At 39.7% G+C, this 121,896-nt stretch overlaps 7 protein-coding genes across 16 annotated transcripts; 5 read left to right on the forward strand and 2 right to left on the reverse strand.

The window, feature by feature from the left end:
• The first annotated feature begins 16,504 nt into the window (after positions 1 to 16,504).
• Positions 16,505 to 19,844, forward strand: fgf8b (fibroblast growth factor 8b). Its single transcript, XM_053332414.1, has 5 exons — positions 16,505 to 16,563; positions 16,659 to 16,695; positions 17,314 to 17,494; positions 19,092 to 19,198; positions 19,481 to 19,844. The coding sequence occupies exons 1-5, from the start codon at positions 16,505 to 16,507 to the stop codon at positions 19,775 to 19,777; spliced, it is 681 nt and encodes a 226-aa protein (XP_053188389.1). The 3' UTR covers positions 19,778 to 19,844.
• A 1,907-nt stretch (positions 19,845 to 21,751) lies between these two features.
• dpcd (deleted in primary ciliary dyskinesia homolog (mouse)) lies at positions 21,752 to 26,257 on the reverse strand. The gene is made up of 6 exons (XM_053332825.1): positions 26,179 to 26,257; positions 24,027 to 24,107; positions 23,790 to 23,914; positions 23,515 to 23,648; positions 23,216 to 23,318; positions 21,752 to 22,694 (listed from the first exon to the last, which is right to left on the reverse strand). Exons 1-6 carry the CDS (start codon positions 26,240 to 26,242, stop codon positions 22,590 to 22,592), a joined length of 612 nt encoding a protein of 203 aa, XP_053188800.1. The 5' UTR covers positions 26,243 to 26,257; the 3' UTR covers positions 21,752 to 22,589.
• A 1,101-nt stretch (positions 26,258 to 27,358) lies between these two features.
• Positions 27,359 to 32,091, forward strand: poll (polymerase (DNA directed), lambda). The gene is made up of 8 exons (XM_053331469.1): positions 27,359 to 27,497; positions 27,586 to 27,883; positions 28,251 to 28,368; positions 28,506 to 28,859; positions 28,993 to 29,166; positions 29,527 to 29,655; positions 31,258 to 31,426; positions 31,533 to 32,091. The coding sequence occupies exons 1-8, from the start codon at positions 27,383 to 27,385 to the stop codon at positions 31,892 to 31,894; spliced, it is 1,719 nt and encodes a 572-aa protein (XP_053187444.1). The 5' UTR covers positions 27,359 to 27,382; the 3' UTR covers positions 31,895 to 32,091.
• Positions 32,092 to 33,232: 1,141 nt separating this feature from the next.
• Positions 33,233 to 47,232, forward strand: wbp1lb (WW domain binding protein 1-like b). The gene is made up of 4 exons (XM_053335552.1): positions 33,233 to 33,547; positions 40,581 to 40,683; positions 42,535 to 42,696; positions 43,495 to 47,232. The coding sequence occupies exons 1-4, from the start codon at positions 33,461 to 33,463 to the stop codon at positions 44,334 to 44,336; spliced, it is 1,194 nt and encodes a 397-aa protein (XP_053191527.1). The 5' UTR covers positions 33,233 to 33,460; the 3' UTR covers positions 44,337 to 47,232.
• Positions 47,233 to 47,394: 162 nt separating this feature from the next.
• Positions 47,395 to 53,468, forward strand: as3mt (arsenite methyltransferase). The gene is made up of 11 exons (XM_053332238.1): positions 47,395 to 47,537; positions 47,813 to 47,846; positions 48,444 to 48,571; positions 48,664 to 48,814; positions 49,568 to 49,704; positions 49,820 to 49,889; positions 49,996 to 50,077; positions 50,155 to 50,286; positions 51,709 to 51,848; positions 51,935 to 52,057; positions 53,039 to 53,468. The coding sequence occupies exons 1-11, from the start codon at positions 47,521 to 47,523 to the stop codon at positions 53,144 to 53,146; spliced, it is 1,122 nt and encodes a 373-aa protein (XP_053188213.1). The 5' UTR covers positions 47,395 to 47,520; the 3' UTR covers positions 53,147 to 53,468.
• A 1,161-nt stretch (positions 53,469 to 54,629) lies between these two features.
• Positions 54,630 to 92,046, forward strand: cnnm2b (cyclin and CBS domain divalent metal cation transport mediator 2b). Of its 9 annotated transcripts, none has more exons than XM_053332203.1 (9): positions 54,642 to 56,127; positions 78,848 to 78,991; positions 81,673 to 81,821; positions 84,521 to 84,682; positions 86,096 to 86,189; positions 88,048 to 88,115; positions 90,173 to 90,349; positions 91,765 to 91,879; positions 91,949 to 92,046. In XM_053332203.1, exons 1-9 carry the CDS (start codon positions 54,642 to 54,644, stop codon positions 92,044 to 92,046), a joined length of 2,493 nt encoding a protein of 830 aa, XP_053188178.1. The 9 variants fall into 9 exon arrangements, with proteins under 9 accessions (XP_053188141.1, XP_053188178.1, XP_053188185.1 ...); XM_053332210.1 differs by having other exon boundaries at positions 81,673 to 81,810; positions 84,513 to 84,682; XM_053332166.1 differs by having other exon boundaries at positions 54,630 to 56,127; positions 81,673 to 81,810; positions 84,513 to 84,682; ... (1 more) ...; positions 90,171 to 90,349; positions 91,765 to 92,046.
• A 5,204-nt stretch (positions 92,047 to 97,250) lies between these two features.
• nt5c2b (5'-nucleotidase, cytosolic IIb) lies at positions 97,251 to 121,299 on the reverse strand. Of its 2 annotated transcripts, XM_053341482.1 has the most exons (18): positions 121,132 to 121,299; positions 118,861 to 118,980; positions 113,833 to 113,906; positions 107,374 to 107,491; positions 107,099 to 107,194; positions 106,911 to 107,002; positions 106,691 to 106,748; positions 105,972 to 106,065; positions 104,850 to 104,903; positions 104,560 to 104,643; positions 104,290 to 104,331; positions 104,031 to 104,138; positions 103,413 to 103,479; positions 103,121 to 103,291; positions 102,729 to 102,780; positions 102,342 to 102,402; positions 101,768 to 101,944; positions 97,251 to 101,241 (listed from the first exon to the last, which is right to left on the reverse strand). In XM_053341482.1, exons 2-18 carry the CDS (start codon positions 118,959 to 118,961, stop codon positions 100,993 to 100,995), a joined length of 1,698 nt encoding a protein of 565 aa, XP_053197457.1. In that variant the 5' UTR covers positions 118,962 to 118,980; positions 121,132 to 121,299; the 3' UTR covers positions 97,251 to 100,992. The 2 variants fall into 2 exon arrangements, with proteins under 2 accessions (XP_053197457.1, XP_053197464.1); XM_053341489.1 differs by lacking the exons at positions 106,911 to 107,002; positions 107,099 to 107,194; positions 107,374 to 107,491; ... (1 more) ...; positions 118,861 to 118,980; positions 121,132 to 121,299 and having other exon boundaries at positions 105,972 to 106,227.
• Between the last annotated feature and the right edge of the window lie 597 nt (positions 121,300 to 121,896).

Raw genomic sequence — 121,896 nt, forward strand, 5'->3', positions numbered from 1 at the left:
AGGGGGTCCTGTTTCCATGATGAAATTGTTGAATTTTACTGTGACTTTTACTGCAGTATTGAGACTGGCTTAGTTGGGGAGAACTGGAAGATTAGGATGGTAGCTTTCAATCCCAGGTGGATCAATAAAACACTGATCACATGACATAATGCTATAGATAGATTACCTCACATCTACAGTATATGCTATAGTTTTTAGTGTGTCAATAGTGCTTTAAAGCCTATTCATGGTGGTATGTAAACATGGAAAAGGAGGCATACTGTTAAAACTGGACCTGAGGATCAAACTACTACTATGTGTTTATTGCCCCTCTGTCGAAGAGCAATGATCAAATTATCTCTAATACAATGAAAAGGGGACTTCTGTAAGGAGATATTTGAGAACAATTTGCCTTTAAACAGTGTAGTATTAATGTAGTATTGTACCAGATTCATTTTTTAATTACTAAAACAGGTGTATAATCAAGACAGGATATAAAAAAGCAGCATACAGTAGAGTACTTCATGCTGTACATTAAGGCATAGGTTCACAATTAGTCAAGTCTGTCCGAAAACAACAGGTCAGGTGCCCCAATGGACATTGAAACATGTTTTTCTTGTTGTAATTATTCCTGCTGTTTATACTGATCATTAGAAGATCCCTTCATAATGCATTTACAATTACCACTGTTCTCATTTTGTTCAAAAATATACTTAAACATTGTTGTAATGATGCATATACTATGTAATAATAGTCAAAATCAAGAGGATATCTTCCAAACTTATATAAATTTTAGAATAAAATTCCTTCTTGTCCCCCAGTGAACGATAGCAGCGAAAAAGATAACAACTTTGAAAGACATCCACTTTATTTGACAAATTTGGACAGCTGAAGCCTCATACTAGCTTCGGATAAACTTTTAAGAGACAGGCGGACATGAAAAATTATGAACCTGTCCTTTATGAAACATCTGTGTTTGTATTGATGCTCTTTATGCTTCCTATGCAACGCAGACTTATGTGCTGGCCAGTTACAATTCCTCAAGTGATGAGTTGTTTTTTTGTGAACACATGTCAATCCCAAAAGGGGAAATTGTTTTTTTAACTCGACCCTCACCATAGGGAGGTCAAAGAGCAGGGTCAGAAACTGTCTCTGGAGCCGGGAGCCCAATACTTGCTGTCATGGAGGCTTGAACCTGGGCAGAAGGTAAATCTGTCTGCAAATTTTGCTTAATTGTACTTTGAGTTCTATCAAAATGTACCATAGTTTCTTTTGGGGTTCTGTTTGCTCAAAGGGACAATTTAATATTTAATGTAAAAACATGGCATAAAGTGGTTATTATAACTTCCAGAACTGTAACTCAGTACATGTAGCACACAGGCTGATTGTTTTATTCCTAATCTAGAAGCAAAGCTTTAAGAGCAAAGATAAACCATCTCCTAGGCAAAGTATATTAAATGTGTGTATATTATTAGTTGGATTTATACTATCTGGTAATTTACAGTCCATGTGACAATGAACAAGTCAACTCTCTCAGCCAGAAAAACCACAGAACAAAGCCTGAAAGCTGTGATGCCATTGAGAAGTAAAATCTGGAACTGCTCAGCAGATGAAGGAGTGACTTTGCGAGTCCTCAGAGTATTTATTTCTTTTTATACCCCGACGAGTTTTAGTCTGGATTATTGGTAGTTATGGACCAGAAAATGGTATTCCCAGAAAAATCACCCTGGGTGCTGTCACACCGCAGGAAATCTTACAAGTAATTTAATCTAGTTAGGACTCTTAAAATATTATTTTTCTTAAAAAGAGGTTTGAAAAAAATCTGCCAGTGGGGAAAAGTAATATAACATATTTTCAATACAAATAAAAAATACTTTAAATTTCTTGAGGAAATATCTTGAAGAGTTTCCATAATAACCAGAAGTATCTTTGATACTACCAGAGCCATCCGCCTTCTTTTATGTTAGAATATCATTTCTTATTCCATTTCATTTCTGAGACACATGATACTAGGCTAGGAATAAGTGGAATGATCTTTCTATTTCACTTGTTTAAAGAAAAATGTGATGTCCCTGATAAGATAAACACTTTTTTTTGTCATTGCAAACACCCTAACCATCTTACAAAGTTTATTCTTTTATGGAGCAGGTCCAATTTTACATCTCTATGACATCTGTCCTCAACTGTCTAGACCATAGTAATAACACATATAAATTCCTAAAGTGACTGGCATTCCCATTTGATGTAAAGTGATCTGCTGTGTGCTTGCCAGGACTGAATGAACAAGATCACTGACACTATCCCTGTTATAAAGTCAGACGAGGGACACACTAAGTTGTAATGATCTAAATCCTTGAGCTTCTGTACATAATACAGCAGATGTATAAATGTAGTGACAAGTTGCCATTTCAACAGAAGTGAAGCATGTGACGCTCCTCATTCCTGTCACTGGACAAACAATCCAAACCCTTTTTTGTCATTTTGTTATCTCTAAAGAAAATCCCATTTTCTAAGCGTGCACACCTCCAGCCAAGTCACAGTACAGCTGCAGTCAAGTCATGTCATGAATAAACTATTATGGTCCAGATGTATTGAGGAGTATGTCTTACAGATGTTAAATGGTGTGTTCATAGACGTGTTATGAATGTGTCAAATATCTAGTAAATGTAAGCCTTTACCACATCTTTTAAATTAAAAGAACTTGAAATAATGTTAAATCTGGTTTCTCGACTATGCGTAAGGACTTAAAACTGGGCACTGGACAGAATCCTGACACATTTATGGAGCCCAAACCCAACCAACAATTCAATAAAGTAATGATAGTAACATTGCAACTAGGCTAGCTAGCAGGACAGTTGGTCAACCACAGTAACTGTTAACTTTAACAGAAGCAATGTCAAGTAATCACAGATTTAAACATCAGTGAGGAAGCTAATCTGTCTGTCTTAACCACACTATGGTGCCTAGTCATTAAAGGAATAACTACACAACGTTACACGAGTTGGTCAAAACCACTTTTATATCTGATCATTATATTTAAGACACTACAGCTGAGCTTAGTATTAAGACAGTGAGAAACTGCTGGTTTCTTGGCATGAGACAGAACCTTCACCACTGTGCCAGGCCAAGAAATAGTCTGACACATAACGCCTCATAGAAACACAAATTGATGTTTTAGTATTTCATTTTTTTCCGACCTGTTGTCACTCCTTATGCTAAATTAAGCTCTTAGCTGAAACCTCATATTCACAGTACAGACATGAGTGTGGCATCAATCATCTATTCCTTTAACACACTTTAACAGTACTGTGACATTGTCATTGTCAAATCTGTTGCAAAACTAACTTTTTTACTGACAGCAAGGCGGCAAGTACTGTCTTAACCACCAGTTTAAGACAGTGTTTCATCTTTGTGAAGATGTTTTGCTGAACTGGGCATCAGTTGGTTTTCAGTGTGTGGCAGAATGAAAAACTTTGCTGATCTAAAGTTAACACCAATCAGTTACAACATTAAAACCAAATGCCTGATCTTGTGTATGACACCTCACGCTGCCAAAACAGCTCTCACCTGTCAAATCAATTTTTGTAGTGTGGCAGGACACATTATCCTGCTGAAAGAGGCCACTGTCATCAGGGAATACTGTTGCCATGAAAGGTTGTACTTGGTCTTCAACAATGTTTCGGTAGGTGGTACAGTACATGTCAAAGTAACATGAATGCCAGGACCCAATGTTGCCAAGTTAAACATCACTCAGAACATCACACTGCCTCCACTGGATAGCCTTCTTCCCATAGTGCATCCTGGTGCCATCTCTTCCCCAGGTAAACGACACACACACACACCCAGCCGTCCACATGATGTAAAAGAAATGATTTGTCAGACCAGGCCACCTTCTTCCATGGCTCCATAGTTCAGTTCTGACACTCACATGCTCATTGTAGATGCTTTCTGCTGTGGACAGTGGTCGGCATGGCACTCTGACCAGTCTGCAGCTGCACATCATCATATGAAGCAAGGTGCAATGAACTGTGTGTTCTGACAGCTGTCTATCATGGCCAAAATGTACTTTATCAGCATTTTTTGCTACAGTAGCTGTTCTGTGGGTCTGGACCAGATGGGCTTGCCTTCATTCCCCACCCGCATCAGTGAGCCTTGGGTGCCAATGACCCTGTGGCAAGTTCATCGGTTGTCCTTCAGTACACCATTTTTGATAGGTACTGACCACTGCATACTGGGAAGACCCCACAAAATCTGTTGTTTTGCAGTGATCCAGTCATCCACAATTTGGCCCTTGTCAAAGTGGCTCAGTCGCCTACCCATTTTTCCTGCTTCCAACACATCAAACATGAGAACAGACTTTTCACCTACTGCCTAATGTATCCCACCCCTTGACAGGTGCCATTGTAACAAGATAAGCAGTGTTATTCACTTCACCTGCTTGTGTTTTTAAAGTTGTGGCTGATAGAAATAATGAAAAACATACATGAGCAGAAAGTGATACTTTATTGTATATTTTAACAATATCTCTATTCTTAGGGTCAATTATCTGAACCTGATAGTTCAGTGCTGTCTTGAATGTGAACCTTTGAGGTTTTACACAGTTGTCTGAGTTGGGAGACAAAGGGTTAAGCACTGAAGTTGGTTGGAGGAGATAGGGGCTGAGAGCAGCCCATGAATCCTGCAGTCTCTGCAGGCACAGCATGGTAAAATAATTAAGCTTGCCTTTGAAGGGACTAAACAAACACAACAGCACTCAACACCAGCCCTGTCCTCTCTCTTTCTTTTTTCTTCCCTGCCTTAAAGTGGACTTTCCTTCTCTGCTTTCTCACTCTGTTACCTGCCGTACTTGGCCCCTCATGTTAACCAGCCACCCATATTTCTCATCCCTTCATCTTCCCTTTTCATTTCACATTTTGTGGCCTCGCGTGCTGTGCAGATTCTCCAGGGGAAGAAGGGTGGGGAGTAGGAAGGAGAGAGGGAGAGAAGAGCCAGGTGATTCACAGGTCAGTTTTTTTTTTCTTTACATCTTTCTAAGTTGGCTTTTAACTGCAGAGGGAAACAGAGCTGGTGGAATACTTATCCAGTAATCCATAAGTGTTATGATACTATTAAAGTTCAGTCTGTTAAGTGGCCTTTAGAATATGGCTCTGTTAATGTTGTTTTAACAGCACAGAATGGGAAGTATATTAATGGCTTGATAACCGTACATCTGCTTATCAATGTAGCTACTGGAGTATACAGGCTCACTTAAAATAAGACATAAAGACATTTTGGGAAATATGCTTAGTGACTTCTTGTCGGGAGTTACAAGATTACCACTCCCATGTTTTCATGGTAAGTATGAAGCAACAGGCAGGAGACAGATAGCTTAGCATACAGACAGAAATCCAAAGATTAAAATAATCCACCTATCCTCACTTTTAAATCCTTCCCATGCTACCTGTGCCTGTTAACAACAAAACAGACTGTGCATGTACATGCACACATGGTTCACATATGATATATTATTTGAATATATCAGTGATGCGACTAAAAAAAACACACATGGCACTTATTAGCTTTAAGCTTCAGCACACTAAGGAAAGTCAATTACATCAAATTTAGTGTTTGTGTACTTGACCATTCTTATTCACACACACACACAGACACACACACACACACACACATACACACACAGAGACACACAGAGACACACCCCCAGGCTAAAGATCCACATCCTAAAACTTAAGATTGCCATAACTGCACACTTATGGCAATCTAAAGCAATTATGAAACCAAGTCACTGCACTGATACACCCCAGCAAGCATAACGCTGTCCAATACAAACAAATCAACTAATACAGGCAGTGCACAGTGTGGCTGGTATGTACTGAGGGGCAACAATAGGATTAGAAAGCCTAAAACCGAGCGGTTATAAAACAGAGAAGCTATTTGAGCGGTACCCATGGGGATGGTACAGATTCTCACCAACTGCTCATTTTTTTTATTATATCCCACCTCTTGGAGGAGTGTGAGGAATCTTAAAACCAGGATGGTGATCTCACCACAGAGTGGACTGATGCTGATGATGCATGAGGGACATTACGTTCTACTCCAAAACTGCAGCTCCTCTTTCTCATTTTTCAGAAGATGAGATAGTTTATAGTTGGAGATGAGAAATGTGTCTGTCTTTGTTTCATGTCACTTTTAATATGCACATCAGGAGCCCAAACTAGATGTGGTATTTTGTCAATGTGGCTACACAAATATAATATAAAAACATAAATATTGAACTCAAAACTTAAAATTGATCCAGTGAGCTATGAAACTATGAGCACAATGCATGTTATATGGATTTAGATGAACCTCATATCAGTTTTATTGATGGAGTGTAAAAGAGATCTGCAACAAATCTACAAAAACATGAAACTGTTATTATATTATTAAAAAGTGATAAAGGATAAGGTCAGCAATTTTCTATATTTTTCTTATTGTCAACAAATCTCATGTGCAGAGCCAAAGCAACAATGAACTCATCCTACTTATAAGTATTGTGCGGGTATCCAAAGTCTGATATATCTAATTCCTCTGTAGACCTCTGTTGTTGTCCAAAAACTATTAAAAACACGTCAATGAGTCACACAGCTGCACCGGGTGACATGTTCCTTCATCCCTGAAGATTATAGTTACGTTAGTCTTTAGAAACAGCTCCAAGTCTAATAACAGTGTTGTGAGACTGTCACTCTCAGAAGAGAAGGTCCTCGTACAGCAGACGCCACTGCGCATGTAGGAACATGGTTGTGGTTACAGAGCTTCTCTAGATTGTTCTGCTACATATTACAATCTCTTGACTTGTACCACATTATGAATTTCTCGGAGAACTTCAGTACACAGTCAAGATGTTGTGTATGTAGCACAACAAGCTAGCAGAGCTCTGTAAAGAGAACAATGTTTCCACGCATGTGCAGTGTGTGTTACTACTAGTCTTCAGGAACGAAGGAACACGTTAACTACTCACTGTAATGTTTTTTAATAGTTTTTGGACAAGAGCGAAACAAGAGTTCTACAGCACAGAGTATAAAGATATATCAGGCTTTGGATACACATTCAATACTTGTAAGTAGGATTAGTTTATTGCTGGTTTAGCTCACATTTGACATTTGTAGCCAGCCATTTCCTTTAAACATGAGTGAGACAATACTAATTTGACTAACATTGATGTACCATATGAAACTGAGTATCAACAACAAATACTGCAGCCTAGTCAACTTTTACCAAGCCCCCAAGAAGAACACTGGGTTTGGAAGCCAATTTGACAGCGGCCATACTGTGGAATTAAAATTTCTAGATCTGACAGGGGCATTTTTCCCACACACAACCATGGGAAAGAGAGCAGATGAGAACCAGTGGATACTTTTTATTTTATTTTAAGAAACGGCTTGTTTCACTACTGGAAATTGGGCTAAACTGGAATTTAGCTGGCTAGGCCAGGCAAAGTCCCTGGTGCTCGTCCTCAGTATGCGTTCATCCTGGTAAATTCTTAACAGCGGGACATGTTTTTTTGGCGTCATGGACCACTAAGCAAATTTCATAAGCATGAATGGCGTCCCCCCCTCCAATGTTGTATCCAGTTCTTTATACATCCATGGCTTTTATGCTCTTTAAGGTCATAGTTTTGGTTTTCTGGCTTTCCAAGACCAGAAACATGACAGTCATTGGATGATAATGTTGCTCTGCATCAACTGGATGTAAAGTAAGTAGTAATCGTTTGGTAACACGTTAGCCCTGTAGCACTTTTGCAAGTGTCTCTTAGACTTTGTGAATTGAGTCTTTCTGCCCCCTAGTGGTTACAAATAACTTCCTGTAATGAAGACTTAACAATAATCTGATCAAATATGTTGGTTAAATGACATAAATGAATTATACCTGTAATAACAAGTGCATAAGAAGTAAACAGTAGATAATAATTAACACAGCTTTATGTGGATCAAATAAACAGCAGGGAGACATACAAACTTCCTGTTCATTTTCTTGTCTAGCATTTTGCATAAGTCCATTTTTTTTTCATTTTATAATCACACCGTTAGAAAGTGAGTCCTGAACTATGTCTAACAATATTTAGGTAAGGCACTACTGCCTGATGTATTGTACATGTACTGCACTGATGGAGTATGATGTTGATTAATCTAAGATCTTTGAAATTTTATTTCGAAATGTTTTTAGTTGTAAAGCCACAGCTAGTCCAAACCATATAAGATTACATAGACCTGATGCATTTACATAGCGCCTTTATCCAAAGCACTTTACAATTCACCTTTCAGTCACCCTAACACACTCACACACTGATGTCTGCGAGCTACCATGCAAAGTCTAACCATAAGGAGCAATGTGGGGTTAAGTGCACTTTGACATGTGGACAGGAGGAGACGGGGACCCTGTGATTAGTGGACAACCCAGCTCTATCTGCTGAGCCACAGTTGCCCTAATAATCATGAAATTAAAAAAACAAAAAAACAAAACGACTACAGGCTCTTTCATTATTGCCAGGTTATGCGGAAACTATAAAGATTTGATCTCCCGAATTGAATTTCTCACAGCTGAGTTTGGCCCTGGTCCTGGCCCTCTTTCAGTCCATCTTTGACCTTCACTAACGCCCAGACTTTCTTCCTGCATCTCAATTTGTTTTGTTGATTTAGTGCTGAAAGGGAGCATGTGAATTCCTGGCAGTGGCAGAGGGAGATGTTGCATAACAGAGATGTGAATCTAAACCTGGATTGTTTCAGCTTTGAGAGAGACAAGTTGTAACTGAATGAAACACTGAAGGAAATAAGTAACTAGGAAGACTGAAGGACAGACTGAGAGGAGGAAGGAGTGTTAAAATGGTATCGCTGAAAAACAGGAACGTTTTGTAAGCAAGAGTGAGATAAAGAAAAAGAAGGAATGATAAAGGTAGAGAGAGAAAGAGGGGATGGAGAAAGAGAGGCAAGGGGAGATATGATTCCCAAAGGACCATTGAATTTCCTTTCTTTCTTCTCTGCGTTTTTCATGGTCCTCTCACTCCCAGGTCCACACAGCTGTTTCAGGGCCGGGGGGCTTCTTTCTCCAGAGCCCAGATGAAAGAGCCGCCCTAAGCAGCCCTGCAGGTAGGTCTGTTAAAGCCATTGCTCTGGCTGTCCACTGCCCAACGCATGAAATAAAAAAGCCAGAAAGAGAAAGGGAGAGGGAGAAAAAGAGGAAGAGGAGGGAGTAGAGAATATAGAGGGTGAGAATGGAAAAGAGGATGATATGAAGACAGAAGGATAAAGAGAAAGTAAAAGAAGAGGGAGAGAAGGAAGAGCAGACAGCAGGAACGTAGATAACAGACAAGGAGAAAAGACGGAGATGGAGTGAGGGGGGACACTAGAGAGGGAGGGGTGGATACCTGCCCTCAGCCACCCCAGACCTCCTCCTCCTCCTCCTCCCCCTCACCACCCCCTGATACCAGGAATGATGTCTGCTTTTATTGACTTTGTTAAACCGTTTTCAATGCTACTTCCTATGTGTTTACAAGACAGTAAATCACAGTCCATTCGGGGTGGGGGGTTATGGGGTGAAATACAGGGGAAACATCCAAGTCGTTGGGAAGGAAGAGAGCTTTGATGGAGCCAACGACAACTTTGCAGCTTTCTCCCTCAGGTCCAACGCTTCACGCCACACACACACACCTTTCCTCACAGGGAATAGATGGGGATGCCACTGCGGGGCCCTTTGTCTTCATTGCCTTCATCTGAATCTCTTCTAACAAGAAAAAGAGGAATCATTTAAGACTTACTGAATGATAAAAATTGTTGTTGGGATACTTAAAACCAAGTCTACTGAAAGAATTAGCAAAACAGAGCTGCTGTACTCAAAGTACCAGTTGTTAAAGGCTTCAGCAGATATTTAATATCACTATAGGAACACTACTCAAAGTCGTTATGCAAACACATTTGGGTTATGGTAAAATTGGGTTCCCTTAATCACTTCTACACACCGGGGTCATTCCCAGACAGTCGTTTCATCCAGTTAAATAGTCATTCAAGCTCTCCGCTCCGCTCAAACACGAGTAAGTGCTTCCAACGTCATTCGGTGGCAAGAACTTTGACTTGATTTTCCAAATTTTCTCACTGTAACAATTTTCTCAGGCGCTGGCATGGTGACACCACCCCATACACACTCACTTACTCTCACACACACTCTCCAAATCATCAGCGTGTGACTGAGCTGCTGAAAGGTAGACAGACACCCTCCCACCCTCCCACCCTCCACCCCTGGTGATTACCTCACTTTAATGACACAGCACAGGACAATTACCATTCCTCTCATGCTGTCTTTCCATCACACCAAATACATTTTTTAGATGACAGCAGATTCATTCAATTAGAATTCATAAGAACCAACTTTTCATGCAGGGAATTCATGCAGGAAGCAACCTATATACTCGTATATACTCATTTGAATAAGTACTTGATGTGTACTTATAGGCGTCCTAAAGATATGTCACAGACAGCTCTGTATATACACAATATTCCAAGTCAGAGTCATGAATATGTCTAATATACATGACTCCTGATTATTTACATATTCAGAGAAAAAACCTTTCTGTTAACTGTAAAGGGTCTATAAATATATAGTTTATTAGTGCTTTACTGGTCAGTTATAAACCATTAATAATTACAACATGTGAGCTGCCAGGTTGTAAAAAAATCTATCTGGCTTTTAAATCATTAATAAAGGGTTGGTAGTTTTTCATTTTCTAAAAAGCCATTAAGCCTACAGTTATAAATAAGTCATAAATAAGTGGTAATGAACCCTAAGGTATGATGTTAATATGTTAATAAATCTTCCAACCCCCCCCCCCCCCCCACACACACACACACACACTCCAAACCTCAAAAAGAAATAAATGATAAAGTTGTAAATGTTGTTGATTCTTTACTAGGTCAAGAGTTTCAAGACTTTCTAATAAGCCATCAAGTCCACAGTTAAGTTATAAACAATAGTAAGCCATTGATAAACAGTAGCAAATCATTAAATATGAAGTTATAATCTTTAAAAAAAATCATGTTTTCAGTTTCCTAAGACAACAGCAAAAGCTATAATTAGCTAGAAAGCAACATATTTTCAATTATAAATATTAATAAATATCTTTAAAAAGGTAACTCAAGCATTTCCAAATGTTACTAAGATGTTAAATAATGATTTGGTCCAGTTGTCCCACTGAAGTTCAGAGGTCAAACGGTCCATGGGAGGGGTGTTCATGTTTAACTAAAGTACCAGTCATGCACTAGCCACAATCTGGCAATCCATGTTTTAAGAACATACTAAAGGATTCATTTATATTATCAGTTTATAAACCTTATACATGTCTTATTAGAACATAGTACCCAAACTTACATTATTACAGTTTGTCATTGGTCATACATTTTTCATCTCCATTAAACAAATGATTAAAGTGCTATCATTACTCCTTGTCATCCTGCAAATGCACCAGCAACAAATTGTAAGTGTCAGTGATGCTGTAGTTGTGAGCCCGTATGCTCCGGAGCCAGTTCAAGGTGAGTTACTGGTGTGGTGATGTGGTTACAGGCACATTATGTGGTTCACTTGCTGCAACAAAGCAGTAGTGCATAATTACAACAGGTGGTTGAAGAGCTTTACGGTTCTAAAAAACCACTGAGGTTTGGGCGGCACTGCTACCAGATGACACGAGAGTCACGACATCCCACATTTTCCTTTAACCCAAACACACTTTCTCTTTTACACTGTCTGTCTTCCTCTGTGGCTCTGTTTTTTTCTCTTTCTCTATGGTGTCTACCTTTCCATTGGCTCTGTCTTATGCAAGAGTGTGTATTTTTATGTCTCACATTAGCTAGGGGGAATAATACCTCTCCCCTGAATGGTAGTCTGCTCTGGGGCCTTTTCAGACATTCAGTCACTTCTCTTCTAAGAATAACCGATGTGCATCTTTGCCAGAGTTCCCTTTTTTCTTTTTTTTTACAGTGTCCAATGATTGCCTCTTTGTACCTACTCGCTGATACCGAGCTTTGTATTAGTTAGCAAAGTCGGATCCAAATGAGAAAAGCAGCATTGGGAGGAAAGAGAAAAGGCAAAAGAGTCAGGATCTGTGGCAAAACTTGGACCTGTGTCAACTCTTCTCAAACTCATTAGGAGGCCAGAAAAGCTGGTCACTAGAGAATCGCATGAGTGAGGAAGCAGACAGTTTTGTAAAAAACTAAAATAAAAAATTATAGTTTTTAATCAGGTTTCAGTGGAACCTTTCATGTACTGTCTGGAGAATTTTAGCCAAACCTGTCTGACAGCTTACCTTAACTAAATGTCCTTTAAACTTGTGGAGATGGAATTGCTTTCTAAATTGTAAGTGGCTGTTGATTCTAGTGAAGTCAAAGAGATCTATAGACACTTCATTACTGGACCAAATGTTCTTAGTCAGGTTTCTTTTAAAGCAGTAAAGACTGATGGGCAAATAATTGAGAGAAACTAAGACTTACATACATAGTTGTGAATGACTGCAAACATAGTTCAAGCATGAGTCAATGCTAGAGAAAGGTAGCAATGTGCATTCTCTCAATACAAGTGGCACTTTTTCTACTAAATCATTTTGAATTCTTCTTTTTCCTATTTTTGTGTTTTATAATCTTTTGTGATGCATTATCTGTCATACAAGAAAGGCCTGGCTAAAATGGCAGCATAGGATGGATACCATATAGTTACATACACATCACACAATCACAAACAGCAATTTAAGCAGGACCAAAGCAATGTATGAATTTCATTTCATTTCAAGCTCAGGTGCATAATATAGAAATGCAGTTTCACCAGGCTCTCTAGCAACACTAAAGATTTTAGAAACAGGAGAAAGCACAATACACAGGTCAACAGGATGTTTACCAGGAATGGCTTTAAAGACGTACACATGGTTAATGAGGTTCCATCAAATCAATGTGTATATTACAGTAATATGTTCTTGTTCCAATCTTCAAAATAAAATGCAGAGATGAATGGGCGCAAAATGAGAGCTTTTTGTTAAATAAAAATGAAAAGCTAATTCTGGTTTTGTCTTCTTTACTAGGTTATTAAAAGTATGGGAAAGACAATTTGCCATCCAGTCATATTCCAGGTAATATAAATGCAGACTTTTCTAATTAAATTCCTTCTAAAGCTTTAAGATTGATAAAGTCAGAAATTAGTTTTCTCTTTGTGCGTTTAAGATGAATTTTGACTGGTAAAATAATAAGTGGAGTGTGTAATGCAGAACTGGAGTGTATGAAATGCAGTTTGGAGTTCAGTAATAGTTTGATTTAGACAACAAGGAATGACTTCATCATCTGCACACAACTAAATCATTGCTGGCTGTATGTTCTTTCCTATATTATTTATAACAAACAGGTAGCAAACAGAGGCGGTTCTAGTACAGAGCCTTGTGGTACACCTCTTCTTCTGTCACAAATACTTCTGTTTTCTAGAGAGACTGACTTTGATCAAAGCTATATACTCATTTAAGGTGACTGTCAAACAATATATAATAGTTAATTTCAAGAAAAACAACATGCTAGCAAGTATCTTCAGGAGAATAAAAGTGCGTTTTCCTTTCTAGTAAAACAGTCTCACCTGTTGCAAAGGGGAATGTGGACACATATGGATGCTTTAAGTTTGATTTTTCTGCATATTTGCAATGAAACAGAGTTGATTCAGTAAATTGAAAGGATTTCCATAAACTAAATAGTCTGTAGTATCATATGAACTTCAATTGCCCACATCTTAATTTGACAGATTAGATGCACAGAAAATAAAGAGAACAAAAGGTGAAGTTTCTGCTCTGGAATAATATATGTATTCAACTTTGATCCCCATCCTTAAATGAAACTTTAGTTTGAGTAATGTATACAGTAGATTGTTACAGCAGGTTTCAACTATACAGACCCACCAGCCAGAGGACACCGGCTGTGCACAGCAGAAATGTTTTCTCCGCTTCTTAATCTAATTTTCTTTAAATGACTCGTGAGTGAACTAATCTGTGTGTTCATAAGGTCAAGCACACACTTTTAATGAGTCATTATGTGATCTTCATTAGAAAACACACGCTCAATAGCTTTAATTATCATGCATGTGGATTTCATATTTGGAAGTACGATCATTGCTTCACAGGGGTCAATATATGAAAGAACAAAGTGTTGAATTGTTCCAGGTGGCAAAATCACTTGTTGCAGTGTCCCGCTGGAACTAATAAGGCAGGTCCATTTTCACCCTCTAAATCCCCTGCATTGGTTAAAATGACTGATTTACAGCTAAGACATTGACTAAACTCACATAATTATATGTATATTATATTTTACTCTTGTACAGCTGCTCTGTGTAAAGGGTGCAAAAGTTTCCCATACTGCTCACACAGAGAACATGGCCCTGCATATATGAAGCCTCACAGTTAAGAGCAGTGGTCCAACAATCTGCTATGGCTCATTACAGCAATAATCTGATTTGAGGCTTGGAGTCAGTAAACCTACAGTGCAGATTAGCACTTCTATTCTGATTTAAAGTGCGGGTTTTAAGGCAACAATGTCGCCAAAAATGTATGCGGTGTCATGAGGATTCAGATAAGTGATTTAGAAAGCAGAACACAGTGTTTTTATACCATTATGTTTGCTCAGCTTTAGCCTATCACAGTGAATTTTCCCCCCAATTTGTGAATGACACTCTTAATGTTTACTTCATCTGTTCAAACAGGGACAATGAAGGTAGGGAGAGCAGGGTTGAATGAAACATTTGATTCACATTTCCATCTATATCTTCTCACTTATGTAAATGTTAACAACTAAAAAATAGCCACATCTCTCTTTTACAAAAAGAGAGAGAAAGACAGTTATTTTGCCTTAAAGTAAGAAAAGAAATTCAACACTTTGGGGGTATGCATATTCTGGATTAAAATGCACTCTGTGACGCTGTGTGGCTGTAGACATTGTAACCCTCAATCATATTTAATTTAGAAAGAAAAAAACAACTTCAGAATGCTTATTTACAACCATTTGAAAGAAGAGTCTAAACAGTTCATCAAGGTTTAGAGTTCAAAGTATTCCATGTTTCAACCATCCCCTTTCTTCCCTATCAGACCAATGTGTAACAGTTATGTTTCCTTGAAGGAAACCCTGCCGCTTTGTTGTCACAAAGAATAATTACAATATAATTGCATGATGTAGTGTATGAAGCCATGCTGTGAGAGTAGCACACCAGGCCCAGGACACACTTTTGAAAATCAAACCAGGATTGTGAAAACTTATGGAAGAATGATTGCGAGCGAGAGAGCATTTGTATCCAAGGCAAAGGCTTTAGATGTTATGTGAAAACCATTCTGTGTCATGTGTTCACATGGAATACATATTACTTACATATGTAGGATGAAAAAGTACATCAAGGTCTGTCCTGTGGGACCACCAAACAACCTCTAACCTGCAGTCAGGGAATAAGTTAATGTAACTGTAGATTTTCTTAAGTACATGCCAGGGAATTTTTCCATGTGGACATTTCTGCTTATAGAAACCAAGTAGACCTACACTGTGATTTTACAGGGATGAAGATACAGCAATATCATGACATGTGAATGACTGTGTGGAAATGCTTCATTATTAGAAGCTGCACATTAATGCAAAAATAAGACCCTCTTTTAATGATAGTAGGAGATGCTGTAGTTCATATTTTCATATTCTCACTCACAGATAGCTTTTTAATTATATGCATTAAACGTATTGATGAATGCCGAGTTTATGAACTTGTAAGCAAATAGGTGCAGGCAAAGTATTCAGTTTCAAATTGGCTCCAGCCTGAACGCTCCGCCTGCTCTCACCGAGGATATTGACTTTCCCGCAAGTTAAAGTATTTAAATGTAGAGGGAGGCAGATGCTGTATGTGGACTGGAGGGAACCACAAGAAATACACGTGTGGGAGGAAGGTGACGTTGGAGTTTTACTATCTGCACATCTTATCGAGAGACAGCCGTAGCATCGTTACTTTAACTGCACAGAAAACAAATAAAGCCGCGTTGGCACACGTGGAATTCATTCAACATCTTTTTTATTTACTCACTCATCTTTACTAAATTCTGATGCTGATGCGCTCCGTGCGTAAAATCTAAACCACAGCCTGTGCTCTGTCACGCAGTCAATGAGGATTTATTTCTACTTGAAACTTTAATCAACTCCTTCATTACTGCGAAAGTGATTGACACGAAGAGGATTTGATGGAGGGATTTCGTGAAAGCAAAACTTCCCCCGGACCTTCAGTTTGGATTCAGTCACTGCAGCGCCTTTAAAACTTCCGAGACTTTTCATTGTCATCAGTGAAATGGAGATTGGATCGTCTACCTGCGTGGGACATTGACAGTTTTTGGATCTCTTAATTGCCACGGCTATCACTCTCTACATGTAAGAAGAGGGGGGGATAAACCCGTGCTGAAATCCGCATCAGGGGGAACTAAATTTCCGAGAGCTTCCAGCACCGAATCAGTGGAGTATTCATGAAGCAATATTTGAACTATTACAAGATGAGGCTGAGAACATCGAGGTTAGGTTATCTGTAAGTAAAGAGATGTCAAGATAATAGATTATTATGTAAATCATTAAATTCTGGCAATTGGTTAGACCTTTTAAATGTTTTTCTTTTTCTCTCAGGTTACTTCAGTTCACGGCGCTTTGCTTTTACGCACAGGTAACTCAAATTTTCACTTCAATAAAAATCATTAATGTTGCTATAAGTTATATAAGTTATACAATCAACTAAGTAAAACTCTACAGGTATTCGCCATGCTTAGGGGCTTTATAGCTCACCGTCTGTACATCTGCAATAGGCTGCAATAACAATGAAAACATTTTATTATGAGTGCTATGGCAATTGGCAACAATTCAAACATCTTGAAAAGAGGTAAGCTCCAGCCTAAAAAAGTAATTGTTAAAACACATGTGGATGGAGAACGGCTGAAATGAGAAAAAAAAGTCAAGAAGGGGTGAAAGATCATCGGTGGTAAAGACAAAAAAAAAAAAAAAACCTATCAAGGGGAAATGTCACCCCCGAGGATCCATGGAAGCATCTCAAAAACTCAACAAATAAATGAAAGAAGAAAATAAAGATGAATCATTTAAAATGTAATAAATTATTAATAGTTAACTAAAGCCAGGACCTTTAACTGTTTGACTGGCAATTTAAACCTCCTCACATTTGACATACAGATTTTTTTTTTTCAGGCTTCCTTCAGTCGCTAAGTAAACATTCTTCCACATTAAAAAGTCATTTCATATTTCTTGACATGTGTTTCCTATTGTCCGGCAGAACACTGTGCAGTCTCCTCCTAATTTCAAGCACCATGTCACCGAGCAGAGCCGGCTGTCGGACCGGATGAGCCGCAGGTTGACCCGAACCTACCAGCTGTACAGTCGCACCAGCGGGAAACACGTCCAGGTCCTGGCCAACAAGAGGGTCAACGCCAACGGAGACGATGGAGCAGTACACGGTAAGAAAAGACGAGGGGGGACATCAGAGAAGACATGTTTAAAAGAGCTCATATAACACCACCTGCAAGTATAAAAAAAAAAGAGCAGAGTCTATTTAACCACAGTGTTTAGGTTGTGCGCCCCAGTAGGAGGCAGGACAATTAGCGAGAAATACGCAAAATGTGCCCAAACTCTGCAGTAAGTGTCTCATTTAATTACACACTCACGTAGCCTATAATGTATATATATGTGTATATACAGAATAGGCAGCTGAACAGAAGTCCACATATGTTAATCCATTTAGGGAGGCCTCTGTTTTTTTATCGTCTCTGAAATGATAAAGCAACTTTACTTGAAGCCCGTGTGTTCTGGCCAAATCAATCCATACCGATGACAGCTGAAGGCCATCATCTTTAGGTACATCTCATTGCTTTTAAACGTCAGGAAACAACAGTAGAAAAAAAAAAAGGTGAAACATGTTCAGCCCCACAAACACGGGGATTGTTTAAATTCAGTGGTGCGCGGGCCGGTGTTGAAAAGCTGTATAAATTCTGTCGTTTTTGGCAGACTGCGAGAAAATGTTTGAGCCAGGAGAAACAGTAGTAGCAATTGTAAACATCGTTAGCAGCATCACTGTCGCCATCTAGAATTTATTTCTTTAGTGCGTTGGTGGTCTTGAAAATGAGCATGTGGATAAAGTCATTGACACCTGTTATGAATGACTTTAGCAGAGTTTTTTTTCTCTTCTCTTTACTTACAGCAAAAAAAGGAGGGAGGGGGCTATCTTTAACTTAAAATGAACTCAATTCCTGTCACTAAAAAGGGGTTTTCTGTCTTTTTTTTTTTTTTTTGATGTGTCTAGCCATCTTTCCACCATCCATCCACTCTTCAGTGCCTGCTGCCTGCTTTTTTGGAGGCTCATTTTACAAGGAATTTTCATTGCTTTACAACTCAATGTATGACTCAATTTATAAGGAGCGGTGAAGCCAGCATCTTCACTTTATACCTTTTTCTCCCCTTGCCTCTCCTGTCTGCTCTTTTGTCTTTGAAATCACTCTCTCTCTCTCTCTCTCTCTCTACCCACACACACACACACACACACACACACAGAGTCAGTCAGTCATGCACACATTGGCCACACATGCTAAGTGGGTGTCACTCTTGTAACCGGCCCAAATCTGACCACTGCTCTGTGCTTGTGGCTGTGTCTCTGACCGCAGTATTCTCACTCTTCTTTATCCCTAGTCTGAACTGCATCACAGCACAGCACAGCAGCATTTACAGACATTCAACAACAATCCCGCCGTGCGAAATCACTATCATTTGATGCTATTTTGGAAGACTTGCACGCTTTGTTAAAAAGGAGGCCGCTGGATCATAAAAGGGTTAAGAGGGGAACATTTTTTTGGTGATTCTGGTTCACTGCTGGTGATGCTTTCACATTGACTTGATGCCCTTTAATGATGACATACAACAGTCTCTGCTGTGCATTAAGAGTACATACAGAGAAGGGAAGTGCAGGTCATTTGTCTCACATTGTGTAACATCATGATCTGCATGCCTGCACCGTGTCAAAGCTGTGTCCTCTCATTATTTGCTTTCTGTTTGTCTGTGCAGCTAAACTGGAGGTGGAGACAGACTCTTTTGGGAGCCGTGTTCGTATTAGAGGGGTGAAGACAGGATACTACATATGTATGAACAAGAGGGGGAAGCTGATCGGCAAGGTAATCTGGAATTCATAGTTTTTGTGGCTGCATACGACTACGGCAACATCTTGAAGTTTGTTTCTTTCTTGGAAACGTTATTCCAGATTTATACACCACATTGTCGAGACGCATACGAAACCAGAACTAATTTGATTTTGAGATGTGTTAAGAGGAACCCACTGAAGGTTTCAAAGGATATTTAATTGTCTGGAAATAAAGATGATGTTTCCGCTTCCTGGAAACTGTCCAGAAATACTTCAACCCCAAACCCCCCCTCCTTTCTCTCTTTTTCTTTCCCAGAGGAAAGGACGAGGCAAAGACTGCATCTTCACTGAGATTGTTCTGGAAAATAACTACACTGCGCTTCAGAACGCCAAATACGAGGGCTGGTACATGGCTTTCACACGCAAGGGCCGTCCGAGGAAGGCCTCCAAGACCAAGCAGCACCAGAGGGAGGCCCACTTCATGAAGCGTCTACCCAGGGGTCACTTGCTGAGTGAGAGACGGCCGTTTGATGTTCTTCCTCTCCCCGTCCCTGCGCAGCCTTTCAGCAAGCGGACTAGACATTCCCATCACCAGCGCTCGGGGGGCCGCTGAGGACTGAAACCACTGAGGGAGAAACTGTGGATAAACCACCACAGAAGAACCACTACGAGACAAAACAAGTGCTTCCAGCAAACTTAACTTTTACAGTGAAAAGCCCGTACACACTTTTTGCCTCATTTTGTGGACTTATGTAATTCTTTGTACTGGATTGTATGTAAACATTGACTATCTAATCCGCTAGTTATTTCCAATTCAGACAGAAGACGTTAGGGAAGATTTTTTTCTTATTAAATCAGGGGGCAATTAAAGTGCAGAGAGAGCTCAACTGCATTGACATGAGTAAAAAAGCTTTGGTTTGAGAGAGAAGTGAGGACAATGAAGCTAGACATGGCAGCTATATGTGGATTTTCTTGTGGTTGCAGCATCTGAGTCTCAGTTGACATGCTATCTTGCCTTTCGAAGTCCATTTTTTTTGGAGAATTTTTTAACCCTTTTTTTTTTCTACATATATAAATATATTTTTACTGTAAAAATGTAAATTACGTCAAATGATGGAAATATTTATTGTAGAGTGTATATTAAAACCACTAAAGAATCAATTCACAAGCTCCTTGGCTTTTCTCTTGTGTGGTTGTTTTGGGACGGAAAGCTAGCACACATTGTTGTTTGCCCCCCCCCCCCAAAAGAGGAAAAAAAACTGTTGGTTTTTTTGTTACCCCCCCCCCCCCCCCTCCTTCTTCTTCTTCTTCTTCAAGCTGGGGACCCAGATAACTGAGGGGCAATATCTGTGACAGGCTACTGAATTCAATGTGCTCAGCAAGTGAGACTTGGCCCTGAATGGCTCGAGCTATGCATTAAAAGCGATGAGGTCAGCCCACCATTTTGGCCCAAACAAAGGTTACCACCATGTAGTTGCATTTCTCACGATCGCACACCGTAACCCTCTGATCAAATGGGCCCTTTGTGAAACCTCATATAAAAGGGCATGTTATACAATAGTGGGTTCGAATAATAACACGAGGAGGGGTCAGTTATCAAAAAGAAGCCAGTCACACAGGGAGGGGCTGAAAAGGGGGTGGGGGGGTGGGGGGGGGGGTTTGCAGTGAGGGGTTGCAGAAAAAGCATCAGGGCCTGTGTGGCAAAATGTGGCATCGACTGAAAGAGGGGGAATGGCTGGGAAGAGGCATTCGGGAGTGAAAGGGAGGCAGAAAAGAAACCCTCTTCCCAGAGGCAGTTGAGCATGACCATCAGAGGCCAAACGACAGGGGAGGAAGAAGACCCTGAACAGAGGGACCCGGCTGCTCTCACAATACATGAGCTGGATGTCCAATTTGTTAGTCAGTGTTTGCTGCCGCTGAAATTTGTTTTGACAGCAGCTCGAGTTCTGAAGACCATAAAGCATTAACAAAAAAATAACAAAAATGAAGACCTCAGCATGAATGCTTGGTGTTTAATGCATCAGCTCCACAGCACCTACTTCTTACACTCTATATTTAAAGTAGAATTAACACTGCACCGCTTCACAACTCAAATTCTACCTGATCAAGTATGTATAAATGCATTTTTTGTAACGTCATAGCTTTAATAAAAAAAAAAAAAAAAAGGCAATCAAATCCCACACAAGAATTTGCAAAACAACAGGACAGACTGGTTTTAAGATGTTTTGTTGTATTCCCGTTCTTTCCATCTGGAAGCACACAAAGCACAATGGCGAGAGAGACCTGTGGTTTTGTCTGTGCTTTTTACACTTGCTCTCTGGGTTTGGACAAGTGGTAAAAAAATGCAAGGAATCACAACGTTGAAACAATCTATATTTAAATGTCATTGTCTCCTTCAAACAGCACTGTTGTTTTTTTCATCCACTGTCTAAGTATTTGTGACTGGCCAGCGTTATTTTTTTCTTAATGGAACTTGCTGAAAAAAGTAGATAGATACTCAATTTTGAAGCAGCTATACCTTTTTTTGTACATGTCATTTATATGTATGTATATATATGTATACATATAAATGACATGTACTCTCAGAACCCCAAACACAAAAAGACGTGTCAAGCTAACTTCATATTTGTCGCAGTTTCACAACAAAATCAAATCCATTTGGAAGAAAATGATCTGTCTGCAGCAGTTTACATCTGTGTCTCTGCAGTTTAAGCTAGAGACCGCAAAGTCAGAGTGACCCTCTGGTGTAAAGTAACACAAGCCTGCACGGTCACCAAAGTTTCAGTAATGGCTTTCAGGGTGGCCTGCTACATGCAAGGAACATGAAGGTATTCAGTTAACACAAATGGGATGTGCTCGTAACGATGACCCCCGAACGAACAGGGATGGGGCATTGTGTGTTTTGAGTGTTTTACAAGGACATCAATGAAAAGAGGCTGGGTAGGTTATGTGACCCCCATCAAAACTGCAGCCCACTGGGTTTGTTGGGAGACAGACATCATGAAACAAGGAATAAAAATAGACACTGTTGGGAAATAATTTCAATTTTCCGATAAAGATTTTTTTTATATAAAAGTTGTAAAATGGTTTTTACTGTCAAAGAGATAATTTGGGAAAACACTCATGGCTCAGATGCAAAGTTTATAAATCTGAATGACTGCTAAAGGCGTGATCTATTTTACAGATTTCATGTGAGTCAAATATAAATGGCAGAACATATTTCAACAGTAATAACTCAGATAAATAGAACTTAATCAGTAAACATAATGAAAAGCATTGAACCTGTGCACAAGGCACTGAGTAAATTTTTAACGACGGCATTCACAAAAGAACGAGAAGCTCACATGTGAGTGGAAAAAATAACGCCGGGAGATTCTGCTTTAAATGCAACGCAGAGTGACTCCTCTCGCTCCCACAGTCGGAATTCACTGAGTTTTGCAGTCGACGTCCCCTTCGCCGGTCCCCTTCAGTTTCTTCAGCTCCCTCAGCAGCTCCTGCTCAAGGGTTAAGATCTCTTTGGGTTTCTTGTACTGGACAATGGAGAAGAAAAGTAATTACTTCAGCATTTCTATCTGTCTCCCTGCTGCACATGATGCACTGTGATTGTGTTGAAAGAATGCACGAAACATAAGGAACATGTCACAGGAAGAGCTATATAAAAGTATACTGTTGTAATGGCAACAGTATACAGTACAGTGACACCCAGGGTTTGAGCAACAGGTGTAAGAGGAACAATTGTAGCACAAAAAAAATCCACACTTCTTCTTAATGATTTGCATAAGATGCTTTATTAATGTATGTTTAAATCTTATGCATATGAACACTGTCTTATTAGTATCTAATGCAAGTGAGGTAGATTTGTGGGAAATCTTCTTTGCATTAGTAAAATGTACTTTCTGTACTTTTGCAATTATTCAGATTGTTCAGATGTTACTAGCCTGCATTCAACATTTAAAAAGGTGTCAACACATATCTCAGAATCCTATTTAAATGCTTCCATCTGCATCTTTAGCATGGATCAATTTATTTTTCACTGTTGTGTTGAACTTACGCTGACGATCAAAGTGTTGTTGGCATGTGTGAAGCTGAGGGCGGAGCTGTCCAATGGCAGCTGACAGCGATCTAAATCAGGAACGCCAAACTTCTTATAATACCTGTGGAGAGGATATCACAGGTTGATCACCATGCTGTGTAGACAAATGTATTGTAAACAGTGCCATCTATAGGGAGGACACCAGGATTACATCTAACAAGTACAGGAATAGGAACAGGTATTAAAAAAAAAAAAAGCAAGACCAAAAGTTTATGCAAACTTGATGGAAAAATCTGTGTACTCTCATGCACATTTACTTCTTGTTTGAGGTTTTTATGATGATGCATCTCTCAGACGCCTCCACTGAAACACTGAATACATCTTTGGGGTAGGGGAGGTTCCGGATTCGCCACTGAAAACTGGCCTTTGTGTCTCTACGCATGAACACAGGCTGTGGAAACGGAAAAAAAGTCATTTTGAACAGTTTTTAAAATGTATAAAAATAGGCTAAAACTAAAAAAAGTGCACGTGAAAGAAATTGCAGTAGTAACTCTAATATCCGTATACTTTAAGATTATAGAAGAAAACCTACATTGGAGCAGTTCTCCTTGATCACATCGGCGTCCGAAGAAGTGACAGAGCCGGCAGGTGGCTCCCCAATCTCTACCTGCCACTGGCCATGAGCTCCCAGCGTGCTTTTGTGACGCCACTTCCGTACTGAAAAGCACCAAATATTTGATGACACATAAACTCGCGCCATAAATATTTATTGAAATTTAGAAAATGATTCCCATGGGCTGGTGTGTGAAAGTTGTAACCTGTTGCTTACCGATGAGTTCATCTGTTTTTAAGTCATATTCCTCTGCCATTTCCTTTCCATCTGTAAAGAGGTAGTGGATCTTCCTTTTTCCTAAGGGTCGGAATTACAAAAATATATTAACATAAAAATCAGAGGGATAAAAGAAGAATAAGAGAATGTGTTTCCAGTTTAGCACAAATAAGCCAACATGATTCAATATAAATCCAACATGAAATACCATCATTGTTAGAACAGTAATATGTTATAATATATTCTTTTATTATACAAATTGTAATCTTCAATACATTTTTTGTCAAATCAAAACAGCATGGGCAGACTTATTGGAGAGATCTCACAATTCATGCAGCATAAATAAATGAGACGCTTACCAGGTCTGTTACAGTTTAAGCAGATTTTCTCAAACACTGCTGCAGTTGTCAAAACATTTACGACGAGTCACCGCAACATTTTAGCCTGAGCATCACCTCAACAAAAGGTCGGCAAACTTCAATTATAATTATAACTTATAATTCATTTATAATAACATACCTCAGTTTAGGCATCGCTTAAATATACATTTCTCAGCAACTAAAGCAGCTCAACGGCCCGATGCCGCCATCAAAGAAAATCCCGGAGGAGATGAGGAAGAAGGTTGATTGAAATACATCAGTATGGGAAAGGCTACAAAGCCATTTCTAAATCTCTGGGACTCCAAAGAACCACAGTGAGAGCCATAATTTCCAAATGAAGAAAACCTGGCACAGTTGTGAACTTTCCCAGGAGTGGCCCACTTTCCAAAATTCCTCCAAGAGCACAGCGACGTCTCATCCAGGAAGTCGCACAACAGCAGAGGACAACATCCAAGGAACTGCGGGCCTCTGTTACCTCGGTCCAGGTCAGCGTTTAAAAAGGCACTGGCCAAAAATGGCATCCATGGGAGAGTGGGCAAAGCAAAACAATCACTAAACCGCTAACCCAGGAGAACATGAAAGCTTCTTGGAGACCTTAAATCAGCGGGTTGTGCTTAAAAAAACTCTCCAATGGGGCTGAATTAAAGCAGTTCTGCAAAGAAAAGTGGCAGAGAAGTCCACCACAGTGATGATCTCCATTTATCATAAGTGTTTGGTAGTTGTGGTTGTAGAGATGGAACTACCGGCTATTAGGTTAAGGCGGATAATTAATTTTTTCACATGGGTAATGTGACGGTGTTGGAGACTTTTTTTGCTTTAATAAATAAAATTGTACTCAGGTTGCCTTTGTTTAATGTTACATTTCGTATGAATGTCTGAAACAATTTAGTATGAGATATATACAAAAGAGAAGAAATCAGGAAAGGGGGCAAATACTTTTTCACAATACTGCAACAGTCTTACAGCCATTCCCTATTTAACATGGCTTTTTATTGTCACAAACTATTTGCCTGATGAAGGTCTAGCAGTGAAATGTTCTGCATAAACATATCATTGCAAGTCTGACAATGTGTGAGTGTATTTGCAACTAGTCTGTCCTCTCCCCAGAAATCTCTGGTGATGGAGGTCACATGACTCAGGACCTATTCGGTTTGGTGGCAGTCTGGTGTCAGTCTGGTGTCATCTTGATCACATATAGCTACAGTATATTATATATCCATCTATAATTTTGTTGCCCTGTTCCATGCTGCATGATATTTCTTGGACAGAGTTTGTCATATTACTGGATTGTAAAGCCCCCAAAGGCAAATTTGTGATTGGTGATTTGCGTGTACAAATAAAATAAAAATTGAAATCTATTAATCATTAGAAAACGCCATGCATCACTGAATCAAATTAACACATTTATACTTCCTTATACTTGTACATAGAACATGAAAAATAGACTGAAGAACTTCACACATAGTTTTGAAAAGAATCATTTTCATTTGAGTATTGAACCAAAGCAACTCACACAACTGTTTCAGAAAACTTGTCGATGACAAGTCAATACTTCATTTGATGTATTTTGCTGTCTATTTACGTTAAAATAACGTGTGCCATATGCACAGTAGAGCCAGTAGTGCCACCTGTTTGCAGCCTGGTAACATTAATGTTGGCTGGAAGCTAGCAAACAGTCTGAACTGACGCTAGGCAAAATTAAACTAATTCAGGCGAGTAGACAACAATTATTGTTTCTATTAGAGCAAGCTGTTAGCCTTCGTTGTACTCACCATCGTGTATCAAAGCCGTTTTCTTTGATAATCTTAGGATATCAATCCAGCTCTGCACAGCCATGTTTCCAAAGATGTTACTGTTGCTCAGTGCAACTTCCGGACTCAACCTGTTACCACAGCAACCGAGGTCGAAACGCAAAATTTAAAGATTATTGTTTTAAAAAGTAATTGCATACATTATTTAAAATGAAGTTGTGGGGTTTAAACCACGGAATCCGTCCATGGTTTAAACTCTATGTTTAAACTACAAACATTTTTAAAGATTTAACCCGGAAGTAATACATTTGAATGGAATGTTTACCGTGTTGTTTTCTGTACGAATGGTTCCGCCTGGACAGGGGTAAGAATCAAAACAGTACTGTTTAAAGATATTCAGCTTTAAACGTGCACTTATCATTGAAAATGTTGGAAAGGAATTGAAGCTTAATTTATATGTTGAGTGAAAAATATGAATGAAATAACCTAAATTCCGACTTTTTTGCTGTTTCCAATGTTAGCACAAGCTAAAGGTGGTTAGCTGATGCAAAGATTGATTAGGATATGTTGCTCTCTGCTATCTGGATATCTGTATTATTAACATCCACAGCTCTCTGTTTTCCATACCAATAACAGAAAGCTCACATTAACGTTGACAGTGCATTTTATTGGCAGAAATGTATGTATTTAACTTCTGGCGTACTGGAAATTACACAACACGATAGACATCAATCAAATAGTAGTAGAGAACGTTTACTAAATGATTGTACTTACTGTAAATAGAATTGAATGTTACCTAACCTGGGTACTTTCATTGTGATACTCTTACATCACTACAGTGAAGAGGAATATATTGTATTTCATTAACTTACTCTACTACATTTATTTGACAGCCATAGTTACAAGTAACTAAACGAACTCAAGTAACCTTTTGAATACAGAACCTGTAACATCTTCCATCACTGTGAAATTCTAACTTTTAAAAAACTACTGATGAATTCAAAATCTGAAAAGAAACATCACAAATAGCAGACAAAGAAATTCAAAAGTTTAATACTAAAATTCAGTCAGTAAACACATCATATACTCATTGTTAGTAAAAGTCTATAGTATGCAATTGGAACACAGCTTAAGTTTTGGGTGGATTTTACTCAGCAAAGTTATGAATAATCTCATTATTCTGCTTCACATTACAGGCCACAGGCTCCACCTTCCAACATACAAGATGGAACCTCGTCACGGGATCATGAAAGCTTTCCCCAAAGTTAAAAGAGTCAGAGTGCTGCAAGGAAAGGATGACCCCCCTTTAAAGAAGAGACCTCTTGAATGTGATATCACAGGTTGCTACTTCATGTGTGTGCAGTACGCCAAAGTAGAAACCAGACGATGCATTTGTTCTTTATAACTCACTCTTTTTATCTGTCTTAGGAAACACTTTTAACGGTGTCACAGTCTACATCCTGCCTGCTGGAATAGGAAATGCCAGATGTCAGATATTCCAAAGACAAATTCAGCAGAATGGAGGACAGACAGCGAGTTCACTGTGTCCCAATGTCACTCATGTTGTTGTGGATGACAACATGGACAGTGGCAGGGCTCTGCGCTTACTGAAGGTGGACTGCATGCCCTCTGGAGTCCAACTGGTGAAATGCACTTGGTTGAGCTTGTGCATCAGTGAGAAACAATTGCTGGATGTAACCAACTACAGCCTCCTATTACCCAAGAGGTTAATGACTTAATATTGCATTAGTAGATGCTAGTATCTGAAAGCTGTTGTTAAGTGTATGTGTATCTTGTGATGTTTCCAGTCTATGATACAGACTCGCACCTGTCAGTGCATGCACACCGTCAGTGTTGTTTTCATTCACAGTACAGATATAGAAAGTGAAGAGGAAGGGAGATCAGACAGTCCCCTGCTGTGGAGGAGCAGTTTTGTAGAAAATAAAGTCATGGTGAAAGTGTAACTACTTCTCACCTATAGCCTACATCACATTTACCACCAAAAATTGAAATATTTTGAAAACTGTTGATTCCGAGACAGTGGATGTATATTCAAAAATGTGTGCCATCTTTAAATGTTCTGTTCCTTTTAGGGACTCTGAAACACAACATGAAAATGTTAAAGAAGACTTGCTGAATGATGAACCTGCTGCAGAATCTTTTGTAGAGCCAGTGTCTGATCAAATGAAGCAAGAGGAGACCATAGACATGGTAGGCTGCCATGAAAACACAGTTATTACCTGGTTATCGAGTTTTTCATTCCCTAAATAAATGTTGCATTCAAGAACAAGAAGTAAAACCTGAACACATAATAACAGCAGTTCTGTCTGTTTGAACTGTCATTATAGTTTTCTCACTCACAGACAGCTCCAGAAAACAAAGAGGAAGTGCGAGGAGAAGAAGACAACGTCTCTCAAAGTGACCTGGAAGCTCTCATCACTGGCCAGCACCCAAAGGAGGAGACTCCTGGCCCCAGCCTCGAGCCTGGTCCAAACTCTACTGCTCAGAAGCCGCTCTCAGGGAAGTGGGTCTGCGCCCAGTCTTCTCAGTCCAAAACTAATAACTTCAACAAGCACATCACAGACAAACTAGACGTTTTGGCCAAGGCCTACACACACCAGGGAGACAAGTGGAGGGCACTGGGCTACTCCAAAGCTATAAACGCACTGAAGAGCTACCACAAGCCTGTTACATCATATCAGGTATAGGACAGAATTGTATTGTGAAAAGCACAGAAAATACTCTAATTTAAACGACAAAGTACGCAGACTTATCAGGGATCTTTTGTCTGAGGTTCCCCTTTCTTTTAATCACAACGGTTTTCATTGCTTTCAGGAGGCTTGTCTGATCCCAGGAATTGGCAAACGCATGGCTGACAAAATTGATGAAATCATGGAAAGTGGTCACCTGCGGAAGATAGATCACATTGGAGAAGCTGTGCCAGTACTTGAGCTTTTTACTAACATCTGGGGCGCAGGAGCTAAAACTGCACAGCTGTGGTATCAACAGGTGAGGCACGCACACTTGTAGATTCAAAATACTACAGGTGTGTTAACGTGAATGATTGATGCGAGTCGTTGAACTCACTGGATATGAAGTTAAGGGATAATGTCAGATATGGCCCTGATGCCATTTTTGTCTTGATGCCAGTTAATTAGCAAAACTGTTTACCTACACTAATTCTAATTTATAGGCCAGATAATAACATTTCTAGGGTGAAACCATGGATGAGATATAATTTCTGAGAGTTATTGTTTAAGTTATTTTATAGTAATACTAGTTGTTTTATTTTATTTAAGATAACTAAAATCATATCTCTAATATTCTAAAGATTTTCTTTAAAATATTTCTTAAAACTGTGTCTTTAAGGGATTTCGCACTTTGGAGGACATCCGCACGAAAGCCCATCTGAGCAACACTCAGAAAATAGGACTCAAGCACTACGACGACTTTCTAGACAGAATGCCCCGAGAAGAAGCAGCAGCCATCGAGAAAGTGGTAATGCATCTTCATTTGTCGCAATAGCAACATGAAGCTCCAGTATGTTAAGTCAAGTTTACTCAGAGGTGTGATATCTCTGAAAAAGATTCCCCCTCCGACCCTTGGAAATTTGGAGGCAAAAGGCTTGAAGTAGGAAAAAGTTTGTGTCAGCTTTCCTTGACTGTTTGATAATGGAAAAACCAGACTGTATTCTCACAAAATGGAGCATCCCAGAGGGGAAAACTAACTCTTGAAACTTGCTGTATCTTAAGTTAGCCAGATACCTGTTCACTCCAGAGCGTTGAGCACTATGCTAGTTGTTTGCATATAGTATTACTTGGATTTTCTTTTTCCTCCAAAGCTGCCAGATAGAAAGTGCACATGAGATAGATGACTAAAGCATGTGTACTCCCTCAGGCTTGTCAAAATAATATGTGATGCTTTAGTGAGCTGACCTCCCAGTATTTGGCTGGGAACAGGTAGAGGACTTCTTGTTTGCCATTAGGAGGGACACAGGAGGAGAAAATACAAAATAAAAAGTATGCTTTTTGTATTTTTGAGGAGCCAAGTATTCAAAAAACTAAAACTTTAAAGGGCATCTATTATGCTCATTTCCAACACTATATGCTTTATCCTGGGACTCCAGTAGAGTAGCTTTGTATAATTCACAGTTCAAACTTGTTATTTATCTTATACTGACCCTCTGTGGTTAACTCTGTTCTCATTGGCCAGCTTTCCTGAAGCCTGCTTGAGTGGCAGTTGCATCAGAGTCATGTCAATGTACCGCCAATGCAAACCCAACATTTCTTGCTTCACTGCTTCAAATGAAAAGCTTTAAATGACTAAATGATGGGAGACTTTTATTGTGAAGAATTTACAGGAAATTAGCGGAGCTTCGGTAGGGGCGCTAAAAACCATGTGACATAATGACATATGGAGATTTTTGGAGCTCTTAGTTAAGTGGATCAGTTAGAATAATGCAGGGAGGAATAGTAAAAGTAGAAACAGACACAGTGATGATGATGTTTAATGAAGAGCTGCTGACAACTAGCGTAACTCCAACGGGTAAACTAATTATTGTACTTTGCTGTGCTGTGTAATGGGAAAAACACTCACAGGGTGCCAGTTCACCTCTAGTCATGGCTCACATGACTACCCCCAAAACAATGGAAAAATGCTGTAATATTAGTGGAGCAGAACAGTGAACTTGTGCGCTGTGTGTGGAGCAAATGACCATATCAAAAAAATCTGTCACAAGCTGATACTGGGTCGGGCTGAAAGTAGAAAAAACTGTTGGAATCTGAATATTCAGAGCAGTCTGAAGCTGGTGCTTTTCACAAGGATTATTTCTAAATACTTTTACCTTATTATTTGACACTTTGGCCATGGTAAATATGAACAATAAACATTGTAACATCATAGGTATGATTGAAAATAAGGAAAAGCATAATAGGTTTCCTTTAACAAGAAGAGTTTTCAGTGAAAAGGGAGTCTACCTTACCACAAAGGACACCGTATCTTCTTGTAGATTCCATTGCTTGTAAATAGATGACAAGGCCTGTACTTTTTAATATTATAGGGTAAATGTCTCATTTGATTTATTTTTCTGCTAATGTGCAGGTGAGGGACGCTGCCCTGGCTGTAGACCCGGGCCTGGTTGCAATGGCATGTGGCTCCTACCGGAGGGGAAAAGCCACATGTGGAGATGTTGATGTACTTATATCTCACCCTGATGGAAAGTCCCACAAGGGCGTTTTCAGCAAGGTGTTGCAGAGCCTCCATGACAGTGGTAAGCTCTAATATATTTAAGTAAGAAATTATTTCCTTATTTATTTCAGATGTTTGTGTTCTTTCAAAAAAAAAATACTCACAACAGTAACTTGTTTTTCTCTCAGGGTTCCTGACGGATGACCTGGTGAGCCATGAGGAGAATGGAGATCAGAAGAAATACATGGGTGTGTGCTGTTTGCCAGGACCAGGCCACCGCCATCGCAGGCTGGACGTCATCGTGGTGCCTTACAACGAGTATGCCTGTGCCCTCATGTATTTTACCGGGTCGGCGCACTTCAACCGCTCATTGAGAGCCTTGGCAAAGACAAAGTGCATGAGTTTATCTGAGCACTCGCTTAACAAAGGTGTGGTGCGTCAAGGTAGCTTGAAGACGTATAATGGCACTCCACTTCCTACACCTACAGAGAAGGAGGTTTTTAGTCTTTTAGGCATACCATACAGGGAGCCCCTTGAAAGGGACTGGTGATAATTTTCCAATCACCATCACAATGTATTTTATGGTTTATGTAAAAATAATCATGAAATTAATGAATGATGACAGTGGAAACTTCAAAAATGTGCAAACAGCCATCTTTAAGGATGTTTTACAGCTTGACACACCTGTTTGACTTGAATGTAATTTTTACTGTACAGATTAAATAAGGGGGTTCTCCCAAATCACAAGGCAACCGTTTTCTGACTTAATCCCAGTGGTATCTGACTTTCTGGATAGTTTAAATTGTATGTGCAGAGGTTTTTAGATATATGCCCTTTGAAACATCTGCCACAACCTCAATACAGTACAAAGATCTATTTTCTTAGAACAATTACTTCTGTAGAAAGCAGTTCAGCTGAAAACTAAGGAAGGACTGGGACACTACTTCTGGAAAGATAAGTTGCTGTTGAGTTTTACAAATGAAATGTGTTCCATCAACCACCATTATTTTATTGAATGGCAGCATAAGTGTTAAAGGCAAAACTATCTGCAGGGCTAGTTACCACTAGGTACAAGTGAAAAAGTATGGGCTTTGGCAAGTTGAGTGTACTGGCCTGTTTAAGAACATTTAACTGTACGATGGGTACTGTATATTTTGTGAAAGATGAGTAATTAAAATAAAAACATTCAAAGGTAGGAGCAGATTTCCTCATGTCTTAGGCTATAGGCTGAGTAGTAAACGTGCATTGCACCTAGTATCCAAATATGACTGTTGTCTAATAAGGCAAGTTTATTTGTATAGCATCATAATAGGCATCAAGACAAAATGTAAAAGCAACATAAGGAAATATTTGTGTGTGTACATATATATATTTGAAAAGAGTTAAATAGCAAATAAAAAGTCAAATAAGACAGATAAAACAAGAGAGTAAAAGTTACAGTGTAGTGTGAAATATTTATCAAAAACCTCACATTTGATTTAATATAGGCAGCGGCATTGATTTAAAACAGCAGACCTTCAGTTTTCTGAAGGGGTTTGCTCCAAGTATGATGTGCATTAAAACTGAAACCTGCTTCTGCATGTTTAGTACAATTTGCAACTTTTTCCCATCTGTACCACTCTCATCACGTTTTACACTGAATACGGTATGATGAAATAAAAGCTTTTTTATCTTGGAGTAAGACAACAAGGCCATGCACATGCAAGACAGACGCACCGATCAATGATTGGTCAGCCTACTCCCCAACTGTCTCCGGCCTATCCAATCGCGGTACAGTCCGCAAAACCAGTGGCGATCCACGCAACTGAACACCCCTCACGTTGCGCACATGGATCGGTTCTAGGTGACCACGCCACACCCAGCAGACCGAGACTGCGTCCCCGTACTGGAGGAGCCGCTTGTGTAACAGCTGTATGAGCCAGTGGCACCGACGGCAACCGGTTGCGCCAGCACCGTGCCTTGTGGAAATGTCCTGGACTCAGAGGAGGCGGCGCATGCAGCGGCCTCTCAGCGAGACACGGGCCGAGGAATAGTTGAGGATACTCGGACACACTTTGTGAACAACAGTGTTTGCGTGCGTATGCTTTCGCCGTAGCTGTAGCAACTTTTTGGAGGAATGAGAGGCGTATGCTCGGCTCTCAAAATGGGGTTGTTTTTGCACGCTGTCGGCTCTGCCACCCCCACCGAGTCCCCAGCAGACAGGGTAAGCAGTCAAAAACAAGGGCTGTACGCTAGCTAGTTATCCGGCTAAGTTAGCAAAGTGTCTTCACTAGCCAGTTAGCTATCGGGCTAAGTTAGCAAAGTGTCCACACAGTTATTAGCTTGATAACAGCAAGCCAAAGCGTTATTGCAGCATAGTACACCTACTGTCATGAGATATTAGGTTACTTTAACTTTTACTGTCCTGTCAAGAAGGATGATAGCACGGTTGTCTGCCTGTTAGCTGCAATGGCTAACGCACCTAGCATTGAAGTAAAGTGACACTCGGCAGTCAGGGCCTCGCTGTGATGTGTTGTGTTTATGGTAGAAGGTTGACATTTTGACCAGAAATGAGTTGCATAAACAACAGAAGCAGTAATTCAGGTATGGATTCCCCCACACAGGTAGACACAACAACTAAGTGGTACATGACTTTTGTAATGATCTTTACCAGATAAACATAGAATAGCTGTTAGTACCTGACTTATTTACACTTATTATGCTGGCTATTATGTGTGAAGATAGTGTTAGATTGTATTACCAATTAGTTGACAATAATATTATAGTCAATTCCTTGACAGTCATCACGTCGCCTGGTTGTTTTAGACTTTATATAAAAATGATACCATTTAAAAGAGTTATAGTATCTATAAGTGTTAAACGTAGAGTCCACTGTGTTACAGAAAATAAACCACAGGCTTCACCTTTCCCCTTCCATCTTCACAAACAAATGACACTGATTTAAAGCTCCAAATGTAATAATAACTTTGGTACTGTAGTAGCATCCATGACAGTTTCTAGTGGATTAGAATGGAGTTTCTTAGTCTCAGTTGCTAACAGAGCAGCAGCATACATATAAAAGTCACTGCCAGGAGTCCAGAATAGATCAAAATAAATGTTATTGCCTTTTAGAAGTTACATATGTTGGAGACCTGCAGTTCACACACAAATTGTTTACATGTATAATTTGAGTGGTTGGATTGATGTTAATAGTCAGCACCTGTTACTGTTTGCTAGATGAGTATGTACTTGTGCTTATGTGGAGGCACTGTAAGTTTAGTATTATGTTATAGCAGCATGAGTAAAGAGGTGCAGCAACAAGTCTCCATTCCTTCTGATGACACACTCAAGGATGCACCAGAATCACTCCAACATGAGCTAAAACAAATCGAAATGATCATCTGACAGAATTCCACAGATTAACTTCAGTTTAGCATGTCAACCATTGCCCTGCACGGTGTTGTGTTGTCATTACTTTATAGCTATTAGCTGTCGGGTATTCAATGTGGCGTGGGAAAGTAGTGAGAAAATCATATCTGGACTTGATCAGTCCTTTCATACAAAGATAGCAGCCTGTTTGTTTTATCAGTAGCGAATGTGCTGGAAGATATCTCTGAGGCCTACAAAAGTGCTGAAGTTTCAAGTTCCTCTGCTGTCCAATAATCTCGCAAAGACATCTAGGCGAAAGGGTCATAAAGTAATAAACCAAGTTAGGTTTCTGATTTTTTTTTTCTTTCTGGGGTGAAAATTCCAGATAATATTGTTATCACATGCGGTATCACGTGCATTATCTGTTTATTATTAGTGCACACGTGTGCTTAAAATATAGAGTTACAGGAGGATGTATATTTTCTGGCAGTTAATTTACATTATTTTCAGACAAAGTAAAGCAGGAGAACTATGCCGGGGAACACTGTACATATGTCATTTGTTTGTGCAAGTGAAGCTGATGGCCTTTGGCTACGAGGAGACAACAGTTGCATCACATGGCTCAGGGCTATGTTTTCTTTATTTACAAGAAAGTCTGCTGTGTTTTATCAATGTCCCAGTGTCAGCGTAGCCAGTGATCACTAATTACTGTCCATTAACAATTCTCATTAGCAGTACACACTATGAGTTATCCACTCCATCACACAGTCCAATATTTGAAAAGTTCCCATTCACTCTCCAGAACTGAAAAATCCACCTTTTTTAGTGAGAACAAAAATGTCTGACCTCTTTATAAATCATAACTACAACCTGATTACTATGAATATTTTCCCGTCCAGCTCGCTAGTATACTTATTAGGCCCAAAATATTTCAGATCTTGAGCAGTCAAAATGTTGTGCTTTCCAGCTGATATGAACTCAGTCACCTTGGTGTATTTATGGGGCTGTTGCCTCGAAAAGTTTGCAGCTGTTTCTTCCGTTTCTTTACACAGCTGTTTATAGCTGCAACAAAAAAATAACAAAGACTATAAAAACATTATGTTTAATGGTTTGTTTTTTTTAACCAGTACTAGGGCTGTGTGATATGATCAAAATCTCATATCCTGACAGAAGTCATTTCAAAGCCCAGTAACCATGCATATCAAGATATAGCACATTTCCTGTAAATTCAATTCATAAATAGTTTATATAAAATGACCAAATGGATAGACTTTATTCTTAGAACATTTAGAATGATAAATTTAACAAATAAAAGGTACATACTCATATTGGATTGTATTTCTTTGTGTGAATTTTCAATGAAGGCTTTAACAATATAAACTATTACTGATCAGTCTTTCTTGTGTTCAGACTGACCGTAGTCTGTGTCACGTGTGTCATGTCACACAGCTCTACCTAATATGTTGACTGAGAGCTTGTAAAGCTGTAGTTTACTTCAGTTATGTTGACCTCGTGGGTCAAGCCTAGTCACACATGCTGTAAAGGCACAGGTATTGTTTTGCTTTTGAAGAAAATTGCAGATAAGAGTGATGATCAGCCAGTTCCACATTGGTTTTTGTTTTGATCTCATGCCAAACTCTTTAGTGCAAAACCATTGTTTTTTTTAAGCGTAAAGAGCTTGGAATAATAATACATATGTGTCAGATATGGGTTTTTTTCCCACAAATTCCCTCATTCAAATCCTTAGAAATTACAACTACTACTTGTTCCGCCTTAAAAAAAGTTGTCCTACTTCACTATAAAGTTCATTCTCAGTGTTTGCAGACTGGGCTGGAGGCTTCAAGTTTTTACATCACACGTGTGCTTCTTCAGACTCGTTGTCATGTTAGAAATCAAGCCCACAGGCCGACCTCTTTAATTTAGATGTTCTATGAGCACACAGAAAGTTTCCTTGTTCAGCAGATAAATGTAAAAACAGCTTCTAGTGTCAAACTGTGCTCATACATCATGCTGCATAGTGGAGCTTAGACATCCAGGTGAACAATGAGCAAAACACAGTGAAGCTTGTCTAAACTTGCAGTGTTAATACAGTCATCAGTAAAAACCAATATTAGAGAAACACTGAATGAAATTGTAAAAGTTATCATTGTCATGGTAACCCCAGCAGAGAAGATGATGGTCGGCAGTTCCATCTCATCCCAGTGACTGCTGCCTGAAGCTAAACCGCTGCTCATGTCAGTCTAAACTCCTCTGTAGTTCTTATGTAACTAGATTGTAGCTATTTAATAGTAACAGCTGGAGTTTGTCCAAACCCTGTATCTAAAAGTTAAAGGTTAGCTGTCGGCAAACACAGTGTATGTTCTCACTACTGAGATAAAATGAGGCAACTGTCCCTTGTAGCTGTTTAAAGTCGGGAGACGTTTTTTTCAAGAGGGGTGACGTTTGCTACAAATGCCTCAGCGGCGTTTTGTTTTGCGTAACCTTGATGACTGTAAAAGAGCACCTTTCTTTGTCGCAGGACAGAATAATAAATAAAGGGGGTCAGCGAGGTCTTTTACACGCATCAGCTAACTGGCCAAGTCCTACAGGCCCGCTGCGCTAAGTGGATCAGCTCCTACAGCGCAGTCAAGAACGAACTAATAACCGCGACCTCTTCTCTCTCTCCTGGAATTTCGAACACCGTCTCGTTGTCCGCTCATTTCAACAGCTCCTCATTATTAAGGTTATTATTTTTTCTAATGCGGCTATCATTTCTGGGACGGTAACCAAATCTGCCTCTTTTTTTTTTTTTTTTAATATGTTTGTATAACATGAGAGAGGTGGATTGTTTCATCGCTGCCTGTTTGGATGGGAGACAGAGGAATCCAGTCTGTGCAGATTCTTTGCTCAGTCGCTGTCTGCATCTTATAGGAGAAGTAAAAAAAAAATCACAATCACTCAGGGATGATCTCAACCAGGTGATTTTTCAGCTTCAGCTCTTTAATTGAGATCTCCCATTTTTCAGCAGTACAAATTACTTTTAAGACTGAGCTTACACACACACACACACACACACACACACACACACACCCTACACTCCCCGCCTTCCTTTCCCCTTCAGTACTTGGCTATCTTTATGCAGCACAAGCTTGAAGACCCAAACAAACTAGATGGCTATCTGTATCAAATTGCAAAAATGACCCAGATTGCCAAGTGCAGAGCATATGGTGGAGAACAGTCAGCAAGTCAGTGAAAACAGCTGAACGTATCAGAGAGAGGGGGGGTGCAGAACAGAACAGAACAGAACATTGTGTGTTTATTACACAGAGAATTAAATCCCTCTGTTTTCGGACGAGTTTTGAAACACATTGAAATGAGTGGATGAGGGTAAAACAGCTGTGAGGCAGCAGTTTATGTCGGCAGTTTCGGGGGGGGGGGGGGGTTGTGCTGATCTGGTGGGGTTTGCATGTGACGAATCATTCCTGCGTTACCGCTTTCTCTCTCTCTCTCTCTCTCTCTCTCCCCCTCTCTCTCTTTGCCTCTCACACTTGCACACACCTCTCACCGCTCTCCGTGCGCCTTATTATCACGCAGCGCTCCAGCTAGGAGCTCGCTCTGCTGCTGCCTGCTTGGAAATTTCCGTAGAGCAATCCTTGTCCACTGTTTGGGCCTGGATTGGAGCGGGGTGAGGGAGTGTGTGTGTGTGTGTGTGTGTGTGAGAGAGTGTGGGTTGAGTGGACAGAGAGAGAGAGAGACGGAGAGAGAGGGGGAGAGGGAGAGGGAGGCAGGGAGAGAGAGAGAGAGTGAGAGTATGTTTGAGAGCTGTTTGACTTTTTCTTCTGTGAGATAATGACCTATGAGGTGGAGGGACTCGTCTGGGATTTTTGGACCTTGGATCATCATGCCTTTTAATCTGGGACCTACACTGGTAATCTTTGGAGAGAGAGAGAGAGAGAGAGAGAGAAAGAAAAAAAACTTTCCTAATATAGAAACTAGCTAATTATTAAACTAATCTAGAAGAAAACACCTGAGGGATCATCCTGGAAAAATCCATTGACCTTTCTCATGAGAGGATTTTGATTACAGTGCTCTCTTGTCTTTCAATGCTATCCTGATCTATCTGATCTGATTGCGGTCTAGCCAGGGTCCTTTCACAGCGTAACCTTTTCACGGATACGATGGAAATTAGCGGTGTCCTTTTTTTTGTGAGGTTAACTTTTGATCAGGCAGGGAGTTGCTAGTATCGACAGTTAAAACATGAAAGAGACGCCATTTCGATCGCGGGTGAAAGTAGACAGGCGTGCCGAACATCTCCTGACATTTTCCGAGTTGTGATTAGGGCCTCAGCTTGCACTTTAAAGTTGATATAGTTGATTATATATTGTGCAACCAGCTTGAGTGGTTTTACGCTGGCCGTGACTCAAAAATGTGCACTTGATATGGGCCTTAAACATTTGATGAAATACTAGCAGCTTACCAGTACAAGTAGCCAGCACACTTGTTTACTCCACATCTAATAGCTAAGTATAAATGTTGGCTACTAGTTGGAAATTAGTCTTAATCAAAGGTCAGGGCTAGATATGTAAAAATGTGTCTGACCTAATTTCCTACTTTTATTATAGTGATTGTACATATTATGCATACAGGCAGCATGCAAGAAATCAAGACTCAATCATACTCCACTAGTTTGTAAAAACATGAAATGATACAATATTAGATATATAATACAGATGTGAATGGAAAACCACAACTTAAGAATTCTATCATAAATACATTTAACAAAGAGAAAACAGATTTACTTTTTGATTACATTTGTGGAGCTCTGGGGTTGCACCACCATTCAAAAGTTAATTACATGTTTCTTTGCTTTAAGTATCTCTTACACATTGCATTAAAGTGTAAATTAATAGCAGAATCAAAAATGAAGTGTTTTTTTTTTTTAATATGCATACTGGCTGTTTTTGAGCATACTTTATTTAGTTGCTTTTCCCAACATGCTACATACTCAAAACCTGCTGAGAATTGTAATGTGTGGAATTAGTATACAGTGAATGTTTCAGTAAACTGGAAAAAACCCAGCACAGGGTGAGCTAGCTTTAGACCAGTTGGAGACATTTTCACAAGTAGAAGAAAGAAAAAAGGAGAAGTGTAAATAATGAAATGAATGATGGTTGAATTCCATTTAGCTGGGTCCTGGTATTGTGCTTTTTCACTTACTTGTGACACTTGAATGAAACAGCCATTGTTAATAGTATTAGTAACACCTGTGCTCTTCCTACTATGCCTACAGTATGTGGGCTGTTGTTTATATTTGTATTTTAAATAAAGGTGAAAGAGTATCATCCACATTTTAGCCACACCAGGGAGAACATGTAATGATGCCATGGCTTCTAGTTTAGTCTAGTAGCACCTTTTTGACTTTGGCTTATCAGTGGACCATGAAACTTTGATGAGTGGGAACATAAAATAAATCCAGGAAGATTAAAATGAAGTCTATAAACGTAGATTTGAAAAAGAGCAGATTCCACCTGTGTCTTGTGTGTAATCTGATCATTTATGTAACTTCTGAAAACATTCAGCCAGTGATGACTTGAGTTAGTGTTTTAGATATTTTCCCTTTCATAATAAATTATAGTGTTTAATTTTATGTCAATTCAGTAAAGAGTATTTTCTGCTTATCAGCGTTAAACCAGAAATGAAAGAAAAACAAATGTCATTTCACTCAGTGTGATTTATTGTTTTTTAAAGAACAACACTTGATACACGGTTGGGGGCTCGGTTTATTTTTTTCATAGGGCACTGCCCACCGTAACCAGATGCCTTGAGATGTTTTATTTATTTTTAAATATGAGCTGTTGATTTATACATTTCTTTTTAAAGTGACACCGTTTCTCCCGCTTGTCTCGCAGAGCCTGCTGCACTGCGAAGGCGTCAACAACCAGAGCTACATCTGTGAGTCCGGACACTGCTGCGGAGAGTCTCAGTGCTGCAGCTACTACTACGAGCTCTGGTGTAAGTGTGATGTCTTTCTTTCATTTGTTTCTCTTTGACCACACCTCCCTCTTTCTCCCTCCTTCTCCCTCTCTCTCGTCTTATAGGCACAGACACAATGTGATGTTAAACTATAGCGATTACCTACTTCAGTAACCCACCTTACATGAATGATGGATCATATAGGGATGAAATACTGATCTTGAGAACTGGGGCAGGTTTTAGGTTACTTCACTAGTCCCAGAAAACCCCTGGAGCATAAGTCATGAAAACTAATGTCATCATCAAAATGACCTTTTACGTTGGACTGAGAACAAACAAGAACAGTGCACTGCAAGAACACTTTGAACACTTTGACAAAACAGGTCACATGATGTCCATTTAAGTTACAGAAGTGTTAATTATTAGCGAGGATATCTCCAAATGTTGTTTGAAGATTTGCATGAAATGATTTGATAGGGCAGCACAACTTGATAAATTGCCTCAATATGAAGATTTTGGTCTTTTCCTGTTCTGTAGTAGAAAGATTGGTCAAGGATGGGCAGCATTAGTCAGTTGGTGTGAGTTCTTAGAAATAAGCAACATTCACACTGGAGCCAGCTTATTTCTAAGAACTTAATACTATGTTAACCATTTATTAATTCATTAAGAACAAAGCACTCCTTTCCTCCCTGGTTTAGATGTAACCCAGCTTTAGTAGTAGAAGAGCAGCGCTGATGGCCATCCACAGAGTGCTAACTGGCTACAGTATGTAGCAGTAGTCAACAAAAATGCTTTAGTGGCTACAACAGAAGAAGAAGGAGTCATGTTTTAAATCACTTTGTAAGCAACAGTCATGACAGTATGTCAGCATCTGTTGGTAATGAGGCAGGAAGACGTTATCAGTTGTACAGACATGCACTATACTGAGCTCCATACTCTGTAGTTTACATTTTTATTTTCCAGAGACACAGACACCCTTGCTCTGTAATCCTTCAAATGAAGTTTCCCCCTTTTCTGTCAACATAGTGGCAGTTAACTTATTTCACACACACACACACACACACACACACACACACACACACACACACACAGTAAACTGGAGCGCTTTTGAAGCCTTGTTCAGTTTTTCACCCTTGCTGCTGCTTTTAAGATGTGTTTCTAGACGGTAAAGTGCCACAAATAATTAATGTGGAGAAAATTGGGACTGAAAAAAGGGAATTGGAAATTTGGGAAAAAAGCATTGAACGTTCCTCAATGGTGAAGCTGTGCCGGGATTTTTTTTCATCAGTGTGTATGACAAAGAAAAACTGCATCTGCAGATCAGTTTGTGTTTGTCATCCTCCAAGATTTCAACATTTTAAAAATGAATGTCTCCTATTATTTTATAGTATTTATTCTCCTGCCAGAACATTTTACAAATATGAACAACTGTCTCGTAAGCGAAAAAGCAGAGAGCTCAGAGTTGAACCAGTAAGACAGCTGTGGTGTAAAATATGGGGTTGCTTCAGAGAGAAAGAGCTGGGACGGCTGTAAATCTGTCAGTGCTTTGTCACAGAGATAAGAACAGACCGGCTCCGTTCAATGATGATTAAATTGATTCTATGCCAGGAAATATAGAACGCAGCACATACGTACAGTGTACAGACATGAGAATGTTTCACTATGATAGAAGCAGATGTTGACAGTATGTGATCTGCAGTGATATGTTGATGTTAGCAACAGGCGCTTTGTTACATCAGGGTTAAACAGCATGGATACTGTAGAGCACAATTTCTCCTGTTTAAACTTTGTATCACCATGTGTGTTTATTTAGGGTGCCAAGCAGCCGACAGTCACATTTACATTTTATCCATGCTGCACTGTTTTTTTTTTCTCTCTCTCTTTCTGTAGGGTTTTGGTTGGTGTGGGCGATCATCTTCATCTTAAGCTGCTGCTGCGTGTGCCACCATCGGCGTACCAAACATCGACTGCAGCAACAGCAGCGGCAGCACGAGATAAACCTCATCGCTTACCGCGAAGCACACAACTACCCATCTGTGCCCTTCTACTTCAGTAAGATCTTTAGTGATGACTGATAGTGATTCTTCAGAGATGCTGAAAACGGCAGCAATCAAAGAATGGAAATCAATGTGTAATGATCAGCAGTCCTATAAATGAAGATCTAGATAATGATAATTAAGAACTGAGGAACATACAGAAAAAATCAACTGGTGAATATAATGCATTATTCTTAATTCCTGTGGTATATACTCTCTCTCCCACACACCGTTTAGTCATTAAATCTGTAGGTTTTGCAGCTGGTGATGAATCATTTTGAATCAGCATTTGTTGCATCAAACTGTGGAATTTAAAAGTAGGGTAAAGCAGTGAAGCCTGGCTCTCAAATTGTAATGTTTGCGCTTGGAGTCATCCCTGGTTTCACACAGTGTCAGTACCTTCCCTGTTTGCATGCCCCAGTTTTCAGGAAATGGCCAGCATTTCTCTCTTGGTACCTTGCCAGAGTTGCAACACCATCTCACACACTGCTGCAACGGTTCCTCGGCACATAACTGACCTAGAAATGAGCTTGTTTTGACCTCAACTGTTGTTACATTTCCCCCCACTCCCCCACCTGTGGCTTTGGGAATGCTTAAATAGTGGTCTGGGGAGTTCAGCTAGGTCACTCTGATCATACAGGGGTCAGACAATGTTGTGTATTTAAAAAAAACAACTAACCCATGTAATTGGTGCTTTCCTTGCATCATGTATTTCTCCAAATTGAAGTTTTGTACATTTATTTCAGTGCATATGCAAATTTCTGATGTTTTTTTTTTCACTCAGAACTGTTTTCTTTCATCTTTTTCTCTGCAGGGTTTCTGCCAAACTACCTCCTGCCTGACTATGAAGAGGTGGTCAACCGGCCGCCCACGCCCCCCCCTCCCTACAGTGCCTTACACACAGGCCCAACCTCAGTGGCTTCTAGTCCACTGTCTCCTGAGCAGCAGGAGGGACACTGTGCAGCCATTCAGCCCACTCCAGTACCCCCAGTCTCTGACAGTCTGTGCTGCAGACCCAACCTAGAGGAGCCACAGCCCCCCACTTTAGACTTAAGGCCCAAGCCTGACAACAAGCCCATGCAGACAGCACAAGATTCAGGAATGATACTGCTGCCAGATGGGCTCAGTAGGGAGGGACTCACTAGCCAAGAGAAAAGAAACGGATGTAGGGAAGACTCCTGCAAGGACCCGCTGCTGAAGGACCTGTCAGAGGGTTGTTCTGAGGACAAAGATCGCCTCCCCAATGGAAGGAGGAGACGATTTACAGGGGACTCTGGGATTGAGGTGTGTGTGTGCGGCACACGTGGGAGCAGCGGTTGCAGCGGAGCAGGAGGAATAGGCCAGGAAGGCAAGGAGTTGAGGGAGCTAGAGAGCCTGCTGGGGCGAGAGGGACACGACGGCGGCGACGACGAAGAGGAGGGGGAGGAGGCTAGCGACTTCTGCGACAGCTGCGGCCATCGCGCCTCCTTCAGCGTGGAGGAGGAGCAGGTGCTGGGCGGGCTGGAGAGGCGGGCCACACGAGGACCGTCAGGACCCACTCAGCCAAGTCACCAGATAGGCAGCGCCTCGCTCCACCCTCCAGTGTGCCTCCTCCTCCACACCATCAGCGAGCAGGATGGAGCGCACCACAGCAGCAGCAGCGAGCCGCAGGGCTGAAACAGTTAACACACCTTTGTCACAGAGGGAAGGAGAACACTTAGCACCGAACATGGAGGCTCAGCAGAGAAGGCTTTTGTATCTGGGCAAGTGTTTTATGTCTATGTGTTTTAAGTGAGTATTTGTCATGAGTGTGTACAACTTAGATACGACAGGTGTGGGAGCAGGAAGTGGAATCTCAACTGGATGTGATTGAGATTGAAACATTGAGAAAATCTGCTCCTCCCCACACTGGAACAGTGGCCTTAACCTGTGTATTTTGGGTTATATGTGGGCAGTGAAAGCCCTTTAATAGCCTGTGTATATGTGTAGGACTCCCTACACTGCGCGCACACAGTCCTTCCCCTGCAACAGAAGCTACTGACACGTGTCAAAGACTTGATAGCTGAGGCTGTGACAGGACAGGATGTTCACTGGTCGGGAAGAAGGCAGCTCTCCTCACAGGGCGCACGCAACCGGTTTCAACCATTTTTCAAAGCCTTTCTCCGCAGGCAGGAAACTAGGTAGTAAAAAAAAAAAAAAAAAAAAAACACACAGCAGGAACATTTCGGATGAGTGCAATGTGTGTGTTTATGCAAGCCGATACTGTACAGGGACACCAGAACAAGACTGTGTGGGACGTCCCGTTAGACCGATGCTTCTAAAGTGCTTTTTCAGCGATTTTAAAAACCGCTCTGCCTTATGTCTGTTTTTGTTGCTCTCTATCTGAACCGCTAGTGATAGAGAAGTATAAGTGCATTAACACGTCTTCATGTGAGCAGTTCCTATTTTGCACAAAATGTATTTATCTTTATAAATGAAGCTTTTAGCTGCAAGCAAATCAGAACAGAAAAAAGCATAGATTTTCATAAATTCAGTCTTAAAAATTGCAGTATATGATTTACATCTCAAGGTTTTGTTGCAACATCTGTAGGACCTCTGTGAAGGCAAGGTTCACTTTGTCAGTTTGTATTCAGTTTTTTTTTTTTTTTTAACTTAATTTAATGAATGTTTGTAGTATGTGCCTACCCAAATATATGACAAAAGCAAGACGAGAGAGAGAGACACTAAGAAAGCAGGTAACTAAGCAGTAACTAAAAACAGAATATGAAGCTTTTTAGAGATCACAACCAGAATGGGCAACATCAGACCTCAAACTCGTGTGTCATTCACTTCAATAGATTTTCACATTCACCAGCGAATCCTGAGTCGCATCTTTTACACTCTTTGCTTTGGATTTTCATATCAGCACTATCTCACCATCCTTCTGCTGTGGTATTCAGAGATGAAACATAACAGTTTGTGTCTCCAGAATTGTCACCAAACAGTGGCTTGTTAAATGATTTTCACCAATCTTCTGCATGTATTATTGTTATCTGAGGTATGAAGTGTGCCTTTTTAGGGAGAGAAAAACCAGATGAATGTCTTTTTTTTTTTCTCCATTGTTTTGTTTCATTCATCCCTCTTTCAACTTGATATAAAGGTCAGTAAAGTAATAATGGTCATGATTGGGGAGCAAATAGCCAAAATTTGCACACAAATTATTTGTAATGTTAATATTGAACCCAATCAGCCAATTTTAGAACAAAATGTCTAACAATTGCAGCCTGGTGAGTTAAAAAAAACCTCTTGCGGTACAGAGGATTGAAAACTTAAAAAAAAAAAAAAAACTATAAATAATATCAGTGGAAAATGCAGGAAATCAGATAAGCTAATAAAACAACTATAGTAGAATATCTATTATAATCAAGCAGGGTACAGGATATTTCTGAACAGCATGTGATTTTTTTTTTTTTATGATGGATGAAACATTCTTGTCACAGGATGTGGTGAACAAGCAATATGATAATGCACTACAAATAGAAAACAAAGACCAGATCGTTAAAGTAATAACATTTATTGGTTCCATTCATTTATCTCATCAGTTTGAAATGCCTTTAATAGCTGGTTCTCAGCTTGAATGTTGTAAATCTGCCCTTTAATTACAAATCTCACTGCAGCTGTAACAGATCGATGATGAATGTGCCAGGGGGGGGAAACAACGCCACTGATTTCTATAATGAACATGAGTGTTAAACTTTTACAAATGAGCTTGTTCTAATTAATGATTTTTGTTTTCCCACCTTCTGAAATTAACTGGAAATGTTGAAGATGTTAACATGCCGGTGTGTCAGTCTTTCTTTGAAGCACCTTGCACACATTACAATGTCTGCAAAGCACAAATGCTTCAGCCATCAATCTTACAATACAGTCATGCCCGAAAACATCAGAACAGATGATGTCTCCCAAAAAGATAGTATCTTTGAAGCACAATCATAACTTGTAAACTTTCTATATGAGAGTAATCAGATTTAATTTTACCCATTAAAGCCTGAAGATGATCTAATGTGCTTTACGTGTTTTTGCTCTGTGTGAGGTATTAAATAATAATGTGTAATTGTGGTACGTGTAGTACAAAGATGAGCTATTTTTCATATCAGCTGAATCCTTTGAGCGTGATTGGAACTGTGTAGAATGTCAAAAACCACTTTATATTTTGAGTACAATATTCTGTGACACGCTTGTGAACCAAATAGTTGCTTTTATCATTTTTATGAAATCATTAGCTTTGTTTTTTTTTTGTTTTGTTTTGTTTTCTCATCCTGGGTATTATTTTCTTTCTGTTGAGAAAAGATTCAACTTCTTTCGAGACTTATCCTGAAGTCGTGTGAAGGGTACATGCATTTGACTAACATGTAGTAGATAACTTGTTAACAAGATCAGGGGCATCTTGCCAAAGACACTACTTTTCTTTCTTCACCAGTGTGTGTGTAAGGTGTTTTTTTTGCACATATTCTTTGAATGTTCTGATCATAAGCCATTTATTACAACAACCAAGATGGATGTATGTTCAATAAACATACCCCTTTAAATTCAAGCAGACTCCCTGGTTATGTCATGACTGAGTGGTGTTCCTTTTTTTTAATGCAGAAAGCTATAGTTGAACTTTTCAAAGCTTAAAATATACCATGGAAAATGTGCTGTGCTGTTCATGTGCAGTATGATGCCTCAGCTGTAATGTCAGACAGTGAGGGGCAGGGCTTGCTGTTGAGCAGGAAGGAACCTATACTTGCTTACAGTCCAATGTCCATTGTCTGCGGTCAGTAAACCACTGAACAGCTCTGTCCTCTGTCAAGTTTGTGGACTTTTGTTTGCAGTCGAGACAATGTCTGAAGAAAAGAGGTATGAAAAACTTAATACCATGACTTCTGTCGCCATTTCTTAGCATAGTAACGTAGCTAAGTTAGCATGACAACAGCGAGTGGCGTGCTGTTGCTAGCGTGAGACGAAGCCGTATTTTCGTAGTGAAGTTAATTACTCAGTATTACTAATGAGTAACTTACCCTGGAATACTACTATAACCGTTTACTAGCAGCCCTTCAGTCAGGTTAGCAGATAGCTAGCAGTAACTACCCGAGCATGTGTGAAGTTAACATATATTTACTTTCTTTTTAAAGCTTCGTTGATACCACCATTCACGTGGACGTCAAGGTAAGATGACATATATGACATTATTGACATCGTATTTGAATTGCTTTCAAAGCTAAAACACTACATTAATTTGTTCACGGGTGTTCATCATTCATGCTAACGCTAAGTAAGTTGACTAACAGAGAAGAAGTAGCTTGTAGTGTTTCCCCTCAGGATATTGATATACTGTGTATGTATGACTAGTAATGATGACACAGCAAAAAGGTCCAACCCACAAAGCATGGGAGAGAAATGTTACCCGTTCATAAATGTTCCAAAGAAATCAAACCATAAAAAAAAAAACATAAGTCCATATTTCAGCTCTGAAACAAACAGAGCAGAAGTGATTATCCAAGTTCAACTAGTTCATTAGGGCAGAAGTAGCTTTGGTGCAGGGTGAGATGCTTTTCTGAACATTTTGGAGGGTATACAGATACAGGTTTGGCTCTCTATGAAACTGTGGTGGCACAAATTAGACTATGCTGGGCCTCAGGCTATAAATTAATGGGAAACACTGGTTTGTTGTGATTCATTTTCCAAATTCCTCCTTACAGTATTAGGCTCATTTTTGACAACCTTCTGCATTAACTGTTTAACGTTTTTTTCCTGCACATGTAGGATTATTATGGCAATGTGCTGAAGAAAACTGAAGACGTGAAGAGCAACGCCTGTTTGACTCCAGCCAAGCCCATCCCTGCCTTTATCCGCCAGGCTCTGAAGAAAGTGCACCCTAAAGTCGCTGAAAGGTTTAATGAGCTGTTCCTTCACATGTTCTTACACATATAAAAGAAAAGGATTATTGCAGAGACGCTCAAAATGGGCTTTGCTCTCCCTTCAGGTACTATGGCTGTGGTCTGGTGGTGCCAGAGTGTTTGGAGGGCTGCAGGATACTGGACCTGGGCAGTGGAAGTGGGAGGGACTGCTACATGCTTAGTCAACTGGTGGGCGAGAATGGTCATGTCACTGGCCTCGATATGACTGAGAACCAGGTATTGTATGTTAGCATCACAGTATAATGGACTGATAGGCTAGAGTAAGATCTTGATCCATGTCTCAAAATAGCACCTGAAACTATACTGAACACTGTTACTAATGTAAGGTCTCCAATTCTGGATTTTGAAAGACAAAATTCCTCACAGCAGTAAATGACAAGCTATTTCATTGCAAAATCAGTCCTTAAAGGCATACTATGTAAAATTTCCCTTTAAAAAACATTATATAGACTCATACAAAAATAATCACTCTCCATCATCACTTATCACCCACTTGGTAAATACACACAATGACTAAGCAGAATAAAACTGAGCAAACAGAAGAGGACAGCACAAGGACTCCAACCAGGGCTAAAATACTGAACACTAATGAGGGAATGGGGGACAGGTGACTGGACAGGGGGACAGGTAAGGAGCTGATAGGTAGGGGAAAGCCTTGGGAGCAGGGCAGGGTTAACAAGATTTGATGCAGGACAGGTGTGGAGGGAAAGACAGGCTGGGCATTTAGGGGAAAAACACAGCAACAAACAACAGTGATCAAAACCTGTTTCAGTGCACCTGACTATTATTTTAAGTCAAACTTGAAAAATTGTGAACTCATTCTTTCTCATTTTGCAATCAAATAGCCTGTCATTTCCTGCTATAAACATGGCAGATTCAGCCAAACATTATTAGCTCCTGATAAGTAGTACCACGTGACTGTTGAAAATGAAACAGACAGATTTTATGCTAGTCTGTGTTCTCTTCTAGCTCGAAGTGGCCAAGGAATACGTGGACTACCACATGAAAGAATTTGGCTACAAGAAGCCCAACGTCAATTTTGTCCAGGGCTACATTGAGGCTTTAACAGAGGCCGGTCTGGAAAAGAACTCATTTGATATCATAATGTAAGAATTCTCTCTTGTCTCACTTTCTTTCTCTCTTTGCTTTTCATTTTATCTCTGTCTTGTTATAAAAAAAAAAAAAACTCTTTTGAAAATGTGACTTTCCGCCATTGTTTAGTTCCAACTGTGTGGTGAATCTCTCTCCTGACAAGAAGCGAGTACTGGCTGAAGCCTACCGTGTACTCAAGGTACACTGCTTTCCACTTAGCTTTGGTCTCTTTCTTATCAAACCTCACAAAACATAACAAACACATGGATGTTCACTACTGACACTGCCCCTCTGTTAATGGTTAGGACGGTGGTGAGCTGTACTTCAGTGACGTCTACAGCAGTGGAAGACTCACTGAGGAAATTAAAAATCATAAAGTGCTGTGGGGTGCGTCACATTAATATCCTATTGCCATAAAAGCTCACATACCTGCCTGTATATCACATTGTAGTTTATCTTGGCAGGTGAGTGTCTTGGTGGAGCTCTCTGGTGGGAGGATCTGCTGCGATTGGCTGAGGAGGTGGGCTTCAGCCCCCCAAGGCTGGTTACAGCCACCATCATCACTGTGGACAACAAAGAACTGGAAGATGTTCTAGGTTTGATACTTGTTTGTTTCTGTGCTAGTTATTTATGCATTTTCTTGTTTCTTTGTTGTTTCATTGGTTTTTTTTGTACACCATCATTTGTGGGTGGGTTTCACTAACAAGCATTAATTTTTTACACTGGATGAATTTGATCCTGTTGCACCAGAATTACAATGTATTTAAGTCTGAACTAGATTAAATCCAAACTCTCTTAGTTATGCATATCTGGATTGTTTCAGCCTAGATTGTTGCTAATACCAAAATTATTTTAAAGGCTCTGCACCTACTTATTCTGGTTAATTAGACTTCTGCTCTGGTTTAAGGGGGGTGGAGAATTATGTTAACCAATAAGAATAATTGTTGTCCAGCCTTGACATTTGCAACAAAGCTAACTGTCAATCAAACAGAGAAGATTAGAGTAAACTTTATTGTCCCTGGGGAGGGCACAGTCCTACAGTCTGTTGCTTCACTTAAAAATGTGCTATGCTATGCTATGCTATATATATGCTATACACAAAAACATAAAGAGACATTTGACTTTGACCATTTAAGGAAAGTTAGAGTTAAAGTGCTAAAGTCCCTGTATATTTTTTGCACATTGTCCCATTGCACTACTTTTTTAGATTTAGCATTAGAGTTCAACAGGTTGATGGAGGTTGGAACAAATGTCAGCTCGCTTAGTGTTTGACTTCAAGCTCATACAGATTCTGTATGGGCTCAATCCTTTCTTCCCAGTTAGAGGTCTATTATTGGTTTAATAACAAGTTAAAAAATCCATGTGTAGGGTCTTTAAGGTCTGAGCAGGTGTTAAGTGACATTTAATTCTGTGTAACTATGAGTTACTACTCCCATGGATGTGTTAAAAGATGAAGCCATGTATAATATTTTTCTTAACAACAATGTTTTCTTAGAAGAGTTACACATCAACACCATAAAATATACACTATCTCATAATGTTGACAGCGGATGACTCTAGAGGATAGTTAGAAATGATTATACTGTACTGTTTTGTACTAACAGTACAGTGTGTCAGTGGCTGTGAATCCAACAGTTTTGAACACAACTGCAAAACTCTTAATTGAATAATCTAAATTGTCTCAGCGGCTTTGACCAACTACACTATTTTTCATTGTTGGTTGCATTCTCGGACAGATTTTATCAACCATATTATTATTTTGAAATTGACTTCATATTGTAATTCCTAGTGTGAGACTTAAAAAGCCACAGTTAGGTTTAATGTGTGCTGTACAGCTCTGTTTAGGATTTAACATAAGTTTATGTATGTTAAACTGGTCTCTACTCAACTTTTATTACTCACTGATAACTGTGTTGTGTCAATGCTGCTTAAGGGTCAGTAGTTAATTATTCAATTAATGTATCAGTAAAACATACATTAATGTTTTTATGATGATGTTTTTTTTTCTGGTAACACAGGTGACTTCAAGTTTGTCTCTGCCACATATCGCCTGTTTAAGGTCCCTAAGAGCAGCGCTGAGTCCTGCCAGGTCATATATAACGGGACAATTTCAGGGGTAGAGGACAGCTTCCAGTTTGACTGTCACTACACTTTCAAGGTCTGTAGCTCCAGCTGTTAAAGCTCTTCTGTACGCTTCTGCATGCTCTGAAGGCAAATTATGTGAGGTGTGGGTGTATTGTACAGGCTCAAGATGTGGTGGAGGTGGATGGAGAGGTAGCCAGCCTCCTGACCCATTCCAGATTTGCAGAAGACTTCACTTTCCAGCCAACGGGAGGTCCCCGCGGGTCCTGCGGAGTCAAACCAAAGGTCAGTATCACAGCCATGACTCTCAACTGACTTCCAGGATGTCATGTATGTATTTCAGACTGATCTCTATTTGAGCACTAGAGGTCAGTATGTTTGTGGTGTCCGTTTGAACATGTGCGACACACCCAAAGAGCCCCACTGTCTTAACTGTGCACACATTCACACGTGCATGTGTGTACTAGAAAGCATGCTGCAAATTCTCACACACACACACACACACACGCACACCCACATACCCACTCAAACGTACATATGCACACATCCACAAGCACAAGGTCAAGCAGCTGTCTTGGAGTCATAACCAGACTGTGGAGTCATGCTGGGGAACCTTGAACAGGAAAGAATGTTCTCTTCTCAGCTCGTGGAATGCCATCTTATCAGTGCTCATGGTCATTCTGTGCACAAACACATCTACAAACGCCACTATACATTTTTCAATCAGTACCCCAACATTTAAATCACTGATGACACTTTTCATTCAGTTATTGAGGGATTTCCATCTAGATTGTGTTGAGTATACAAGTTAATCAGAAACATATTGATCTGTACAATGGCTTAACCTTTGGACTGCCCCTCTGAAGTTAAATCAGGTTGGGATACTTTTTCTCTAATCAACACAGCTATTTGGTGATAATGGTAATAAAAAGCCTTTGGTCTTGTTTTTGAAGGCACAGTTACTGTGAAATCCTGATTTAATGAACAACCAATGACTGATAAAAGATTCTCAGAGTCACACACCAGCAGTAAACATACACTGAAGGACTCAGTAGTTTCTACTATATAGAATTTTTCCACATATTTGTTTCTTTTTAATGCCATAAAATAAGATAAGGCGGGAGAACACATCTGCTTTTAATGAATGAATCCCACTTCAATCATTTTATACATTACTAATTCCTCTTCTCCGATGAAACAGTGGAATTACATAATATGAAACAGTGAACTCCCGGTGACTTCTACTTTGTTGTACTGTTCATACAGGCAGGCAGCGTGGATCCTTTTGAGCTGGCCTTGCAGCTGCAGAAAAAAAGTCCAAGTTCAGCCACAGGGGGATGCTGCAGCACACAGTCCGCTGCCTGCTGCAAGTGATGGTGGGAAGAGAACACCAAGCATCATAACAGTGTCTTAGCTGTAGTTAAAACGACTGCAGCAGTGACAGTTATTCCTTGCCTTAATTAGATATGCATTTAATTAATTCTCACAATTATGTTGCATAAGTAAAGTGGTAGTTTAATATTACAGCATCCAAAAATCTGAATTTTATAATTAATCTTGAAAAGTATTTGAATCTGTAAAAGAATGGTGGTGCATTCATCAGGTGGTTTATTGACAGGTTTTCTAATTAATTTAACATTATTATGTTGATTGTGGCTTTTATTTCTGTTAAAGGAAAATAAATTTTGTTGATGAAGTGAATGTCCTTTTTTAATTTTGCATATACTATATAGCAGAGGTTCTGTGCTATTTAAAGGCTTATACATCAATTAAGGTGCTTTCAATTACTCTTGATGAGTAGCTCTGGTCTGGTTGAAGATGAGTGGAGCTACACTGAGAATCACATGATGTCACCAAACTCCATATTACAAAAAGTTTAGTTTTTTAGTTTTAGTGTTTTAATGCCACCCACTTTTTTAACTATACACCATAGGGTAAGTAGTTTTGAGTTACATTAGCATGTTCCATTATAAGCAGATTTAAAAAAAATACATATGCAAGACACACCGATCAACACCTTTAACCTCTAGTTTAAGATACATTAACATTGTATGGTGGCATTTATTTCAGTTAGAGCCTAAAGAATCAATTCATTATTTAGCTGTCAAAGTTAATTGGCAACAGTGGGTTAATATAGAGCTATGTTTTTTTTAACTGCTAAGCTATTTATCAAGCAAAAGTGTCAAACATTATTTGGTTCCAGCCTCTCAAATGTGAGAAATTGCTGCTTTTTTTCTGCTTTATCAAAATTAAATATATTTCGCGTTTGGGCTATTGATTGGACAGTTCTACGTATAATTTGGATGATGGCAGATGGCATAGAGTCTTGTGTTTTTGTTCTTTAATATCATTATTTATTATATTAAAAATAAACGCATCTGTCTATCAATCGCAATAATATTTAGTTGCAGCTTTTTTTTCAGTTATGTTGTATTACATCATACTGTGCAGGTATTCACGTCACTGTCCTATCCCCGTGAATATGTCAATCATGTGCAGTGGTTATTATCTCCTGTAGTTGGATATATGTATTAAAAAAGTCACGAGTAGAGTTCTGTCTGTCTCTTAACATGAGGTGCACTTGTTTTGGAATTTGATTGGTCAAGGAGGCTGCAGGCGCCCCGCCCTCTGTTCAGCGGGGCTTTCTGATTGGTCGCCGCCGTCGCCTGTCTCGGGGACCTCAGGGGAGGCACGAGTTGGCCCATAAGCCTGCGCTCGCGAGTCATCAGTGTCGGACACGTAGTGGGAACGAGCAGGTCCCGATGCACGAGTTACGGCAACCCTCGGCGGAGATGAAGGCGGACTCCGACTGGCTCTGATTTTTAAAAGCCCTTTTCATTCAGGAGGTTGGTTGCCAATGGTTATCAATATGGCAGAGCCGTTATCCCAAGCACCCACCGCTGCAAAAATGGCGTCACTTAACCGGGTCCGAGCTTTGGCGATGATTTTCCTAACTGTCACCGGCTGTTGTGTCACCCCGACAAGTGGCAAGGACGGGTCCGAGGAGACCGTCATCATCGGACTCCGGCTGGAGGACACGGACGACATTTCCTTCATGGATAGGGGCTACCTGCGGGTGAGTGAGCGCTCCCGGGTGAAATTAAGGGTGTACGGGCAGAACATCAACAACGAGACCTGGTCCAAAATTGCTTTTACGGAACATGAGCGGAGCCGGGCGGTAGGCAGCCTTGACAGCTCCTCGGGGGATAACCAGAGCCAAGAGGACTCGTCCGGCTTGCATCCCTGCGGTATTAGGACTTCGGATATAATTATATTGCCCAACATCATCCTGAATCGAAAGACGTCCGGAATAGTTGAAATCGAGGTCAAACCTCTGCGAAAGACGGAGAGGAGTAAAGCGTATTACCTCTGCATCGCCACCTCCACACCGGCCGTGGCCGGGATGCACGACCCTTGGACGGAGAACACCTGGATCTACCATGACGGAGATGACACCAACGTGATAGTGGTGGAGGAGAAGAAGTTTCTGCTGCCTTTCTGGCTCCAGGTCATCTTCATCTCCATGCTGCTGTGCTTGTCGGGTATGTTCAGTGGGTTGAACCTGGGGCTCATGGCTCTGGACCCCATGGAGCTCCAGATAGTCCAGAACTGCGGCACGGAAAGGGAGAAGAATTACGCCAAAAAAATCGAGCCGGTGCGCAGCCAAGGGAATTATTTACTGTGCTCGCTTCTGCTCGGGAACGTGCTGGTGAACACCACGCTGACCATCCTGCTGGATGATATAGCCGGGTCGGGGTTGATCGCCGTGGTCATGTCCACCATTGGAATAGTGATTTTTGGGGAGATCGTGCCCCAGGCCATCTGTTCCAGACACGGCCTCGCAGTAGGAGCCAACACCATCTTCCTCACTAAGTTCTTCATGCTGCTCACCTTCCCAGCTTCCTACCCGGTGAGTAAGCTGCTGGACTACCTGCTCGGACAGGAGATAGGAACCGTGTACAACCGGGAGAAGCTTCTGGAGATGCTGCGCGTCACGGACCCCTACAACGACCTGGTGAAGGAGGAGCTGAACATCATCCAGGGCGCGCTGGAGCTCAGGACTAAGACAGTGGAGGACGTGATGACGCCGCTGAGAGATTGCTTCATGATCCCCGGGGATGCCATCCTGGACTTCAACACCATGTCCGAGATCATGAAGAGCGGCTACACGCGCATCCCAGTCTTCGAAGGCGAGAGATCCAACATAGTGGATCAGCTGTTCGTCAAGGACCTGGCGTTTGTGGACCCGGATGATTGCACCCCGCTCAAAACCATCACAAAGTTTTACAGCCACCCGTTGCATTTTGTGTTCAATGACACCAAGCTGGACGCAATGCTGGAGGAGTTTAAAAAAGGTGAGATAGTCAGACAGACTGCTGACACATTTTAACTATTAGTGGGAACTGTTTTTTTGTCTTGTAGTTGATTCACACCAACCCATCCAAACCTAAACATGACTTTATCTATTACTGATTTCAATCAATTCATGACAATCAGTCCATAGATGAAGGTGTCAGATAGTTTAAATCTCTCTTAACCCCTCAAATGACCATTGCACAAGCAGGTTAACCCTTCACCTGTCCTCCCCCTCCCCTCCCTGACATGAGGAAGGATACACAGGTGAGCTGTGTTATAGTATATTTACTGATACTGATACTACTGTTTATCCCCTCAGTCTGATGCTCTCAACATTTAAAGTTCAAGTTGTTATTTTGGTGAAATTCAAAAATGTTTAGAACCTGATTTTCAGGAATGAAAGGAGGAGGAGGAGGAGGAGGAGGAGGAGAATTCTCATCCTCATCAAGATTTCACAAGAAGGAGGAAAAAAAAGAAGTAGGAGGAAGAGGAGGAGGAGGATGGGGTTGTTTTGGCACTTCTTATCTTGTTTGCCTCATAAAGCAGTGAAGCAGCCACATCAGTAGTGAGGTGCACTTGCCACATCCTTGCTGGTCACTTCCTGTAACTGGGGAGGAGGAGGAGGAGGAGGAGGAGGAGGAGGTGTCGTTATCTTTCTCCATCGCTTCCATTCAGTGTTAATGTTCACACGCTCTCTCTCTCTTTCTCTCCCCCTGCTCTCTTGTCTTGCTTTCCTCCTCTCAACCTTTCTTACTCTTTTCCCTCTCTCTCTCTCTCTCTCTCTCTCTCTCTCTCTCTCTCTAATTTGTGAATGCATTAGGACATGTGGGAATGGTGCAACAGCAGTGCTAAGGTTATCAGGTGGGGGCATCTTGTTTGAGAACCTGCTTAAATCCCTTCTCTTACCTCTCGTGTGCTCGCCTCTGAGTGATGGTGGCGATAACTCCTTTTGTCCAGCCCTGGAATGCAGTCGTGTGGATAATGAATAACAGCCTCTAACACCCTCAAGCCCCCCCATGTGTTGTGTGTGTGTGTGTGTGTGTGTTTATGCGCATGGCGTTTGAGAAAGATGTTTACCTCACCCACAGTTTACCTGTTGTTTTGCATACGCCCCCCCCCCCCCCCCTCTCTCTGTGTTGTCACCTCTAAGTTATTCCTGGTAGTGTTTGAAGATTCGGTAAGTCCGTACTTCTATTTATCCCCCAAATCCACAGCAGTGTGGGAGTGACCCTGTGTAAAATGGGCACGCCTGGTCAGCAACTGGTTTATCAATATTTCAATTGCAGGGGGAGAGGGTGGAGGCTGGGTGGTGGGGGGGGGGGATTGATGCATTGTGTGCTCATTAGAATATTCACTTTACTTTAAGAGGATTAATTGGGTAAGAACAACAAAACAAATCATTGAGCTCCATTACCAGAAATTAGGTGAAGCTCTCCATGCCAAATTAGCATTACATAATATACTAGTTGGGGGGGCGGGGGGGGGGGGTACGTGTGGGGGGGTTTGTTTGTTTTCATCAAAGCTGACTATTTACAGACATGCGCTAGCAGCAGAAAGCATACTTCAATTCCTTTGAGCTTATTTTCTGAGTAAAGCTAGTACAACTGATGATTTGTTACAGGATGGAGCTATCATCACACTGAGCTACATTATTACAGTAATATCATTACACTATATGATCCCAGCAGCGTCTCTCAAGTCTGTCGTGTTAAAGTCGACTGCGAACATCAGATGGTTGAGATGCTCTTTTCTTAAGTGTTAAAACAGTTTGTTTTTTTTAGATTTGTGTGTACCGGTGAGTTTGGAGTGTAAGCGCTAAATTTAAAAATGGCGTGAAAATTGGTGAAAAGTAAAAAATAAATGTGTCAGCAAGCAGACATCCAAGCATCTAAAAATCAAAAACCACCGGATGCAAAATGATCTTCAGTGCAGTTTCACACAGACAGGTATATAAATAAATAAAGAAGCACTTGTTACTGGAAGTAGTGAGATCTGTGATTTTGGAAGCCAATGCAGGAACAGTACTACATCTTCACCATTTGGTTTAACCACAAAACAGCAACACCTGTCTTAGTTATATGGTTTTGGTGTGTGTGTGTGTGTGTGTGTGTGTGTGTGTGTGTGTGTGTGTGTGTGTGTGTGTGTGTGTTCTTGGTGCAGAGAGTCACATCACTTCTGCAACCAAAACACCTGCTAACACTCCTGCTTGTGATATGTATGTTAGTGGAGTCTTTGCATAGGATGAAGTCAGTGTAACACTATGTCAGAATTAATGGGAAACTTTTCTGATTGTCAACCAGTATCATTACAGTTTGGGTAGTTTATTTAAATCTATATGTTGCCTGCACACAGAGTTCCCCACACATTTGTCGGCAATCATCTGCCAAGTGACACAAGTGATGTTACACTAGCGATAGAGAAAAGTAGATATTAAAGTATCATACTGCTAAAGACTTTCAATTATCAATATAATGGAAGAAAACTAGTTTTGTGTTACAAGATCAACTATTGCGCCGTTTAATCAGAGTCAGCTACAGTTACAGTTTATCAGGCTGAATATAATGCTCTGTAATAAGCAAAAACAGTCTGGAGGAGGAAGCAAGAGGAGCTGTAACAGCATCAGTCGGGACAGAGGTGTTGCAGACAGGAAAGCCGGTGAGGATGGTCAGGGAGGATGGAGACGGACTGGAAACTCTGTACTGCAGCTAACTTTGTGGTGTTATTTTAAACCTGACAACATTTGGACAGAACAGCACACCAGCAACTGTGTTACACGTAACTTGTGAGTAAGTTTGAGCACAGTCCAGTCCAGGCTCAAAACAATGGTTATTGTTAGAAACACTGGTACTATATTAACAGAATGATGAGGAAAAACATTTGACAGAAGCCTCAGTAAACATATTTCACTATTCAATGTGTCTTCACTAACTTGGTTGTAAACGTGCCATTGGTAGCTGACTGGAAGCTCATTGGAGGAGACACATTCATTGCATTCTGCTTGTTGTAGGACTCCATCTTTAAGAGTGATATGGAGGATCTGCAGGCTAAATAATTGCACATCTCTATTTCACAGGTGGCCTAGTTTTTAAAAAATCATCATATTCACAGTGGGGTATTTTCCTTTTAAAGACAACACATCTGTGTTTGAAATAGTTAACAATTATTATACTGCACGTGTTACCAGATGTATTTCTTTTTCTATAATAATGTTTTAGAATCAGATTAATATGAAATCAGATCAGAATTTTTTACTTATGATTTCTCCTATCAGTTTTATAAAATCTATAGAGTGTAACACGGTGTCCAAGTTAAAATCGACTGATACCTCAAAATGTTACAATGTTGGAAACAGTTTCTATTATTGGCTCTAGTGCATGTGTTTACTCAAGTTATTGGTATTCTATGAATGACCTTCCACATTATGTTACCTGTGCACTTCATCATATAGGTCCAGTTCTGAAGCATAGCGCGTCTGGGACTGGCCGAGCGCCAGAGGGAATTCGCCTCTTCAGCCTCTCATGGAAGTCATAAGGAACAGTTGTAGGGAGGGCTGCAGGGTCAGAGTTTCCCGTCAATCTGGCTCTGTTCACAGCGCACACTCAGTTCAAAGTGCTTTGTATTATAAGTCATTGTTAATTAATTTGATGCCGCTTGTGGAGCTGCACAGTCGTCTGAAGTCTGCTACAAAAAAACCCACAACACGCTCATATTAGAGATTGTGTCGGAGCAGCTTTGCGTTTGGATCTGAACTTTCTGAACAGAGTTTTTGTAAAAGATGCTTTCACGCTTGTATTCTGAACTTAGCAGCATTACATAATTCTCTGTAATACTCCTTCTTCTACTCATTAAGGCTTACTTTTGGTTTAACAATCTAGAGCTGCCATAAAAGAAAGGATAACACGAATGAAACCTATTAAAGTTCTGTTCTTCGTGCAGATCTTGATCCCAACAGTGTGCTCGTGCGTCCGTTTTTACCCGGCTCAACCCAGGCCCTAGGTCAGGGGTCACGCTCACATTCATGCGGGAGCTTTTAAATTGAGAGAGACACCTTTCTGGAAATTTCTGACCCCTTCATTAATTGCTCTCGGTCTGCGATTGCAACAATTACTGTCATCCAGAGGCTGCTTGTCAAGCTGCAGGTTTACCGGTTAATGAGTGGGTCAGTGTGTGTCATTTGGGACCCAACCAAGTAGCTGAGTCAGAAACAGGAATTTAGCTGCCCCTCTGACTTCAAGTTATGTGCGATATTCCTGAAAGTGAAAGTCACTCACATGCAGTATTACCAGGAGGAAGGCTTCCTACAGTATGGATGTTTGCAGAGCTGAAATCAGGTTATGCACAGGTTATTCTTCCCTACCACACTGTCATTTCTCCCCCTGGGTAAGGCAGGCTACTTGCTAAACTTGAATAGAGCACACCAAAGGGGGGGACTGAGAAGGGAAACCTTTTCTTTGCCCCCTCAATTGTCTCCCTGCCTTTCAAACTTCTAACGCTGACACAAACACTCGATTCTTCTTATCTCTACCTTGTAAACTTTGTGTACGTATTGATTTTCTTACTCTATACTGCTTATCAGTGCTATAGATAATGTTTAATACCCACAATGCCATGACAGGTGTACAACCTATTGTGACCTATTCTGACTGTTTCCCAGAACAATCTTTTAAATCTCACCATTTTGAGTTGTATTTATGCTACTTCACAAAAAAAAAGCTGAATATCCAAGCAAAAATTCAGCCCATCGTCTTTTCTGTTGTCTTCATTCAGCTTCAGTGTTTCACAGCCCAGCATATATGCTTTACTCTTATAGAGTGAGGTCCCCCAGTGTAAGAAAGCCTACATGAGTTCTGGCACGTCTTGAACTAGTTCCCCGACTGCTGCAATATAGGCCAATCTATGCTTAATTCAGATTCAACAGCCTTCACGCTCTCTCTCTCGCTCTCTCTCGCTCTCTCTCTCTCTCTCTCTCCTCAGTACTTTGTCTAAAAGTGAAACTTTTTTCCCCCCCTCTCCCCCTGTTGACCATGTTGAAATACTGACAGCAGTTTTATGGTTTGCTTCGAATGCTTTTATTCCTTTTTCGGGGTGTTTGTGTGGAGCGTATCATAGCAGATGTCTAGAAAGCGAGCGGGGGAGTGTTTGCCTGGTAACCCTTGGTGCTAACGCTGCAACAAGTGTTGGGATTAAATGGCATCATGTTTGGTAAGAACACTTAATGTTTCCTGATGAGGGACACCCCTTTGAACTCGGCAAGACTTCACCCGCCAGCTGCTTACTTTATCAGAACTAATTACCTTGAATTAAAGGTTCGTCTCACTATACTTTGTGTTGCGGGATGCAGCATTAGTAGTGGATTGTCTTTATAGCGAGGAATGTCATTTTTATATGAACAACATAGCACCTTAACACATGGACACAGGCTGTTCATTTAAAAAGCACAATGTTTTACTTTTATATAGATAGTGGGTTTATGTTAAATCACATGAATTACATTTTTCCTTCTCATTCTCCTCATGGCCAGTATCTCACCACACAACATGATGAACTAAAAAGAAATACTGCATACTTTTGGTGAGCATTGTCTTCTATAATTAGCATATTAATAACATGAATTCATTTCAAGTCTTTTGACAGCACTTTAGAAATAGGCAGAAAACTGCTGTTGTAGCAACCTGTTGTGTGGCAACATTTTTTCTCCTGAATCTCAATTCAAGAAGCAGCTGCTGTGCATCTTTCAGCCCATTGACTTCAAAACATGCATAATTTACATCACTGCCAACAATCTTCCCAAAGCATATGTTTTGCTGAGGCTTGAAGCAGTCTGGAGATACAGCAAGTGGTACTTCACAGTAATAATTTCATTGCCTTTTCTGCCTTTTCTTTTTAGTTTTCACCATGATAATACAATAATGCATTTGCAATCAGGGACAATCCATCTCTCGATTACCCTGCGATGCAGCTGGATTCATGAGATCACACTAGAATCCATCATGTCAGGCTTCAGCTGGTGGTTCAGACCAATTGGCTTCATGAATCCAGCTGCCTTACAAGGTTTGAAGGTGATAGACAGTGATTGACAGGTGGTTCATCCAATCACAAGTATTGCATTTTATTTTTTAAAGCACCTGCCCCTTTCCAAACAATTTCCACACACGACTTCCCAGATGTTTCTATGCAACAAACCATTGTGTGTCAGGTTATGGTTATGAGTTGAGTTTAAAGCTAAATTATTTTTTTTTTTTTTGAACAGTGGAATAATCTCAGAACACAACACTGAGATATTCTCATCTTGTTGTTATACAAAACATATTAGCAAGTCATTTCCTTGCTAATATTGTTTTATAATATAATATTGGTTTAGCATGCTTTAGGAAATCCTTAGTTGTAATATAAATAATATAAGAGCTGAAACAAATAGTTGATTAATCAGACTTTAACCAGCACCACATTTAAGTTCCAGCTTTTTGAATTGTGAGGATTTACATTTGATATCTGTGATTGTACATTTAATATCTTTACAATTTTTGATTGATTAATAATCATTAATAACAATTAATGAAAATATTTGTGAGTTGCAGCCCCAGAGTACATGTACACTGTTTGTAGTCAGTGGTGTAAAACCTGATATCTATCTGTATTATAGGAGTACATTCAAAATAAATGTTGCCATAGTCAACACACTGTGGCAAGATTGTACTATATGTGTATTATCACATGTGATATTGTTGATATTGTAATATTGTTCAAATTAAGAAATGTTACTAGAATGTGAAATCATTGGGCAGCCATTGTAAAAGCATGAATGGCTTTGGTCATTTAGATATGGGATGATTTAGATGTTGTCTGGATTGAACTTTTAGATGTTGTCTTCCTTGATCAAGTTTGTTGTGTTAAAGGCCTGGCTTTTGAAATTGGCCTACATTCTTCAGATTCTGGTACAACATAGAGTAGGCTTTTAAGACCCGATTAGTACAACAGTTAAGGAGTGTGAATCTAGGCGCAGTGCGTTCCCAAAGCCTGTCTGATCTGGCATTATGACTTTTCTTTACATGTATTTTTTTTCCTGGCACCTCGTACTGTGTATTTAAAAGCTAAACACCACGACTGATATGCCGTTGGGCCTGGTGTGTCCTAAGACGAGAAGGTGAAATGATTTTTTTTTTCTTGTTTTGTCGTCAAGTGTGTGTCCAGGTAGGCCATGCTGCATTACACCATACACACACCTGCATCAGTGTCACATTACAATCTTTTGGCATTAGCTGAATAAATGCTTTAGCCTCCAAATTCTCTACTTGTGTGCACTTAACAGAAGTTCACAGCTGTCTTGATGATGAAATGTCATCAAACTTCATTTTATTGTGTGAATTTCTTTTGAGGAAGACCTTGATCTACACCTCCTTGATCTGACGCCCCTCTCTTCTGAATATCACATTTATGTGTACGTATCAAAAGGCAGCTTGTAGTCGAGGGACAAACGGCTTTTATGAATGTTTTCTATAGAGCCACTCAATAATAAGTCCCATATTGTACCACAGAAGTGAGTGGGATGAATATCTGAAGCACATTTGACTGTATTTCCGTTCTTATTACTAAAGTCTGTTTTAATCTAAATCCTTGCATGAGCCTTTTGAGTGGTATCATTTCACACAACCTCATAAGAAAGATTGAATTATTCAGTTAAAGAAAATGATCAAAATATCTATATTGCACAGATTTCAAACACTACATCTTTCTGCACAGCTGTACATGTCAGATCACATCATTTCCTCTTAATAACTTGACCACAAGCTCATTAGTGACCTATTTCATTTCATTTCGGTCTCTGATGACGGCTATTCCTGAAGAATGGCTTTTGTGTTGTGGATGTAGTTAAGGAGTTGAGACCGCTTCCAGCACATGTTGCCTAGGATCTGTAGCCATGCACTACGGAGGAAAATTTGTTATTACGCAATCCAGAATGCAACCACCCCCACGTTCCTTTTAATAAGCCGTTTCCCAAAACAGAGACCACACTGGACCTGGGTTTTTTTTCCGTTCCTGGTAAATTATTTAGACTGCATAATAGACACGGGTGAAGCATTATTAGCATAACAGCTGATGGGTGATAATGCAGACGATGGGGATGAGAAATACATGCTTGTAATGGAACAGGTTGGTGTTTGTGAAACAGACTTCCTCAATTACTAATAGGCATGAATTTAAATTGTGAATACACTGAGTGGGAATTAAAAGCTATTTGTGCTATTATATAACATGCACACAGTGAGCCAGCATCTCTGAGATGTGCATATTGATGATGTAACTCATTACTTTTGTGTCCTCCAGCGAATTTAAATGGCAAAGCACATCTAAAGGTAATACAATGAAAGTCAATTCAAGATCATTCAATCAAAGTCTCTCAAAGCTAGAAATAACAAAGCCATGAACGTAATCAGTAACGTCATCTCATTTTTCATTTAACTGCAGGTGAAATGCTTCAAAGGTTGATTTACATTTTTAGTCCTGAGTGAAAACCACATTATTTTTGTCTTCTCTTTGAGTGGAAAGCTTTTCATAGAAATGTTTGTTTTGACTGTAGTTATGTCATTAAGATATTATCATGCTCATTTGGGTGTTGTACATTATGTCATTCTTATGAAATGAAGGGAAATTGCTGCTATTAGTGTGGTTGTGAGATGATTAGGAGGAGGAGAAGAATGACGTTGCTGTGATTATTATGTCTTATTAGCAGTAGCTAAAATGCATAATTGTGAAGCTCCCTCTAAATACCTGGACCCATTTCCTGCACAGTAACAATCTGTCACACCAGCAGTTATTGAGCTCCAGAGGTGCACGACTTGCATGATGAAATTTTTCTTTCTTCGAGCCAGAAATGTTGATTTACTGGCATCTCTGACATCTTTTGAGTCTCTGATGTCCACTAAAGCTGTTTCTAGCTGCTATCATTGTTTTTTGGACAGTATAGAGCTGTCAGTGTGCCAAGATTTTAAACAAACACTCCTTTCTTCACTCAGCTTGTCGTCTCTGCATTTGCATTTACATGTAGGTATAGAAGACTGTATCTTTATCTAGTTTGCATCTAACTTTGGTTTAAGCAAAAAGAAAAATAAGGCCCATTCAGGCTGTGCCTTCGAGAGAGAGAGGGAGAGAAAACCCTCCAGCTTGGTCAGCCTAGTAACCGGGCTCTGTGCAGCACACTCAGGGAAGCAGAGCCACTTGCTTGTGCAGCAAGTCCCATCCCCCTCCTTCCACATTCCCTCTCTCCCTCTTCTCTCCATATTGTCCTCTTGCCCATTTCCCTCAGTGTTATAAATTACAAACGACACAAACCTCCAGGCCTAATGCCCTGCCGTGGACGCCTTCCAAGTTGCACTTTTTGGAGAGCCAAGAGGCTGGCTTCATTGATAACACCGGGCACACTGTCCGTCTCTCCATTTACTGGCAAGAGGAAAAGCCCGAGACGGGCCCTTCACAGGCCCGAAAGACACCAGCGCCTTTTTACAATCAGCTGATGGAGCCTACTTTTCTGAGGCTTCAGCAGTGTTTCACTTCAGCTGGCCACGTAGAACACATGAATAATGAATAAAACAACAAAAAGGACTGAGCTTCGAAACTTTATACTTAGTCTTACACAATGTCTTATGATTTAATCATTAAATGGAAGTTAATGGATTTTCGAAGTCCAAGGGAAACCAAAAAAAAGGAAAAGCCATAGAGATATTTGGAAAATTGTCTCATCATTGTTATTCTGAGAAAGTGGCACCAGCATTCTCAAAGGTGCTGTGAACTTGCACTAAGAAAGTAATATCAAAGGGGAAATCCACCCTAAAATAGATTCCAATTAAGGTAAGATATGCTGAGGTAAAACAAACTGAACTTTCACAGCATGTTTCATTTAATCAGGTTGTATAGGATCATTCTTATCCTACTTTGACTATTTGGATGTAAAATCTGAAACCAAAACTGTAGGGAGCCACTCACTGATTCAGTGTTGTTGGACCAAAGTCAAAAAAGTGTCCCACGAGCTAGTATTACAGCACCTGGTAAAAATGACCCAATTCAAATTCTTGTCTCACATGTGACACAGATCGGACATGTGTTATGTAAGTGTAAACAGGGGAAAAGCTGATGAATGCACTGTTTTTTCCCCCCGATGTGTTCGATGTGTTCAATTGGACTGAGAGCAGATCCCAGACTATGTGGTCCTGATTTAAATGCACAGATGCATTTTTAGGTCATTCAGTTCTCTTAGTATGGCTGCACTTTTTTCCTCTCTCTGGTGTCTCCCAGCTAACAGCGAGGGGGGAAACTGCTAGTAGAGCCCCACCATGGGCTGTAGGCCCCTGCCACTGCTCCAACTGACCCTTCAGACCCAAATCCAGGCTCCGAGCCTCTACCCCATCCGCAGCTGACCCTCCAGCTTGAATTATTATTCCTGTCCTGTTTCTAACCATTGCAGATGGTGATTTCACTAGAGGATGTTTTTGACTGTGAACACAGAAATCCCACTTTTGAAAGCAGACACTGAAAGGACAACTAGCCTGATAATCAAATGTGATTTTAATCACTGAATGAATTTCTTTTTAAATCAGTAATGAATAACTGGGATTTAAGTACCTATAATGTAAAGGTAACCCTAATAATCAGTCAATCAATAGTCTTTATTTCCTGATTTCCAGCTGCCAGTGTTTATAGATACTGACTTTACATTATTGTTCATTCTCATCTGTTTTAGGGTGGATTTTCCCTTTAGAGAAAAGAACAAGTTTGAAGTGACTCCCAGTGATTTTATATGAGTAATAGTCAATTAGTAATCAGTAGGGACAGCTGAGTGAAACAACACTAACAGAGAGACAAGAGTCAAAGTTTTAATTTATGTATTATCAATTATTTCTGAGTATTTACAGGAAATGTTGATTTATGTTCTTTGCCAAATTGTGGCACAGCTGTAGAATTTTAATGATGAACAAATGGACATATGTCATGTGTAATTATTATCATTAATCACAATAAGATTTGATTTTCATAACAGTGAAATCTCCTCTTTTGCATTATTTATCCTTTTATTTTATGAATACTTTGACTGCTATGATTTAAAGTGTCAGTTATTAAAAGTGAAAACTAACATCAGTCTGACAACAGTAAGTGTACAGTACATCCAGCCATACTAAATGACATGCCTTTACAAAGTCAATATTTAAACTGGGAGAACATGAGATTTAAGCAGTAAAGCATTTCATGGATTGAAATAGAAGGTTGCCTAATTATGAAGTGTTGAAAGGCTGTTAATTGGCAGTATGAATTCATCTGAAAAAAAGAAGCATGATCATATTATTCACATCCTGAGGGTTTATATAGAAGTGTTGGAACATAGTCAATAATTACAGATATTATTTGTCTGTTTGGATGTCACAAGTAATGTAATGAAACAACGTAGGACGCAGGCGATTCATGCAGGTTTAATGTTTTCCCCAACAGCCCACATTCTCAAAGCTTATTGCACAAAGTACGGGAGCTTTTTTTATTGAGTACTTAGCTCATTCTAGCTTTAAGGATTTCGCCCTGGCTAATTGTTTTTATTAAGGTATTAATTATGAGTTTTAAAGCTCCAAGTACTCCGTGCCAAAAATGTGTGTTTTCAGGTGTTTAATTAGCTTGTCACAAGCGAAGAGTGCGTCCAGTGATTGGATTGCAGCAGTGAGGGTGCTTTATGACACATTATTGGCTGGTTTTGTTGATGTTGACTCACTAAAGTTTATTGTTGCAAGCAGGTAATACCAAGAGCCATTTTAATAAAGCATGCTTTGTGGGTGTCACCATTATAAACACATCAGTCTGTTTATACTTGTCACAACAAATTGCTCTATACTGGCTAGTAGAGGATTAAGCACAACTTCAAGTGACTTAAATCAGTTAGAATAAGGACTTACTGCACTCTTTCAAATACACTAACATGTGAGTTAAATAGTTGTACATAACTTTAAACATGTCACTTCTACAGGATATAACAAAGCTTAAAGAATCAGCGTCTCTGGCTCGGGTGCACATTGCCCATATGATTGTGAGCACAGTTATCTGCCAGGAGATTATTATACCTCATAACTCCCCCTTAATACACCAATTGCTGTTTTTACATGTGCTTATTAGTCAAGTGAAATGCAGTTTGTTAATGTGTGAGTTTAACAGGTGTTTGTAGGCTTTTTCTTTCACTTTGTGCCTCCTGTCTTTATGCTAAGCTAGGCTAAACACACCCTGACACCTGCTCTGTACTTTATATGTAGACAAACAGTAAGTGTGATGTCCATCTTCTTTCCTTAATCTTAGAAACAAAGCAAATACACATATTTCCCAAAATGTTAAACATCCAGTATTTCTTTAACCAAAATGGAATCTGCAGATATTTTTTTTGAGTTTTCAGCAGTGAGAATGAAAATCTGCAGAATTCTGTTGAATGTTTTTTTGATTGTAATGTCATAAATAATATTCATTTAAGATAAGAAAGATTGTTTTCAGTGGATTACAGCTCAGCTATATTGTTTTTTTCCCCACCGATACCAACACTCATATCTCTGTCTTTCTACATATTTCTCTGTTAGCTACTGTGACTCACACATAGTGACGGGTTTATACTGTAAGTCCAGTGTGACCAGCTGCTTACACAAAGTCACATTTGATTGGGTGAACTTTTGTAAATGCCTATGAGCACATTATGAGCAAACATTTGAGACAGTTTGACATGAAAAGATGTAATGTAAAAATATTGATTTTATGACATATTTGGCGTATTATAAGAGATAAATAAGCAATAACACAGGGACACGGGATTAAAAGTGGGGGAAAGTAATTTTCCTTTTTACCAGGCCATAACATTTTGAGTTTTACAAGTAGCATCTTTATTTGTGGAAAATCTGTAGAAGTGTCTTATCACCCTTCATAATATGTATCATCTTACTGAATAATACACAGGTACCAAACAGTAGTGTAGCTAGAAATCATGCTGTGGGTGGGCACAGAGAAAATCTCCAGGGCTGTTCCTGCAGTGTTTTGGTAAAATCTAGGCAGCTATTACCATACTTGTTAAATCACAGGGCTGTAATTAGGTAATGTTACAGGCACCAACAGGAGCAAACTGAAACAGATTATTAGGATTACCAAATAAACTACAACAAGCAACACTGTGGGGACCAATAATATAAATAGCTTACCTTTGATGATTACACATCAGCACTGAAATTAATTCACTATTGTCTGTTATTTAGCCAGTTCTGTTTCAGGGAAAGTTCAGCCTGGGTGTCATCACTGAAGCCCTGATGCCAGGTTTCTTCCTACTGACAGCTTAGAAAAGTGAAGACTAGATTGTAACAGGATGATGAGTGTAGACAACAGTCATCTTGGCGGTGATTTTAAAGATAATTAAAGAAATGATAAAAGAGTTTTATTACCATTTCCTGTGTGTTTCTTTGTCCAAAGTGATCCACAAGCACTAAACAGCCAACAGTTGATTGAAAGTGCACCACACTTCCTGTCTAGTGGTGTCGTTATTGCGCTTTAAACATGTAATTGTCAAAGTAAGTATGTTAAATTCTGTCAGTCATTAATCATATAGCTTATACCATATCAGCTGTACATTTCACTAATACCAAATGTACAACCAGCCACTCTTCTGTTCCTAAACTGGACCAAATGAAAGAAGCAGAAATCAATATGAGAATAGTGTTGAAACATGATAATCACATTTATTGCTAGCAGTAGAGTTTTTACTCACAGGTAATTTTATAAAGTCTTGATTTGATCTCTGTGACACTGGAGACAGTTATTTCTCAAATGTTGCAAGTTCTAACTTAAATGTGTTTTGCTGCTTTAAAACGGTCCCAGCTTTTTGTAATTGTTGTGTGATGTGCTCACCATTCAGCAGTTGCAACACTCGCATAACAGAGCAGCACCTGACCACAGGCTCATTCATTTATCTCCACTGGTTTCCCATTGATGCCTCTCCTTATGACTGAGGCCCAAAGGAATCTCCACCCAGGGGACCTTTCAATAACAAACGCAACCAGCTACGACAGCAAGCTGCTTCTCTGAATGAACAACAATGTCTTTCCAGCAGTGTGCGTGTATGTGTATGTGTGCGGCTGTACTGTATGTGTGTGTGTGTGTAGTGAAACACCACTGGCTAGTAGCAGCAGAGTGATCTTGTGACCAAGGCCCCTTAATGTCGGTTAGGAGCCTCTGAGCAGACTTAACTTCTCTGTGTTACCCTAATTAGTCCATATCATGCTAACTGTATTGTTTGACCCTAAATAACCGAGGCAAAAGGACCAAAGCATCTGTGATTGTGCAGAAATGTCAGACCAGTTGGCGTCACATGTATTAGTCAGCTTTATCTTGCAATTGAGGTGTCATTGTACAAACAGGTAGGGGCCAGGTGTCAGGTGCAGTATCTCACTACATACACGTTTTTTTTGTGTCTCATTGAGTTAACAATATTCTTATAAGACGAAGAATAAGAATGTGTTTTTGCCTTGAAGAACTGCAGAACACTGACTACTTAACATGAACTGTTGCCTGGTATGGGTGGTCAGTCACCCATACCTGCTTGTGTGCTGTAACACACTTATAATGTCTGAAAATGAATGTGATGTTGCAGTGCCCCAGGAATGACTCAATCTACCAAAGACAAGTCATAGTGCATAGTTGCAGAGTCTCTCAGGCTAGTAATATTATTTAGTCTCTGTACTTAAAACACAGATTGGATTGCACAAGGTAAAGACTTCAAGGCAGTGTCCATCTCTATCAAAGTGTCACTGGGACTGTGAAGCTTTACCTGTTCTACAGATGAGTGACAAACCCCAAGATAAACCTTCATAACACGTTAGGTAACCACAAGCCTCCAGAACAGCGTCAATAATCCATAGTCTCCACTACTCTGAAACCTATTTGAAGGATTAACACCATCGCTCTAAGGTTATTTTCTAATTTGGTGTCTTAATGATGGTGGTGAAGAAGGCACTGTTCCAAAATCACCTGTAGGTGTTGAAAGATTCATATCATTTTCACACCATTCAAACCATTCAGTGACCCTTTATGTTGTGTATGGAGGTATTTGCATGAGGACATGGGGAAGAATACTTCTGTAACTTGCAGCTCTGCCTATTGTCACTCAGTGCTGAAGCAGATCTACCATTCCTTTCCTCTGTCTATCAGTATAAAGCCGCTGCTGAGTTACAGTTAATGCATACTGTGTTGCTGCTGTGTAACTACTCCCCAAGTGTTCTTATCAAAGATTTGTTCTTCACATGGGTCTTGAGGGAACGTAACGAGACACATGAATATCTCTGCAAATCTAAGCAGAGAAGGGTGTTCTGAGTAAGTTTCACAGACTTGTAGAGCAGCAGTCCAAATCAGAGTACACCTCACAAATTATAACGCACCATGTCAAACAAGCTGATTGGTTGATTTAATTCCTAGTCTGCTACAAAACAAAAAAGATAAAGAGTTTCTTATGTCCTTATGTCCTTATGCGCACATTCCTGCCATACTGTTTACAAAATGCTTTCTAAAATTTCCATATATGGCTGTGTAGCAACTTTTGAATAATTGTTAAAAAGTCTAAACTTTTCCGTTCAAACGTACTGTCTGCACTGTAAACTATGCTAATGCTTCTGCACACCTTAAGTGGTATTGACAGGTGAGTTACGGGAACAAAATCACTGAAGAGAAAGCAAAGAATCCCTTGTGTAGTCAAATTATTCGAGTGACATCACTCATAGCATTTCCTGTGAATGTCCACAGCTCCCATTAGTGCCACTGTCGTGCTTCCTGTTTAAATAAGAATACACTAGATAAATTTGATCTCTTCCAATGATAGCGGCATGGCTCCAGTAACAACAATATTGGTGCATCTGTCATTTGGTCGATTTCACCAGTTTGGTCCAGACTTAAACATCGCAACAACCACTGGATGTATTGCCATGAACATCTGTGCAGATATTCACGGTGCCCAGAGGTTGAAACCATCTGACTTTGGTGATCTACTGGTTTGTCATCTAGCACCACCATTAGGTTTACATTTATTATATTGGATGGTTTACTATAACATTCAGTCTATTCATGTCCTCCACAGGATGATTTGATAATCACCTTGGTAACCCCTTACTTTTCATCTAGCACCATCATCAGGTCAAGTATAATGTTTAGTTTAATTCTTTGGACTCAACTATACTCAGCTATACGTAGTGCTAACAAGTTTTCCCTCGAGGATGAAGCCTAATGCTGTTTGTAAAGTTTACATTTGTGGTAATGAAATGTCTCCACAATAACTGGATCGATGGATTTAAATTCCTTGCCTTTTCATCTAGTGATTTGTCATACTGACCAAAAACTGGCTAAGCTAATGATATTCCCATCAGCCTTAGCTGTACTTTGGATTAGCACTCAGTGGCACAATAACATGCTAAGTTAAGATGGTGAGTATGGTTAAGAGTGTATGTACTTAACAACAGCATGTTTGCATTGTCATTGTGTGCATTCATCATCTTAACATGATGAAGCCTTCAGCTCACAGGCTGTAGACTCTTGTTTCTGTAGTACTTTGGAAATAAGAAAGAAAGACACTTGTACACACAAACATACAAGCAAAAACACATTCCACTTATGTCTCCTGATAATACAGGCCATGACACAGAATCATAGTACTTTATGAGATGTATTTTCAGTCTAAATGTTTGTAATTGAAGCTCTAAATAGTCAACATGTTACTGCATCAGGCTAACATTGTTGTCCATGTCAATGGAAAAATGGGTCAGAATGGGTGGAAACTCTTCTCTGTTTTTTCACTGGAGGTAGATTTAGAAGAAAGACTATCCAACGGGTTCCCATCACCCTAACCCATCAACCACTATATTTGTCAGTGCTCAAATATTTGGAAAAATAGGGGGAGAGCAAGACAGGGAGGGGGGCAATGATGAGTGTCCACAACAGATACTGACCCCTCATACTCCCACCCCAAGTCTCCAAGCCTTACGTGCCTATTTATAGGGGAAAATTGCGCTATGGAAAAATATGACAAAGCTGCATTCCATAAATACACTGGGAATGGTGGAAAAGAGCACACGGCTTAGTCTCTGAAGGCCTGGGTGGAGGTTCTCAGGCTTGGCTTTGGGGTATGGATGGATAGATAGATGGATGATCTGTCAGGCCAACAGTTGGAGTGTTTTTAATTTGAGCCTTTGTCAAACGTCAGGGTAAATTGAGGCAAAGATATTACTGCTTGGTGTATCCTCAGCTGAGTATTTTCCAAAGTATTTATTAGTGTGATGGCAGACACTTTGGCACACTGGTCATTAAAGGATGTTATATTGTTTTATACTCTTTTATTTTTGATCTCCTTATCCTCATCTCTTCTGCAACAGAATGTTGAGTGTTACATAAATCTTAAATCTGACTCAACTTTTACCTTCAGATAACAGATGTCTTCACAGAGATCATATCCTCTTCTGGGAATTTCGGGACATTTTAACATTTTAGAATTTAAAGTTACTCAAAGTGGGATTGTTAAAGGCTTAGCGTGGATTTAGAGATGGCAGTGTTGTTGGTCAGTCCACCACATTCATAGTCCCAAGAAGATGAATCCTTATGGTGTGGCAACAAATGCAACAATTAAACAAATTTAATTCAGGCAAGAAGAAGAAAGCTCTGAGAGTATTGTGAGGGGAAACGCTGAGACATACATTTTTAATGAATAGAAAACAAACAAGAAGAGGATCAAATGGCATTTTTCAGGCCTTTTCAAAATGATCTGTGAGACTGGTGGAGTAGCTTGACCTCCTGCATTTCTAAAATCCCTGCTACAGCCCTGTGCAATAGATTTGTTTCAGTTTAATGCACAGAAATGAACAAATGTATTGTGGTCCATGACTGTCTCCTCTGTGAGACGAGGCACTTCCTTAGTCATCTTCTCAAAAACTTTCAGAAATCATACAAGAGTACCTTTTAATGACTTTAAAAGCTTTTCAGCTTTTGACCGGAGAAAACATGCTTCCTTAATGGATGAAATTGAAAGTGAGTTGACCCCTGACCCTGATGTGTGCAGTGTGCCTGTGTGCTGGACTACCCAGCATGCATTCAGCCTCAGCCCAGCTAGACAGCCCCAGATGTCAGGCAGCAGTGGTGGCTTATAGGACCCCAGACGACTAGTCTTCACAAGGACACACTCTCCCCGAGGCCCGCTGCCAAGTTCCAGGCTCCAGAAGGTCCAGAGGGTCATCCTCCCTACTCTACCTCCAGCCCCCCACCCCCCCCAAAGACCCACTGCCATAACAGCAGCTAAGGAGCTATGAATAAACAGGCTGTCATTGTCTCATAATATATTTATAGAGGACAGAAGCTGCTTTTTTTTTCTTCTGTCGCTTGTGTGGTATTTTGTCTTTGTGGGAAACTGGAAAATATGTAGTCAACTTGTGGGACAGTGAGACAAAACGATTTGGAGTGGAGCTACTGTGCTAGTGTGTGTGCGTGTGTGTGTGTGTGCGTGTAACATTGAGAGAGATAGAAATAGACTAGAGATAACAACACCAGAGGAGACTAAAGGTAAAGGGAGTTTTCATGGATATAGGATTGGTAAACATGCAATTTTTAGAACCTAATTTACATAAAATATTCTCACTTGCAATTAACATAATTTCACAAATTTGGTTGCTGTGCACATAATGGTGACATCATCAACCTGTCTTGTAAATTTTCATCGGTATACCCATCCATTCATCTATAAGTAGGTTTAACAAAAAATAGATGCAATTTTACCTCATGAATTCCAATATTATATCAAATAATATTTAGAATCATGCTATGGCCCTATGCTCCTGTTTCCAGAGGAGTCAGCCTCTATTAGCCTCCATCATAAACATCCTAAAATAAATAATACTCTATATAAATAAATACACTGTGGCAAAAGTGAGATGGAAAAATTAATTATAAAAAGGAAATAGTGTATGTGTATCTGTGTGTCTGCATGTATTTTGCCATGCCAGCAGAGTGGCTCTAAGGATGGTCACTTTGGTCCAAACTCAAATATCTCAACAACTGTTTGATGGCTTGTCATGAAATCTTGTACAGACATTTATGGTCTCCAGAGGATACCGCCTGCTGGCTCTCAGTCTTGCAATCCACCCAGAAATCTTGCTCCAAACTAAAAATGTCAACCTCTAGAAAAGTCTAATGACCTAAGTAGTTTTTAAATTCATCCTCTGTTAATCACGAATGTCTGTCACAGAAATCTATTCAAGAGTTACTGGAACATTTTACTCCAAAACAGAAATGTGAGCCTCTCAGTAGTAATGATGATTCATTGTCTGCGAGTCATGAATGTTTGCACCAATCGTGTTGAAAATGTTAATATTTCACAGTGTAGGTGATACATCTGAATTTGTTAGTGGTGCTATACAGTTGATGAAATATCTGGGGATCAACATAGTCAGTAGTCTACATCCTCTGGGCAGCATGAATGTCTGTATAAAGTCTAATGGCAATCCATCCACATTCCACTTCAGAACAAAATGGGCCACCACCTGACTGACATTGCTATCCCCTGATTAATATAAACATTAAAACATGTCCCTGTGTAAATATGAAGCTGAATTATTTACATAGAAAACACACAGAATAATATAAAGGGAACTATGATTTCTTTTTATGATTTTCCATTTGCCGTCTCCTCCGTGGAATTTGTGAAATTTCTATCTCCTTACATTGCCACCCATGGGACAGACTCTAGAATAAACATTATTAAACTTGCATAAACATGCTTTTCTCTGTCATGTCTACTGAATAGCTTCCCATTCAGTTTTTTTCTCATGTGTGACTTTTTTTTTTTTTTTTTTAACTAGTGACCTATGTGGCATCAGTTAAAGCTCTTACAACGGGTCATCTCTAATAGTTAACCCTGAGTGACAGAGGTGATGGAAAGTGTTCTTGGACAAACATCCTGATGGGATTTGTTTTATTTGTCAAACAACTTGTGCTGTTACATTTGTGAGTCTAGTGTGAGCGTGTGTGTGTGTGCACATGGCTGTTTGAAGAGCAGAACAGATTGTGTGTGTGTATGTCCTCCACCTCTTATCAGCCAGATTACGTAAAGGTCAGAGGTCAGGCCTCGTTATGTGATGGGAAGGTGAGGTTATGTTGACATACATTCCGATTGGTTGTCCCTTTCCTTCTGATAAAGTTGAACCGGTCATATACCATATGCACAGGGTGGACAGAATAATAAGAACACCTATACAATATATTGCAATCTAATGCAGCGGTTCTACAATTAACATTTAAATGGAGCCTTACGATGGCCAGCTTCCATTGAGACTGTGTCAGACAGGTGTTGAGTTGACTCTGTCAGTGTTCGGTTATTTTATTCTTTCTGTCTGGAATGTAAAAAAGTATGTAATGTTATAGGCTATTTATTCTTTTTTGATTTTTGATGGTGAGGGTTCATTCTATCTACTAGTCATTTCCAGAGCTTTCAACAACATGCCATGGCTTTTTTCAGTTTTCAACTTTCCGAGTTAGCTCAATTGTCACCACATGACCTACAGTAGGTTTGAGACTTTGTGATAAAAGGTGGTTGTGTATGTGGGCAGAGGTTCATAAGTGATAAGTGTAGTTAGTACTAAAATGGTTGAAAGCTCTGTAAAACCTATTAAGTGGACCTTAGTTAGGATCCCCTCCACAGATAGTTCAAAACATATAAAAAAATACTTCCACATATTTCCACATATTTGTATAAGTTGCATATTGGACCAAATCAGTTGTGATATCACAAATCATACTCATAAGTACAACTCTCCTCCTTCAGCAAATGAATTAGAAAACTCTGCTCAGACATCTTTCTGCAGAGAGGCTCAGACGCCACAGTCAGATAACAATAAGAAAAACATATTTTAGACTAGAGGGGGGTCTTCAAGCTTCTCAATTCTTGCTTCTCAGAAGAAATGTAACACTTAAGTTCTAGAACTTTGGAAAGTCTTATAGACAAGTACGTCAGATTGAAAAAAATAGTTTTTTGTCAAATGACAAGATAAACAAGGCACATTTTAATGGCGCTTCACACTGGAAAAATCTTTTTAAATTGTACTGAAAACAGATTCAATTATCCCTCCTCATTGGCATATTTTCAACAGCAGTTCTGTGTGGTTCATCTTTTCAAGCTTACAGTGACATAAAGGTCGACATGCTTTGCCTAGAAACCTAAATTCATAGGCTTTGTTTATAAATCTTTACATGAGTTGAGGATGCTGTTAAAGTGAAGGGAGCATGCATTGATCTGTTTCAATGTGCTGTGCTGTGCTGTGCTGTGCTGTGCTGTGCTGGCTACTCCATTTGTGATTCCCTCCCTTTGCAGTTTAGAGTAATTGCTTGCTCAAGGACTTCTGAGGCCTGATTGCTTTAACCCACCGAGGCTCCATTCATGTTTGTCCTCGTTAAACCCAACCCTCAGTGATAAAGAGACGTGCCGTTAATATCTTCATGGAAATAGGATGACTCTATTGTTCTGTGACACTTAAACATGAAGCTAAAACAAAATCCCTCCTAAAATCATGAATGATGTTAACATTATTAATACCTGTCTTAAGGTACCAACTTATTAACCTCAGTGTTTTTCTTCAATTCTGCACTTTGTATCAGTGTGCATCTAATACACACATCCTTCTCATATTCAGACAGTCAGGCTCTGCACACTGCACATCAGAGAGCTGCAGTGCAATAAAAACACTCTGGGTGATTAGCGCAGTCACTGCTCGCCTGCACCAAAGAGGCTCGCATTAGCTGAAACTGCATCTGAGCACTGAGTCAGTGATGTACCTGTGTTCTCCTAAAATATACCTCCACACACACACACTCACACTTGCACACCCATGTGCTCGAGCACTCTCACACATGTGCATGCACACACAAACACACTGACGTCCTCCATTATTTACACCCAGGTGTATCTGCATGCAAACGACCCATTCCGAGACAATCTGATCACACAGCGGAGGCTTCGCCCGGTCTGTTCCTTTGCTTGGTGAGAATATCGCCGGGGCGGAATGGAAACTTCATTTTGCAGGGGCTAATATTAGCCTGGGCCTCTGGAAAATTCCTTTTAAATGATCACAAGCTGAGAAAAGGCAAAGAATTTGTTTAGCGTTTTGCCTGACAGTATTCTCTGCATACACGGCAGTTTGTTTTTTTCAGATGGTACAGCGCACAGGAGGGTCCTGGGAACACAGATGTGGAGGGAGGGAGGGCTCAGGGGGTTTAAATGATGAAATTTAGGATTGTTTGACTGTCTGTCTCTCTGGCTGTCTGGGTGTTTGTCTGACTCTCTTAACACTTAAACTCTTGAACAACCTAACAATCTAATTGATACAGAGAACAGTCACTCCTTCAGATTATTTTGTGTCACCTGCTCTGTATGAGATTGGGATTGTCTCACTACTGTAATACTGCAGTAGCATTAGACTCTTTGTTGAGTATCCACAGCATGCAATATTTATCTGTGATACATGTCAAATTGATTCTAAATGAGTGAAAACAGCCATGTGTGTGTCTCTGCCGGTTTGCTCCCTCATACCCCCTGTGCTCACTGCCTGACCTGTACTGTTTATCACTAGATGACCCTAACTTTATAACCTGTGTTTGTGCATGTGTGTGTGTGTGTGTGTGTGCGCATGTATGTTTTTCTAGGAAAATCCCACCTGGCCATAGTTCAGAGGGTGAACAATGAGGGTGAGGGAGACCCTTTCTACGAGGTTCTGGGTATTGTCACCCTGGAGGATGTAATTGAGGAAATCATCAAGTCAGAGATCCTGGACGAGACTGACTTATACAGTAGGTTCCCCTCTGAAACCCCATTCCTCTTAGACTATAAGACCTCGCCACGTCCCCAGTTTGTCACAGTCCGATATTAAATGCAGCCCAGCAGCTTACATCACAGTGGGGATCTAGTTCATGCAACATTACTATTTAAATATCAATTTATTGTAAACTTACAAGAACTTTCAAATAAGCACTAGTTAATGCTTCATATATAACAAAACAATGTGATGAGAGGCACTGTGAAGGTGAAAATGGATCTCACTATAACTAAATCTGATAATCAATTCTGGAAGAAACTCATTTTGTCTCTATAAGGGCTGTGTGTTGATGATGATATATCATGTGAGGATAGAAAAACGTCTATCATTCCATATTATGCTTTATTGTTTATTTTGTTGTATTGCGCATCGCAATCTTTTTCATCATTTGGAATCTGTCCATCTTTTGCACAAAATACATTAATACTCTTAAATGGCTTTTTACTTGCAAAACTTTTGTAGGCCTAAAATAACTAGTGTAGGTGTCAACTCTCCACCTCTGTCTGTGTATCCTCTGCTCCACTGAGCTCTGTGTGTGGAGCAGAGGAGAGACAGACAGCGGTGGTACACAGAGAGCAGAGGAGAGGACACGAGAAACTAAAGTAAGCATTAATGACAGCAAAACACAAGTAGAGATTATGTTTATTTATCTTATTTATCTTATTTATGTTTACACATTTCAGTTCAGTTCAGTGTGAGAGTCTGCCTATTGTGTAGATGTTCTCATTTTATTTTGTTATAGATGTTCTTTATTTTATCACATATACATATGTATACATACATATATAATATATACATATATATATTCACTACAATCACTGGGACCTGAGTACCATATTTCGTTCCCTTTCATGTATCTATATGTCTGTAATGACAATAAAAATCTTTGAATCCTTGAAGAGTCTCTACTACGTTTTGCTGTCATTAATGGTCGCTCTGCTTGGTTCACTGGGGGTGGCACTGCCCCTCCACACATGCAGCGTGTGCACATGCTGGGCTGGCACATGCAGAGACTATTTATTCATTGAATTTATAGAAAATGTGCTACATCATGATATGTATAGTTATCTGGATATGGCATTACCTTTATTGGGACATCAGATTTTGGTCAGATTGCACAGTCCTAGTTTCTAAACAGTAAATGGTGATTAAAGCGCATACTTGAAGTTGCCCTAATCGATATGTTTACATCAAGGATGGATCAATTGATCATATGTGATATAAAACATGCCTCTTGTTGTGACAAACACACAGAGAATTATCAGGTACAGAGAATTTTAGAGTCTTTCAGGATAATGTCTTGGTTTTACACTCCTAAAACTCTGCTTTTTATCAATATTGTTTCCAGATTCAAAGCTCTGATAAATCCACTGTACAAAATTGACCACAATAGAACATTTAGCAAATAAATACTAATGTTGCTGCATGTCTACTGGAGGTGTAACTGGTAGCTGTTGTGTTTGCTGAGAAAGCCATAAGTTATAATATATATGAGTCAGTGTTGCTTGATCTGCTGCCCTCGAGTGGCCAAAAAATAGATGAAATGCTGTTTTAAATTTCATCCATTAACACTAAAATGTCAGAGGTCAAGTGCTTCCTGAAAATGTTGACAAGCTTAAACCAACAGTAAGTTTTTGGCCATTTAAGAGCAACAAAAACCTTTCCATTTTCTATTTGTGGACAAATGTAAGTCCAGTAATATTGTAGCACTGATGTTGTCTCCAGAAAAAGAGGGAAGCGAAAAGTAAGTGACTCTTTAACTGCCAAATTCTCCATGGTATTCCTAAATATTAGCTGTGCTCGAAAAGTAGCATTTCTTTAAGCTTTTGTGCTGGGAATGACAGGTGGGAGTAAACCAAAACAGTAAAGTTGCTCCAAAACTGAAACAATGAGCTGAAAGATGCTAAAACTAATTCACAGTGTCTTTGTCACTACGAGCAACAGCTTTGACATTAAATTCATTTGATCCATCGTTGATATAAAGTTTAAAGAATGTCCTCATCCTAATCCAGAAATGTAGAATTAGCTTTTTGAGGTTGGTGGCCAACTCATGTGTTTGGAGAACATTACTCCAGCTACATTTAAAGTACATTATAACTCTTCGGTTCTATATAGATAAAGATCTGCTTAAAAAAACAACTGCCTTATATTTTTCATTGAGGGATTCTTTCATTTGTATTAAAAGCTACTTTTTAAGTGCGAAAGACAAATCGTTTTTTCCACATTTTACACCCAGAGAGGAATGAATTATAACTTGTAAAAAGTATCATCGCTATCAAACTGTGAACCCTCCATCATATATCATATCAAACCTACTATCAGGATGTACTGTTACACCCAATAGTATGAGTAAGGCCTACAGACATGGAGTATATGCCAGTCTATTTGTTGCCCTAATACATATGGTTTGAAGTAATGCTAAGAATGTGGTAAGCTAACAGTGTAGCCCCCTATAGCTCTCTTTTAGTTCTGAGAAAGACGCCACTGCTATGTTTCCAGAAAAAGCAATAAGCTTTGGGTAACTCCAGTTTAGTCACCCTTTGCCCTGACGCGACTAGCTCAGTATCTGTGCAGTGTTGTGGATTGACCTTTTCCCATTATAGAAAAAGTTTTCCAGTTGTGTCTTACACCCCAACTTTTATTTTCCCTCCTCAGCTGACAACAAGACGAAGAAGAAAATCACCCATCGGGAAAGGAAGCAGGATTTCTCGGCCTTCAAGCCTACCGACAATGAAATGAAGGTTAAAATATCACCTCAGCTTCTGCTGGCTACCCTGCGTTTCCTAGCAACAGGCAAGTGGACTGCGTTGCTGCTTGACTTCCCCCAGTGTGCCCTCAGCCCCTCACTGTGGGGAAAGTGTGTGTGTGTGTGTGTGTTTGTGTGTGTGCATTTGTACCCGTATGCGCTTTGAGTTTTGGGCAAGTGGGTGTAGGGAGGAGTGAGTATGTGTGTAGAATGAGTATCTGTTGTGTGTGAGGGAATGAGTTGTGTGAGGACTCACAACAAGCGTGTTGGTATGCATGTGTGTGTGTGTGTGTGTGAGTGTGTGTGTTTGTGAAGAGGTGGAAGGCCTCTCGGGAGCGCCGCACGGGATGTCTGTGCAGACTGCAGATACAAAAAAAGTAAAAAAAGAAAAGAAAGAAAACGCAGGCGTCTATTTGCTTGCGTGTCATGCACTGGAGGTTACATGTTGTGATCTTAGCTCACAGCTTTAAAAACACCACCCTGTTTGCTTACACTCGTTCCTCAGTGACATCACGTCCAGCATTTTTGGCCTATGATCGGGGTTCTCACACAAGTCGACATACTTAGTGTAAAATGTGAAATATTTCCCCCGCTTTCCCTTGGGAAATGGATTTCTGAGCAGTGGAATATCCAAGTACTACTACAGCAGCAGCAGTTGACTATGCCTCATTGCAGGTGGATTTGCTTTAGAACTTTGACCTAGCAGCTAAGCGTTGATTAAGTTCCTCTAAAGGCTATTAGGGAGTTTAGTTCCTGGTGGTGGAGCCAGCAGCCAGCTGACACATATCACCGCCACTGAGTTGAAGGAGCTGATTGGCCCATTAGGTGGTTGAGACAGGCCAGTCACACTCTTGATGTATCGTTTAAAAGTTAGGAAGGAGTTTCTGATCAGGTTTATAGTTTATTTCTCTCAGACTGATGCAGCACACTGAGCTTAAAACCAGGGCTGATTATTTTGGACATGTGATAGGTGTGATATATTTGAAATTCACAGAAATAACAACACTAAAATGACATTATGGAGAAATATATCGGGCCTCATCCGTGAACATTTTAGTATATTTATGCTGAAATTCTCCAGATTAAACTTGTTGCTGCTACTGTACCATGTGTTTTGAGTCAGTGCAGAAGGTGGAAAGCTTGTTAAAGCATGGTGATCCACAACTTAAAAGGGAGGCGCTCAAGTGGACATGACGGTCACACAGATGAGAAAATATTAGCATATCCAGCAGGTGATGTTAGACAGCTGGGTGCACCAGAGGATGTTCACTTAGACAGTAACCTGCACTATGACCCTGAGGTCTGTCTAAGAAAACTTTCCTAACAGATTGCAAACTATAATTTGCCATGAAAAAAAACTTGTTGTTAAACTTTTCAGAAAATTAGAACAGAGTGGTGAACAGAATATAAATGTGACAATGAGAGAAAACGCTTGTCCCAATGTGTCAATAAGATGTTCAATCTTTAAGAAGTATATAAAAAGTGTTCATTGTTCATTCAAGCCATGGGCAATGTCTTAATGTCTTCTAATTGCCTATTTTGTCTAATCAACACTCCAGAATCATATTCATTATACATATAAATTTATAAATATTTCATTTATAATATGGCATTCTCAATATGGAACCTGTGGATGATTCACTCTCTAGCTCAATAAACAAACAAATAAGAGCTTAATTAATTAGTGGGTGACGAGATCTCGCGCGACGATATTTCTCGTCGAAGTTAATTTTGTCTCGCGAAGCTATAATTAAGGGGCGCACCAAAAAAAAAAAAAAAAAAAGACGATCGGTTTTCTATCGCTCATTCGCTCGTTATAGCTTCTTTTTATAAAGTCACGTGTGGATCATTAACCTTGTTACAGCTTCTACCTACTGAGAGGATCTCAGTCAGAAGTATGAGATGAGGAGAGGAGCAGGTTAACCTCAGGTCTCTACACTGAGAGACTGAGGTAGGAGCGGAGGAATCTAGCGCAGCTATGGAAGCCTAATGATGCCAAAAGTAAAATGAGTCACACCAACAAATTATAACACAATGTATGTTGTTCTACTTGTGTATTTATGTGATACAGGATTTGTGCAATTTAGTTTTACTTTTGTTTTTTTTTATTAGCAATATGATATAATTTGTTATAATTGGATACTTTATTTAATTTATATTTATATATTATAATTGTTTCTACTCTATATAATTTACTATTTACTATTTGTGATTGTATCTAACTTTTGCATGTATAGTTGTTATTTCCATAAATACTAAAATGTTCCATCTATAAAATATCTATATGGGGAAACCTTTTACAGTGCTGCATACTGCATATGATAATTATATATTTAGAAAGTAGAACTAAAGTGATTCATTACAAGATGATTAGTTAAAACATTTCAATTCAATTTCCATTTTGTGAATTTCAAATAAAAGAAGTCATTTATTTCCTCATTGAAGTTTTCTTATTGTTAAAATCTCATCTCGATCTCGTGAAACCAATATCGTGTCTCGTCTCGTCTCGTGAGCTGAGCATATCGTCACACCCCTATTAATTAGCCAATTAAAAAAGACAGCAGAGAACAGTTCTGATGAAGTTTGATTAGTAGATATTGATTATATTGGAGCTTCATGGATAAATTAGCAAATATGTTGAATGATATCAGTTTACTGCAGATAATAACAGCATTCAAATCTATATTTTGCACTCCTCTCTGTCTCCCTCTCTCCGTCTCCCTCTCTCTCTGTCTGTCTGTCTCTACAGAAGTGGAGCCATTCGCACCAGTGCAAATGTCAGAGAGGATTCTGCTGCGCTTGTTGAAGCACCCCAGCGTCATCCAGGAGCTGAAATATGACGAGAAGAACAAGCGGGCAGCAGAACACTACCTCTTCCACAGGAACAAGCCCGTGGATTATTTCATCCTCATTCTGCAGGTGTGTGGACATTTCTAAGAATTAGACTCTAAACAAGGACGTGAAAAAGAGTTAGAGCCCAAATAATGATGTTTATATTTGACTCCCAAAATGAATTTACAATATATATGAAATATGCTTCTTCTCCTCACTGTATCTTATCCTCCTAAATTCTGTGTTAAGGCCACACTTAACTAAACTACAGTACACTACACATTACACTTAACACATTTAAGGCAAGAAAATGTTATTGCTAAGACTACACACTATTGTTTTTAAGCTATTGTTGCCATTGATTTAACAAAACCGCTCTCCAAAGGTTTGTACCCACAGGGCCCTCACACCCTAACAAGGTATGCATGGTATGACTGCACTGCAGGTCAGTTTGGATTAAAGCAACCAACAATGCCATAGATAAACAGCTCATTAGTTATTCAAACATCTGGTCTTTGAGATGCAGCATTTTAAAGCATGCTTACTAATACTAGTATCAGTAGCAGTGTTAAACCCATTCCCCTCTCATTTTCTCTCCATTCCCTTCTCCCTGATATAGAGTTACAATTATTTATTTAAAAGCAGATCAAAACAAGTGCCGCTGACCTTCGAGCACCCTTACTGCCTGAACACTGGCCTGACTGTCTTCTCTGTCTCTGAATATGCTGCTGGTGTCAACCAAAAAGTCCTCATCTTTGGTCTTTGGTCTTTACGGATTGATCAAGTCTTTCAAGTCATGAGGCACAAGATAAATCGCTGGATTTTAACACTTTTTAAATTAAATCTGAGTCCATCTTGAGGCAAATTCATGTGATCTCTGCTTTATGTCAGCAGTAGCCTTTATTGGGTTTGTATTATGAACTAGCAGTGTCACATTTTGATCTGCATGTCAGCAGTTTCTAGGGTTACCAAATCTAAAAACCCACCACCACATATACAAAACATACAGTACACTTAGCTAGAAAGAGTTTATACAATACACAATTGGAGAATTTTTACATTCATGTACCTTGTATATTTCCCCTGTCTGTCCACTGAGTGAATGTGTAATGTCCCTGGATCAAAAGAGGTCTAGGTGGGACACAATGTGGGGTCACTGCCCTTCAGACCAGGCTTAAGAGCAGATTGAGAGCTATTAAACACAATATTGATTTTTCTTCTGTAATAAAAAGGAGAAAAAAGTGGGAGGAGGGGCGTGGATGGTGGACTTGTTTCAAACTCACAGGCATGATGAATAGATATATTTAAGCAGGGAAATAATCAGAAGATTGTGTAAGTGCAGCACACAAAGCTGGAGCTGAAGTCCTAGACAGACTATATTGATGTCATGATGATTATAAACACATATAAACTGTCAAAAAATAAAGGTGAGTAATTTTAAGTTTTTAATTGTTGAAATAATGGTTGGTTCCTTGTCATCCTTGGATCTGGCTGTCACAGGGGAAAGTGGAAGTGGAGGCAGGAAAAGAGGGGATGAAGTTTGAAGCAGGACCGTTCTCCTTCTATGGGATGATGGCTCTGACGGCCTCACCAGGTGAGATCTCTAACAGTCATGCATACAATTTGATAAAGGATCATTTCATATTTATATTTTGTATTTTTCTTATTGTCAACAAATCCCATGAAAAGACCACAGGTAACAATGTGTTAGTCTTCCTCTTGCTAGCCCAAACTGTCACCATGTGGCAGTTGGACCTGTAACTATTGGTTTCAACTTAAAATAGAAATCTTAAAAAATGGCTCACAAATAGATAGTTTCCTTTTTTTAAACTAACCAACTCATTTCTAAAATAGCTGGTATTTAACAAACATTACTCAAACAGGACTACATAGTGTATTTGATGGGGACTATTTTCAGCTGTGGATGAATATACATTTGGTGCTGTGGTGAATATTTAATGTCTTCTTGTTTTCATCATTTAGATGTTTGAGCTTCACTATGCATAATGATGTACATGCAGTTTGAATCTACTAAGTTGGTTTGTGACATCACAACTAGTTTGGAGCCAATCATGGTCCAGTATACAACTTATACACGCATACTATGTAAACCTGAAGCCTTCAGTGCACTTTTCAGTGAAGGGGAAAACATCTTGTGTCCAGAATGAACAATATATATTCACAGATATTATATTATTCAAAGTAGAATATTTTTATGTGTTAACAAATAAAATTAAAGGAGGGGATATTTAAGACTGGTTGATATGAAGTGCCCTTGTTTATTATAATGAAGAAACATGTCACCCAGGGCAACAGTGTGGATCGTTTATGCATTTTTAATAGTTTTAGGATAACCAATATTATTTTCTGTGACAAAGAGGAACCAGCTCTTATTAAGATCAGTTCATTGGTGGTTTTGGTCTTTTCAGGGGATTTGTTGACAACAAGAAAAATATAATCACCAGATTTGAAAGTTTGACATATTTCTTCCAAACAGGGTTTAACCTGTGAAAGAAAATATGTTAGAATAAAAACTAGCCTGACTGATTCTGAATTTCTTGGGCAGATGCCAATACTGATATTAGGGAGTAAAACTATTCTGATAACAATATATTGACTGATAATCTTATATAAACAGAACGTATACATGAACATTTATTTTTTATATGTGGTTATCAAACACTTATGACGTAGATATGTAATGGAGACATGATATTTTACAGTATAACAATAAACTTTATTGTATAAAATGACACCAATAATGGGAATTTATTATTTATAACTATTAATAAAAAACAGAATAAAACAGTATATATTAAACTTTAATTAAGCAAAAGGAAAAAGGATTTATATAAATTTAAAAAGTTCTTTCAACCCAGGAATAAATAATAAAATGAATTAAATATATTCAAAAACCTATTGAAGTGTCAGCTCTGACTGTCTCCTTCTTCTTGGGACAGAACATGTCCACTGTCCTTTAGTCATCATTTACATTGTCCTTCCATGAAGTGAAGGAAGTTTGTCCAGAAAATCCAGAAAAAGTCTTGCAGTCCTGCAGTGACATCATGAGAAAGCGTCACCTAGTGATCCGCTCAGTTCATTCATAAACTACTCAACTATTCTCAGCTTTTCTCAACTATTGTGATTCACTTGGCTAATGGGATCTGAGAGACACCTACTGGTGAAACAGGAGAGTAACCTCCCTCTCACATGTTGTCACAAATCAAACTCTCATGATCTTACATGACGGTGTAGCAGTAGCTGGTTCATTCTGCTGGTGATGTCAGCTTCAAAATAGAACCTGCTGCTGATGCCTCTCTAACAGATTTCATTCCTGATAGTTCACTATTTATGTACATATATCAATGATTTCTTGCTTATGATGGAATTTCTCCTCTTTCCTTCCTCACGTGCTCCCTTTTCTTTCTCTTCCCTCCCTTATCCCGCTGAAGTCCCTCTGTCCCTGTCTCGTACGTTCGTGGTCAGTAGGGCTGAATCACTAGCAGGATCTCCAGGTACAGTGGTCTTTTCTGTCTATACATACACCCACCCTCACACCTCATCCCCCACTAACATCACCCAGGCAACTCATTCAACATGACAGTTTGAAAAGCATGACTATTTTGGAATTGAAAAGTAACACTGTAGAGTGTAAAGTTTTAACCCACATGCTGTGAGTGTTCAGTTTGGTCCTTGTCGCCTGCATGAGTACTCCTATTGTTTTGTGTGACTTTGTGACAAAGAGACTATTAATGGCTGCACATCAGAAAGACTGTTTGCACCTGAATGCAACATGTGTATTTGTGAGTGAAAGAAAAAGAAGGAGAGCGGAAAATACTGAGAAAAAAAAAAAGACTGAGACTTTAACACCCTCATCTCCTGAGCCATTAGTCAAGTGGCTGAATGGCTCTGGAGACTGAAGGCCCCAGTGGACCCAGACTCCGCCCCCCTCTCCCCTAACCTTTAACCTTCCGACTACATAAACAAGACCTACAGCTACAGCCCCCTGCCGGACACCACTGTGCGCACATACAAAGACGTGCACGCACACACATGTTCACACGCACAGGCACATGTACAGCGGGGGCACACACTCGTCACACGTAACACAAACACACCCACATGCATCCGGAAATGCAGTTGATCTTTTTCATCTCTGTAGCAGTGACCTGCAGTGCACCTCTTAAACTGTTTTTTCACTCAGTTTGGCACCTTGTTGCACACATGTTTGAGTGTGTGTCTAGTGCACATGTACATAAATGCATTATGTGTGTATTCTTGACACACACTGCTATTTTTTTTGTAATGACCTGGCCCCTGTGGCCCCTAGAAAGTGGAGTACTAATCCACAAGAGTTCACATGCCAGGTCTTTGGCCCACTGCGCTCGGTCCGCACACACACACACGCGCACATACACACACAGTTTGTGCGTCTCACTCGCTCTCATGCACACACATATTCCAACATGGGATTACATACATTCCAGTCGGCGTAGTAGCATTAGCGTTGGCCAAGCCGTTTCCACTTTGTTGTGTGTGATTTTCACTAGGCTTCTTTAAGAAGTGGAAAACATAATCTGGCTTTAATTAAAAATAAAGAAAAAAACAGAACAAGTCTTCTATGTGGTAGCACATAGAAGGAAGCAGCATCACTGGAGACCACCGACTCATTACCTGCAGTATGAAACACAAAAGACTTACTATAGAAATTATATTTCCATATAGCATCACAGCAAGCACATGTACTAACATCTAACATTTGACCTGTAAAAATGTCACCAAGATCTGAAGGGTTGCTGAAGCTACTGAGCAGCTCAGCTAGTTCAGAATATAGTGAATGTAATGTGAGTGCACATCACCATCATCAGAGTCCCCATCACAGATCAAACTTGAAAAATATAAACAAATAGAGAATGCAGTGTCTACATAACTGTATTATTTCACAGGTTCAGACTAGAGAAACTATCAGGATCAATAGTCAGAGTTATATTAACTCATCAGAGGAGTAGAGATGTGACTGCTGACTGGTACCTTAATTATTAAAAAGTTATTGAAATATAAGAGCACTGAAATTAACCCTTCACACCCTTCATCCTGTTCTCTAAGTGGGCCTAGACGAAGTCATCACAAGCAGTTCTTGCTCAGAGTTAGTGAGGTGATCTACAGACTAGATGTGAAGGAAGTTTTCTCTCTCTGTCTAACCTGATCTGTCACATTTACCATGTGCTTGTGTTTTAGTGGAAATGGCAACACTGGACAGTCCGTAGGAAGAAAGCATAAGTTACAGACCAGCAAGAGAAGTATGAGGATTCTATGTGTGAGTGCAGTTTTGGATGTAGTTTGGTCTTTGCACATCTGTATCACTTTAGGTTGTGATAGAGACCGTTTTTATTTCAGAAAGTAATTCCCACCATAGCTTTTACTTATGAAAAATAACCTGCAGCAAGATAAATCAGTGATATCTCAGTGAGTCTCGAAGAAGTTAACCATGTGCGTGAACTGGATGGAATAACATCGTAGCTGCTCCTTATCTAGTCTCGCTCTTTCATGTGTTTTAATCACGTTCCTCTTGCAGAGAATAAATCTCCTCCACGGCCGTTTGGACTGAACCACTCAGACTCTCTGAACAGGAGTGATCGTATAGACGCCATCACCCCAACTCTCGGCAGCAGTAACAACCAGCTCAACTCCTTCCTGCAGATCTACGTACCTGACTACTCCGTCAGAGCACGCTCAGACCTGCAGTATATAAAGGTGAGCACACATACACACACACACACAGATGAGCAGACAGGTTCTAAACAACACAATATAAAAACTATAAGGTTTGATCAATATGTATATTTAATATTAACGCAGTGATGCTGGTATTGAAGCTGCTTTTAATCAATTCATTGGAGAGTTGAAAGAGTGATTCAAAATATTTAAAAGTCTAAAATCTGACAATTCAATTCAATTTGAACTTTATTAAAGACACGGGTCATGGGTGGTCCATAAAATACAAACAATAATAATAATAAATAAATAAGAAGACAATCAACAAATAAGCACAATTCATTAATCAATATATCAAATTAATTATTATAGGTATCAGTGAATTAAATTAGTATCAAAATTGCTCAGTTGGCAACCAAATTTTAAGAAGAATAAACTAAATTCTCAGGTAACTTTAAAGCTGCAGTAACAGCATTATTGTACATAAAAAAACAATAAAAAAACAATCAAAAATCATTCAAAAATCCATCAAATTGTGTAATGTGAAATGTGAGAATTATCACTTGACTCTGCAGTTCCCTTCGGCTCTATGGAGCATTTTAGTGTCTTGTAGCTCATTGTTTTGGTTTTACTACCTGCAGTGGTTCATTCTCAGTGTTCTCATTAACATTTTTGCTTTCCAGATGGCCGTTTTCATCAAAAAAGCTCAATAAACCCACAGTAGGCTGCCTGGTCAGCACCAAAACAGACAGATACAATTAGCGATGTAGCTGGTGAACGTAGCGTTTAGCAGCTAAGAGCAGCTAAGAGTATTTTTCTCAGGGGTTGGTGGAATGAATAAAATGAAACACAACTCCAGATGAATGCTCAAAGTTGAAAGAGAAATGGGACAGCTGTTTGTTTTGTTGCTTGTTTTAACCAGCTGTTTCCACACATAGACATCCATTAATCTCACTAACCTATTTATGTGACACTCTGTGGAGCCTCATTGTAGTAAATGAGCTGTCACTGGTTAAAACCTGACATGGTTTTCATGTTGCACCCCAGAGACTTAGAAGAAGCCAGGAATTAATCATGTGAGAATCAGAATCACTTTTTTTTTATTGTCCAATTAATTGCTTCATAATTTGATTTATGTATTCATTTATCATTTCAAGTCTTTTATTCATTATCTGTGCCTTTAGGTAATATTTCACTATCATTACATTGATTCACTGTCTTGCTTTAAATTGTATTTTTGTCAAGGTGAAACATTTTTATAAAATACTTTCAGGCTCTAAAATTCTTTAGATTATTATCTTATTGAAAACAAGATGCTGTTTTTTAAATTTTTACTAAGCACCTCTTGAAGATGCTACCTACCTGCCCTCTCATCCTGGAAACAACAACACAATCAATCACAACCCTGCTGTGACCTTTGACCTGATCATGACTCCATCTTTAACATTTCCTAGGTAACACGCCAGCAATATCAGAACGCTGTGATGGCGTCGCGCATGGACAAGACGCCCCAGTCCACAGACAGTGAGTTCACGAAGATTGAGCTCACGCTTACGGAGCTCCACGACGGCGTGGAGACCCCCACCGTCGTCACCACCACGGCCAGCACCACCAGCACCACCCCGGCCGTGGCTATAGCCGTGGCCAACGAGACGTCCCACCTGCTCAACCAGCAGCAGAACTGTGTGGGCCTCAGCAGGAGCAACCACAGCGCCCACAACGAGGGACCCATCTAGCCCCCGCCGAGCCCGGTGGAGACCCACACCCTCCACCCTGTCTCATGAACATACACAGCAATGGCGTAGATGGAGATGAGGGAATGTGGGGAAGCAGAGGCGGGCGGAGTGAGGGTTCTGCTCCAACCAGTAGCCCCCAGTCAGTCAGTCAGCGAGACCCTTTCATGAAGGGGCAGTGGGGGAGACGGGTGCTGCGACACCCTGCAAGCCCCCACCTGAACGCTGTCAGAATCCCTGCTGTACTTACAGAGGGTGCACTCGGACAGTACCTGAGACTGAGCTTCTATTTTGGGACAATCTGACACTTTCATAGCGGTGACTTGGACTAAAGGACGACAGAGTGCATGCAAACCCCTACGCGCACACACACACACACACACACACACACACACACACACACACACACTTGTGCCACAACAGTCACTGTATTTTCTCCTCAGGCCAAAGACTTTGGTCCCCCCTTCTTACACTGGACACAGACTGTTTTTACACACACATGCACTCAAACACATTCACACTCCCATACACACACACCAACGCAACTTCCCCACACGCGCATCTTTCAGGGAGACTCAGTCAGCTGTTGATCCCATCAACGAGGACTCAAACCCAAACACGCAGAGAGCAACGGTTTGTCAAAGACTGCACCAAAAACCGCTTTGAAATAAAACCGTTAAAACCACGAACCAAGAATGTTTTCCTGTATTTATTTATTTTATAATATTGTATGTATATATGTATACGTGGAGACATGATATGACATAAAGTGGCATACGAGCATGTATACAGATGTGTGCAGATGTGGGCACACGTGTCATATCAAAAAGGACATGCTACATATATGGAGATGAACATCCATTCATGTATATGAAGAGGTGAGGGTCTTTTACAGATACAGTATGTATATTACAGATCTTGTTATTTTTACTATTATCCTAAATCAGGCTTATGGTACACTATCTTTTTCACCTTTAAAAAAATCACACTATTGCCTTTAAGAGAAATCATATAATTAATTATTTTAACAAAGTGCAATGAACTGCAATTTATTTAAGAGATGATTATGAATTTTAAAAAAATCACTGTATTATAAATTGACAGATATATTTGTATGTATGTACTGTATGTATATGTATATTTGTTTTTGAAAAATGCTAAACTGCAGCCATCCACAAGCAAAATTGTCCTTAGTCAGTTTCTCTTTTTCTTTGTCTCTTTCATATTTTTGCATCTTTTGACCTCAAACACAACGTCTACTGTACGTTCATATGGGAGTTATGATGCCTAGACGTGTCACCACAATGTAGTGCGGGTGGAGAGGGGGGTTACTGGGTGGTGGGGTGTGTAAAGTGCCAACACGGCACCTTTGCATGTAGAGGTTATGTGTTTTGGTTTTTTTTGTTGCCAATTTTACGCATAATCAAACTTGATAATTGCACAGTATTAATGACCTCATCTAACATGTTGAGCATCATCAACGTCACAAAAAGCAACCTCGACATTAAACGTGTCCATGAATGATACACAGCTTTGCTATCCACTGTTTATGTGTGTGAACTTGTTTATTTTTGTTGTTTTGTTGATGTTGTCTTTTGTTTGTTTGGGTTTTTTTTGTGTTTTTTTTGCACATGTAATACTTGCATGTGTGTGTCTTCAAAACATTCTGGAGCCGCTCAGTTTATAGAGGACATTTTTTGACAGCAGTGAATGTGAGAGAGGCTACTAGATTTGTTTTGGTTTCCATCACAGTTTAGTGCATAGTAACTCCTGAGTTAATTCACATCAAAATCATAAATATTCTTCAAAACTGTTGTGGCTGCTATTAAAAAGAGACATTTATATTGATTTCCTTTTATCTTAGACATAATGCAATAATTTGTTTCTTTCACACATTTCAAAAACAAGCAGTTAAAGAAATTGTTTGTCATTTTGGGAGCTACATGTATTTGCTTTCTTTCAAGAGTTAGCTGAGAAGAAGGATACCATTCTGATACCTGTCCAGGCTAGCAGCTGGTTAGCTTAGCCTAGCATAAAGACTGGAGGGAACAGCTTGCCTGGTTCTGTAAAAAGTCACTTACCTTACACTTATGCTAATTAGCACATTACTGTTATACCTTGTTTGTTTAATCCATACAAAGACTAAATTGTGAAGAAAACATATTGTGATTTGTTGATTAGTTAGTTTTTTTTATTGAGGTGGCTTCCTGAAGTTATTAATGAGTTTTATTTAATTAATTTTAAACAAAGGTAGGCTAGCTGTTTCTCTGTTTGCTGTGTCTTTGCTTAGCTAAGCTAACATCTTGTTCCAGCTTCAGTGTGTGAAGTTTAGTGGCATCTAGTGTAACAGACCTGACAGAAATGGAGTTCCCGCTCATCTCACAGATTTATAAATTACTTTTCTTGGCTCCGGGAAAGTTTTACAAATATCAAAAAATTCATAATAGAAAAAGCCATAATTGACTTTGTTTGTAGTTCAAAGTGTTTCACAGTTTTACAGATATCTTATTTTACAATGGTGGTCCATGAAGAAAATACTTTTTGGGCCTACATTATCGCAAGTGACCACTGGGAAAAATTAGCTGCACGGCTCAGCGGTGGCACCCTATCCAGCTCTTGTAATACATCCATAGTCCTCGTCCACAGAGCTTGCCATGTTGCATGGCCATGTTTCTATATTAGCCCACAACAAACAAACAAACTCTGACTCTAGAGAGGGCCTTTTACATTTTTCGTGAGTTTCGCGGCCACTGTAGGTTCTCCCACATTCTTGGATGGGGAGGAGAGGAGTAGCTAGTTGTTCCCATCTGCAACCTCACTGGTAGATGCCACTTAATGCAACACACTGTTCCTTAAAGCACACACACATAAGAGTCTCACATCAATCTTCTCATCTACCTCAAGAAGCAAGAAAGCCAAAGCTCCTATTTCCCAAAATTTCAAACTCTTCAACACACTTTTTGTTTTGTTTTTTTTCTTCATGACTTCTTGCCTGCATTATTTTACCTCATAAAGACAGGAAAGATTTTTAAGATGCTGTATGTGTTTTTTTTCCTAAAGCTACATGAGTCTTAGTTTAGAATATTTCTGTTTACTTCATATCAGTAGGGGTGTAGGTTTTAACTCCTTAACTATGAAATTTTTTTGATTCCACTTCCAAGCCTGTTTATTAACTTTATATTTACTGTATGCTGACAGTTTTTAAGCATCCTTGCAGGAAGCATCAATGTCCTGAGGCTGAATCTGTCATTCTTTTAACACTCAGTTGCAGTTTGTAACCACTGGTGGTCGCTGTTTCCACATGTACTTCAATGTGTGTGTATGTGCTCTACAAGCAGCCCTTCCATCTGTTTAGCCAACCCAGGGGCGTCCCTGTTGTATAACCAGACATCAGAGTATGTCTGCATTGTTTGCAGCTCTTTTCGCTGTTGTTTATTGTTTACTTGAAAGTGCTCCTATGCAGCAGACCAGCTCTGCTCTGCAGGGACAATCACTCCAGAGATAAAGCAATGGATACTGTAAGATTGTGCTCAAGACATTCATCAGTGCCTGACGTGAGGACAAGAAGCATGATGACAATTCAAACGTCCAAACGTCCAATAGGAATCACTGGAGGAAGCATCAGCTGTAAACTGGGTTATTTTAATCATCTGTGTGTACACCACACAGGCATGTAGTGCTGTCTTTCTCTCTCACACGCTCTCCTCTGACAAACACAGATCATCATCCTTCCATTATGTGAATGCTTTGCAGGCCTGTGTTTAACTGGTCTTTTGTCCAACCCAATGCTGCTACTGTGTGCTGTCCATAATGCTTCTTCTACCTGAAGACAACATTCCCATTGCCTCCTCCAGCTGGTGGTTTAATAAAGAAGTGAATGATTAACAGAAGGATTGTTGGTGGCTGAATGTTCTCAATTTAAAGCCTCGACTGTTGAGCTCTGTTGTTTCTTAACGTTTCCTATGAGAAAAGCTTTAGCAATAAAAACAGCTAGTTGATGAGTATGAATTTCCTCTGAATTATATGTGCACATTTTTTTATGGATACTCACAGTAGAGTAGTGCAACAACAGCAGTTAAAACAAGACTCTTACTTTTTAATGAAAAAAGCTTCCCTATCTTTCTCTTACATTAAAAGTTGACTTTAATTAAGCACACCATTGCTCAGTTCAGTACATGCAGGATATAGCTGCTACAGTATATTTATTGTTATGACCAGTGGCCTGTGATGGCTTTAACCTCAAATAGAACTAGAAATTGTAACTGATATTACTCAGTTTACTGACTTCATGTCTAACTATATATCTAAGTATCCCATAATTGTCATTTGTGGCTGCAGCAGCTGCTGTTAAGCTAAACTTACTAAAGCTGAATCTGACTAAACCAACAGAAATGCAGCACCCATGACTAGTTAATAATATCAGTGACTGCTGAGAAGTCAGGGAAAATAAACAAAACACTTTGTTATTAATGAATAATAATAATCCTTCATTCAGTTTATACATGTATACAATATGAAATATAAAATATACAAGAGATGCTGCTGCAGCACACACTCACTACTGATGTGTGAATACAGTCTGTACTGTGACTGTGACTCTGTGTGTGTGTGTGTGTGTGTGTGTGTGTGTGTGTGTGTGTGTGTGTGTGTGTGTGTGTGTGTGTGTGTGTGATAAACCATTACATAATATTGTCATCCAACTTAACAGCAGTGAATTAATAGAACAGACGTGTAATTAGAAGTTTTTGAGCCAAGGACACTGTTCACTTCATTATGACTCGCTCCCAACAGTCCCACCCACATATTGTGCAGCTCATGCTTTAATCTCTGCGATTTGTCACTGCTGCCCTTAAATGCAGCCTATGAAACGGGTGACTACAATCAGTTATTACACAAGTCTTGAATGAAAAATGAAAATGAAAACATCAACCTCTAGTAGTATTTATAGCCTCATTGTCTTTCTTTCTAGTCAACATGAATGATTGCCATATTACAAATACTACTGGGTCCATGGTCACAGGGCCGGATTAACCTTGGGGCCATTTTGTATGTATTGGTTAGTAATTAGCTATTTGTTTGTGTTAACTTGATTTAGCATACTGCATATTTACATAGGAATAATCACCATGTTATCACAATATACAGCATATTTAAATAACCCTGGCTGGTAATCCAGACGTTCACAGTCAAAACAGTAGGACAAGAAAAGTATGAAAAACTATCTTTATTCTACATTTTTATGTAATTTACCTCAATGTACAGTCTGTAGGATAATTTCTGGAAACAAACAAAACACTGTTCAGAAGAACACAAAATTGATATGCATAACACAAAGGATTACCATAGTTCAGAAAATGAAAGGTGACTGGTTTTGGCACCTGTTGTTAGAGTGGATGCATTTTGGGCATCACAACAAAAAAAAAAAAGAAAAAAAAGAATCTGAAGCGCTTTAACCTGCTTGCCAGGCTTTAGTTTAGTTAAGTTTAGTTTAGTTCAAAGTCCAAGCGACAGACCTCTATGACACTGTATAAAAGATAACACAAAATGTTATTTGGAAAAAGAAATATGATAAAGGTAAGGAAATGAAAAGGTCTATTTACAGTTCTGTAAACTAAGACCATTTAAAAACACTAGCTTAGAAAAATAAAAATAACCCCATGGTGTTGATTACAAGTAACATTTTAGTACTTAACATGCTATTCACATTTCCCTTCATTGTAAGTTTGCTTTTTAACAGGTTAACAGTTATTTCTCCCTGTGTAAACTACAATGACAACAGTCAGAAAAAAAAAAAGTTCCTAAAAGAAAAAAAAAGGATGCACATAGAAGCTAAACCAATGCTACCATCATCAGCTTGGCAGAACGGATATGCTCATTATTTTCACATGCATATGCAAATGATGCAAAGAAAAACTGGTCGACCATTTCTTAGTAGCAAAACAGCTGCCTCATGTAGCAAATCCAGTCATCCTATGTCCAAGACACTAAATTGAAATTGAATACAAATATTTCATTTGTAAAAAAAAAAATGAAGGAAAAAAAAAGAAAATGGTAACAAATAACTGTAATAGGTTTCTTTGTTTTCTACAAGGTTCTGTCACGTCTCGACACACAAACTTGCAGTTTAACACGTTCACCTTCCTCTGCTCCACAACAACAAGCCAAATCAAAAAAAAAAGAAAAAAGGTTGACATGGTGGCATGTTACTTCCCTTTTGTGTCCTAAATCAACAGGCCGATCCCACATGAACACGACTGATAGAACAAGTCCAGACTAAGTATAAGGAGAAAGTAAAGTTTACATACAGGATACAGAAGACATTAAGGAAAAGGAAGAATAAAAAAATCAGGTCACAATGATTGAAATTGAGTTTCTGACAAAGTTTGAACAGTTTCGGTTATTTCACATGAGATTTCTGGTTTTCGCTGTGCTCTTCTCGCTGGTTTTAAAATGGGCGGGGCTCATTTGGAAAGACGTGATGTCAAGGACTTCTGTGCACCAATCAGGATTTTAGCAACATTTGTATCAGAGTGTGATGACCATTGACTGTATATAAATATGGACGTCATATAAAAAGAGGGTGTGACATCATGATTGACAGCTGTGACAGCCGCTCTCAAACATCCATCATATGAAGCCTGACTCTACTGTGTAGGCTCTGGTAGCTCCAAGAAAGGATAACAAGGACATTTTGACTTCACTCGGAAAGTAGAGGGGCATCGTCCATATTTATATACAGTCAGTGGTAATGACGGTTGGTGGGTGGTTTGGTCACTTTCGATGAAATCAAACCAAACTTGATAGTGACTAATGTATAATGTGCTTAAAGTCAGAGATCTACCAGTAACACAGCTACAGTAGAAGCAACACTATAACAAAATGGTCAATTCACAGTGTTGAGGCCTTACAGATGAGTATTGTACACACACACTCCTCCTCCACACAGCCTCGCAACACTCTGATCGACCGGGATGAAGCAGACCTCTCTTCAGTAGATGAAAACAGTGAAGTGAAGGCAGCTAAGCGGATCACAGTTTGGAGCCAGATAGACTGACTGAACTGAGCATCCTAAAAGCCTCTTTTCCTTGCATACAGAGGCCACTTGTACGCTTCTATTACATGACAAAAAAAAAAAAAAATCACTTCACACATCTTGAGATCTCAAAGCAGCTCGAACTGGTCAAAAATGTCTTGTATTGTTGACCCCTCCCCCACCCCCCCATATGAAAATGAACCCCTCTGAAATGCAATACTCAAGTTTCATTTTCCTATTTAACCAAGTTGAAAAATACTGCATGTTATCTGCTCATGACATTAAACCATGAACCGTGATGGCTATTTACAGAAGCACTACTTTAGGGTTGTCATAGAGACTATCGGCATATAATACGGTTACAGTACTATGTCCTCATTGTTGCTTGGTAACCAAATATCAGTTCAACAAAGCTGTGTGCCACGACATGTTCTCTCAACCAAACTTCAAACAAACAAAAAAAAAAAAAGCATCTGGTTCCTTGATCGGTTTAAACGCCGGCTTGTGCTTTAGTTTAGCTTACTGTCACTCAGGGTGCTACTTGTCTGAGTGAGTCTACTTTGGCAGATACACACACAGATTCACAGACACACACACACACACTCTTGCATACTTGGACAAGTTACAACAAAGAACCTCCCTCTCTATAATGATGAGACAAAATGAAAAAAGAAACTAATTGAATGTTGTTCCCATGTTGCATTTTTTTTTTTTTTTTAAAGGCAGTTGAAATATATGCATCTTCCTCCATCTGCATAACTATAAAAATTTCTTCGTCCAATTATAATGTGAATACTGTGTCAGCAAGGCCAAAACGTCTATGATTAAAACTAGTTTACAGTCTACAGCCAATCCAAAACCAGATCTTAAAAGTCAGTTTATAAAAACATCATGAAATATAGTGTGTTTACTCGAGTTTGTGTTTGACTGGAAAAAATAATACAGACATCAAATCAAATCAATTAAAGAACCGTCAAGTGTTTCTTTCTATTTTTTTTTCTTCTTTTGTATAAATCAAACTAAAAAAAGTTGGGTTTTGGCAGATCAATCATGCATACAGTCTTCTGACAGTCATATGATCTGTCTTGCTACTGGTCCTTTATACTTTCATAAGTATCCTCAGAAACCTCCAGTATATATGTATGTATGTATGTATGTATGTGTGTGTGTGTGTGTGTGTGTGTGTGTATGTGCTTGTGTGTATTAGGGCTGGGCAATATATTGATATTATATGGATATCATGATATGGCACTAGATATCATCTTAGATTTTGGATATTGTGAGTATTTTAAAGGCTGCATTAGAGAAAATTGATTGTAGTAATTTTCTGAACTAATTAGTAATCATTAATCATTATATCCACATTACTGATGATTATTTATCAAAAATCTAATAGTCTAAATATTGTGTGAAAGCACCACTAGTTAACCCTACGATATTGCCAAATGTTGATATTGAGGTATTTGGTCAAATTATTTTCCATATCACCCAGCCCAAGTATGCATTATTGATATATGTATATCTATACACACAAAGGTTTACTTAAGTCACTTTAGGGGTATTTACATAGACTTATATTGATTTCCTGGAGACATCCCTTGACATGAACTATAACCACTGCTTGCCTTAACCTCAATCACTGACCCAAAAATCAGGGGGACACACCTTCTGCACAAGCCGTCCCCAATCAACTGGTTATTGGGGATTATATAATAAGTCTGGTGTGTGTCCCTGAAAATGGCTTAAGTTATACCCCCACACACACACACACACATACACACACACACACACACACTGGAGAGGTTTTCCCACCCTGACTCTTTGAGAGAGATCGCTACCCAACTCTACAGGAAAACATACAGTAAGGCGGCAGGAACTCTACTTCTTCTTCTTCTTCTTCTTTTATGTGCAGTTTCTTACTCCTCCTCCTCTTCTTCCTCCTCCTCTTCTTCCTCATCATCGTCCTCGTCGTGGCAGTGAGTGATCTCCTGTGGAGTCTGGGGGAACAGGTTGGGAGGTTTGATCTCGCTGAAGGATCGGGTCAGCTGGTTGCGTTTGCACTCCAGGTCTTTGCAGTCGCTGCACTGGCTGCGGTTGCGTGTAGCCAGCGGTGACTCAGTGTCAATGTCCACGTGGGTATGTTCTACCGTTGACTCGTGGGGCATCTGGGGAGGAAGGAGAACAAGACGGGTGGCCAACCATTAGTATAGTCTGATGCAAGGATTGGTTCTACTCCCATGTACTAAGTTGCTGCTGAGCTGAGGAATATGTTTTCAAAGAAAGAAACATAGAAGGATGTGGCAGCTCTCTGTTATGGAAAATGATTCCAAGTCCAAGAGGAAAGTCTATTCATCTTATTAAATCACCACTATATCCTAATTAAATGTTTTTCTTATGAAATATTGGATACTTTCTCATCATGACAAACAGTAGAGGCTAAAATAAAATCTAGACTTGTACTATTCATGCAAAATGTCATTTGGAGTAATAAAAAAACACTAGTTTATACTGGCTTCCGTCAAAGGTATACTATATGAATAAACTGCATAATGAGAACTATGACTCATGTCCAAAATAATAACTTGCCATGAAGGAGAAAAACCTACAAAAACGCTGGCTTGACAAATGGGTCTGGTTTCCATTCCTACTCAGTTTGAAACAAGTCATTCAGACAATCATTCAAATGCTCACCAGCACGTGCGCAGCTCTGAAGAGGTAGCTGAATGGATAGTACAGCAGGTTAATGAAGGAGGCTGCGTACAGGTCAGCATAGCGCATCACTTGGGAAGCAAACAGGGTCTGTCTGGAGCCACTGCGGAAAAGGCTACCCATCATGCCGTAGCACATGTCCATGTCATGTGTGACTTTCTAAAGGGAAATAAGGAAAATAGGAAGACACTGGTGAACCTGATGATGATATTCGGGCATAAGGACTTTTGATTTTAAAATGCTGATAAAGCAGTAGATATCTTAAACTACATTGAGGATTTACTAGTTTAACCCTACACTGTGTAGTATCTATAATCTAACTCTACACAGTGTAGTATCTAAATTAGGGGCGTTGGTGTGGTTATTCATTAATATGACTGCAATGAAAGAGAACAATCTTTAGATACAGTACAACTTGGAAGAACAGGGTGGGGTCACATCACACACTCTGTAAAGGTGATCATTAACAACTGGACTGACATCAAACAGTGACTTAGTTAAAAGTATGTGGGCAGGCCTCCTGTTGTCACTGAAATGCAGCTGATTAAGGGCGTACCTTGACTCTTCTCTGAATAGTGCTGATGTCCGGCCTCTCGTTACTGCTGCTGTCCAGATGTCTGAGGAAGGACAGACAAGGAAGACGATGAGGACGAGAGAATGCAGGGGGAGGGAGATTGTGGGGGGGATATTGATATCACTCTGCTGAAAGGTAATGTGTCAAAGAGATGGTGCAACAGCATGCAGTGCCAGGCTATAAATAGGTCAGTGAACCCAGTTATCTGCCCCCTTTAGACTTTACCCTATTGAGCCTGTTGTCTCTGAAACACAAGCTCACATGCATGCAAACATGGAGCAAACAATAGTGGTAATGGAGCAAGACACAAGAGATGAGGAGGGAGGTGGGATATGGTGAGGGGGGAAATTAAAAGGTCATAGTTCTTACTTGTAGAGTTCTGCCAAGAAAATGTCCAGACCTTGCAGTTCTTCAAATAACGCTGGAAAACACAAAAAAAGAATTGACATGTACAGTGTTCTGTCTTTCATTAGCTCCAGTATGAATGTTCATGATTCTGTGAATGTGTGATGTATGATTGTAACTATAAAGTGTCAGTTTTGACTTTGGCGCTTACTGATGATTTATACACTATAACCGTTTTTGTTTTTGTTTGACTGGTGCTTTTTCTGAAACTTGCAGGTTTGACATTGCAGCTGCTGTTCTAGGTCGGGTCCCCCGTTGCCGGTGCACGGGATGAAATAACGCTTACTGGTTGTAAAAGTGGATGAGTGAATGCACCTTCAATTTGTTACTATGTGTGTGTGTCTCTGTGCCCTTACAGCTTTTGTCGGTCCACACGTGCAGCTCCTGCGCCAGCTCGGGTATGACCAGGAACGTCCTCCAGCCTTGACGTTTCTTGGACTTGAGGATGTCTCCGAAGATATGGTCACCAATGTACACGATGTCCTTCCCCTTGGCCCCCAGCAAGTCGCACACGATGTCTGAGGATCCTGAGGGACGATGAATTGAAGTTACACATTTTACGTAATGGACAAATCTTCTCTGTTCCAACGACAGATGACTAAATAAGACTGGAGGCTTAAAAGAGGAGAAAGTGTGTATCAGTCTTACCTCCAGAGTAGACTATACCATGCTGCAGAGGACCAGTGTAGGTTCCTATCTTTAGACGCCCTGTTGTCTGATATAAAGAGAAAACACATTTAAACTTGGCACAAGAAGCCATATAAAGCAATAATGGAAGCACTTTCATCAATCTGACTGAGGCCATCTGTTTTTAGATGTGGTTTTCCAATATACACTCAGATTTTATACAGGAGTTGATAATAACAGTTACCTGCATAATTACCAGCCTTAAGGACTTTATTTAGAGTCCATTTACTATCTAGAAACAGTTTGAATTTAGCATTGACATTAGCAAGTACTTCTTCAACATATAGGCTTCTGTAGTTTCTAAGATATCATCTGAAAATAATACCTGCTGTCCTGGTAAATAAAGCCCCCTATAATCAATAATGGATCTGACTGAGTTTTGAGGAAATGTACATAATCTCCACTCCAGCTGCTGTGTTTTTGAACTGTATACAAGCATAGAAATCAGAACCAAATAAACACTGGCAGCAGCTTAAAATGCTGACTTGCAACTGGAATGCATTCATTCTGAATATGCCTGCATTCAGATGCAGTGCACTTATTAGCAACATGATCTCTGTCCCAGCTGTGTCTGCTCACCGTGTCGACTTGTCTGAGCACCGTACCCTCAGCAAAGAACAGAGGCTTCCTGGCGTCCACCAGGATCAGATCAAAGTAGGACTGCCAGGGTCTGTGGGAGGTACCGGGCTGTGGTGGATAGAAACATGCACACACACAAGCAGAAGGTCATACATGCAAGTATGAACATAAAAACATTTTTTTTTAATCTTCACCAGTATGCTGCACTCACTGAACTTAGAGTGTGATCAAAGAGAAGATGAACATAAACACTTCTTACCTTGGGGCCATGGGGGAAGTCAAACAGGTAGGTCATGATTTTCTGTAAGAACACAAACCGCAATAAAATGAAACACAGCAGTGTTTTGACAAATACTGCCAACAACCTGTCAGAAATTCCAGGAACTACATGCGCAGCTTTTTTTCCCAGGAGTTTATTTGGTAGATATTTATCTATTCATCATATCTGTGTTACCACTTCATCTCTTTAAGGCCCTTATTACTGTTTCCCCGAAGAAGCTTCTACAATAACTGCATGTCCATTACTTACATCAGTGTATTTGTAGTCACTATTGGTAGCCAAGAAAACCTTGGCTACTTCATTCATTCTGCTGAGGAGAAGAGGCAGCTTTCCCTGGTGGGAACAGAGGGGGAAAAAAAGAAAGAAAAAGACTGAAGCTCCAAGAATCTTTACAAATCAGCCTCTTCAGAGATTAAAACAAGAATGTGTGAGACTGTGTGTGTGTGTGTGTGTGTGTGTGTGTGTGTGTGTGTGTGTGTGTGTGTATGTTCTCTTTCAAAGTACACTTGTAACATCCACGATGAATACAAACTACTTACATCTTTCACTACATACTTATCCAAGTTCTCAACCGTCTTCTCCTTCAGAGTCCCCTGAAATGAAAAGCGAGAAATCAATCTATTCAGTGACAATCACTTAGTAGTAGTCATAGCAGCAGTGACAGCAAAGCAAGATTTTCTCTTTAGTCAATAAAAAGTCAAAAGGTCCTGCAGTTGCCTCAAAACACAGCTTGTTCTGCTGTGGAGGATTTCTCAGTGTGTCATTGTCAAACATCAAATCAAAGTGATGAGACTAAAAAAAGAAATCTTTGCTCTTCAATTCAGTGGAACTGAAAGCAAAACCTGATGTCCATCAACACTGGTTTAAAAGGCCATTTTTTCTAAATCAGTGTATTGTTGTCCCAGTTATGTGAAAGAATGTGAAAAATAGCTACTTTTGTTTCTTTTACTTGGGTTTTGCTGTGAATTTTTGTGTCTGGGCTGTGCTGCCAGATGATAAATGGATGTCAGTCAGTCCATCCAACACCTGCTAGCCACCTGTTTGGTTCACTTTAATTGAACTCTGGTATGTTTTCCCATTGAGTTCAATTCGCTGAGACTGTCTGAAAAACCTGACTCCGGTGAGGTGTGAGTGAGCGCAGGGATTTTCCTCCATACAACAGAAAATGACAAGTAATTAACAAAAAGTGAGAGAAGGTTATCAGTAACTATTCCTGTAATCCAACTGTGCCTTTTTCTGGTGCTGTCACTATTTGATATGAATATGATCTATTAGATGTGGCTGCAATCCTTACCAATAATGCTCATAATCTATTTTTTTCCCATCTGAGAACATAAACAAACACACAAGAAGGAATAAAATTGCAGCACGACTTGTCAGATGCTGGAATTTGCTTTCTCCACGTTGGTCAGTGATCGCTGATGATGACCAATAAATGATTCATATGTCAGTCTGTGTGACTTCAAGCTTACAGCTCTTGGTCATTTGTAAAAAGCCAGTAGACACAAACTGGACTAGAACTGAAAAGGACACAATGCATCATTTTCCTTAAAGTTTTCCACTTGCACATATTAAAATCTAAAGGGCAGACTGCTATAATCATTGAGCATATTGCATGAGTGGGACCTTGGAATGAATGTGAATGGTTATGTTTGTCTTACCTTGAAGTGGACCCAGTCGACGGCGTCGCGGACATCCTGGAACATGCTCTTGTAGGACATGAATAGGTCGCCATCCTTGAAGCCAGTTTCACAGCTGGGGGAGAGGAGCAGAGACACACACGTACACAGCCGTCGCACAGGCCACATCTTAACAGAACGTTTTCAAAAACATGACATTTGTTTTTTGTTTGCTTTTAAATGGGATAGCCTTCCCTTGTTGGAGGGGTCCCCAGCCAAACAGGAAAGCATTCTCCCCCTAAAAGACCAACAACCAGGTTTCAGAGGACAAAGGACATGCAGCCATTCCAGATTACATTCTCAACAAATTTACAGGCTATTATATCTTCACCTTACAGTAACATTTAATAGATTATCTAATAGCTATATCATTATGTCATTATCCGTAAAACGTTAGTAAAAACTGTTTTCATTGCTGTCTCATTCTGAGAAGAATCCATGCTTTTGTACCATTAGTAGTGGCAGAGATTAAGAAATCACTGTTACAGGAAAAGAATAGTAGATGGATTCTTTTGACTGAACTGAACGTTTGATTTTCATTTTTTACAAAGAATTAGCTGAGATTAGCAGTTGAGGCACCTGGACCCTCCCATGCTGCAGGGCTTGCTCTTGACCCAGATTGGCTTGCAACTGTCTTTGCATCATCATGCGGTGCCCAGAAACTTGTTGCATGATAGGTAGCGTGACTAACAGCTCCTTACCTTGTGTATCTGTCACAGTTGGAGAAGAAATCCACTAGGCAGGCAAAGAGGTAGGTCTCTTTAAAGAAGACATAAACATGGAGAGCAAGAGTGTCAGTATTGAAGCAGCTCCATCAAACTTGTATTTAACTTTTTAAGTCTTGGAGTAATATCCATCATGTAATCTGTTAAAAAGCCCTGCGTTACACACTTTTCTCTCTCTCATGTTCAAAGACTTTACCTGGCAGGTTGAAGAGTGTGTTAAGGATATAAAAACGCTCTGTATCATCTCTCTGGATGAACTTGTTTGGGTACCGCTCACGGGTCTCAGGGCTGAGGAAAGAGAAAACAAAATTGTATTGTAAATTGTATTGTGTACAATCTGTCTCAAAGATGCATCAATAGGAGAAAATTGCTGGACATACTCACCCTCTGAGGAAGTTAAATCCATGGACACACACCAGTATATTACCATAGGCATCAACCTTCAACAGGTTTCCATACATGGTGTCAAAAACAAGCCCCCTGAAAGTATGAAGAACATTTTTAGTGTGTTTGTTTTATCTGTATTTACGTTTGAACTACTATTGTTTCTGATATGATTACAGTTATTATGAGGACAGACCACCAAACTAATTTAGACTTGAGTTGAACTTTGACCAGTTCACCCATCATCATGTCATGTGGGCTGAAATTGGTCTGACCTGGTGGGAAATGATGGATCGTAGACGAAGCTGAGCAGTTCCTGGGGGTAACCGATGGAAACCAGCCGTTCCACTGTGAGCTCGAAACCAAGTGACTCATATTCTGGTGATTTGTACACTAGAAATGAAAAACACACGTGCAATTAGTTCAGCAAAATGTACCGACTGAGCCACCATATGTGTCATAATAATGACACATATGGTGCTGTAAAAATCCACAGGTTTTAGTTTGTCCACAGTTTGTGCAGAGTTACTTGTCGAGTTACCTGGCTCAGCAAGTAAGTTATGTTAATATTTGTTCATTAGCTCCAGTGGCACAACAATAAATCAACAGGTTGTTTGACATTTAATGAACCAAACACTTGGTGGTTGAAGGCTCTGAAATGTGAGAGTTTACTGCTCTTCTCTCTTTGGCATCACTGTAAATGAAATACCTTTGGGATTTTCTGACAGTCAAAAAAACAATAAACATGTTTTTTTAAATGTTGGGCTCTGGTAACCTCAGATGAGAAACTGGCATTTTTAAAACAAATACTTAGCAACACAAACTGCTGAAGGTGTGGGAACGTCACCGTTTAGCAGATACTTGATCAAAGTATTGAATAAATAAAAGTTTGAATTCATCGAGAGGGGAACATGAGTATGTACCGAATTTTAATCGATTTATGTCAGTAATTCATCTGATAGTTTGAAGCATTTTACATTTCAGTCTGAACTAAATTTCATTTCTAGCTTATAGTTGCTTTCATTGTATTTCATTCTGGACCAAACTGATGGATCGACTGACAAAAAAGCACTACTGAATGACACTCGGGCCCTCGATGCACATCACTGGCATGGCTAAAAATTATAAAAGTGAGATTTGATTTACATACTGTTATAATGAATAAGTGTACAGTCACACATTTTCCTGCCCTGTGGAATATAACTCTATATCTAGCTGACAGAGTTCTTCTGGAGGCTGCAGAGCACATGGCACACATGTAAACTTTACATCAACACAGTGCTAAGTGTACAATAGAGGAGCATGACCTGCGGGTGAAGCTGTAATTACACAGCAAACAAAGTGGAAATAGAGGTGACATACAGCCAGTGGACATCGTTTGTATTACACAACATGTCCATGTGCCTTTTCCCAAGGTTACCTCATACATTTAAGACTCAGTGGTGTAATCTCAGTATTTTAATAACATGTTCTCACTCTCCTGTATAACACCTCCCTGCCTCTCTCCTCCTCATCACACACACCCACTGTCCTTTTCTTCCATCAACAAGGGCCTGGATGTTCTGCACGCAAATCCACAAAGAAACTGGATCAGGCGTGAAAATGAAAAATTATTCAACTTTCAGCAGCAGCTCTGATGAGCCCTGCTGAGGCCAACGAGCTGGCACCCTGTCACCGCCAGAGCCAGATATTTACTCTGGGGGTCGTACCAAAACCTAAGCAGGGGTTAGCACTGAAAATAAAAACGCAGATTAGAAACGACTGGAAGAGGATTAAAATGCTATCTGACACTGGGAAAAGGAATATGTCAGATGTTATAAATACGAAAGGGAGAATGCACTCGTGTTGTTGCCTTCTTTCTAACACTCCCAGAGGGGCTGAGGGAGGCCCCTGGAGGGGAAGAAATATTGGCTGATGCTTGAATAGAGGACAGTTGGTGGGGGAACAGCACTGCAAGACAAACAGGAAAACATCTGTGTCCTATTCTGTTAGACTGCAGCAAAAAAGTGTGTGTGCACTAATTATACATTCAGGCTAATCACAGAAGCATAATGAGACACACACACATATATGTGCAGTTACACATATGTCTCGAGTTCAGTAAAGTCTTGACCTGTTGTTGACACGCCCACTGCGTAATCCTGAGTTTGTTTCTACATTATAATCACGTAACCTCTTTCAGTTCAACCCCTCCTCCCTCCTCGCATGCCCCCTGCTGTGTTCTCCCAGCAAACTGAGGAGAGTTTGGGCGCTCTGCCCAGAGCAGTAGCCTACACCAACTACACTGCACCCCCCCCCCCCCAACCCCCAAACTTCTCCTCCTCGCTCCCCTGTCATATTCCTCTCTAAACTCTGAGGCGCTACAAAGAAATCTATTTTGAGAGCCTTTTCCCCTCCATCACCTTTGCTATCATCACTCTCTCTTTCTTTCGTTCACTTTGAAGCTCCGCTCACTTGTTGACCTTGACAATGTGGGACTTCCACCCACACCCATACACACACACACACAACACACAACACACACACACACACACACACACACACACACACACACACACACACACACACAAGACAAGTGGATCAGGAAGTTCTTTTATCATATAATAAACATGGGAGATTATTATCAGACTTTATTGGCCACAGTTGAGACATTAATACTCTTCGAAGTAAAACTAAAACAAGTGGAAGTAAAATTAGGTCAACGACCATTCAAACTTGGTTTCACATCAGTATCTGCCTTTATGCACTAAAAAACATTTAAAACTTCAAATATTGTTCTGTAATATTAAATGTTCATGTCTAAATAAACCATCAAAAGGTAAAGTGTAGAGTAAAACACCCTTATTTAATATGTATTAAGAGTTTAACACTTAAAAACTGAGCTAGTCTGCTTCACCAGGGCTGCATACTGTAACATGCTTTACTATGTTAAATGTGAGATATTTTAGTCATCTGAAACCTTTGTATGAAACCAACAGCACGTGAATTTCACACTATTTCCAGGGAAATATTACAGTATGCAAGCACTGGACACTACACCGCCATAAACATCCCACAATGCAAAGCAGTAGTGACGACAACAACAATAACACAATAGACAATGGCGGACAGAAACCAAGTATATATGCTATTCATAACATATTAGTTCAGACTTTATGGTTGGCACGAGTTACCATGGTTATATGTCTCCAACTGGCAAGGAGGCTCTCAGGAATTGATGTGATAATTTTATGTCAATGTGTCTGAAATGATGCATAGTATTGTTTATTCACACATTATTAAACAGTATTACATATATTGATGCGTAGTATGTGATATCAGACACAGTTAAAGATTGAGTGGGTGGGTTCAAATTCAATTGTGTCACAGTGTCAGCAACAGAAATAAACACAAATTGAATTGAAATATTTCTAAATCCTGATTAGTGCGCAGAAAATATGTGACATTACTTCTTTTTTTTCTTTTTTTTTTACAGCTGAGCCCCGCCCACTTCTAACTAGCTGTCATGTTTTACAGTTACAGTATGAATCATTATAATTGACTTCAATGTTTTTTTTTAAATAACATTACAACCATTTTACATTGATAAACTTGAAAAACACTGCCTGTCCACCTCCTTTAAAAGCAACATTCAGACACATGACACCCATGGCCTACTGTATATTCATTTCACACGTAATACTAGACGCCCCTCGCTATTTCAGATATTGGACTGCTTAGCGGCGGTCAGCGAAGTGATTTGCAGATCTATTTCACATGAAAGCCACGCGAGAGACTACAGGTCATGGAAAGTTTGCATATTTTAGTGAACGAGACATTTGAGAAAATGTTGTCAACAGATGTTATCGAAAACTCGTGTTTACAGCGTTTCAGTGCAGAGCGGAAGTTGTGTGATTGTTGCTTAAAATGTCCTTGACTCCCTTGTGTTTTCTGTTCTATTGGAGTCCTTACTCCCCTGCTGTATGCTCCTTCTCACATTTCTCACGCTATCATTATGTACATGTAAACACGGACACACGTAGACACGCACTCACATACACGGCCATCTATTTACATCTAAGGCGAGAAACGGCCTTCGTTGCACGGATCTGTTACCTTTTATCCCTGATGAGATTGTTGCCAGATAATTATACTCCCGCTACTCCAATTGCTAAAGTGTGTGGCGTCTCCACAGAGTTTATAGGCCAAGTCACCTCAGGTCAACATGTAATATACACCCCCTCGCACACAAGGTAAACAAGCTCGTACCTTTCTACTAATAGACAACCAAATCCAAATCATATTAAGTGTCGCAAACAGGGACTCTATCTGAACCGTGTCACATAGCGATCTATATTCCAGGTCGACACCTTCATCGTCTTAATTTATCTGTAGCTACCAACATGCAAATGTAGGACTTTGTCACAGATTTGTACATTAACAAGCACGCTGTGGAAAAATGAGAAAACTTAAGTACAGCCTCGGGGACCTACATTCCAGCCAAAAGTCTGTTGGAAAACTGGGACAAAACTGTGTGTATCTCTCAGTGCAATCTGCTCCTGACTGTGTTCTTGAGCAACATTTTCTGCAGGCTATTACGTGTTCCCGTTTGGAGCACAAAGAACAGATGAGGCAATGTTGTCTCATGCGATGTTGATTTAGTTCACAAAATATTACAAATGTGTACTGTCTGTGAACGTGATAGTAGTAAATGCTCAGCACTGGGGACATTCAGCTGAACCTTTAAACTTTACATTGTATGTTTGGGTGGTTTATAAAGATCAATAACTTTAACCTGAGTGCCTCTGAGCTCCAACACACACGCTTACTGCTGCCAGCACTGCCAATCCAATCTGATTGAACTGCACAGTCAGGGTGAAGCAAACCACCTGTTGCAGTGCTTTTATAACAATATTTTTATAGGCAATAACTAACCGTTTTTATCCTTGAACTTCAGCTTTTTAGCTAAATTCATAAATATATAATGTTATAGAAAAAAACGTAAGATATTAAACCAAGCTTTAAGAGGCTTTAAAGGGGTAGTTACCTAACTGTATGGATAATTGATAGTAAACATATGGCAATACAGAGTTTATTGTGATATTACCCAACATAACCACATTTTGAAAACACCCACATGTACTTAGAGAAAAAAATAAAAGAAGTATAACTACATCAACCATTTTCCTGTTTTAAGACACAATATAGGTTGCTTTATCATGCCTCTACTGTGGATGCTTAACAAAGGAAACTAAGAAAAAGAAAGAAAAACTAAGAATCTTCATCAGTTCCTTTAACTTCTTTCATCTAATATGATTCTTATTTTTAGTTTAAAAAAAAGTAAATGAACTCTTACATGCACTCAGTAAGTATAAATAGAAACACAGTGTTGAGTATTAGTACTAATCATACAGTTCAGGATGGGTGAGGCTACCATGAGTACTGATTCAGAGAGGTGATTTAACTGTTGACAGGAAGTATGTTCGAGGGATCCTGTTAGACGGCCTACTTGGACTCTTGCCAGCCAATCAGAAACGTGGAAGTACTTCACAATACATTCCACAACCTACACTTTCTCCTTATGCTTTCCACAAATGCTTTCCATACTTAACTTAGTGCTTTTTTAAAATAATGACATCGTATTTTGTCTAGAAAGTTTCTAAGAAAAACTATTATGGAAAAGCACATACTTTAAACACCATTAACACCTTGTAAAAACAGGTATGGCATGAGTCCGAGGTGCTGTGGTTAAGCAGCACCCATTCTGCGAAACTACCAGTTCCGTGAAGTTGATGAAGCACTTCTGTGGTCTGAAGCCTGAACACCCTCCAAAAGATACATGATAGCCATACTTTCAGTAAACATTAACACTTGGTTATGAGCGTCCATAAAGAGTCATGTCAACAGCTGACTGTCTGTAAAACCCTCCTGCCCTCTGCACACGGATATGGCTACACGGACGCAGAAAGGGACCGCGAGTGATCCCCGTCCTCTAGGGAGCCATCGCTAGTGAACTCGACAAACAAACGTGACCTGCTTCTCAAAGTCATGAAGATTTATTTTTAGAGACGAAGACCAAAAACTGGAGCTGAGTCACAGAACAAAGTGGGAGAAAGAAAACGTCAGGATATTTTTGGCCCAGTTACTGGTCAGTTGGGAAAGAGAGAGAGAGAGAGAGAGAGAAAAACTCCATGAAACTAACTTTGTATACCAGAGAGCTACACTTAACATGTTGTAATCCCGGTGTGATAGTGGACTCAATGTGTCACTGGCATTGACCTAAATAATATTTTGCTAGACAACAAGCTGCAGTTCATGGGTGTGATAGTGTAGCCAAATATAGTTTGAAATAGATTTAATGATCTACACCAAACACATGAGGTCAAGGAACTTCAGCAAATACAGTCTTTTTTTCTGATTCCAAAGATCAAAAATCACACATACCCTACATTAATTTGAATAGTTTGCATATTTAATACGGCAAGGAGATGAGATTAATGGTGCGATTGCCTTTTGGATTCATAAATGTACTATTCAGGATGCCAAACGTTGTTAAAAGTTACCAGAGCCCAAAGTGACGTCAGAAAATCAAAGTCAGAAAACATAAAAGCATTTAAAAGCTCACATTTGAGCCACCTTAACCAGCAAACCCTTCATGTTTTACCTCAATCCCAATTTTAAATTCTAACCCTAACCCGTTAATCAAGAAATGATTAGTCAGCTGTTTTGTCTCGGCGACTATGTATGGGACTTACCTGCTAAAGTGTAATCCATATCAAAGCCGAAGCACTTAATCTTCTCCATCGCCAAGCTTCTGTTGACGAACACTCTGCAGAAAATGAGATAAGTAAATGTTTTAGTTGCAATACAAACCATACAACAATAACATCAGCATTCATTCCGGCAGGCTCGAGAGAAGACACTGTTCTCTTTTCCAAAATATTTGCTTGCTGAATAGAGCGACTATAAACCTAGAAAGTTAGATATAGGAGCTCTATTCAGTGGTCACAATGGGCTGATAAAGTGAAAATGTACCAATAAGTGAATTACACAGTTAAGAGCAACACACAAAAACTGAAATGTGTGACTGATTCAGACTGTTTGAGACATACATGCAAGTTTCATGTAGGCTTGAGCAATCTTGTTTAGTGTGTAATATACAGAATATTTGTGTTCAGGTGGAAGTTAAGGACATTTCCACTAGTTGTCTGCATTCAAAATTTTATCTTTAACTTTATCAAGACTTTGTGTGTGTCAGCAGGTCACTGCGTGATTTCTAAAACTAAACAGTGGCCATCAGAGAAAGAGAGAGAGTAAACGTTACTAATAATGTTAAAGAAAAGACACGAGGTACCAAGAGGCGTCTTATGAGGACGACTTGAGGGAAGTGTCACTGTCCTGCCACCACATGTAGAAAGACAAGCAAAAAGTGGCACAACTTAACATATACCAGGAGATTTCATCAAAAGGGTAGCTTTTGAAATGAAAATAAGAGCTGAATAACTATGAAATGCCACACCATGTTTCTGTAGACTTAGCTAGCATGTTGTTGAGTCTACACATTTCATCAGTGACTGGAAGTTACAGAGTGCTTGCTTAGCAAAGGATATTTCAGCACATTTCCTCTTCTTGCTTGCCCATTTTTAAAAAAAGATGTTTGGCTTGACCTTTTAAAAAGGCTTGATGAATAAAGTGATAAATACTGGGTCAACTGTGAATATATCACAGTCGCCGTGTATCACAAGTCACAAACACAACTCAAATTTAAGGTGTTGATTTTAGACAACAGTACCACACACAGTGAAGCACATATTACTTTTTAACTAAAATGCTTAATTCCATCATTTTGCAGCCCTAGAATGAATTTGAGAGACACTAAGTCCAAATTTTAAATAGATGATCAATCCTGTAAAATGACAGGCTTTCAGTCTGGTGTTTGGTAACATCACAGGAAGCTCTAAACCTTGTGATTGTAGCCCTGTAGTCTTAGCCCTGATTGTGTCCATCTTCCAGGAAGCGTCTCCACTGTCCAGCCTCATAAATCAGTCAGGAGGCCGAGGGTCCACAGCGGCCACAGTGATAGGCATTGTTTACATATACTCACTGACACAGCTCTCACAGTAAAAGACACACACACACACATACACACTGCTAGCTTAACTTCGATTGCTGGCACAGACCTTACAGAGCTTATCTTAACCATCTGTGACTGTGCTGAATGTGTAGATGTGTTCCACAAATTTGTAGCACAGGTCAATATTTAGTTATGCTAAAAATAAGATCAGCTCAATGGATATGAAAAACTGGCACACTGAAATAAAACCAGAGTTGGGTCACTCTTACTAAAAACGCAGATGTCTCACACAGACACTCCAAGACAACTAATCTTCACATTAATCTGAGACAAAGACCGTTTCATCCTCACAAATCTCTCATACGTTTGTGAAATACCTCGCTGCAGATCCATAGTGGACGAGTTCCCATTTAGATCTTTGTCCAGAAGAGGACTGGCGATGCATTCTGCACGAAATTAAACCTCAGTTTGACTCTCCGTTGGTCCGACCTGCTCCAGCGACATGGGGCAGCAGCTCTGGCCCACAAACAATGCCCCCCCTGTCCCCCCACCGTCCCCCCTCTCTCTCTTTGCTTTCTTGTCATTCAGACATTTTCTGACTTGTTGCAAAAATGATTGTGGCTATTCCGCGTCGTTCTCTGTTGTTGTGTGCTGTCAGTCAGGCTTGTTGTTGTGCGGCATGATGTTTGTGGGCCCTCAAAGACATCCAGAACAATCACAAGTCAGGTAGAATCAAGCAAGCCCCCCCAGCCCCCAAGCTATAGCTGCTTACATTACTGAGATATTACTGGTTCACAGCACAGCTCGCAGGGGTTAGGCTTACACATTGACCTTTTATTATACAGAAATGTTACCTATAGAAGCACAGAAGGGCAATTCAATACTTGATTTTACATTTAACTTTGGTAGAATGTAAATTAGACTATATTAATGGTATTTAAACATTTTAATGATTTAAGGTTCACAAATTAATAAAAATTCACGTATCCAATTTCCCCCAAGAAAACATTCGAGGTGTTAAAATGTCTGGATTGTGAAAAATGTTCGGATCTTAAAATTCAAGTCAAGTCAAATCAAGTTAATTAAACTGCATTAGTTCAATTCAGACGCCAGAATTCAAGCTTAAACTAACAGACATGTTCAGATGGGGGACTTTTTGTTTTTTTTATCTGTATTTGTGAACTCAAAAAATAAATAGGAAAATGTATCTATCAAAAATATTGATATGCTATCTGTTCAGTAGCATTTCAAATGTAAGTATTCAGACTTTATGGGCATGATTCTCTGCATTTGGCAAAGGAATTATGTTAAATCTTTTCTGTTTTGTCATGTGGTTATCATTTCTCATATGACATGTGTTGCTTGTGGGAGGTGCAGTAAACAGGATGGCCATAAATGACAACTAACTCTCCTAAAGCCACCTCTATTGACAAAGGGTTGGATGGGGTTGACTTGATTACTGTAGTCAGCCTCGACTTTGGTCTCGCTGACAACAGTATTGACTAAAATAGCCGACATGGGACAGACCCCACCTACAAGAGAATCCCTTTACATCTTTCCCTTCATCTGAGCGCAGCTGTGCAGCAATCTGCCAGATTTTTTCCACTGCTCTCTAATCTCATACAGACAGTGATTCCACTCCCTGTGATGCAGTTTATCTGCGCTGGGCAGAGTTGTCAGCCCTCTGCTATGTGATACTCAGCTCTTGCTATCAGGCTGCATTGTCTCGGCCGGCTCTTACCTTGAAGGAATGGTCTGTGTCTGTGAGATAAACAAAAGGTCACCTTTAAGAGTCTCTTCAATTTGAAAAAAATGATTAAACTGATCAAGCAGCTTCAGTGAAGTTAATTACACAGAGCTGCTCTCATAAAAGCACAAAAGCATTCAAGAATTCAGTATGCTAACACCAACTTTGCATCTTTCATATCTTTGCACGTGTGTGTGTGTGTTTAGGTCACACATGAGTGACAGTTGCATTAACCTTGTGAACACAGCATGTTATATAATGGTGTGGAACAAGAGTAATACCCAGTGGACATACAGGCTGAGTTAAACATTAAACAACAACGCAGGCTTTATCTGGCTTTCAGCCAGCATGGCCACAGGGGCAATCAACAGGTACAGACACTAGAGTCACTAGAGTGTCTGTGTATGACAAAGCTCCCCAGTTGTGCCACTTAATAAAACAACTTAAGTGTCAAAACAGTGTAATCTCTGTAAATGTGGAGAACGTCAACTCACCTTTAAGGCAAATCTGAGCTAAATATGCTTCAGATCCATGCACTTGCTCTCCTAACAGTGTGGTGACATTTTGCCAGGAGGCAGGCAGGAATTTTGCATAACAGTCATAAAACCACACCCGAGACAGAATCGACTGTGTGTGAAACCGAACTTAGCAAAACTTGCATCACAGCATATTGTAGTTCAAATTCACTGAGCAAAATGACATGACCAAGTGGGTTTTGTGTAATACATAATGACACATGAATAAATACAGTTAGTACAGTAAGTACACACCCTGTAAGTACACACCCTTAATAATGAATGATTATCAGGTATCTAGGTATAAGAGAAACAGTCTATGACATTGGGTCAGTGCCAGCTAGCAAGTAAATAATATATCCTCAATATGTGTTAGTGTGGATGGTCAATGACATCTTGTTTTGCTGAAATAAGGAAGTGAGACAATGTAGAAAATGTGTCCACTAGATGCAATATTTAGGCTCGGAAATGTGAAAAGTTAGAGATTTTAGCTGAAGTTATTCTGGTTTTAATGGCAGCTTTTAGAATAAATTTGACTTTTCTGACTGAGTGAAAAAAAAAATCAGTGAATGCTTCTAACAGTGCAGCCATTCATAGTACATATGACCTAATTTCAGTACTGTTGGGTGATGATTAGAACGGTGATTAAACCACAGGAAGCATCGGATCAGACTTGATCAGGGCATTAATGACGGAGGTTTACCAGTTTAATGATGACCAGTGATTGCACCACAAAGTGACCCTGACTTTCTGGGTGGTTAGCATATATACCTCTGCAAATGATTCAATAAAACCCTGTTAGTTTGGTCCTCCTTTACCAAAAATGTTGCTGAACAAATGGAAACAGACATGATGGATTGTTGGCATATCTAAATTTCTCCTAATGTAATATTACGATAGGAAATACTGAGGTTCATATTTTGTTATGCATCTTTTAGTCTCACCCTCAGGTGGCTGTTGTATCATAAATGTGCTGCAGAGGAATGGATTCACTTACATGGCAATCTCTGAAGCCACAGATGTTGAGCAAATACTTTGGTTAGAGTTGGATGAACCTTATCAGTGACTGTTGCAGACTGTTCATGCAGATAGTTCATGTTTGGTATTTGTTATCTTAATATAGGAGATTGTTACAAATGTAGGACATAAATGTAGGTCATTATATGTCATTGTTATGACTAATTCATCTGCAAGTAGGGCACCAGTTTAAGCAATGATTGGAATATTTTCATCAGTGTCACTTTGACACAAAAGTAATGATTGTCTATTTCTATTCTTAAATCCCTTCAAAGTTACAGTCTGAGTGTTTTTGCTATTTTGCCCACAGTCGTGTTTCACTGTGGAAGGGCTAAATATTTTGTCTCGCTTCACAATTCCCATCCGGATTGTAGTTTAAGGTATTTAGAAATGTGTCGTTCCTGGCCTGGGACCTCCACATGTTTCTTACCTGTGGTACGGTTCTCTCCTGTATTTTTTCATCGTCATGCCGTCCATGTTGGCAGGCAAGTCTGCATAGTTCTGCAGTCTGTCACTCCATGAAGTGGTCATCTTTAAAAATGTTCAGTGTCTGTAGAGAAGGGAAGCAGTGCATGTGGAGGGGATCGACTTTAAAATGACAGGTCACACAAAAAATGGCAACATGATGCACATTAAAAATACAACACTAAAAAAAACCACAAGTTAAGAATAGAGCGGCAAAGATTCATGGATTAGGCAATTAATTAAATCAACAGAAAATAAATGTGTAACTATTTTGATGATGGATTCATCATTTTAGTAATTTACGAAGCAAAAATGCCAAAAGATTGAAGTTTTCTACTACTTTAATGTGATGATTTAATGCTTTTCTTTTTCATAGGACATTGAAAGCTGAATATCTTGGGATTTTTGACTGTTGGTCAGACAAAACAAAACATCTGAAGACACCAGCTTTGACTCTGGGAGACTGTAACATTTTAATATTTTCTGCCATTTTATAAACAAAGCAGTCAATGAATTTCATGAAATAATCAGTAGATTAATCAATTGTCAAAAAATAACTGTTTGCTGCTGACCTATTTAAAACAGTCAGGATACAGTAGTTTATTTCAAGTCACCTTTATTTACAGCAGTGATCATTTGGACAAGTGAAACTAGATCAACTGAATGACACACACAGTTTCAACCTATATAAACTGTAACTTTAAAGAAGTTACAACTATTATTTAAATATATGTGCTATGCTCAGCATCATCAGTAAGACGAAACTGTTGATACAATTACAACACAATAGATCCTAAAGGCTACCATCAATCAGTGAGGGATCTTCTCGTAGTGTTCTCAAACTGCAAATAGAAGTCATGCAGGAGCAGAGGAGGATGAGGCGCCATAGGCATATAAATACAGTGAAGCCAGCGGGGTCACTGAGGTTGTTTAATAGACATAGCAAATATCTGACACTCAGCTCTCATCTGTCTTATGAACAGTGTTACACTAGTACAGCCTGGCACAAAACAACCCGTCTTGATTATACGGCAAAGTCAAAGAACAGAGCCATGGGGGTGACTGAATCGAAAACCCGTGAAAAGATTTAACGTGGGGCTGTGCTCGCAGGCTATATTTATGACGAGAAAATATAGTGAAGTACTTGTTCGATTAACTCATCAGCTCACACATACACAGTAGGCTCAGATAGAGAAAAAACAACCATGAGATGCAGACAGATCTGTTAAGGATGAAGTTCTGCCTTTGAGGAATGTAAGCCTTGTCTTGTTAATGACTTCAGTTATGTGTGTGTTTTTTTCCCCTCTATGCTGACACTCTATATCCCCCTCCCCTCTAATGTCACTGGAGGCTGGGCTGCAAGAAAGGGAAGGCAGAGGTCAGCCTTCTTGTGTTCGGACAAATGCAAAACAGATTCACATGTTAACAGAGGAGAACTGTCAACAAGACCACAAACATTAGCATTAGATATTAGAGACAGGTTTACAGGACTGTGAAAGGTATACGAAGGCTTCAACATGTTCAGATTTGTACATCCTGACGTCTAATGCACAACAGGAATATCTGCTAATAGGGACACAGCTGCCTGACTGCAGTCAATCTACTGCATGATGTCTCTTAGTTCATTACTGCTTAGCTAATGCCTTTATGACACCTTGTACCACGGTATGAAGAACTGGTCCAGTGGGGTCTGAGGGGAGCTCTGGTTTTGGGAAGATAAACAGCTAAGAAGCAGTCAGCAAACCTGTAAACAGCTACGACTTTAAAAAAAAAGAAAAAAAAAGAAAGAAAAAAAAAGAAAAAAAGCTAAACTTGTAATAGTCTTTGTCGCTTCACGTCGACGTTTGTTTTAACAAGACAATACGTATCCTTCACTGTCACTCAGGTTTATGCTCGGTGACTGTGTGGCTTAAATACTTATATAAAGAGTGGTTAGAAAGAGATTAGCTCAAGCTACTGTTAAAGTGTCTTTACAAGCTAACAGCAAAGAAGAAAAAAAGCCTTTCTTCACACAGTGAGCGGACAGTTATTTGCTCAACTGTGAAAGCTAGCTAACAGCCTCTAGTCCTGCTATCTGTTGTCCGACATTGATGAGAAGGACAGCGCAAAAAAAGTGGTCCGGGTAAAGCTAACGCTGGTTAGCTGGCTTTGATGCAAAAAAACAAAAAGCAAAAGCCACAAAGTGTCGGGGCAGATTTGACTGCGTTTAGCTCGCATCCTGCATTACTGTACTCACCTCTGAGTTCCTCAATAAAACCACTGCAGCCTCAGTTAGTCTGAGCATGCGCCTTGAGCAGTGTGAAAGTCGGAGGAAAGCGCTAATGTGTACAGTAGATTTCTACAGAAAGCTGCAGTCGGAGCCGTGATGTCTTCACTGTAAAGCCAGGCAGCAGATCAGCGTCCCTCCTCTCTCTCTCTTTTTCTCCCAGCTGTTGTTATGAGACATTCAGGGGGCGGTGTTTACTCCTGTCTGTCATCAGGAGGCGGGACTGTCTGTAGTCGTGGCACAGACACGTGACATCCTGCATCTGATGTCAGGAAAGTAACTACACTCACTGAAGTACTGCACTTTGATACAGGTCTGAGGTACTTACGTTAGTTGAGTATTTACATTTCATGCTACTTTATGCTCCCTCTTCAGGATTTCCGTCATTTAAGAAGGACATATTGTACTTTCTACTCCTCTACATTTATTTGACAGCTTCCTACTTTGCAGATGAAGTTTTGATGCAATGAATAAAATACCACACATTGTTAAAAATGAAACCAGTGGTTTGAAACCTTTTTGTCTTTTGACGTCTTACAAAAAGCAGTGTGTAGTCAGGCTCACATTTCAGATGTCTGTGAGTTGTTAACAGCTCCACCAAATACTTATTTTTTTCCCTCTTGACTTCTCACATGGTTTCATTTCAATACATGTTCAAATGATCCAACATGTCACCAAAAATCAAAGATGAGAGAAAAAGTCCAAAAACTGAAAAACAGATTTGTGCATCAGAAC

This window comes from Scomber japonicus, chromosome 2, assembly GCF_027409825.1.
Source record: "Scomber japonicus isolate fScoJap1 chromosome 2, fScoJap1.pri, whole genome shotgun sequence".
NCBI lineage: Eukaryota > Metazoa > Chordata > Actinopteri > Scombriformes > Scombridae > Scomber > Scomber japonicus.

Coding starts and splice junctions, on each gene's coding strand:
- fgf8b (XM_053332414.1), top strand. CDS start 16,505: ATGAAGCAATATTTGAACTATTACAAGATGAGGCTGAGAACATCGAGG. Junction 16,564..16,658: donor ACATCGAGGTTAGGTTATCT/GTAAGTAAAGAG, acceptor TTTTTCTCTCAG/GTTACTTCAGTTCACGGCGC. Junction 17,495..19,091: donor AGACGATGGAGCAGTACACG/GTAAGAAAAGAC, acceptor TTGTCTGTGCAG/CTAAACTGGAGGTGGAGACA.
- dpcd (XM_053332825.1), bottom strand. CDS start 26,242: ATGGCTGTGCAGAGCTGGATTGATATCCTAAGATTATCAAAGAAAACG. Junction 24,108..26,178: donor AACGGCTTTGATACACGATG/GTGAGTACAACG, acceptor TCCGACCCTTAG/GAAAAAGGAAGATCCACTAC. Junction 23,319..23,514: donor ATAAAAACCTCAAACAAGAA/GTAAATGTGCAT, acceptor TCCTCTCCACAG/GTATTATAAGAAGTTTGGCG.
- poll (XM_053331469.1), top strand. CDS start 27,383: ATGGAACCTCGTCACGGGATCATGAAAGCTTTCCCCAAAGTTAAAAGA. Junction 28,369..28,505: donor AAGAGGAGACCATAGACATG/GTAGGCTGCCAT, acceptor CTGTCATTATAG/TTTTCTCACTCACAGACAGC. Junction 29,656..31,257: donor CAGCAGCCATCGAGAAAGTG/GTAATGCATCTT, acceptor GCTAATGTGCAG/GTGAGGGACGCTGCCCTGGC.
- wbp1lb (XM_053335552.1), top strand. CDS start 33,461: ATGAGAGGCGTATGCTCGGCTCTCAAAATGGGGTTGTTTTTGCACGCT. Junction 33,548..40,580: donor CCGAGTCCCCAGCAGACAGG/GTAAGCAGTCAA, acceptor CTTGTCTCGCAG/AGCCTGCTGCACTGCGAAGG. Junction 42,697..43,494: donor ATCTGTGCCCTTCTACTTCA/GTAAGATCTTTA, acceptor TTTTCTCTGCAG/GGTTTCTGCCAAACTACCTC.
- as3mt (XM_053332238.1), top strand. Junction 49,705..49,819: donor AACTCATTTGATATCATAAT/GTAAGAATTCTC, acceptor GCCATTGTTTAG/TTCCAACTGTGTGGTGAATC. Junction 50,287..51,708: donor AGAACTGGAAGATGTTCTAG/GTTTGATACTTG, acceptor CTGGTAACACAG/GTGACTTCAAGTTTGTCTCT.
- cnnm2b (XM_053332166.1), top strand. CDS start 54,630: ATGGTTATCAATATGGCAGAGCCGTTATCCCAAGCACCCACCGCTGCA. Junction 78,992..81,672: donor GGACGAGACTGACTTATACA/GTAGGTTCCCCT, acceptor TTCCCTCCTCAG/CTGACAACAAGACGAAGAAG. Junction 88,111..90,170: donor ATCACTAGCAGGATCTCCAG/GTACAGTGGTCT, acceptor TTCCTCTTGCAG/AGAATAAATCTCCTCCACGG.
- nt5c2b (XM_053341482.1), bottom strand. CDS start 118,961: ATGACCACTTCATGGAGTGACAGACTGCAGAACTATGCAGACTTGCCT. Junction 107,003..107,098: donor GGATTTAACTTCCTCAGAGG/GTGAGTATGTCC, acceptor CTCTTTCCTCAG/CCCTGAGACCCGTGAGCGGT. Junction 106,749..106,910: donor CACACTCTTCAACCTGCCAG/GTAAAGTCTTTG, acceptor TCTTCTTTAAAG/AGACCTACCTCTTTGCCTGC.